This window comes from Cupressus sempervirens, chromosome 5 (genome assembly GCF_028749045.1).
Source record: "Cupressus sempervirens isolate cs-2001-9-10 chromosome 5, ASM2874904v1, whole genome shotgun sequence".
In the NCBI taxonomy this organism is placed as follows: domain Eukaryota; kingdom Viridiplantae; phylum Streptophyta; class Pinopsida; order Cupressales; family Cupressaceae; genus Cupressus; species Cupressus sempervirens.
This window is the reverse complement of record NC_143122.1, coordinates 314,445,382-314,589,560: the sequence shown is the minus strand read 5'-3', so window position 1 is coordinate 314,589,560 and position 144,179 is coordinate 314,445,382.

The window sequence follows — 144,179 nt, the reverse complement described above, 5'->3', positions numbered from 1 at the left end:
GTCCTTCAAATCTAGATGTAGTGGGTGAATAAATTTTCTTTGATCAACATTCATGTGCTGAGTGTCCTACCCTTTTGCAATTAAAGCAATGACCAATAGACTTAGGTTTAGAAGTTTGCATACCATTCTTATTTCTGCATATTTTATTTGTGTGTTCAAGTTTACTAAAATGATGACCTCTAGGTTTTCCTTTGGATTTTTCATTTCTTTAGTCTTCAATCTTTGATTATTCTCCTTCTTTAATAGATGAAAATTTTTTGTTGTACCCTAATCCAGAAGTATCTCTTGTTGATCTAGGTGATCTCATCAATTCTTCAAAATATTTGATAGTCTCACTTGGTTTGTTTATTCTTTCTAGAAGTTCCTTTTCAGCCCTTCACTCATTTCTTAATTTCTCATTCTATGACCTTAAGCTTGTGATCTCAAAGTCCTTCCTATTTTGTTCCTAAGTAGCAATTATCAACTGATTCACCATATCCAATTGATATTTTGTGAGCTTTTATTCTTCAAATGATCTTTCTTCAAGTCTGGTTACCATCTGTCTCTTATATTCTTCAACTATGGTTTTTTCTTAATCTATTTTCTTCTTTTTCTCCATTACTTCACATAGTCTTATTTATTGGGTTTCATAATCTCTCTTGAGTTCTTTTACCTCTTTTCTCACAATGTTGTTCTTCTCCAATAATTCTCTTATTATTGCATTGCTATCACCAGTCTTTCAACTATTGAATAGTCCTTTTGTTTCAAATTCCTAGTAGTGTGTGTCATTTTATTGAATTGAAAACTCTTTCCTTTTTGTTGAGGATTTTACTAACTCTTCTCTCACTCCTTCAAGTTGTTGCAATATTATTTTTATTTTAATAATTTGGTTCTCAATGACTTTTCGCATGAAGTATTCCTCCATCTCCAAGGGTTGATCCTCTCAAATTGTTAGACTTCTTCTAAGAGAACTTATCTTTGACACCAATTGTTGAAAGGATTTAATAGAAAATGACATAGTGAGAGGGGGGGTGAACTAGGATCTTAAAATTTTACTTGCAAAAAAATTACTGATTTCACACCTAATTCATCTCATATGTTAGATCTAACATAAAAACTATAATGTTGAATTGTAAATGAAAACATCACATCCATGAAAAGATTCAACACATAACACAAATGATTTGGTTACCCAAAAACACTTCAATGTGAAGATAAAATTGGGGTGGGGATGAAACCCAAAAATCTTAATTATTGCAACAATAAAGTTAACCTGTTAGGTTACAATGTTTGATCATAATATATGATCTACCCCGTGAGGTGTCTACCCTCCTAAAAGCTTTAAGACTATTAGGTCTTACCTTGTTAAAGGATTTTACACTTACAATCAAGTAAGGACTTTGTTGATATCCTATCACAAGATCTAGGTTATGACCCTTAGAAGATGGTAGTTGAAATGTGCTTAGTGCACCTTGGGGACACTTTGGTGCATAGTGGTCACGATTATTCTAAAGGATCCATGCCCAAAACAAGGGTGTCACTAGGATTCACCTACCCATATAGAGCTAATTAAATAGTCGAATCGATGCCACAATGAATGGTTGGAAAGATATGAAATGCTGCCCCAATTCGCTAGGTAACACTACAAGTTTTTGCCTCAAGTGAGAATGTTGTGCCAAATCACATCCATTTGGGATCTCTCTAAATTGAGATAAGTTACTATAGGATTCATCAACATGGTTCTCTTCCATTTGATGGTTTTTGATAGCCCTCACAAGCTTCGAGTTATGGCCCTTGGAGGGTGGTAGCTATAAAGTGCTTAATGCATCTTAGGGACACTTTGGTGCATGACGGTCATGATTTTTCTAGAGGCTTCATGACTAAAATAAGGGTGTTAGTAGGGTTCACCTGCTCATCCAGAGCTAATGGAACAATTGGATCAATCTTCATTTGTGATAGTAAATCCTTCCTACATATTGAGGTCTATGTCTTCAAAACTCTCCCAATATTTTGCCTTTGATTTTGATTTTTGTCATCAAGATTAGTTGTAAGACTAAATGCATCTAGCATATCCTAACATTGGTTCATCAATTCAACATTATCAAGCTCATTTGTGATAGTAAAGCCTTCCTATATGTCAAGGTCTATGTCTTCAACAACCAAATATATAACCATATGTCTTCAACACTGAGCATAACAATTAACAACATGAAATCAATTAAAAAGGAAAAACTCTTGCAACATTTTTAATTTGATTTTGATTTGTGTCATCTAGATTAGTTGTAAGACTAAATGCATATTGTATATTCTAACATTGGTTCATCTATTCAACATCATCGAGCTAATTTTTTTATAGTAAAGCCTTCCTACATATCGAGTTTTATGTCTTCAACAACCAAATTTATAAACATATGTCTTCAACACTGAGGATAACAATAAATAACCATGAAATTAATGAAAAAGGAAAAAAAATTACAACATTTTATTATTTTATTTTGATTTGTGTCATCAAGATTAGTTGTAAGATTGAATGCATATTGTATATCCTAACATTGGTTCATCTATTCAATATCATCAACCTCATTTTTACAGTAATGTCTTCCTACATATTGAGGTCTATGTCTTCAACACTAAGCATAACAATAAATAACCATGAAATCAATGAAAAAGGCAAAAGAATTGCAACATTTTGTCTTTGATTTAGATTTATGTATAAAGATTCTAGTTGTAAGACTAAATGCATCTAGTATATCCTAACATTTGTTCATCTATTCAACATCATCAAGCTCATTTTGTTCATTTTTAAAGTTTTCCTTCTCTGTTATGCATTTAAATATTTAGTATATATTATTATTACAACATAGTGCAAATTTAAAACTGAAAATAATATATTGCACCAAATATCAAAACACATTGTTGTGAAAACTCATTGTCAAAACACATATTCACATAATGAATAAATAGGAGATCAAATATCAAGTTTCATTTCTGATCAAATATTGAGAGTACATGTCAAAATATAGCATATATGCCAGATCAAAAGTAGAGTTACAAAATATGTCATTGCCTATATGAAGGTCAATATACACACTACATATGTTAAATATGTAAAATATTGTTTAGTAAATGACCACAACGATGTATCTACATAATATGCATCTATTAAAATCTATAATGGAGAAGGAGCATCAAAATGAAGCTTCTTCACATTATTGTGTGGCTTGCTCTGCATTTGCACAAGAACAATTCAAATGCTAAGTTATATATCTTATCCAAAAATAATATCAAATTAACTAAAAAGAGGACTATAACTTACATTTATTGTTGAGTTTTTTATTCCTCATCTCTCACTTCTATGCCAGGGTTAAATGATGAGGGTAATGGGTTCCAAATTGAGCAAGCAGGGCTCCTAGAAAAGCGGATGGATAGAGAATCCACTAGTGATAATGGGGTTTGTCATGGGGGCGGACTCATGGATTAATAAAATTAATGCACAATTAGTTATAAGTAAGACATACTAAAAAGCACAAGAGGCAAGGAATAAACAAAAATTGCAAACCAAAGATCAAGCTAGGATTTCAGTGCTAGTGGGAGACATATCAGTTGAAGAAATTATTGTGATGTTTACCTATATGATAAAATACAATAAATGTTAAATATTTGACCAAAATGGTAAAACATAATAAATCAATTTCAAGTAAATGACAATCGGTGTAAAACTACAAATGCTTGTAATCATATTTAAAATCCTAATTTTTTAACTGTGTTTATAGAACTAACACATATCATTGATGGTGGTCGAGTAGTATTAAGAGGAACCACTGATGATGATGTAGCTATGACCATTTCCTATGTGAAAATTCATAGTTCATATGACATCCGATTGAAGAAAGGAACCCAATTTCTAATATTTTTGGACAATCAAGAATGTGACTAAAATAAATTATTAGAATGTTACCACTTCCCTCTCCTAAATATCAGCAACATCTGGTGCATTCGTCAGTTCTGTCAAACCCATTTTTTTCTACATGTATTTGCAATAAACAAGTCAGGTGAATTCATCAATATAGACTAGAAATTTCATCATCTTCAATAATAATCTATTTTAACAAATATAGTAGAATTTAACTTATGTACATTTCTCTGTTTGGGTGTCCTTGATGATTTCTTCCTCTTTCTTGGTGACCTTAGTTTAGGTGGGGTATCCTAAAAAAATAATAAGTAACATAAAATAAATATATATGATATTGTACGAGTTATATTGAGATTGTAAAAAAAAGGAGTGCAAGATATGATACCACAAAACTCTATAAGGCAAAGTCAATGGATAAAACTATCACATTATCAATTTTTGATGCTTGACTCAAAGACAAGCCTTATAAAACACCATTTAAATACACATATTTATTATGAATTAACATTTTCAAGTCAACGAGTATTATTCTATTCTAATGAATATTATTTTCTCACCTCAAGTGTTCGAGCTACCTATGTATGTGTACTCAAACGAATATTGTGTGGTGTGCTCCTATCGCCCAATGCACCCTACAATATGCATGCATCAAAACATGTCAAATATCTCAATATGATGTATCAGTATCTATTCTTCCTTAAATATATATATTTTAAATTTTATCTATTTTAGGTGAAATTAATTAATAATATGTCATGCCAATAGTAGATGCCTAGCATCCTCTCCCACAATGTATGCATGAATGGGATATTGATTCATCCTCATTTGCATCAGTATCTAGCCCATCACAAAATGATGGAAATTGATGCATATATGGTGAATGGGTTGGGGGATAGAGTCAAATAGAATATCTAATGATGGAGGAGGTGGCATGGGGATTGATGAATCTGGTGGACAATTTGATGATGATGGAGTTGATGTAACCCCTCTTGGGGCTAGTTATGTGTCATGCTCAATGATGACATTAGTCGATGATGGAGGTGTGTGAAGATTTTTTTTATTCAATAGACTCTTTCATGACTGTGGGGAGCACAACATGACCAAAAGGTTTTTTTTAGTAGACACTTCCTTTTCTTTGGTTGGATAACTCTGTGGGCGTTGGGTCTATCCTATGCAGATCCTCTTCCTCTACCCTGGAACTGGCGGAAGTTAAAGTAATTTGGCTTCTCACCAAGGATAAACTCACAATACATTTTTCTCAAAAACTATAAGGGCACCTCATTATTATTACATGGTGGTTGGTCAAACACCATATCCCACCTATCTCAAAAAGTTGGTTTGACCCCCCTATGAGCACACCAATGAATAGAACATTGAGGGGTGGTTTCCTCTAGGCTGAGGATAGCATCAGGATTGGTGAAAAGAGCACATATGTCTCCTTTTTTATGTTTTTATCTTTAAACAAGTGTGGGGCATAGAAAAAGCTTATGAACTACTTGGAAGCAATATTAAAATGGTAACTTTGAAACAATATGCATCCATTAGAACCTTGATATGAAAATATACCATATACAACTATGGGTATATTTATAAGTTGCCAAAATGCATAATACAATTTCATGACATGCTACAGTTGTAGTCACTGCTATGTAAACATAAACTTTTGCTAGCACACAGAATGTGGAATCATGCCTCGACCAAGAAATGTTATATGATGAGATGCATAGTGATCTATTGTTACATCATACCAAATAGTGACAGAATTGGATGAGGGAAACCATTATATATTTTCCCAAGGGTAGAAAATATGGGGAAACCCAAATGCCAATTGAGAAATATTGCACCTGTATTTATCAACATTCATTTCAAATTCCATGGTCATTCAACACTAGTGCCATCTATTTCAGATGAATGACTACCTCCATCTGGCTAGTGGTGAGTGAAAACATATTGGAACATTGGACCCTCTATCTTGAGTACCTAAAATTGTAGGTGGATTTTTCATGGCAAGCAGAGGAGCAAAAAAGAGATCAATATATCAAACTTTGGAAAGCATTTCAAATCCATAAATTCCAACTATCATGTCCAGTACTGATAGCTTAAACATCACACATTAAGCTTGATTTCTAGACTAAAAGTATTAATTAAACAACTTAAATTCTCCATATGTTTAAATTTTCCCCAACAAAAGAGAAACTCATTGAATAGCCTCTAAATAAAGCCGTGCTCACAAGGGATTTTTTCAATTAGATATAACTGATTAATGATGATCTGTTATAACGTAATGGATTAATTATATTTAGTGAACAAACCTACCAAAATTTGATCTTTTGTTAATTTAATGCTTCTCAGTTTTGAGATGAAGTTTAGTAAATGGTTTTGGGATAGAAAGGTTAAAACAAATAGATCACCAAAATGCTTTTCTAAGTTAAAAAAAAAGATAAAAGGTTATGATAGATCATTTTGACAACCTCAATAATCTCTATAAATAACAAGCGAAGGTGTAGAAAGCCCACGAAGCACTAGAAAGAAGAAAAAGTATTCTAGTTAAGAATTTGAAGAAAAATAGTAAAAATGGGCATGAAGAATTTGGCGTTGGTGATTTTTTTCAGTGTGTTTTATGATATTTGTAATGTCTGGAGACCTGTGTAGTCAAATGTGTTTGAATGAGTACTATGCACACGATCAAATAGCTCCATGCATACATGAAGGCACTTTGGAGGTTGTGGCTAACAAGAAATGTTGTCAGGGAATGAAGAGTATTACTCATTTCGATTGCTTATGTGATATTTGTTGGGACAAGGTGACTTAGCATTACCATGATTTATTTCTTTATTTTTTCTTTCTTGGAAAGTTGCTAAATGAAGTTGGATTCTTCAAAAACAAAAGACTTGGAGTAGAAAATAGAAAGCTTCTATTTTTTGGCAATTTATTCTTTTATGCTTTGGTTTTATGCAAGGGTTGTGCATAAGGAAGTTTCTAAAATAATTTGTAGATACATTAAATGTAGACACTTTAGAAATTGTTTCCTCTTGGATGAAAACTCTATAAGTACAAAGTACTATTGTAGAGAATTATGAGAGAGACGAGAAGTTATTTGCATAGGGTTATGCTACCAGATTTTCTCTAGAATGGAGCAAGATGTAAATATCCATGTGAAGGCTGAAAATGTATTGTAACTTAGTGTTGAATAGTACATTATCTTGATGGTTTGAAGGGTGGGGTCTTTTACTTGGCAAGGTTTTTTGCATGTATATCCGTGTTCTCTATTCTGTCTCATTCTTCTAGTTTCATGCTTGTAGAATAATAATTTACATGTCATAATGCTTCCACTTTTATGGCATAGTAGTATGCACTTGTACTTTTTTATTATAAGATATTCAAAGAACTATTGGATATAGGATGTGCATATTGATCTCAGATGAATTTTTGGGGTGCTCTCATTTCCCTTCAATATTCTTATGGTCACAGGTGGATGGCACAATGAGCATATTGTTAAACATTACATCGAAACATGTGATATCGATGTTCTTGACAACTACAAATGCCTTCCAAATGCATGATAATCAAATGTTGATACACATATATTCTCATTTGTCTATGGTGTGAATAAAATTGAAGAGGTCTTTGGTTGGTTATGATTTAGTTGGAACTTGATCAACTTGTTAAATTATACTAGTGTTAGCTTCTATGGATTTGGTCTAGCTGATAAACTATGGTTTTGCTATAAATTTGTGGAAGCTTTGATATTATGGTGGCCTTTGATTAGTTATCTTCCATGTTGGTTATGAAGATTATATTTGATCATTTTTGAACTAAATTATATATTTATTTTAACTATTGTTTTGAATATATCTTTTTATTGTATTCAAATTTTTTTATATGAAACAGAGAGTAATTAATGGTTCAGATTTAGAATTTATTCTTTTATGCTTTGGTTTTATGCAAGGGTTGTGCATAAGGAAGTTTCTAAAATAATTTGTAGATACATTAAATGTAGAAACTTTAGAAATTGTTTCCTCTTGGATGAAAACTCTATAAGTACAAAGTACTATTGTAGAGAATTATGAGAGAGACGAGAAGTTATTTGCATAGGGTTATGCTACCAGATTTTCTCTAGAATGGAGCAAGATGTAAATATCCATGTGAAGGCTGAAAATGTATTGTAACTTAGTGTTGAATAGTACATTATCTTGATGGTTTGAAGGGTGGGGTCTTTTACTTGGCAAGGTTTTTTGCATGTATATCCGTGTTCTCTATTCTATCTCATTCTTCTAGTTTCATGCTTGAAGAATAATAATTTACATGTCATAATGCTTCCACTTTTATGGCATAGTAGTATGCACTTGTACTTTTTTATTATAAGATATTCAAAGAACTATTGGATATAGGATGTGCATATTGATCTCAGATGAATTTTTGGCGTGCTCTCATTTCCCTTCAATATTCTTATGGTCATAGGTGGATGGCACAATGAGCATATTGTTAAACATTACATCGAAACATGTGATATCAATGTTCTTGACAACTACAAATGCCTTCCAAATGCATGATAATCAAATGTTGATACACATATATTCTCATTTGTCTACGGTGTGAATAAAATTGAAGAGGTCTTTGGTTGGTTATGATTTAGTTGGAACTTGATCAACTTGTTAAATTATACTAGTGTTAGCTTCTATGGATTTGGTCTAGCTGATAAACTATGGTTTTGCTATAAATTTGTGGAAGCTTTGATATTATGGTGGCCTTTGATTAGTTATCTTCCATGTTGGTTATGAAGATTATATTTGATCATTTTTCAACTAAATTATATATTTATTTTAACTATTGTTTTGAATATATCTTTTTATTGTATTCAATTTTTTTTATATGAAACAGAGAGTAATCAATGGTTCAGATTTAGAACATCGTCATTATAAATTATATGTTTATAAGTATATTAATTATGAAAAAATTACACTAAAAAATAAAAAATAGATATATTTTAATGTGATTCATTTAAAAATGATTGTAAATGAAAAAATTATCTTTTGTTAAAGATATTGTATATTTAAAAAATATTATTTTAACTTTTTCCTTTAAAAATTATTTTATTTTTATAAAATTATAATTATAATTAATTTAATATATAAATCTAGATTAATTATTATTACATGTTAAATTCAAATAGAATCATACCTAAGACCTTTCAAATAAGATGCTCACAAATTACCATTGTATTATAGATTTTTATTTAGATTTACTATACAATTACTTTTCTTATTACAAATTTTATTAATGTAGAATTATTACATTTAAGTTTCAAATATATTTCTTTGTTACTGATAAGAATATTAATAATGTCATTTTTAATTAAGATACATTTTAGTATTTTGAAAAGAAATGAAAGATTATTGAAAAATAAAAGAAGTATTTTTTTTTTCTTTTTTTCTTCTTATAAATTCTTTTTTTTTTTTTGCTAAGTTAAAAGATTTTTTATTTATTTATATTTGTTGATTTTCTAGGATCACTACATATGTAGTTGCATTGCCTTTTGTGTATACATTTTTCCAAAATGTAGCTCTCTCTCTTATAGCATAATCCATGAAGGGATTAAGGGACATATCCATTTGTTAATAAGATAATTTATTAAACACACACACACACATGTATATAAAATAAAATAGAAAAGATAAAATAGATCAAGTAAATGAAATCAATCCAAGTGACTCAAGTGAGAAATAATATTACCATGAAATAATTGGGTTCCAAGAGCATATACCAATGTAGAGCAACAAAGGAAACAAATAATTTGAAAGGGGAAAGAAAAGAAAACCCCTTGTGAATATTATACATTAAGGCAAAGGCCTAAAGAGAGAGAGAGAGGGAGAGAGAGGGAGAGGTGGATCAAAATATCTTATTACAATAGCATCAATGTGATGTGTAAAAAGAATGAGAAGAAGGCATCCCTTTTATAGAGATGAGAAATGAGTCACATTTGTAACTCCAACTTCTATGAATGCCACATTCATAATAAGTGTGTGTAAAGTACCTAGATCCTCTTAAGCAAGATAAACTAATTTCCTTTATAAAAGGAATTACAAATTGAGTTGTCCTCACATATGGACTAGAAGACAAGTAAATGGCATGTCCTTCACATGTGTGTAAGACGAAAAACTACATGGAGGGATCCTTGTAATATTCCAAATTAAATACATTCAAGGAAAGATTAATATTTATAACACCCCCCTTTAATCTTTACTTGGGGAGCTTACATCGAGGTGTTGTAAACCCAAAATTTTACAATGAAATTAAAATCTCTCTTTAGACAGTGACTTAAAAAAAATGTTAGCCACTTGATCTTCACCCTTGCAATAAAGAAGTCAAACTTTCTTTCCTTCAAATTTTTTCTCCAATGAAGTGATGTTGGAGAAAAATATGCTTTTTCCTTGCATGAAAGACTAGATCTTTGGCTAAGTCAGTAGTGCTTTGATTGTCACAATATAATGGAGTAGCTTTTTGTTGAGGTAGACCCAAATCTTCAAGTACCCTTCGAAGCCATAAAGCCTCCTTAGATGCATGAGCACAACCTTTGTATTTAGCTTCAGTTGACCAAAGAGAAATATAATGTTCTTTTTTACTTTTCCAAAAAATTGCACTTGAACCAACAAAGAAACAATAACCACAAGAAGATTTCCCATCATTAGGATCTCCATTAGAGATCAAAATCATTATAGCATTGTAAAGTAAAATCAGAATTTTCATCATAAAATAATTGCATATTAATTATTCCTTTGATATAGCTTAATATTATTTTAGCAACTTTGAAGTGTGTTTGTTGAGGTCTAGTAAGAGTTAAATAATTTAAACTTCCTACTAGTTTCCTATACAAAGTTTCATCAATAGAACGAGTATTCATCTTAGCCATTAACTTAGTTCCTAATTCACATAGAATTGAAACATGGTTAGAATCATTCATCTTAAACTTCTCCAAAATATCATGATCATATTTGCTTCGAGAGAGAAAAATACCCTTAGGAGTTTTCCAAATTTGCATGCCTAAGAAGTAATGCAAAATACCTAAATCAGTCACTTAATTTTTTTTATTAAGTTGAAACTTAATATTAGAAATTAAAGCATTTGAACTTGAAGGAAGAATCAAATCATCCACATAAAGAATAATAGAGATAATATCATCTTGAGTATAGTTGATGTATAAGATAGGAAAATTTTTACTTCTAGAAAATCCTTGAGAAGTAAAGAAGGAATTTATCTTAGAGTATCATTCCTTAGGTGATTGTTTGAGACCATACATAGTTTTTTTAATTTGCAAATCAAATTCTCACTACCTTTTTGAACAAAATTGGGGGGTTGAGCCATATAGATTTCTTCATGTAAGTCACCATTTAAGAAAGCACTATTAACATCCATTTGATGAATAAGCCAATTCATTTTAGAAGATAAAGTAAGAAGAAGTTTGATAGTAGGCATTTTAGAAATAGGGGAAAAAGTTTCATTATAATCTAATCCTCCAATTTGAGAAAAAACTCTAGCAACTAATCTATCTTTAAACTGTTGGAAATCTGATTGAAAAGATCATTGTTGAAGATTAAAGAGGGAGATTTTTGAGAAGAAGGAAGATGGTTGATAAAAGTGTTTTCAATCATTGTTTTGTCATTGATGTCAAACCTGCTATTTGTAGGAATGACAACTACTTATAAGATCCAAGTACTATCACTTAGTTGATTGATGAAGAGGATTTAATCAACAAGATGTAAGAAGAGCACCTAAGGGAAAGGTTGAGTTATGGTTTTGTAATGAAGTGCAAGGATTAGTTAAGACAATGATAAAGTGATGTATTGATAATATACTTGAAGATGTAGATGTTGGCCACATTTAGAAACTTTAGAAGTATAAGTTGTAACAAGGTTAACTGCAAAGCTTAACTAAGTTCATCAGTGAGTGTCAAGCAAGCTAGTTAGAGCTGAGCAAATTTTTAGTTAGAGCCGAGCAATTGCAAAATCTAGTGTGTGTTGAATAATACAGAAGGAGCCGAGTGAAGTTCATGTGCTAAGTGATATAGAAGGAGCCAAGAAAATAGAAAATTTAGTGGATGCCAAGTGAATCCACAATAGGTGTTAAGTATTTGTAAAATGTAGTTGATGCCAAGTAACACAGTATGTGCCAAGCTGCTGCATTATTGGAAAAGTCAAAGATTTTCCAGAGCTAAGCTGACATGGTTGTTACATTGAATTTTGTAAACCAGATGGAGGATAAGGATGATGAGCTAGAGGCACATAATTTTATATAAACCATTTTTGATCGAATTCAAGAGGATTTTTCAAGATATTTCTAGAAGAAGCAAAATATGGGTTAGATTCAATGAATCCTAAGTAATCTATTCGAACCAAAACTAAAGGATGGAAGAATCAAGCAGGAAAGAGGGTTCCAGACTTCTATTTAAGGAGTCACAGGCCAAGAAGCAAGAGTTACTAGTATGCCAAATTATAAAGTGGTTGAAGGGTGTCAAGGAGAAGGCATCTAGGAGAAGGAAGAACAGAGCACAGAGACTCTACTTTGATAAGTGGTCAGAGAGAAGGGATTGCACTGGTACATTGAGCATGAAGACTCAAGCAAACAAAGCTTGAGAGGAGGAAAAGTTGTCAGAGCTGCAAAGACTAAAATCCAGGCAAAGTGTTATGAGTTAAAGATTGATCTAAGATCTACAAGATAAGTTGTGAATTGTAATTAGGTCAAAACCCCTTATTGTTACTGTCCAACAATTGTACCAGTTAGGGTTAAAGCTTATAGACTTAAGTTTGTTTAACAACCATTTGTAAATCCTTTAACAAGGTGGCATTCCAAGTGAATGTTCAAAAGTCCTCTAACCAGGCACACTTCTAATAGGGTGGTTAAATCCTTTAACCAGGTCACATTTAATAGTGTGTTGTAGCCTTTAATAGGGCAGGCCTTTTAAAGGGCATCACATCAGAAGAGTGAGAATTGAGTAGCATGTTACTAGTGTTTTTTCCCAAATTGGGTTTCCATGTAAATCACTGTGTTATGTGTATATCTTTCATGTGTTATGCTTGCATGTTGATTTATAGTAACTTGCTAAGTAGGAAATTTTAAAGCTTGGTGAAATGGTAATTGAATGGGCTCACTACACTTAGTGAAAAAGTTTTAATTGGACATTTGGACCTTGAATAACTGATTCAACCCCCCCCCCCCAGTTATTCTAAAGCATTTCTAACATAAACTTACTAATTTAATTATTGACATTCAACTTGGTTTTATATAACCATTTGCATGAAACTAAATTCTTACCATGAGGTAAAATAAGTAAATCCCATGTTTGATTAGCAATTAAAGAATCACATTCCTCTTGCATGGCCTTTTTCCAATAAGGTTAACAGTTAGCTTGTTCAAAAGACTGAGGATCATTAGAATTTATAATTGAAGTCATTAATGCATAATTGCAATGATTAATCCTCCTAGGTTTAATTCCACTAAATCTAGTAATATAATGATCACTTTCATTAAGTAAGCCTTGAGCTCATTTAGGTTTTCTCTTAGTAGTTATAGAGTCATCACTAGAAGAAAAGTCATGATCTATAAATGCAAAATTAGTATCAACATTAACATCACTACTAGCATTAGAAGAAATAGGAGGAATAAGAGATGGTTCTTGAGGAGGAGGCTTAAGAGTAGGAGTAGGGTTTAGAGAAGGAGGTTGGTCCTCCACTAGCACTATTTTGGTGCCATTAAATTTTGCATCTTGCACATTAGAGCAATTAAGAACTCCCTTTTCTACAATACAAACATCCCTTGCAACTTGCCCTTTGTTAGTAGTAGAATCATAAACTCTATAACCCTTAGTATTTTCATCATACCCAACAAAAATATAAGGAGAAGAGTTAGCATCTAATTCATGTCTTTTTTGTTTAGGGGTATGAACATAAGCTCAATAGATCCAAAAATCCTTAAGTGATCTAGATTGGACTTCCTATTGAACCAAGCTTCTTTAGGAGTTATATCCTTAAGAGCTTTGGTAGGAGTCCTATTAAGAAGATAAGTAGTATAAGTAGCTATAAACCCATAGATTAAAGTCATGAATTCAAACTCGATCGAGGGAAGAGAAGGCTTGGATCAAAGGTCAAACACTTTTTTTTTGAGATGGTACAAATGAAAGAAGGGATTGAAGATGCTTAAGGGCAAAAAAATAGAGGTAAAAAAAACAAAAAGGAGAGAAGCATAGGGAGCAAAGAGTGATGACTCAACACACTTAGAAACACACATAGAGTAAGGGAGGAGGAAATAATAAGATGAGTTGTTAGGATTAGGTGAAAATAGGATGCTCAAGCTCAATGAGACAAGGAGACAAAGAAAAAAATCATAAAGTAAAATGATTTAAATATGTTAATAAAAGAGTAGAAACAATGATAAATATTGAGCATAATGATGAGGAGGACTAACTGTAAAATGTAGATATACAGAGATAGAATAGAGATTAGATGCAAATTTAATCCAAAAGAATTAGACATAGGTAAAGAAATTTAGATTTGATTTAAGTACAATAAATAGAGATAAAAAAACTCTCTATATCTTACCAAAGGCAATTTTTAGAAGTAGAATAGGAATAAATGTACTTGTAAACCCTATTAATAGGAAATCATAATAGAGTGCTAAGAACATTATTTTGAAATGATATATTAATTAAGTATGCAAGAACAGACTAATTGAATGGATTGGTATTTTCCTAAAACTAAAAAGGAGATATATAATGTGTGTAGGTGTAAATAAGTATTTACTATTTGCACTTACTTAAGTTTACTTAGGTTAATGCATTATTTAAATATTTATTTATTAGTCACCTAGGAGTATGTGCACTCTTGTGAGTTGTCATGTTGACAACACAGGATTTCACACCTCTTTTATGCACATGGTGTCTACAACACAGGAGTTAGCACACTAATTAAGCACATGGTGTCTACAAAATCTCTACTTAAGATACACCTTGTCATTCTTATCCTCTCATCTAGAATGATGGATAAGACATGTGCTTAGTTGTCCTACTTATCTTATCTCCTAGTTCTTTCTAGAGATATTCTAGGTGCTTCTTTAGAGGCCTTTATATATAGGCACTCCCAGTGTCTTTATACATACATTAAAGAGCAATGTATGAGGACATACTCTGATATATTGATCATACTCCTTTCTGGTCTACAATTGTACTTATGTTCAAGTTCTACGATCTTGGGTGAATCTTGCCCTAAGGCAAATTCTCACAATGTGTAATAATAATATTATTAATATTTTTTTTCTTTTTTGGTGGCAAGACTTCAAAAAGATGTGGAAAAAAAATCACAAGAAAGTAACATCCCTCTAGTGGCAAGCCTTCCAAAGGGATCTAGAAGAAAATAATAGACAAAACAATAAAATCTATACACACAAAGAGGAAGAATGAGCTAGAGCCAAAAAAAAGCTTTTTTCTCTCAAAAAATGTCTTCAAATAAGGTGAGCTCCATTGAAAGGTAGCCTTCAACACTAGAACTCTAAACAAGGATTAATAATTGTTGCCAACTTTTACTTTTTCTCCTTTGGATTTAAAGTTTTTGGTATTCTTTGAGATTTTGTTCAAGATTGTTTGTCAAGAGAGCCTTTAGGTGACTCACTTCTCATCAAGTTCCTAAGACTCCCACTTTGCATCTTTTCCAGACCTTCCTTGCTTTACCATTCCATGTCCCTCCATGTGAGTTTCTTGTTCTACTGCATTTGGGATTTAGGTGATTTAGTTTTGGTTGGAATATGTTTTAAGTGTCTTCCTGATTGAGAAGTGAGACTTCTTAGCTTCCACAACTTATTTCTTAGTACAACATCCTCATGTTCTTTGGATTTTGAGTAATCTAACTAGCTATTAGACTCGGCATAGTTCATCAAGCATGCCCCAAAGAAAAAAATTATCAACAACATTAACGATAGAATTGCTTGACCTATGAGGTAAAAAGCTAGAAAAGTGCAAGTCTCACCCAAGAAGGTCTCGAGTCAAAATTCCAACGTAAAAATCCATTTTTATGGAGAGGAATGGGTCATTGGGTTTTTAGATGCTCTCTGATGGAAATGCAAGCATTATGTTCTATTTTTGAAGTCAGCATAGCTTGTGCTCTATCATCACAAAAAAGGAAAATGCTTCAAAATGTTTGTTTCCCAAGAAAGTGTTGCTCTCAGATGATTTTTTCATCCTAAGGAAATGTAAAAGGCTACTTCTCTGAGGATAAAGAAGATAAAGAGTTAAGTGACTATTATATGAGAATATTCTATGGAGATACCCAAAATATACTTTCGATAAAGTCAGTTGTAGAGTTGCAACCTCGACATAAAGAAAATCAAGCGTTGAATGCTCCATGTGGAGAAATAGAAAATGAAGTGCTTGAGGTATCAAAGCATCATTCCTCACACTATGATCTCGAATCAAAGGAAAGATAAGCTTGTGGAAAATGGATCTACATTCTCTTCCTCACACATATTGAATTATCATAAGAATCCTTATTCTGGATCTTGAAGTAAACAAGGTACTTTTTGATAAACTAAAAAATATTGTTTCAGTAGGTGGCTTTTTATGATATGATTGATGAACTTTAAGTGAAGTAATATGGCTTTCAAATTTATGAATCTTTATGTTCATGGAAACATACAGTTTTAAATTATAAAATTTATTTCAAATCTTACCATTATGATCATCTTTTTGCTTAATTTTATTTGTGTGGCACCAATGTTCAGGTTTATGCATCTATTTCATTGGAATTGCCTCTAAATTGTTTCCTCATTTTTTTTAATGACTATTTATTGAGAGTTGAATCCTTTATAAAATCATAGTAAATGGAAACCAAAGTAGTAGGTTATGATAAACTTATAGGCTTGGAAAGTGAAATAAAGGATCTTACCGATACATCATTCAAGTTTTACAACTAAGGTGATCTTAACAAAAGACTTAATTCTCAGCCCATTCACCTGGTTACCCAAAAATTAATAGAGAGTGGATTGGTAGAAGTTGTGTGATTTCCTATGGTTGTGCAAGCTCTAGAGCTAGTTAGAGAATAACTCAAAAGATATAATCGAGAGAAGAAGAAAATTTTGCTTCTTGATCAATCTATCCTTCTCTAAATAAACAATGCCTTGTTGCAATCTACATTCGGTGTGCCAATAAAAGAAGAATACTGTGATATTGATTTTAAGTCCTCCACATCTATGTTTAATGAGAAGAAAACATTGAGAAGGGAAGATATGCAAAGAACTTGGTTTCAAACACCTTGTTCAAAGAAGAGTAAGATGCCAAAAACTCTCTTTTGGACCAATTTGAAGAGAGAAATCATTGACATCCTGGAATTACTACTGAGGTTAAAAGGAAAGGAAGAAATTATAGAATTCACTAAGCATTATTTCTTCCTGGTAAAAATCATATGTGTCGAAGGATAGAAAATCGATTGTTCCCAAATCATATGCGACGAGCTTGCCTCATGGTTGAATCTAGCTAAGGGATTCAAGAAATTTTGTATGTCTTCATATTTAATCTATGCCTTGGCTACACATCACCTATGGTTGGGTCTTCCTAGCATTGAGGAATACAATGAAAGTACTAGGGTGTATGAATTATATTCACACTTTTAGCTATAGAGGAGCTTAGAAGTGTACATGAAAGTGAATGATGCCTTCACTATGAGGTTGTGTCAAGAATCACAAGGCTTCCTTGAGTGAAGATTTTCACTTGAAGCAATTTTGGTTATTACGCAGTTCGGTTGCTCTTTCATCCAATTCCAAAGTTTTTCCTACTTGCAAATCAGTGCTGTTAATGGTTTTGCCAAAATATTTTCTAGGTACCCTAAGGATGAGGTTTTTCTTGTCAAATTATGTTGAAAGATACTAGAAATGAACACCTTGTGTTCAAATGTAAAGAAGGTAGATGAGATTTCCTTCCCAATAGTGGTTGGACCCTATTCTTGTGCCTTTAGATTTGATGCTCAGAATCAAGTTAAAATTTTTGAGAATAAGATCAAGTTAATTAATTAGGAGCTACTTAAGCTCCAATATGACCCTACCAACTTCATAAAATATTACTTGAAGCTGGGATATGCCCACATCCATGTTTCAAACATTGAATATTTTCAGGCTAGATGTCTCAATGAATACCAAACCCAAGAAAGGTATTAGTCTAGGCTCATAGTTGAGGAAACTAAGTTGTATAATAACTCTTTTGATGTTTATGATCTTGTAGATGATGGTTGCTACATGTATCCTTCTTCTTACGAGTAGATTAATGAAACTCTCATTGTGTCTACCCCATGTGTTGATCCTATCATTGATACAAAGGAGCTCTTAATGCACATAATCATTAAGAGGACATAAAAATGGGTGGAGTGGACTAGAGTGAGGAAGAAAAGGATGGGAAGCATAGGATCCACTGGTGGAGTGGCTTTTGGAACTTCTCAATCAGCTGTAATGACCTCCACTACTGTTGCCACTTCAAAATCTATGGGCCAACCTAGTCTATTAGTCAAAGGAGAGACCAACCTCCAAATCAGAATGTTATGATTACCACTACTTGTGGAGGAGTATCTCTTCTAGATATATGAAAATTTGGGGAGAAAGAGAAGAAAAAAGATCTAGAGAATTCAATAGCTAAGCTTGCCTCCCCTGTCCAAGTCATCAATCTTGATGGTGACACTAACCCCATGGATCAACAAGAGCATGATTTATCCTAGTAAGGGGATACTTTGGCCCTCTCAGTAACCAAATTCACTACTTTCCCAACTATTTTTTAGAGCAAGTAGAGTTCCCCATTTGCAATGAAGCTCTTTGATCCCACTGCCTTGCAATCAACAATCAATGTCCTTTCAATTGATTCATGGTTGGAGGAGACCATCAATTGGAAGAAGTGGAGATATGAGAAAGCCGCCTCATCCAAAGACCTCATCATAGAAAAAGATTCTTATTAGCCACCATCAAATAAGATGAAGAAGTAGAATTCCATAGCAACATTGGCCACTAATCCCTCTACTAATCAAATGCTCATGGAAATAATAAAGCCTCAGAAGGAGAGCAAGTTCCATGAGCTTATTGCCAATGACTTTTAAATTAGAACATTAGATATTGGTATTCCTATCCATGATTCCATGGTTAATATATTGAATTCTACTAATGAAAACATAGAAGAAAAACTAGAGGAATTGAGGATGAAAAAAGAGGTACTCAATGCCTCAAACAAAGAACTAATGGACTACATAAGAACTACACTTGGAAGCACTTCATCTAGCACATTTTATCCAAATGTAGAAGAGAACAAGAACTTTCTTTTAAAGCTGCAATAGGAAAGACAATTTGGTCAAATTGGTAGCATTAGGAAACACAATTTGGTCAAATTGGTAGATCATGGATTGATTAGATGAAGGCACAAGGTTTCCCACTCATTGAGAATTAAGGGAATCTACTATTAGATGCTCACAAGTTGAGGGAGGCAACTTCTTTTCATTAGATTACCATGCAAAATGTAGTAGACAAATTGGTAGAGCAATTGGCACTATTGCAAGAGGTGATTGATATGAAGACCAATGTTGTGATCTCCCACATGATCCTAAAAATAGGACAAGAGCCATTATTTCTATGAAAACAATCATTTGAGTTCATAGTAGAAATCTCTTTAAGATCTAGAAATGAGCTTAAAAATGTATGCGACCTAGTGTAGAAGGTCATAGAGAAACTTTTTGAATACTTAAAATTACTGCACATGGAATCATATGTATCCAGCAATGGCCAGTTAGTAGACATTGAATGAATGAAAGCCAAATTCCTAGAATTTTTCAATGAGTTTGTTGATCTAGTCAACTTCTAGATATCAAAGATCTAGGAGATTTTATCAGTGGTTTCCATCATAACGTAAGTATCAGAAAAGTTCCAATAGAAGGTTGCCAAAGTGGACAAATTGAAAATAATGTAAGACTATTGGATGATTCTAGCTGACAACATCATAATCTGAGGTGTTGATGAATTGGATAAAGTAATGGATTCAATGAAGGCTTATAGATCTAAGGCAGTGACCTTGAAGAAAGGATAATGCTCTAATTTTCTCTCAAACATATGTCATTCTCTCTCTCTTCTCTCTCATTTCTCTATTGTATCTAATTTTCTCGCAAACATATGTCATTCTCTCTCTTCTCTATCATTTCTCTATCGTATCTAATTTTCTCTCAAACATATGTCATTCCTAATTTTAGTTTCTTTCGTTCAAAGATTTTTTGCAATGTAATTATTGAATGTAACTGGTCATTTTGAAGAGGCTTGTATATGTAACTTTTTGAGAAGTTAATAAAATCATCAAATTATTTTGTGGGTGAACCCATGTAGTTGGGAATACTGTGTGTGAATCTAAGTCTACATTTTAATTTTTTTGTTTATTTAGTTACTGTATGATATTTGAGATGAATGTTTTCTAACTGAAAACTAAATGATTGTAAGTAAACTTGGTTTTATTTGTTTTATCTCAGCAGATTGTAAGATTTACCTTCCTCAAAATAAGTATTATTCTTTTCCCTTGTGTTGTGCACTTTAGTTCACGTGTCCTTAGTTGATGGTATGAGAAGTCCAAAATATGATAAATGCAGTAGCTGAAAAGAGGACAATTTGGGTATTATCAAATCTTAGTTAATTCAGCAATTTGGGAATTTCTCATTTAGTCATTTCTCCTCCTCTCATGGTTTTGTAGCTAGTCTTGCACTTTTACACTCTTGTACTCAAGTTAGAATAGATTGCATTTTAGGTGTTAATCTCTCTTTTGAAATTGCCTAGATTGTTTGAAGTGTTAAACAATCTGTTTGTTTACTTTTTCTTCTCTCTGGTTAAGAGCATACCCCCAAAAACTTAAAAACAAACTCATTGAAAATATTACATTTAAAAGTGAGTTGTACCTTTCAATTTAGGGATCTTTGAAAGATTACTACACCACCCCAGTCTATTGTTAGCTTCTTTGTTTTCCATTTTTTATTGGGCACTGTAGTCAAGGTATAAACCAAAGAATTAAGGAAGACAAACTATTAACCAACAATTTTTGGTGACTCTACTCAGACTTACTTGTATGTGCTAAGTTTTCTTAGTAAGTTTGTCTGTGGCTTTATTGGATAACTTAAAATCTATCTCTAATTGGCACTCAATTCATTGAGTCATGCCTATTAGCTCATAAGGAGAAATTTTTTTTCCTCATAAAGGTCAAATTCCAGCAAGGTAAAAGCACAAACTTGTGTCAACCTTTTATAAAGGAAAAGGCTAATAAAAGTATAATAGTTCATCTTCAATGACATAAAAATGGTAGTTTATTTAGAATTTGATAATGAAGTAAACTAATGAAATGTGTAGAAATGGATGAATTTTAGGATTATAATTTTTAATTATTATTTGGAATAAGAATTGATATATTTTCCAAATTTTTAAAGACAAATTCTTTCCTGCTTAAAAATGTTGAAAATTAGGGGTCTAGTTCCCACCACAAATAATGTGGAAATTAACTTATTTCCCTCTAATATTAGATTATGTTATAAATAACATATATAGCTAGAACAAAACAAAATAGAAATTGGCTTTAGACCTATATTTTATCTTTTATAAGGATTCAAAATTAACTAATTTGAAATCGATAGTTTTCATCTCCCACCACATTTTGAAAACAAATCTTTTCTAACCAAAAGAAAAATCATACACTCCTGAAGAGGACTCTCTCCTCTAGAACATCATGTGATTTTTAATTTTTTTTGATATGATTTAATATTGTTTCCTTTCTCAAACTTGACATCTTCTCAAGTGTTAAAATATGTTCTTGCACAATTTTTTAATTATAATACACTATATCTTATTAAAATACTATAAACTCTATATGAGAACATTCTTGATTTTGAACTCTATAAAATGGTGTTTATATATTATTAAAAAAATTCATAAAAAATAATAAGATTTATTGAAATGTTAGTTTTCAGAAATAATTTTCTTTCTTTAGTAATTAGATACAAACTAGGATAAAATATGCATTTAATAAACATTTTCAATTGGAAAAGTGTGAGACCATATATAACCTATCTAGGTGAATTTTTCTAGATCATATGTTTGAACAAAATTTATTTTTGGATAGAAATACTCAAATTCAGTCAGTTTGATGAGTTAGCCTAAAAGGTGACACAACTTTGTACTTTTACCTAGCATTGCAACCCAACCTTGTCTTCCAAGATGAACAATAAGATATAATAACTGAATTGAATACCTTGGCTAGAAAAATCAAAAATCCCTTGATGAGTATTGAAGTGTTGGCTTTACACTAGAAAGAGAAGAAGAAAATGTTGAATATTGGGAAGGTGTATTGCAAGAAAGAAGATTAAGAGAAGAAATTCCGTTGTGAACTAAGTAAGACACTCTATATCCTAAGTATACTAGAAGTGTTCATGGAAAAGGGTGAATTGACCCAATGTTTGAAGAATTAAAGAAAGCTAATTTTCCAATACTAGAAGATCCTCTAATAAGAGGAAGAGCCTTCTCATAGGATCTAGTGTTTCAAAGTATTTGTGGAACTTTATTTCTATCACCCTACCCCATTTTTGCGAGACATGGTTATTCCTCTCCCCCTCCTATATTTCTTACTTAGACCCCATCATTGTGTAATTATCTCACTCTCCATGGAGTGTTAGCCCCTACTGTTGTCAATTTTAAGCCAATACTAGTAATCCTTCTCGCTTTAATGGTTGTGCTCTAGGAATTTGTTATTGGCCCCCTTCGGCTTGCTGCTAATAACGACCTACCAAGAGCTTCTCAAAAGAACTTTCCCAAGTTTAATGGTAATGGAAAAATCTATGCTGATGAGCACACTATTTATTTCTTTGCAACATGTAGCATTGTTTATCTTTATCATGAAGATTTGGCAGTAAGGATGTTTGTAGAGACTCTTGTTGAGAATGCAGCTGATTGGTTTCAACATCTTTCGGTGGGATGTATTACGACCTGGGGTGACATATGGAATTGATTTGAGACACACTACAAGAGTATAGAAGATGAACATACTGTGTTGTCTTAGCTCACACAAGTTAAAAAGGAGCCCTGTGTTCCTATAAGAGATTTCATTGCAAGGTTTGACAAATTGGTCAACCAGATCCCTATCACAAGTAGGCAAACTACAGATAATCAAAAGATGTTTTTTATTTGCTCGATGCCTCTAGATATCAATTTTCAAATATGAAGAGCACATGTGGCTAATCTTCAAGCCACTTAGACCTTGGAAATTAAATTGGAGGATGACCTGATAGCAACCAAAAAATGAAAAAGAGAGCTTTAGAGTGGAACTTCCACAAGTTTTCCTTCTTGTAAAGCCAATAACATGGAAGTGATGCTTTATAAATTATCAAATGAGATGATTTCTATGAAAAGGAAAATGGGGACAAAAATTCCCTCTTTTGAACAACCTTACTAGGACATTCCTAGAATGCATCATGAGGGGAAACCATTGCAATTACCATCTGCTCAACAAAAGCTCTCCATCAAAGTAGCTCCCAAGAAGAAAAATATGTGCATATTTTACTTAAGAGAAGATCACAATAGGGATTCTTGTCCAGGGATGAATAAATACAAATAGCTCAGTACTAGTAATGAGCTAACATTCGAATATCCTAAAAGAAAAGATGATTTTCCTCCCCCGATGACTTTGGAACATTTTTCTTGGAGTATGAATCAGATTCAGATGTTGGAGGTGACTTCTTTGCCACCGTAGATGGAGTATAAATGACTCTAGCAACAAGAATTTACAGAAACAAGAACCTGATGAACTTAGTTCCAACTTGAAATATAGCTCCTTCCTCTTCATCACCTATAGCTACCACATCTATTTCCTCTTGTTGGAGGAAAGAACAAATGAGATTTGAACCAAATGGTAAGCCTGATTTGTAATTTGATATAATTAAGTGTTGTAAAGATGCTCATATTCAAGTTTCTCCCCTTGATTAGCTAAGAAATCATCCTACTAAACTAAAAAAAATAGTAGAGTACTACAAAGGTGAGGCTAATTGTAGATGAATGGTGCTTGATATGCCCTCATCCAAAGGTGTCACTGGATGACCTTGGTGATCTCATCAGTTCTTCAAAAATATCTTATTTCTTCATTGGGCTTGTTCATCCATTCCAAGAGTTCCTTCTCATTTCTTAATTCATTCTTTAGTTGGTTACTTTGTGATCTCAAATTTTCCATCTCCATGTCTTTCCTATTTAGCTCTTGATTTGCAAGTACTGGTTGATTCATCATGTCTAGCTGAGTATTTGTAATATTTTTTTCATTGGATGATATTCCTTCAAGTCTAATAGTCATTTTTATTTTGTCTTCTTCAGCCACAACTTTATCTTCTTTAGCTTTCTCCTTTTGTTCACTCACTTCACATAGTCTTACCGATTGGACTTTGTGTTTTCTCTTTGATCCTCTAACTTCACAATTTAGCTATAAGGGTGTTATCCTTCTCCAATTGATCTAAAATAGTTGCATCACTCTCAATAGAATTTCCATTTTCAAGTAATCCTTTAGTATCAACTTCTTGATAAAGTGTGTCATTCTGTTGAATAGCGACATCCTTTCTTTTCCTTAGGGATTTCCTTAGTTCCTTTCTTGCTACTTCAAGTTGCTACAATATGAGCTAGATGTAAATCATTTGATTTTTAATAATCTTTTCCAATTCGTAAGCCTCTATCTTCAAGATCTGAACTCTCAAGTGGTTAAACTCCTTCTAAGAGAACAAAGATCTGATACCAATTTTTGAAAGCTTATTGAGACACTGAGATATTGAGGGGAGGGGGGGGGGGGGGGGGTGAATCAAGATCAATAAGAATTTTAATCTTCAAAACAACTTAATTGCATTCACCCCTTAATCAATCTAATATATAGATTATGCATAACATAACTTAAAACATCAAATTTTGAAATAGATCCAACTATAAATCACATCCATCAACATGAAAGTGTAAATACATAACACTAGAGATTTTGGTTACCCAGAAATCCTCCAAGGTGAAGGTAAAGCTGGGGTAGGGATGACACCCACAAATCTTCACTATTGAAATAAAAAAGTTTTCCTATTAGGGATACAAATCTAATCATTTTTGATGATCTATTGTATGAGAGGTCTTCCATGTTAAGAGATCTACAAGATTGTTAGGTCTACCTTGATTATAGGATTTAAAACTCATAATGAAGTACATTCTATTAAGAGATTTACATAGGCCTATTAGGACCACTTTGTTTAGAGATTTACCCTAATTCACTTGCTAAAATGATTTAGTACCTAATCCTTTAGTTTGCACTTACAAAGTTGATTACAAATCTTCTCTTTCTTTTCTATGAAATGATTTTCTATCTAATATTTCTTTACTCTGCTCTTCATTGCTTCACTCAATTGCTACACTATGTTGCTTCACTATTTTTCATGTAGCCTCCAAAACCTAATATCATCTTTTTTAGTTTTCCCTTGGCACAACTAGGGATAGAGTGGGTGAAGGTGTTTCACCACTTGGTCTAACTTATGCATTAGTGCTAGAGACAACAAAAATAACACTTAACATGATTTCTATTATAGGGGCTAGCACCTATTGTGCAGATGTGGAATGTGACTTAGCTAGGGGTGGAGTGTGAGCTTTCATACTCCACCATATCTATGAGACTTCATTCTTATCTCCTTCATTTTATTTTTTCTTTGTCTCTTTTTTCCCCTCTAATAGATGTCTTGAGACTTGGGGTCCTTTCAATTGATTCATCTCTTTCTATGTTTTTTCTACATCCACTTTGTCTTTTCCCTTGATGTGTTCATTATTTAGTGTTTGTGCTCGAGTCCTGTAGTTCTTACTAACATGTCCAACCTTGTGACAAGTAAAAATAAATCATGCTTCCATTCAACTATTTCTTGTAATTGCCTCTAAAATATATTCTTATGCAATTTTCAAGAACATGACTATATTATCCACAATAATGACAACTATACCATGTAGTATTACAAATTGTAAGAGTCACCTTTCTTAGGTGCATTGTCTTGGCTTTTGGTTGTCTAGTTAGATTTTACCTATGATCTACATTCATGTGCTCTATATTCATACTTTGGATAATTTTAGAAACATCCCTCAAATCTAGGTGCAGTAGATGTTTACATTCATGTGCTTGATAACCTTGTTTCTTGCAATTAAAATAATTGCCAACAAACTTAGGTTGAGCATTTTGCTTACTAGTTGTGCTTCTACAAATGTTTCTTGTGTGTCCCATTTTTCCACAATGATAGCATGGTCGTTTTCCTTTTCCTTTTGTATTACTTTTCTCTCCAATCTTGGATTTTTATCCTTCCTTATTAGATGAATGGTGCCTAATATGCCCAAAACAAGAGGTGTCACTCGATGAATTTTGTGCTCTCATCAGTTCTTAAAAAAATCTTATTGCTTCTTTGGGTGTGTTCATCCTTTCCATCACACACTAAGGAGAAAATTAAGCTTTATAAAAATAAGTGAGCTTTGACTATTTAACATTTTTAGTGGTGAAATAAAGCTTAGTATGTGATGTTTAAACTGTCCTCATTTATTGCCTTCACTCTTTTGTAACTTTCACTCTTTATAATGTTTCCTAGATTCACATACCACATCAGATCTCATTTCCCTCCAACTAAATACATTGATCTCATCTTTTTATTTTTCTATTATGTGTACAATCATTCATCATATCTTTTTATATTGTGTGTATAATCATTCATGAGGGCATGCATTTGAAACCCACAAAGTCCAACTACTCATCACCAAGATCAAAATAGAAATGTCATGAATTGCCTATAAATAAATGCATTCATATAGTTCAACTTGATGTTCTCTTGCGAGGGATTGTTTAATTCAAAGAGGTATAACTGATTATTGATGACTGGCTAAAACAAAAGGGGTTAATTATATTTGGGTAACAAACCTACCAAAATTGCATCAGTTTCACTGGAATTTGCATTGTCAAGCAATCCTTTGGTACCAACTTCTTGATAAAGTGTGTCATTCTACTGAATAGCCATTTTCTTTCTTTTCCTTAGGGATTTCCTTAGTTCCTTTCTTGCTACTTCAAGTTGTTGCAGAATGAGTTGGATGTCAATCATTTGATTTTCAATAATCTTTCTCAATTTCTAAGCCTTCATCTCCAAGATATCAACTCTCAAGTGGTTAAAATCCTTGTAATAGAACAAAGCTCTGATACCAATTGTTGGAAGTTTATTGGGAAACTAAGATACTGGGGGGGGGGGGGGGTGGGTGGTGAATCACAATTACTAAAACTTTTAATCTTCAAAACAACTTAATTTCATTCACCACTTAATTTGTCTTATATCTAGATTATGCACAACACAACTTACAACATAAAAATATCCACATCCATCAACATAAAAACATAAACACATAACATAAGAGATTTTGGTTACCTAGGAACCCTCCAAGGTGAAGGTAAAAATGGGGTGGGGATGATGACCACAAATACTCACTACTATAGTAACAAAGTTTGCCTATTAGGGCTAAAAAAATTGATTACTTCTAATGATATACCTTGTGAGGGGTCTACCCTATTAAGAGCTTTACAAGATTGTTAGGCATACCTTGATCAAAGGATTTAAAACTCACAATGAAGTAAGCACTATTTTGAGAGATTTGTATAGGCTTTTTAGGACCACTCTATAAAGAGATTTACCCTAATTCACTTGCTAAAATGATTTAGTACCTGATCCTTCAGTTTGGATTTACAATGTTGTTTACGGATCTTCTCTTTCCTTTCTTTGATTTGATCTTCTATCTAATACATCTTTATTCTTCTATTCATTACTTCACTCGGTCGCTACACTCTACTACTTTACAATTTCACATGTAGCCTCTAAAATGTAACTCCATCACATATTGATTCATAATACTTTTCTTGTCCCACAAAATAGGTTTTGGATCTACCCTTATAAAGACATTTTTAGAGTCTTTTGGAATTAGACCAATGATCTGGATATTTCCTTTTTAGCCCCTTCATCTATTTTTTTGTCCCACCTTCATAAGGATCAATGATTCATGTCAAAATGTGTAACAAACTCTACGATCATTAAATTTTATTTTTATGTTGGCTCAAAATGATTTACCTTAAAGTTTGTGACATTTTAGACATTCTTGTTCAAACTATATTATTCAGCGCATAAAATCTTTGATGCTTGGTTGTAATTGTTCTTCCTGTTGATACTTAGCCTCAAGTAACTCAACACCTTCTATATGAATTGACATCCATATGCTTTGTTTGCTTGGCATTTACTAAACTCATCTTGCATAGGAATACTCGATGAACAAATACTTGCTCAGTTCCCATAGAATTCAGCAAATACAAGATTATTTACAAGTCTTTATAAAGACATGACTCGACATGTATACAATAGCTTAGTCATAGTGATGACCAACCAACTCTGCCTTATATATGACTAAGTGTTTGACACTAATAGACAACAAAACTAGATAGATCAACAAAGATGTATATTGGTACACATGAGATGATGTGTGCTCTTTGACCATTTTCTAATGAATGACAACACACATATACCAAAGCTCTACTACATTATGCCAATGTGATTAGTTGGGTCAACACAATCTAGCTATCTAAAGACCATGCACATGTGGTTCTATACTTTTTTTCCATGCATGCTAGTCTTTAGTGTTATTTCTACTTTAAATTATAATAGAAACCTTTGTCTTCTAGACTTTAGCTTAGAACATATTGTTCTCTCTATTGTAGATTTAGTAAGTCTCTTTGGTAAGGTCACAATTCCATTTCCAATAGAAGTTAGAATGTTGGTACATGTTACAGTAAACTTAGTTGCTCTACCATGAATTTAGTATTGTTCATCAATGAGCATGTTTGGACATGTGATTGTAAATGAAAGAATGATGTGGAAAAATCATGGGCACTTGGACATGGGTGTGTGTCATAGATACAAGGAGATCTACATGAGATATCTACAAGTGTCTATTGATTTCAAATGAGTAATTAAATTTTACTTCATCTTCCATTAAAATTCTATGTATAGAAACTCGTGTGAGTTAGGATATTTGAGACTATACAAAGCTTGTCATTTTTTAAAATGTAGGAATACTTCAAATCAATCAAGATTTGTGAAATAACTTCAATAACCTATGGGTACTTTAATTCAGTTGACCCTAAAACTCCATGTTTTATAGTTTTATTTATTTATAATTAAAATTTAAAGTTTTATTTTTGTAAGTAGCTAGACTCAAATTTGATCTCTTTCCTTCTTTTTCTTAGGGAAAGATGGCTCTAGAAGTAAATTTTTTAACTCACAATTCCATCCAACACTGGGAAGTGTTTGCTGGTGGGATTCTCTTCATCATGCAATATAATATAATGCACACCCCATCAGATGTAGTCTGTCATCTTTCAGGAAAGCATAGTTTTAAATGCAATATGACTTCAACTAATTTCATCATGAATGCTAAGAAGAATTGAAAGAGCTGAAAAAAATGTTTCACTAATGATATTCATGATGGTTTTTCTTCTAGGAAGTAATTTTGCTTGATCGTAAAAAAGGAAGAGTTTTGGTTTAAAACCTTCTCAAACAACTACAACTTTTGCTATAATTATAAAAGACATGCATTTCATTCAACAAGGAAAGAATTTTATATCAAAGGAGTCATCTACAAAAATTAGGCTTCATATTCTAATCCATTGTACATATTATTGTTATTCCCAAATCGAGGAAGGTGTTGTATTGTCTATTTTGAGAAATGTGGCATGTTGGTTTGGTAAATAGATAGCATTTTCAAAACCCTCTACATACCTTGTCTATGAACCTAGTTTCTACATTAAGGGTTACACAATATTTTCTCACAATGTCTTGTCTTTTATATTATCCACATTGTTGATGCTATTCTTTTATAGTATCACCCACATTTTTTATGCTATTTATATAAAATCTTGGGGATAAGCTATATTTTTCTATTGTATCTCTTGTTATGGTCACTAACAAGGTTGAGAAAAATGAAATCCTCCACATTTCTAAAAATTTTACTTGCATGGGAAAAAAAATCATTTCCCCCCTATAACTTTAAGCAAAACCATGCCTCATATCTTGGGCTCCCCTTTGGTCCTCATACATATTGATCTAGATTATCATTCTAATTTTGGGCTCCACTATGGTTTTAACTTCCTGACAACTTCTGGTCCTCATACATATTGATCTAGATTATCATTTTAATTTTGAATAAGGTCCTTTATTTGACACTCTATCAATTATCATGCAATAAATTTCCACATTTTTCTTTTGTCATGGAAATCCTTTCGCACTTCATATAGTTGCATCTCAATTTTAGAGGATGGTTTTCCCAAATGTTTTTTCTTCATTTTCTCTTCTTTGAGATGATTATATTATGTTTTTCTATTACTTATTTGACTGGTCAATTTGGCTACCTCACATTTGCACTCTAAAATTCAATAGCATATCATATTTGACGTCCTTTCTTTCTCTGCCTTCACTCTTTATAACGTTTCCTAGATTCACATACCACATCAGATCTCATTTTGATGTAGGAGCATCACCTATTTCAAAGCATTTCACATTTTTAGATGAAACATGCATTATAAATGTTTATCTTTTCACGATGAATGTAACGATTTGGGTGGAGTTTTAGTATTTTAATGGTTTTGGGTTACATCCTAATAGTCATAGATATAATAAATAAAAGGTTTGTAAAATTGTACTAAATGATTCATTAGTAGTTTATTTAGTATCTATCAAATTACAAATTGGGAGTTAGTTAGAAGTTAGTAATTAGTTATAGGAGGGAGTTATTCATTTTTTGCAAAGTTATAAATAATGTAAGGCAAGCCGATAAGGAATATAGTAGAGGAAGTAGAGAAGGAACCAATGGGAAGGAGAAGATTGATGTAATATGAAATAAGTTGAATGAAATAATGTTATGTGTTTACATTTGATTTCTCTTTGTCATTTGGTTTCCAGAATTTTTATATATATATAAATGGTGTTCTTATATATATATATTGCTCAAAATGATATCGAATATCATTAAGTTTATAACAGTTCCATTTTTGCTCCGCATCAGATTGGTATCAGAGCACAGAAAAAGGTTTGGGAAGAAGATCTAGGATTTGGAAGGTTGAAGGTCCCTTGTTGATGCTTGGAGTAGAACTATCCTCCGAGAGTGTTCCAAGGTGGTGGCTGGATATCTAACGAACCTTAGATTGGTGAGAAGAGATGGCTTTGACAAGGAGTGAAAGAGAAATGATTAAGGCATTAAAGGAGTACTTGTATGGTGATAAAAAGGAGAGAGAAGAAAGAGAAAGAAAAAAGAAGCAAGAAGAAGCAAGAAAGAATGAAATAGAATGGATGAGACAAGAGGAGTTGAGAAGCCTAAGAAGGATTTTGGATGAACAAGAAGAAAAAAGTTACAAGAATCTTAGAGAAGAGTTAGATAAGAGTATTACAAAGTGGGAGAGGATAGCATTGCTTTTGGAGCAAGCAGTAGATGAAGATGAAGTTGTTGATGAAGACAAGGATCAAGAAGTGTTACACATTCCATTGGAAGGGCACATACAGCAGATGAATGTTGGTGTAAAGAGTGAGAGTGAGAGTAAACAACAAGAGGTTGTTGTTGAACCTTGTGAGGAAAAGGTTCTTGCAGATGAAGGCGAGTTGGTGATAGGTATGGTTCAAGAAATTATTTGCCCAGATGATGGAGATGTTGACACAAATGATCTGGAAGGAAAAGATGTAGTGCAAAGATCAGATGCTGAAGAGAAGACTATTGATGATAGGGATGAAGTATTTGCTGATGAATGTGATGCTCTAGAGATTTACAAACAGGGAGAAGAATAGATTGTGGATCAAGTTGATTGGTATTTTTATGCAGGAGATGTGATGCTTATGACAAAAGTATTTATTCCAAGATTCAAAGGAGGAATTCAATTTGAAGATTGGCATCGACACATTGTCTGGAGCGGCATCAATTCAATCATCATTGTGATACCATTATTCCCTTCATACAATTGGAAGATTCGGAAGAAGATTGCAGTAATTCAATGGGACTTGAATTTTTCTGGCCCCGAGAGTATGATGCAGGAGCAAAACCTATTTCGAAGCATTTCACTTTTTAGATGAAACATGCATTATAAATGTTTATCTTTTCACGATGAATGTAACGGTTTGGGTGGAGTATTAGTATTTTAATAGTTTTGGGTTACATCCTAATAGTCATAGATATAATAAATAAAAGGTTTGTAAAATCATACTAAACGATTCATTAGTAGTTTATTTAGTATATATCAAATTACAAATTGGGAGTTGGTTAGAAGTTAGTAATTAGTTATAGGAGGGAGTTATTCAATTTTTCCAAAGTTATAAATAATGTAAGGCAAGTCGATAAGGAATATAGTAGAGGAAGTAGAGTAGGAACCAATGGTAAGGAGAAGATTGATGTAATATGAAATAAGTTGAATGAAATAATGTTCTGTGTTTAGATTTGATTTCTCTTTGTCATTTGGTTTCTAGAATGTTTATATATATATAACAGGTGTTCTTATATATATATATATATATATATATATATATATATATATATATATATTGCTCAAAATGATATCGAATATCATTAAGTTTGTAACAATTCCATTTTCGCTCCGCATCACATTTCCCTCCAACTGAATACATTGATATCATCTTTTTCTATTGTGTGTACTATCATTCATGAGGGCATGCGTTCGAAACCCACAAAGTCCGACCACTCATCGCCCAGATCAAAACAAAAATGCTGCGAATTGCCTATAAATAAATGCATACATACAGTTCAACCTACTCTTCTCTCGTGGGGGATTTTTTACTTCAAAGAGGTATAATTGATTATTGACAAACAGGCGTTAATTATATTTGGGTAAAAAACCTACCAAAATTTGTTCTTTTATTAATTTCATGCTTCAAGTTTAGAAAACAGTTTCCAAGGGGACAGAGAGCTTAAAACAAATAGATCACAATAAGGCTTTTCTAAGTTAAAATCCAAGATAGAAAGTTACAACAAATCTTTCTCACAACCCCGATAATTTTTATAAATAGCAAGCTAAGGTGCAGAAAGAAAGTAGAGCAATAGTCAAGGATTTGAAGCAAAATAGCAGAATGGGAATGAAGAATTCATTGTTCGTGTTTTTCATGATATTGGTTATGTGTGGTGAGCTGTGCAGTGCAAAGTGTGAAAATGAGTACTATGTGTGTGATCTAATAGCATCGTGCATACATGACGAGACTTTGGAGGTTGTTCCTTGTATGCATGAATATGTGGCCTCTGCTAACACACGCACACACTTCAACACGATCTTTATTTGCGGATTCATCCCGGAATGAACATTTGATTGTTCATCCAAAAATCAACCTGCAAAGTGACCTGTTGCCTTCTATCTAAAGGGAATTGCTTGTCAGATATCCTTAGATTCGAGGTGTTTAAGCAACCAGACCCTATAAGAATGAAGGATTTGAATGCAATTTAAGCTATATGAATGTGCAAGTAATCTAGATGAAGTACAAGCAATTAATCTAAGAAATAAAAGACATTAAACTAAAATGTATGCATTATTAAGCTAGATGAATTTAAACTAAGAATGCAAGATGTATGTAAAAATATGAGCAAATGTGAGTATGAATTCCAATAGCAATTCGATGCAAATTCTCCAAATTCATCCCCTCAAAATGAAGAGATGAGGGTCTCTTAAATAGACTTTCCTGAAATCGATCAATGGTTGAGATCAATTTCAATCAACGGTCAGGATTAAAGGTGAAGTTCAGTCATAAAGGGAGATTCCCAAATTAAAGGGAGTTAACAGATTTAATTTGAGTAAAATAAGGAGTTAACTGATTCAATTTGAGTAGAAAAAGGATTTAACTCATTTAACTCATTTTTGATCAATAGTGAACTAGAAATTTCCCTTTTTTGAACTGAAGAGAGATTTTGGTGAAATATTTAATTTAATAAAATGAGATATGCTCTCATAATTACCTTTTCTATTTAATTAAATAATCTATTAATTAATTAGAGATACTTTTTTTATTTAATTAAATAACTTCATTTAATTAATTAGGAATGGCTTCCCATTTAATTAAATAATTTTGTTTAATTAATTAGAAGTAAGTACTCCATTAAATAATTTTGTTTAATTAATTAGAAATACCTTTCCCATTTAATTAAATAATTACATTTAATTAATCAAGATAGGCATATTTATTAAATTAAATAAATTTAATTCCATAGTACATTAGCCTTAGGATATAATTTAATTTAATTAAAGTATAAATACTTAATAATTAAATTATAATTAAATCAAGTAGGTTTAATGCGACTAATATGAGTATCTACTATAGGAATTAAATAAGAAATATGATGAATGCAGATTAGGGTTTTCTGCATCTGACAATTAAGTCAAGTAGTGAATAGCAAAATGAGAATTGCTTATTAGAATACGACTTAGAAATTATCAGAAATAGACCAGAATTGGTATAATGGCAATGAACCAATTTTGGGGTATTACATTTTGCCCCTCTTTGAATGAATGTGCGAGCAACGCGTTCAATTCAAAGATAATCAGAAAGCATGATGCGAACATGAGATTGGTTCCGAAGATGATGATACAGAGACCAATTGATAAGCTTTTAAGGACTATCTCTAGAACAAAACTTAATCCTAAGGGATCCAAGCAGAGCACTTAGATACCTAAGATTGATAGCATTTAAAAGATGGTCTCAAGAACTGAGCGTAATCTTTAAAGATCTAGACAGAACGTCTAGATACCTGAAATTGATAGCATTTAGAAGATTATCTCCAGAACAGAGTTTAATTTTCAAGGATCTAGATAGAACACCTAGATACCTGAAATTGAAAGCATTTAGAAGACTATCTCCATAACAGAGCTTAACCTTCAAGGATCCAGATAGAACACCTAGATACCTAAGATCGATACAAAATAACAAGGTCTAATCATGAGTCATAGAATCATCCCTAGAACGAGGTTTGATTTTCAGGAGTCGGGGTTTAGACTATCCCAATACCTGTCCATCGAACTCTGAGAAGAGTTGTTATAAGGTTGATCAATTGATGAAAATATAAGATAGATGGAAAAGATGCTAGATAGAAGGGAACAAGATGCCCCAAGCGATGAGATGCCCCAAGTGATGAGAACATAAGATGGGAACTAGATGCCCCGATCATTAAGTATTTAATGATGTAATCATCCTATCCCCTCGGGAGCGAAATCGAAAGATGACACACCAAAAATATGATTTGAAGCAGTATATCATGAGATATAGAAGAAATTTGAGATTCAACAAAATTTAGAAGAGATCATAATGATCTAAAGAAGATTTAGGGTTGATTTGAAATGATTACGAAGTCGCAAAGACCAAGTTTGACCAAAAGTTGACCAAATTTAGCCATAGTTGACTTAAGTTGACTATTTCAAAATGAATTTTGGAAATATGGAGAATGTAAAGTTGAAAGGATTCCAAGAATCACAAGTAATCAGAAAGATTTGTGTAGTGCCTGCCCCTAGATCGCATTTCTGTTATCATTGTCAAATTCTTTTAGGTTGATTTTATGCTTTGATTAGCTTTAGAGATACTAGATTTGTAATATTATGATATTATTTCATGATTTTGATTACAAATGTATCGGTTATAATTGTTTAGTTGATTTCATTTCACATGACGTTAATGATATTTTGATGATCCTAATTAGTAAATGTGGTTTCTTTCATAAAAAGGTTAACATGATGTCTTTAATGATTGATTATGTTGTATTGATAGAGACACATTATTATATGTACGCATTTGATGTTAGACTTGTGATTTTTACGATACTTACCCCATACTTGCATGTGTATCGTGTGCGTGTTTATTTTATCTTTCTGTCTGACGTGTTTGATGTGGTTAGGGGAGGGAGTCGTAGTCACCTACTAGTCGGGATCTACACGATAAACCACTCCCTGCCATTGTCTGTTTAGTTTAGATATATTATATACATGTACATGCTCGTCTTTTACGCAGGATGTAGGTACCGGGCATCGACTTCCCTGAATTGCCAGGATGAGCGTGCCCTATTACAAATACTCAAATGGTGAGAATGGGAAGATAATGATCAGGTCCAATCCTAGCCATAAGCCTATAATACTTGTCCTGCAAGGAGGACTCGTAACAGACTGTCTACCCTTTTTAAAATCCGTGAGTCTTTTGTGTGTATGTTGTTTTGTGAGTCTTTGATGAATTTCTATTAATTAAGTCTAATTAATAGATTAAATTAATAATTTAATTTAATGAAGAATTATTATGCTTTTTTGAATATTTAATTATATTTAATTAATTGAGAAATTAATTAAATATAAAGAATTGAATTGGAAGATAAAAATTTTAAGATTAAATTTAGAACATGATAATATTTATTTAATTTAATAATAATATATTTAGAGTTCATTTTTAAATAAATGCTAAATATTATTGTTATTTAAGTTAATAAATATTTATCAAATTAAACGTTCAAAATATATATTAAAAAGGAAAAAGATATTAATTTATGGAAAAAATTTAAGTTCGCATGAATGAGTTTTAAATATAAGAGATTAATTTAAAAGATAAAATATGTGAACTTGATTAAGATATTTTATTATAGTGCGCATGCGATTAAAGTTATAAATTTATTAAAGTAAAGTAAAGTGGAAAGTTAAATAAAGTAATTTAACAATTCACTTAAAGTGCATGAAGGAATAATAAAAGAATATTTTAATTTAAAAAGGAAATTAATTGTGCATGAATGAATTAATTAAATAAGAGAGAATTAAATATTGGAGATAAAAGTTAAAGTTTAAATTTAGAATGTGATTATATTTATTTAATTTAATAATAATATATTTAGAGTGCATTTTTAAATAAATGCTAAATATTATTGTTATTTAAGTTAATAAATATTTTATCAATTAAGTTTCTAAAAATGAAATTAAAAGTGAAAAGATATTTAATTATCATAAAGATTATAGTTCGCATGATTTATGCATGAGTTGAAAATAAAAGAAATTAATTGAAAAGATTAAACATGTGAAATTAATAAAGATATCTAATCGCATTAAGTGTGCATGAGATTTATAAGTTATAAATTGATTAAAATAGAAGTTGAGTGGAAATTAAATAAAGAGATTTAATAATCCATTTAACGTGCATGAAAATATGAAAGATAAGATAAATAAAGGTTGATTTTAGAGTTAACAAGAGGGATCAAGAGACCTCTTGGGTAAACGCACAATTAGTGCCCCGATTGTAGGAAGAGAACTCCTTATCAAAATTTGAGGGTTCAATTTTCAAGGGAGATTTTTGGAGACAAGTTTCAGAACACACACAGGTTTATGGAGAGCAATTCAAAGGGTTTGGAAAGAAACAAATTTTGGTAGCTTGAAGGATTTCGCTGGTAGAAAGAATTCTCATTTCGCTATCAGAGGTTTGCATCAGATCCAAGAATTGTTCATAGCTTGAAGGATATTGTTGCAGTAGAAATCTTCGTCCAACTGTTAGAGTTTTAGCATCAGTACGAGGTAGGGTTTGTGAACCATTCTAGAAACACTTTCGGATCTTTGTCTTCTTCGTGCTTGTTGGAAATTGCTTTCTCAAATTTTATTGAATGAATCTTGCTACCTTTCTTCTGAATCTTTTGCGATTTGATTTCTTCTGGGAATCGAGAATGAAAAACTATTTAGATAACCTCGTTCTACAATTGAAAAGAATTAGTGTTAAATCGAGATCTGTTCTTTGGATCAAAATAGAAATTAAGAAATTTAAATTTGGAAGGCTTTGTTTTTGGAAATGAAAATCTTAGGATGGAGAATTCAAAGGGTACGATTTATTTTTCCTATTAGACTGAAGTTTCAATCATGGATTAAATATATATATATATATTTTAATATGAACTGAAAGAAATATTGTGTAAAAATTATATATATAGTTATATAATAAATTGTATAGAATACACAAATCTTTTAATTATAATAAAACGTTTTTCGAAATGTTATATTTTTAAATTTTAAAAAAATATATATATATATATTTGTGCGTGGGCGATTTAATTATTAAATAAATAAATAAATATATATATATATATATATATATATATATATATATATATAATAAACTTATTATGGGGAGGGGCGGGTTTTACCCACCCCCTGCCCCCGTGTCCTTCATAACTCAGCGGACAGGCCATTGTCGCAGCAACCTGCTATGGCAGGGCTGCCGCAGACTTTATGGCTGTGGCCAGTCTTTAAAGCCGGCGGGCTATAAACGCGATTTATTATTTTCTTTTGTAATTCAATTTTAATTAAAATTTAATTATGTTTAAATTTTAAGTTATTATATTTTAAATTATATAAAATTTTAATTATTAAATTTTAAAATTATATTATTATTAATTTTTTTATTATTAATAACTAAATAAATTATGAATAATTGAGATATAGATAAACAGAGTTATTAATTAACTTAATTAAATTTGTTTTAATTAGGATTGATTAATACGAAATTATATAACAATGTATAATTTTATTAAATGTGTAAATTTAATAAGATTCTAATGATTTTATTAAATTTAGCAATTGTTATTTTTATAACTTAAATAAATAATCGATTATCTTCAGATAATGCTTTTGGGAAAATGACTATTATTATGAAGGTAATTTTTACATATTTAAGTCAAATAAATAAATGGGGTAATTTTATAGAGTTGACTTGTGGAATAAACTGAGAATCTCATACACTTAAACGTTCATTGAAATGAAAATTGAAAACATTATTTTTGACTCTATTATGTCTTTTCAAATCAAACCCAACTATGAACTGTATTGTTTGTTTGTAATATCTATGCATTCGGATTTTGGAGTTGATTAGATGTCGACCAGTCTAGGACGTACACCAGAGGTTTTATGGACTTTCTTTGATACTATTTTGTGGTTGGAAGTCATGATGTGCTTTGTGATTCAAAATTGAGAATATGTTTATGAGGTTTACTTCGTGGAACATTTAGGTGTACTTGGATGGGAGAACCATCTTATTTTTAGGTTGCCTATTAAGGAACTGAGTTTGATCTTTATGGGTGTTGTGGTATGGGACACAACTATGTTTTTATGTGCTTAGTAGAGGTTGTCTAGGTACGTGACTTGGGAGTGGCTTGCATAGGGGTCCAGGACCCAAAGTGGTCAGTGCCAGGGTAACCTAATGCAAGTTATGTAATAAGTGATAATCTAGTAATAAAAATTTATGGGGGGAAACGCACTAAAAAGATAAGTTAAAGATTTGATCCACCCATGCCTTGAGTGCTTGTATAGACTAAGGATGGGAATGAGATGAGTGCCTCATCTTCTTGAGAGGGTTTTCTAGTTTCCATATGTGTGATGTTGAGGGTCCGGGGTTCATAGTAACCAGTCCAGGGTAACTCAACGCTTGAGGGTCCGGGGTCTCTTAAAAGATCAGTCCAGGGTAACTTAAGCAGACATGTGATGACACTCCCTAGTATGTAGCCTGAGTCTCCTCTGTAGATTTGTGTACCTCTGGTGGTGTACTTATTTTTGGTGGTGTATCTATTGTCGGATGTGTCTATTATGGTTATTTACTTTCATTGATGATGATTGGTGATTCATGGATGATGTACTTTTGACATGTGGCTTTTGACTTGAGGTGATTGTCTTTTTTTGACTTTATCTTGTGATCTTGGTATTTGGTTTATACTTGGTTTGTGTATGATGTTTGGTTATGTGATGTCGGTATTGGTTGGAGTGTTCTTTCTTTCTGGATTATTTTATCTTCTGGAATAGCATGTGTTACCTTTGAGGTAGTTTTGGCTATTAGGGGTACCTTGCCTAGGAATTTTTTATGTTTGATAGTCATTTGTGGATCGTTCATTATCTTCCCTGCACGGCGGGAGTGGAAGCCTAACTAGGTAACCACGCGGTTGGGAGGTAGTGCCTTCTTACCATTTGGGTCCCCCTTCACATTGCCAGCTATTGGATGTTCATTGCAAGAGATGTACCTTGATCATTCTTATTTCTTATCTCAGAGACTTCTTTTCAGATGATGTATATATGTTATCATGTATTCTGATGTATTGTATCTTTTCTCACATACCCTGCGACATGTGCAGTGGATGTTATTGATTGGATGTACTTTCATTGTATTGTTTATACTTATGCATTTACTTATGCGATTAGGTATCTGTTATTTCTTTATGATCTTGAGACATTGTACTTGGAACTTAAACTAATTAATTTAAAAATTATTAAATGTGACTCAATGTAAAGGAATCCTTGAGGAATTGAAACTGTATCTGTAATTGCAAATGTGTATTTGATATGTATGTTCTTATTGCTTCCGCATTAATGTTATCTTGATGTTGTTTAAACTTCAAAAAAAAAAAAAATAGTTCAGTAAACATTGTAACATGTTAGGTTTATTTCTCTTGGGTTCCCGAGCGGGGCGTTACAATTTGGGCTACACAAGCGTTCGATCACGTCGGTCCCTAAAATTTTAAAATGCATTTTTAAGGCTCTTAGGTGTGTCAAATTTTGAATTTGATCCTGAAAATGGATCCAGAATGGTCCAATTAGCCAGGGGTGTGATTTTCGGTCAAATCCGAGTACTTTGAAAAATTTGGTCAACACCTATATAAGGGCTCGAAGGGTCATTTTCAATTCATTTGTGCTTTTGTCTTGTAGTGATTTTGAGCTCTGATAGAGACATGGCAATGAACGTGAGATATCATCATTTTGAGTGCTCTAGATGTCACAACCGGCCAGCAGACTACAAACCACCGGTGAGTCATCGATTTTCCATCTTTGTACTTTTGTTTTCCATCTTCTTTCTTTGCATGAAGATTCAGGGCTATCTATTTCTTCACGCGTGGCGGTGAGGATCTTCGTGCGGGAGGCATTTGGTTTCGCACGAAGAAAGAGATTCTTTGTGCAAGTTGATTCAATTTTCGCGCAAAATCTTCTTTTCTCGCGCGGACATTTATTTCTTCGTGCAAGAAACTCTTTTTTTGTGTGAATGCGGGATTCTTCATGTGAAGAAATAATATCTTTGCATGAAACTATATAATTTTGCGCAAGATTTCAAGAATTTTGTGCGAAATTCCATGACAGTTTTGACTTTTGCACTTAAAAATTGCATTTTATTTTGTTTTGATGCATCATTTCGACTTGATACTGATCATTTGTTTGTCATTTTTTTGTTGTGCGTGCAGGAGGTCTTTGGAGATGTTGCATTTAGGTCACACTATCTAGCATATGGAGAGTTATTGTGGAGTCTAGATGATGCAGATCGGGCACACATTGCTCGATTGGGTTTTTCCTCTCTATGCCTAATTCCAGCCATGATGGTGAATCACGTCTTACTCACAGCTTTGGTGGAGCATTTCCATTCAGAGACGAACACCTTCCACTTGCCGATGGGTGAGATGACCATCACTCCGAAGGACATCTGGAGGATTCCTTTCCACGACACTTGAGTCATCTATGATATAGTACCTTGAGCAGGGACAGAGGCATTATCAGTTGTGTTCGGGAGGGAGCTACCGAGGGGGAGGGCCATCAGCTGGGATGAGCTCATGCATACCTATGGACTGACACACAGGCTAGCATCTATGCTAGCTATATTCTTGAGCTATTTCTTATGTCCTGATAGAGGACAACATGGTTTGGAGTGCGAGTGGGGGGTCATGCTCCGTAGGATGGTTGAGGCACTTGAGATCTTTGGGTGGGGTCAGTGCATGTTGGCCCATCTTATTCATGAGATGCATGAGGTCATCTTCCATGAGAAGAAGACCATGGAAGTGGGAGTATATGTGTTACAAATCTAGGCCTGGGAGCATCTCCCTGTATGTAGGTCAATTTTTGAGGATGCCCAGGAGCCCATGGAGCCCTATATTTGTAGATATCAAGGGCATATTACCCAGGCCCACCTAGGTAAGATAGAGAAGTGGAGGATATGTCTTGATGACCTGGTGTCTATTGTATGGTGACCCTGGCGAGAGACAGAGGATTGGATGATGCTCCCAAAGAGTTACCATGGATGTTTAGTTCTCGACCATTAGTGGGAAGGACGACATCTATTATGGAGAGATTTGTGATCTCTCGAGTGTGGCAGCAGTATGGCCGACCACATGATATTTTGCCCAAGTTCTGTGCCTATGCCAGGTTGTAGAAGGACATCGAGTGGGGGTGGCCAGCATGGATGGATCCAGGATGATCCATGATAGACATCCATAGCCTAGCTATAGTTCAATGGGATTACCTACCAACGATAGCAGATGCCGAGATGATGCTTGCATATCAAGAATTTTTGATTAGCCATCCATTCACACATTTTACCGATCCAGTGGGGATGGCAGGGAAGGCAATGCAGATAGAGAGACAAGTACCCTAGCAGTAGCAGGCACAGCCACAGCCTCCAATTTTGAAACAACAGTAGTCATGAGTCCGGCATTGGGTTTAGCAGATGCAGATTCCCCCATGTTAGATGGGATCAGATCCAGGTGCCAAGGGTAGTGGGAGTGGACAAAATCGATGCCGCAGGCAGAGGATAGAGGAGGAGGCCCCTCAACAGGAGGCTCCACAGCAACAGGTGCCACCACAGCCGCAGGCACCACCACAATAGTAGGCACCTAAGATGTTAGATGAGGATATGTCGGATCAGCTGGTAGGTGGGGTGCAGGACACAATATGGAGGTACCGGGAGTGGGTTCGTGCGGCCTCTCGACAGTTGGGAGAGTTGTAGATTGTAGTAGCAGTCCGAGATGCACAGCTAGTGGAGAGATAGTGGGAGATAGATCGTCAGAGGGAGCACACAGAGACTGCAGAGCAGAGGCTCGAGTTGGCACAGGATGAGATCCACTTCTAGTCTACTCGAGCTATGTATTACTATGCCGCGTACACCAGCACTGTGCTAGATGAGACATTATAGGTTTAGCAATTCTCTCAGTACGCATGAGAGTTTGGAGGCGTACGACCTCCTGTTAGGCCAGATATGCCACCATCACCTCTGCCACCTGCTACCCCTGCTCCTCCTACTCCTCTTGGAGGTGAGGGTTCGGGACAGAGTTAGATGCTCTGTGCCTGATTTTTGATTTTGATCCCTGGCTATGTATCGATTGGTGTGCCAGCACCACATGTATCATTTTTGATCGATTGCGCTTGAGTAGCACCCATTTTTGTATTGACCCATTCTTTTGATATATATATACGAGATTTTGGGTCGAGTATTCTTGTATACATGTCATTGTCTATTTTGTTTTGCTTTGATGTACATGAGATGTATGTTGTACTTAGATAGAATGCATATGTATGAACTGACATCTTACATAGTGTTGTGTGTTTTTGTTTGAGAGTCACAACTATTCTATTGAGGAGTGTGAATCGACGAACCAAATGCTTGTGTAGCTGTGGAGGAATCTGATGCATGTGAAGTATGAACAGAATTACCATCGAATTGTGTGCTAATGCAAATGGAGTATGTAATGCAAGACTATGTTAAATGCAACCCTAGGTCTGGTTACCAAGCCTCGATACTTAATCATCACTGGATATAAAATAAAGCTCGTATGTTATACAATTCCCACTGACATTGCAATCATGAAAATATGAATATAACATATGTTATTGGGTTGTCGAGATTAAATGTAAGAATTTGAGGCACAAGAAGCTAGAATGACCAAAACATTTGTCCCTTTTAATGTAGCAAGTTAACATAAGCATCAAAGCATAGATGCTAGGATGACCTGAATGTTGCTTACATGAAAGGCACACCAAACACATGGGAGATCTCTCTTATACTAAGTACTTAATATTCATTCTATCTGCAACGACCCTTGCGTTCGTAACCTGAGACAGAAGTGTGCTAGATATACTTGCAGTGACTCATATGTTTGCTTAGTAGGACGAGCATCAGTATGTACTATAGCATGAAGATTTCACTCCAACAAACAAGGAGAAGAACTAACGTTATTGGTGTATTCATATAAAAGGAGTCGAGGTACATACGACCATCCAATACGAGATGGAGGCTCTTATAGTGGACTCCCTTCTTATAGGAATAGATCAACTTATTGGAACTAAACCGCAAACAGAAAGCAAAGAAAAAGATCATGCCCCCAGTCATTACTTCTCTAGTCGAAGATGACATCATCGAGTTGCTCGAAGGGATATGATAAAGAAAAACAAAGCAAACAAAGAAAATGCTCAGCATTTCCAAACAAGTATATCATTTTTGAGTTCAATTTTTTGGGATTGATGTCAAGTGCTAATGTCCAAAATACATTCTAAAGAAATCTCTTTAGTAGGGTGACAACAGTAGACAGACGTAGTCAGAATGACTGGTGACTGAGGTCAAAGAGGAATCTTCACGATGAAGAACCTAAGAAGGACTAAGCGATAATAGACAGACATAGTCAGGACGACTGGTGATTGACGCAAGAGATTTTCCATAAAGGAATCTGGAGACATGACTTAGCAACAGTAGAAAGACACCGCTGAAACAACTAGTGACCGTTGCGAAAGAGATTCCATGAGGAGAATCTTGAAAAGAGTGACACTAGTGACAATAGGCAGATGCAGTTAGAACGATTGGTGACTGTCGCAAAGGAGATTCTATAAGGAGAATCTCAAAAAGAGTGACACTAGTGACAGTAGGTAGACGTAGTCAGAATAACTGGTGACTATCGCAAAGGAGATTCTATGAGGAGAATCTAGAAAAGAGTGACACTAGCGATAGTAGGCAGACATAGTGAGGACCACTGGTGATTGTCGCAAAGGAGATTCTATGAGAATTTTGAAAATAGTGACACTAAGGGGGATTGCCCTCGAGCTGTGACAAGACTCAATCCATGGATACATGATCAGGAAGCAGGAAAGCGAAAGTGACTATATAGAATAGCCAGAAGATATGTTGCAAGATGAGGCCTTGAGAACAAGAGGTGCCTGTTTACCAGGTTTTCACCTTCTTGGTCAGTTTTCTCTCTTTTTTTTTTTTAGGACTTTTTCTGATTTTTAGATTTTTTTTAGGACATACAGATATGTACAAAGAGCTTGCTGAGATTAAATCAACTGTAAAAATGCTTCAAGTGGAGAGTTTTGATAGGCTCTTTAAGCACTTCTCCTTCGATTGTGGAAAGCTAATAAGTGCTAGATCCATATACTGTAGTAATGATGTACGGACCTAACCAATTTGGTTCAAACTTTCCCTTTTGCATTCGTTGTTGTTGATTCTTAGGGTTCTCTCTCAGGACCAGATCACCCAGCTGAAAGTCACGTGGCCTAATCTTTCTATTGTAGCTTCGTGTCATTCTTTGTTGATATGCTCATAGATGATCACATGCCACTTGTCGTCATTCATCTAGCAACACAAGCTCTTGAAGCCAAGCTATCCTATAGTCATCATCAGTGATAAGGCCTTTCATAGATATTCTCAAGGTAGGAATCTCAACCTCTATTGGAAGCACAACATCCACCCCATACACCAATGCAAAAGGAGTCATGCCTGTTAGAGTTCTAATGCTTGTCCTATATGCCCACAGGGCTGGATTGATCTAGAGATGCTGGTCTCTCCTTGACTTATTGACTGTGCGATGAAGAATTTTGAGGATCACCTTATTGGATGCCTCAGCTTGGTCATTACCCTAGGGGTAATAAATGGAAGACCAATGTTGTGTAATCTTGAATTTCTTGCATAGTTCCTTGAGGTCTTTATTTTGAACTATCCTTCATTGTCAGTAATGATTGAGGATGGTATACCATATCCACAGATGATGTAGTTTGTGATAAAAAGCGCTACAATTTTTCCATTAGCAATTGTGAGAGGGACTGCCTCTACCCATTTCATGAAATAATCTGTAGTAGTGATAATGAACTTATGTCCATTAGAAGAGGTTGGGTGAATCTGCCCCACCAAGTCAAAGGCCCATTGTTGAAATGGCCATGTTGTAGTAGAGGGAATCAACTCTCTGGCTTGAGTGTGAATGATTCCTGTGTAGCTGACACTACTTGCAGGACCTAGCATATTTAATAGCTTCTTGCTCCATTTTAGGCCACTAGTAACCAACACGAAGGAGTTTGCAAGCTAGTGTTAGGCCATTGGAATGAGATCTAAAAATACCTTCGTGAACATCAATTAGTGCGCATTTGGACTTGTTGGGTTCTAAACACCTAAGGAGTGTTCCGTCGAGACCTCTCCTATACAGATCATCAGCAATAATGACATAATGTGAAGCATTACGGATTAGGTAACATTTCTCATTCTAGGTAAGACCTTTCAGAATGGTTTGATTATGAAGGTAGGAATAGATGTGATGGTAGCGAGATGATTCTTGTCCTATAATAGAATAGATCATCCTAGAATCAGGTGTGTGATAGGCTAGGTAGTGTAACACTTCCACCAAGAACTCGTGTCAGAGATCATTTTCTGGCATTTGTAGCAGGGAGGCCCGAGTGGCCATGGCATCAGCCACTTTATTATCAGTGTGTGGAACTTATTGGAAGGTGATGTGTGCAAAATACTTTGTGAAGTCATCAACCATGCATTTGTAAGGAATTAGTTTCTCATCCTTTGTTTGATACACATCATTTACTTGGTTGATGACAAGCTGAGAATCACCGAAGATATCCAACTGATCTACTCTCCATTCAGCTGCAATTTTCATACCATTGATCAAAGCTTCATATTCAGCAATGTTATTTGTACAAGGAAACATAATCTTGTATGCTTTGGGCAATAATTATCTCTGTGGTGTAATGAAAAGTAATCCAACACTTGATCCTTGTTGTGTGAAGGACCCATCGAAGAACATAACCCATGTATGGTGAGTGAGTGTTACAATTGACTCATTTGAAAAATCAATGTTTATTGGTAGAAAACTTTGTATGGGTGCCTCGGCCAGCTGGTGTGCAATTGCATGTCCCTTTATAGCTTTACATTCAACATATTGGATGTCAAACTCACTTAGTATCATGACCCATTTAGCCAATCTTCCTATGAGAGCTACCTTACTAAGCAAGTACTTTAATGGATCTATTTTAGCCACAAGCCCTATAGTGTGGGCAAGCATGTAGTGTCAACTTTTGGGAAGCAAAGACAACTGCCAAGAAAGCTTTCTCAATAATGCTATATTTTTTCTCATAAGAGACCAATGTTTGGCTCAAGTAATAAATAGCTCTTTCTTTGTTGTCATTGTCTTCCTGAGCCAATAGGATTCCTAAAGATGTTTTAGTGGCTGAAATGTATAAAAGCAAAGGCTTCCCATGCATAGGAGGCATCAAGATTGGTGGATTGACAAGATATTGTTTGATCTGTGTTAAGCTTTGCTCACAATCCTGGCTCCAATTGAATTTCACACCCTTATGTAAGGTCTTTGTGAAGGGTTGTGATTTATCTGCCAATTGTGAAATAAACCTGTGAATAGATTGAAGCCTTCCTTGTAGTCCTCTCATTTGACTGATGTTCCGAGGTGATGGCATGTCCATTATTGCTTGTACTTTTTTTTGGATCTACTTCAATTCCCTTTGCAGAAACAATATATCCTAACAATTTTTCTGATGTGACACCAAATGCACATTTCTTAGGAGTAAGCCAAAGACTGAATTTTTCCATATGATCTAGGATGGGACCCAAATCTTGTAGATGAGTATTGCATTTAGCGCTTTTGAACAAGGTATCATCAACGTAGTCCTCCATGGTTCTATGCATCATGTCATGGACAATTGTAGTAATAGCTCGCTGATATGTAGCTCCAGCATTCTTTAAACCAAACGGCATCACATTCCAACAAAAGTTTCTCCATGCACATGTGAAAGCCATTTTCTCTTGATCTCCTAGAAATTTTTTTATCTGATTGTATCCAAAAAAACCATCCATAAGTGAGTACATCTCATAGCCAGTCGTCATGTCCATGATCATATTAATATTAGGGAGTGGAAAGTTGTCTTTAGGACATGCCGAGTTAAGATCACAAAAGTCTGTACAAAATCTGATAGATTTATCGTGCTTGGACACAGGGACAATATTAGATATCCATTTAGCATAATCAATTGCACGAATGAAACCAGCCTTCAAAAGTCTCTCCAATTTGGCTTTGATGAGCAATGCAACATGAGGATGCATTTTTCGAAGCTTCTGTTTAACTGGTTTGATGCCTGGTGCTATGGACAAGTGATGCATGATAAGATCAGGATCCAATCATGGCATGTCAAAATATGTCAAGGAAAAATTTATTTTCTTTCCCTTGAAAAAGGAAATGAATTGTTCCTTCTCTTCAGGTGACAATGACTGTGCTAGATGTATCACATGAGGATTTTCTTCTGTGCCCAAGTTAATTGGCTGTGTAAGCTCTATTAACACTAATGATCTCTCCTGAAAGTGACTAGGAAGGACATCAAATATCCCATCCACGGGCGCCTCAGAGAGGTTTTCACCCTTGGATACGTCTTTTGTTTTTACTTTTTTGGGATTTGACACTGCCACAATGTGGTTTTCACCATCGGACCTCTTGCCTTTTTTCTTTTTAATTATGTGACTAAGATATTTGATGTCGGCCTCAGTCATGTTGATGCTCTGCTCATTGGTGGAAGACGTTACAGGTTTGATAGAATTTAGGTAACAGGTAAGAGCATAGTCATTCTGGAATGTGGGGACTTCGTTAGATGCATTAGGGTTCTAGTCTATAAGCTCAAGATGTGCGAGTGAGAGAGTAGTGGCTAGTTCAATTATGTTCATAGTATAGTCATTAAATGCGCAGACCAAAAATTCAAGACCTACGATGACCTCACCCATAGGTGTATTCAAACGCCTCGAAATACTAACGTTAGGAATTGACGACTCTAGGACACTAGTTGGATCAGACCTTTGTGACCTTACCCTAGATGTTTCACCCACTTTGATTTGATTTTCATAGACATGCACTTGGTCAATGTCGTTATCAGTAGTTGCTTCTAAAAGATTATCAAACTCATATTCATGAGAATCGGTGCTACATGGTGACAGACTATAGAACTCCCCAACAGTGATAGGGACATAATCTTCTTCAGCCTCTGTATTCTTACACAAATACTCAATACGACATGATTGACTAGATTCTCCCTTTTCTAAATGATATTTGAGTTGCTCAGTATTGTCCTTAGAAGAATCACTAGTACCATCCACAGTGCTAACACGTGGCACAAAGTCATCTGGCTTAGCAAAGAAATTAGTGAGATCATAAGGAATAAGATGAGGGTAGGAATCCTCATCATCAGATTCTTCCTCTCGAGTGCCTGACTCAGATTGTGACTCATTTTTAGATGAACTCTTAGGTACGGGTATGAATTTATTGGATCCCAAATGGAAAGGGACCTTCTTAAACCCTAGGCCAGTTGTGTCATTGTTGCTTTGAGTTGTTTCTTTGATAGGATCTATTAGACCATTTTTATTGCACCCAATAGGGCTGGTTCCCTTGTAACCAAAACGCTTCATAAGCTTAAGACCAGGTCCATATTTCTTAGGATTGATTTGTCGAGCTTGTTCTGTTAGGTCCACTGGAGCTTCTTCTTTGTAAAGCCATGCAACAATGGCTCTATTTTCACTTTCATCTTCTAAGGGGACTGTAGCTTTGACAAAAGGGCAATTAAAATTGGTCTAAGGTGTCAGCACGAATGGCTTCTTTGCTTCTGAGGGTCTCCCAAAATGTTGAGTGGACTCTAGAATAGATGTTAATGATAGCACTGGTTCCATGTGGTACTCTCCCATACCAGTTTCTTTCAATTTAAATGACTTCTCAATTTTTTTCAGCTTATTGTTGTGACAATCAGTAGACTCACGGTTAGCAGGGACAAAAGAATCAACAGCTTTGAGCATATTGCAAGTGTAGCTAGTAGTGGCAGGAATAGTAACTTCGGAGCCATGAAATGGGAATTTAATGCATTGGTGGTATGTGGATGGCACAGCGCGCATCGCATGTATCCATGGTCATCCCAACAGAATGTTGTAGGGTAAGGGAATATCAAGCACTTGACAGGTGACATCCCTTTTGATAGGACCGACGTGAATTGGTAAAGTCACAATACCTAGTGACTTTCGTTGTACTTCATCATACGTTTTATAGAAATCTTTCATCGAGGATCAAAAAAGTCCTCAGAATAATCCAATTGTCTAAGCAGAGAAGTAGAAACAATATTTAGGCCAACGCCATTGTCAATGAGTACCCAACGAACACGTGTCTGGTGGATCATAACCTCAATGTGTAGAGGTTGTTTATGTGGGTGATTTAGTGAGTTGTCATCCTCCTCAGAGAAGGTCATAAGATGAGGTGAGGTCAGGTGACCTACCATGGATTGAAATCACTCAAGATTAAGATCTTGAGGAACATTTGCCTCAGTGAGGGCTTTGTCCAAAATTTTCCTGTGGGTAGGCGATATTTTAAGCAGCTCAAATATGGAAATGTGAGCATTGGTTCATTTCAACTAATCTAGAACACTATAACTGGTTGCAGTCAAGTTCGTTGTGTGTTTTGCACCTTTACTGGATGGACCAGCAAGGGCTTTGTCCTTGTGTTGTTTAAGATTTGAAATAGGAGGTGTAGGGCCTTTGAGCACCAAATTTTTATGAGAGCGAGTAACAGCGTTAGCACAATGTTGTGAAGATGCATTATCCATGTTATTGGAAGTAGGGCCTCTTAAGACAAATTGTGTCTTGGGTTTGTCGTTATCTTGCTTCCTCTTTATGGTGATAACGTCGCAGTATTCAGAATCTACAGGTTCAACTATGTGAATGACATTGTCATCATTGGAATATGTATAGTTGACCTTATTGTAGGGTTTTGGTTTCGAAGTCTCTCCTTTTTCATAAGCTGGAAAAGGCTCTTTGAACGCCTTGTGGTCTGAGTTTTTGTTATGTCCATCTACCACAAGTTCACCAGCATCAATCATGTCCTGGACTTTGTGATGCAAGTTTATACAGTTGCTAGCTTTGTGAAATGTCCCTTTTTTGATTTTATATGATATTCCCAACCTCTAATCAGATTTTCAAGATCAAACAACTAATATCACAAAGATCCACCAAATTTCTCAAGAAACCCCAAATCGGGTATGCCAGAAATTGTGCCAAAAGCTTCACAGCTTCACCTATTATTAATAAATCTGAAAGTGGAAATTTTTATAGAAATTTCAGCAGCATAAAAGCCTAAAAAATGAAATTTCTAGATCCATATATCCTTTACACAATAGTTCTCAAATGTAGGACAAAAACTATGCTCATCGGGCTCCCGAAATTAACACAAAAATGCCCAGAAACACCACAAAAACACTAATAATCTATCTCAGAAGTTTAATCACATCCCAATAAATATATTCAGCTCTATTTTAACACCTTAAAGTCTGAAATACAGCAGAAACCCAAACTGATATGAAATACTCAACTAAAAACACCAAACTCATACAAAAAACACACCCGAAAACCCACAAATATGCACTGTTCAGCACAAAGGAAAACTCTGTATGAGCATGCACATGGAATGGCTTCAAAATCCTGTCCTTAGCCTTCTTAGAAACCTGCAAAATCCCATTCTTGGGTCTACCTAGAAACCTACAAACCCCCGTTCTTGGGTCTCCTTCTCCAGAGGTTTGGCAGCCTCTGAAGAATAACAAAGAATGAGCAAAAATCAAGTTCTGGAATCCCCCCCAAACTGCCTCCAAACCCCTTAAAAGAGGGCATAACCATAACTCACGTCCAAGAGAGGTTAATGAAAAATATTTTAATAATAATTTTCATTTATTAATCCAACAGTTTCCAAAGATTAACCCCCTTTTTCTGAAACATCACTTTCCTGGGCCTGCCTGCCTTAGCAAAGATTATTATTTTTTTAATTATTTGAAAAGGGGACATGACAAGTCCTCCCCTCCCAAACATTGCTTGTCCTCAAGCAATGGCTGAACAATAAACCAATCAATCCACCTAGATCCCAAATGTAGTCATGAACTATACTACTGCCAAATAACATAGGCTCCTGCAATATCCTCTGCAATATGACCAAGAGGAATCCATAATCAAATTGACAATTACAGCTCAACCAAACTCCAAAATCACCACTACCACAATCAAAAACCCATGAGACACAAATTCTTAGAACATTAGAACCCAAGTAAAGTGGACAAATCAAACTGCCAACACAATAAATACCATCAATGCATCCCACTGGCCTATACGGAATGTACAATCCAAATCTGCAACAATGGTGAATGCTCTGAAATGAAACTATACCAAGTATGGAGAATCCACACACTGTACAACTCCTGTAGTCAACACAACTCTGTAGATCATTGGCCACTGTCTCATAACCATAACTCCCATGCACCCCTGATGGTGAAAAGCCATCACAAGATAAACAACAAGAAATGGAACCCAAACCAAATTTTCCTGCCATCAACTCCTCAACACAAGGATCAATTGCTAACTGATGTACATACCTTGCAATATAATGTTGATTAAAAAAACCAACCTTAGTCAACAGCTCACCATGAACAAGTGATACAACCCACTGCAACTGATCACTAGCTAAGTCAGGAGATGTCATAGCCAAAGGAGTAGAATCAATAACAACACCTGCTGAAGCATCACTCCAAAACTCCTGCTCTAAGTCATGTATTATCAAGCTATCAACTATAGGACCTATCACCATGTCGTGCCCATCACAACTCTCATCCCGAGGCATCAAAGTATTCCATAACTGATGATAAGAACTAGGAACCAAAGTACATCTCTGTATCATAATCTCATCAACATGGTCATCAAAGGTAAATTGATGAGCGTACCTCACAGTTTAATGCTGATAGAATGCACCAATCTTATTCAGTGGCTCAGACTGTAATCCAGATGAAACTAATTGCAATTGATCATTAACCATGTTGGAACTGACTACTACGTCTGAAGATATCACTAAGGGAGTAGTATTACTAGCAGGAACCATGCCAACTGTTGACTCACCAACATCACACATGATCTTTGATACATCTCTAGTCTCTATGCCATCAGTACTAGAGGCCACCACCATGTCAGGCATACAACAATCTGCTACAACACCCAACTCAACTGAACCTGACTCTAGTGGGAATGAACCTGATATGCCAATGTTAGTATCAAGGATGGATGCATCCCCATCTCCACTGTCTCTAACAATCTTGGCCATGGACATCCTCGGATCACCAAACACCACAGCTTGTGACTGTATAGAATTAGGTAAAGACTGTAGCCACTCTAACTCCATGGTCACCCTAGCCAAATGAAACTGTGACTCCTTGAAAGCCAACTGTGTACTCTCAAGAATCTCAGAAGTCACCTCAAGCTGCTCAGTAAGCTCACTCACCTCATCTTCCTTGGCCAAAAATGCATCATATGTTGTACTGCCCCACTCCATAAGATAATCTCTGTCAGCTACTAACTGCATAAAATTCTTTCTCAAAATCCAAATAGCCTCCCATAAAGAGTGGATCTCTATCAAGGAAAGATAACTACCTTCCTGCTCATCACTAGTAGGAGAACCCCATCCATAAACTGCTAACAACTGACGAGCAACATCAAAATGCTGGCAAGTGATAGCAATGTCTCGATCACTAACTCTTAAATGATTAGACACATGATGGCACTGGCTTGACTATCTCTTACAAACCTCCTTTGATGCATTGTCTAAAGGAGTATCCTCAAAGTCACTAGTCTCTAGAGTATTATAATCCATACCCTGTGAATCAAATCTAAAGCTCATATCAACATACGGAGTATCAAAAACATTAGCACTACTGTCCAACTCCTCTGTACCCAAGGAAACTAAGTCTTCAAAACTACCCACTACATCCTCCTGGATGTCATCAAAGCCAATATGATCCTAGGACTCATCTGTATACACTGCCAAATATGAAATATCATCAACACATTCCAGCAAGTATGGTCGACTGGATATATGAACAAAGCCCAACACCGGTGTATAAAAACTAATACCAACATCGGATAAGCTCCTGGCACAAGAAAAGACAACACCATGCAATCTGCTAATCAAATCCATGATAGCACCCAAACAATCACTGCTACCAAAAAGTGTTAAAGATTTACAGTCAACTGAACCCCAAATGCCAATATAACAATCTCGAGTCCATATTTGTAAACTAGAATCAGCTGGTAACTCAAGAAAAATCCTCACTTGAGTAATATTACCAATACTAACTAACTCCACATACCTATCATGATGAGATAATGTAGTCACAATACTATCTTCACTCACCTTCAACTGGTGGGATAAATCATGTGAAGTACTACTAGCCTCAACCTCATGTGACGAAGCATCTAACTGTGCATGGTACTCTCTCTCAGAAAAGTCATGAATGCTCAATGTTTGCTCATCTCCACCAGGTATCTCACCATCATGCACAACAACATCCTCATAATCATCATCCTTAAGGTCAAATCTATCTATCACTCTTTGACTAAAATCATCAAATGTAGTTACCTGATCATGACCTTGAGTAGTCATTCCATGATACCACCAATCATAGGCTGCATCTTCCAAGTGTAGACTTGAAATTTGAACAAAATCACTCTCCTTCATGGGGTTAGGTGTGAAGAAGGTCTGTAATTTTTGTAGCCATGCTCTAGCTGAAATTTTATTTGTTCCATCAAAAGTAGGTGCTATAAACTTGCTTATTTTATTTTTGAGCTCTCTTCCGCTTATGTCATGCTCCCTTCTGTACTCTTTCTTGGGCATCAAAGTGTTCATCATATCCATATATTCTCTAAAAGGAATCGAACTACAAAAGTCATCATCTAAGCCATTATAAGCAGCTCTTAATGTAATCAAGTTACCTGTAACCTCTTCCACAGGATTAATGGCTGGATTTGGTACTGGTGGCTCATCTGCAGGCAAGAAAATAGTTTTGGTTGATTTAGATGGTGTGGATTTCAGATTTCTTGGCTCCTCTTAAGTGCTCCCTTTCTCATTAATAGATGTAAATCCTTGTAGTTTTTCTGTCAATATTCGCAAAGCCTCTCTAGTTTTTGCCAAACTATCCACTGTTTGCTTCTGAGTATTTTGGATGTCTTGGAAGAATTTCTTTGCCATCTCATCTGGATCAGCCATACTTTTCCCTTCCTTGGATTTTGTACTTTTACTTTCAATTGGAGGTTTGATCAAAATTTCTTTATTCTTTTCTCGCTGCAAATATCTTTTTTCTCTTTCACTTAGTTGCATGCAACCATAAATTTTGACATGCAGCTGATTAGAAGCAACATGCAACCACCAAATTCACCAAGAACTAAAATGCAAATGATTAGAAGTAGAATGCAACCATAAATTTTGACATGCAAGATTTGGGTAGTTATCAAAACTGACATGCAAGATTTGGGTAGTTGTCAAAACTAACATGCAAGATCTGGGTAGTTGTCAAAACTAACATGCAAGATTTGGATAGTTGTCAAAACTAACATGCAAACTTCTACAAACCCTCAGGCTGGCAAGATCATGGCTCTAATACCACTGAAATGTCCCTTTTTTGATTTTATATGATATTCCCAACCTCTAATCAGATTTTCAAGATCAAACAACTAATATCACAAAGATCCACCAAATTTCTCAAGAAACCCCAAATCGGATATGCCAGAAATTGTGTCAAAAGCTTCACAGCTTCACCTATTATTAATAAATTTGAAAGTGGAAATTTTTACAAAAATTTCAGCAGCATAATAGCCTACAAAATTAAATTTCTATATCCTTCTATCCTTTACACAACAGTTCTCAAATGTAGGACAAAAACTATGCTCATCGGGCTCCCGAAATTAACACAAAAATGCCCGAAAACACCACAAAAACACTAATAATCTATCTCAGAAGTTTAATCACATCCCAATAAATATATTCAGCTCTATTTTAACACCTTAAAGTCTGAAATACAGTAGCAACCCAAACTGATATGAAATACTCAACTGAAAACACCAAACTCATACAAAAAACACACCCAAAAACCCACAAATCTGCACTGTTCAGCACAAAGGCAAACTCTGTATGAGAATGCACATGGAATGGCTTCAAACTCCCATCCTTAGCCTTCTTTTAAACCTAAAAACTCGCGTTCTTGGGTCTCCCTGGAAACCTGCAAACTCTCGTTCTTGGGTCTCCTTCTCCACAGGTTTGGCAGCCTCTGAAGAATAACAAAGAATGAGCAAAAATCAAGTTCTGGAATCCCCCCCAAACTGCCTCCAAAAACCTTAAAAGAGGGCATAACCATAACTCAAGTTCAAGAGAGGTTAATGAAACATATTTTAATAACAATTTTCATTTATTAATCCAACGGTTTCCAAAGATTAACCCCCTTTTTTCTGAAACTTCACTTTCTTGAGCTTGCCTGCCTTAGCAAAGATTATTTTTTAAAAAATTATTTGAAAAGGGGACATGACCTTTTGTGTCCCTTGTTTTGGTGATACTCACAAAATGAGGTCTCATTCCACCATGGTGGATGTGGTCGTGGATCATAGGGACGAGGGTTATCCATTGTTGAGATAAGCTTGTGTTGTAGCAATGTTTTGTAAACCACATCCAAAGGTTCTCCCAAAGGCGTATACTCTCGCTTGGGTTGTGTTGCCCATGAGTTTCTCGGTTTGTTTCTAGACATCTTATTGTCAAGGGGAGGCTTCTTAGAATTTTTGGATGCTTTGAGGTAGTCTGTGAGATTAAATGCTACTTTAGTAGGTTTTGGTGTGACATTATCAACAACCCCATCATGTACAATTTCTTGGTTCTTGTTGACATGTTTGGTTTTATCCCTGTTGGAAGTGGAACCTTGTTTTGTGTCTCTCTGAAGAGTGAGCTCACCTTTCTTGACCATAAATTCTTTGATACGGATAGCCTGTGTAATCATGTCTTCAAAGGTACGTGGACCTTGTAGTTGGACTCTATACCCAAAATCAGGTAAGAAGTTATCAGTGAAAATGTCGAGCTTCTCCATTTCTGGGATTTTATGGGAATACTTAGTGTAAAGTTGTCTGCACCATTGGAGGAAAGTGAGAAAAGGCTCACCAAACTTCTATTTAAGGTTGCATAGATCTTGAATATTTACAGGATGTTGAATGTTATGAGAATATTGCTAAACAAATGAATTAGCAATTTCGTCAAATGTCTTGATAGCAGGAGGTCAATGTGAGAACCACTCCAAAGCTTGACCACCTAGGCTTCTAGGGAATAAACACATGAGGTACGTTTGATTGTGTATAAACTCCATAGAAAAAGCACCAAATTCTCGCAAGTAATCTTGGGGACCAATAGTACCAAAGTATTTGTCATATCTAGGTAGTTCTACGCCTTGTGGGAAAGGCGACATGTTTATACTTTTGTCAAATGGGAATGAACAAAGAGCGTCCAATGTGTATGTCTTTGTGGGTTTCTCTTTCTCATGCATCATTTGAGCCAATTGGTCTTGCATAATTTTCAGTTTTTTTTGGAGTTTAGCGGTCTCAATTTCTTCTTCACGTGTGATAATGGTCTCCACATTGAAATGTGTGGGCAGTTTAGCTCCCTCTTGGGCAAGTTTGAGAAAGTACTTTTCTTTCTCTTCATTGAGTAGGATTCCCATGACCTTCTGAAATTTTTTGTCTCTTTGACATTTTTTTATGTGTTCAAGAAGGATTTCCACCTCTTCATGTTCCTCATCAGTGTCATATTCTTTCTCTTTCTCCTTGTCATCCCTAGGTTGTTCTTGATATCGACTATGACTACCCTGTTCAGGTTCACAATTAGTCATTATAGGAACGTGTTCAGTTTTTGTACGTTGTGTTTCAAAAGGGTCGGTGGAGAAAGGATCATACATTATATTTGAGAATGTAGGACCTCTACCTGTTTCAGTATCCTCTTAGTAAAAAGGATTCCTAATTTGTTGCAAATTGGAAAATGTTCGTTGAACTTGAGATGACCTTGTAGGTGAGGAAGACCGTGAAGATGCCTCACTAGCCAAACTAGATATAGATTGCGTAGCGAAAGGTAAGCTACCTTTGCTGCAATTATGACCCCTAGCATGACCACATCTAAGGTTATCAAGATAAAACACATTGCCGCTTCTAGTTGTGACAGTCATAGGCAAGGACAAGAAGCTAGAACCTGGACAAGGACTACACTAAGACTGAGTCTCAAAAAGGACAAGATAATAGCAAGAATGTTGTTCACTAAGGCACAAATGGTCTAATTTAAAGGCTAGAACAACCAGAGATTATGACGACTGCAACACAACGTATGACAAGCATTAAGACAAGGACCAAAATTACTTATGAGATGAGACTAGTCAAGGTATAAGACACAAGTCTTTAGCTAAGCAAAGTGTCACTATTTTAGGACTGTTTGCAAATAGAGAGTGATAAACGGATGCAAAAAAAGACAGTGTGCAGGCTACAGATAGCTATAATAGACCCAAATTGGTAATGCTGATACAAAGTCTCATGTGAAAAACCTTTACGAGTCGTGTGAAGAATTTTTACAAGTCGCGCAAAGGTCAATAACAGTGGTTTAATTTCACGTGAAAATGTTCACAGGATCGTGCAAAGATGCACAATAGTAATTTAATTTTGCGCGAGGACAAAATGGATTCACGCGAGTGTCAGATGATTTTGCGCGAGACCCAAATGATTTCGCGTGAAAGGGCAGAACAGTTTCACAACAGTGACTGATTTTGACAAAAATTTTGATCGTTCCAATAACCAGGCAAATAAATAGGGACGTAGAATAGCAAGCAAGTGATTTCAAGCATGTTTGAAAATAATGAGCAAGGGAAAAAGAAACATTGCGCATGAATAATCAAGTGATTTAGTTTGTGCTAATCCCTAAGAGAGCTATTTGCGTACATTTTCAAAGAGTTTTTCAATCACACATACATCCCTAGAAAATAAAAGTTGGCCTCTCTAAGGTTTTTAGTAATGGTTTGACTCTACAACTTTTATGACTCATAGGGGTGACCTCCAATCCCGACGCACTGAGGTTTTGACATAGTCTAAGAACTTAATCTTCAAGAGCTGCTAGGGAGATCTGACAACCCACAATGAACCACACCCGTGGAGATTTCTTCCACAACGACATTTATATAGCAGTTGTCACTACCATGGTGAAAATGGCTATTATTGCTCGAGGTTCCATCATTATAGTTTCCCCTGTAGAGGGATTGTCTGCTACGGTTAACCCTCTCTAAAGGTGACCAACTCACAATAGTGTACCATAAGGGGACTTAGCTTCCAGATTCAAGGTTTTGACACCTTTTCACCTTTAGCCCAATCAAAGTAGACAGATTAATCTGACACGCTAAACTAAGATTATCTCTTAAAGATCTATGATATCATCTCCCAGTGATCTATCAACCTCTCTGGAGAAAGGATGCCTTAATCAACAAGTTGAAGATTCATCTATCTGCAAGATGCTCAAAGTATCCTCCCCACCTACAAGGAATTCGTCTTAGAGAGGAGTTTCACTAAGAACCCACTCCCTCAAGATCCATGAATAGTGTTCATGGGGGCTTGATTACTATGTGTGTACAGATGTCAATTTCTGAAAGCAAATCTATCCAAAAATAATTATAAAAGCACAAGGTGGTACACTTAACGCTTTAACTAATGTGAGGTGAGTCCAAAGATGTGGAACATTTAACCCCTCACACAAGCTAAGATGAGTCCACAACTCAGAAACTAGTGAGTTTTAGAAAGCACAAAAGGGTTGCCTAGTGGAGCCTTTAACGCTTTTGTTTTGTAGACCCCTCCCCTTTAACATGGTGTTGATCTTGCAACCACAGGGTGGAACGAGGGGCCGATGGATTAGCGAGTCCAATAACCCAAAATAGCTATCTAAATCTATCACTAGTACCTAAGCCTGCTAAATGAATACTAATGGAGGTCACACCCTAGTATCAAATTATGCATGTGTTGTAAAATAAAAATACAGAAGGAAACACACACAAGCTTGACATGAGAGATGTTTTTTTTAGATCCAAATGTAGCGTTATCAGCTGAGGAAGGTTACCTGGTGATCCTTGCAACGCGCTTAGTAGATTTTACCTATTTTTAGTGACTTTATCATGCTTTTCCAATTGTCTCGCAAATCGCTGTTATGTTGTTCCAAAAAAATTAGAAAACACAGAAACACTAGAAACCATGAATAGTCAGTAGAAAAACCAAAAAACACAAAAATCAATGCAAAACAATTGTCTCTGTCAGCAGAGTTTCGCGTGAAATTCCTGATAGTCCGCGTGAAGAAGTTTTACGGCTTGCACGAAATTATATTTAGCTCGCACGAAGAAATAGGTTTCGCAAGAAGTTTCATGCACCCAAGAACTTTCTCGCGCGATGCAAAAAGAGTCTTCGCATGAAGATTCTGGATCCTCAGGTGAAAATGAACAGTCTCGCGCAAAGATTCCCAAATTTGTACGGAACAGTACGGATAGAGAACAAAAAAATGATTAAAAAAATACAGAAAGAGGTCAGAAAAATTGATTTTCGGGCCCCACGGTGGGCGCTAGAAATGTATGTGTGAATATGTGGCCTCTGCTAACACACACACTTCAACACGGTCTTTATTTGCGGATTCATCCCGGAATGAACATTTGATTGTTCATCCGAAAATCAATCTGCAAAGTGACCTGTTGCCTTCTATCTAAAGGGAATTGTTTGTTAGATATCCTCAGATTTGAGGTGTTTAAGCAACCAGACCCTATAAGAACGAAGGATTTGATTTCAATTTAAGCTATATGAATGTGCAAGTAATCTAGATGAAGTACAAGAAATTAATCTAAGAAATAAAAGACATTAAACTAAAATGTATGCATTATTAAGCTAGATGAATTTAAACTATGAATACAAGATGTATGCAAAAATACGAGAAAATGTGAGTATGAATTCCAGCAGCAATTCGATGCAAATTCTCCAAATTCATCCCCTCAAAATGAAGAGATGAGGGTCTCTTAAATAGACTTTCTTGGAATCCATCAATGGTTGAGATCGATTTCAATCAACGGTCAAGATTAAAGGTGAAGTTCAGTCATAAAGGGAGATTCCCAAATTAAAGGGAGTTAACAAATTTAATTTGAGTAAAATAAGGAGTTAATTGATTCAATTTGAGTAAAATAAGGATTTAATTGATTTAACTCATTTTTTATCAATAGTGAATTGGAAATTTCCCTTTTTTGAACTGAAGAGAGATTTTGGTGAAATATTTAATTTAATAAAATGAGATATGCTCTCATAATTACCTTTTCTATTTAATTAAATAATCTATTAATTAATTAGAGATACTTTTCTTATTTAATTAAATAACTTTAATTAATTAATTAGGAATGGCTTCCCATTTAATTAAATAATTTTGTTTAATTAATTAGAAGTAAGTACTCCATTAGATATTTTTGTTTAATTAATTAGAAATACCTTTCCCATTTAATTAAATAATTACATTTAATTAATTAAGATAGGCGTATTTATTAAATTAAATAAATTTAATTCCATAGTACATTAGCCTTAGGATATAATTTAGTTTAATTAAAGTATAAATACTTAATAATTAAATTATAATTAAATCAAGTAGGTTTAATGTGACTAATATGAGTACGTACTATAGGAATTAAATAAGAAATATGATGAATGCAGATTAGGGTTTTCTACATCTGACAATTAAGTCAAGTAGTGAATAGCAGAATGAGAATTGCCTATTAGAATAGGACTTAGAAATTATCAAAAATAGACCAGAATTGGTATAAAATCAATGAGCCAATTTTGGGGTATTACATGCCTGACCAGAAATGTTGTGAGGGAATGAATAGTATTTCTCGTTTCGATTGCTTATGTGATATCCTCATGGCTGCAGGTGGATGGCACAATGAGCATATTGTCAAACATTTCATCGAATAATGTTATATTGATGTTCCAGACAACTACAAATGCCTTCCAAATGTCTGATGAAATATATCTAGACTCTGCATTTGTGTGTGATGTTGAATAAAATTGGAGAGATTGCATAAAATTGGCTTTGATTTAGTTGGAGCTTGATCAATATGGGTGATTATTTGAAGATCATGATTAGTGTTTGTTCTTGTGGTGGTCTAGTTAGAAATTGGTGGGAGCTCACTTCTCCGAATCAACTGTTGTTTTGGTATACGAGATGGTTGCATAGACACCTATATATTGGTGGAAGCTTTGGCTTGATTACTTTGTTCAAATGTTAGCCACCAAGACTATATTATGTCATCATTTAATTATATTATATATCTTAAAAATATAATTATTCTTTTAAGTATATTATTCTATTACGATTAATTTTATTTATATGAAATAGAAAGTAATCCATGATTCAAATTGAAGACATATATGTTTATATTTATAGCTATATTAATTTAAAGAAGCACTATCCCTATTGTTGGTTGGTATTTTTTGAGTCTTATATAGGAGCGGTTTTAGGCAGCACTATCCCTATTGCTAGTTGATAGATTTTGAGAGTCTTATGGGAACAGATTTTCAGGAAACATTACCCTTATTGTTAGGTTACAATAAGACTTATATTGAATGATATTTCAATATACTAAAATCTTTCCAATCATTCATCTAATGATGTTGGAATATTCAAATATGGAAAGAGTACTTATGAGAGGGGGGGTGGGGGGGTGGGGGGTGAATCATAAGTATCACACTTTAGCCAATAAAAATTTTAACTGAAAGGAAATTGCATGCACGTAAATACATTAAACAGATATGAAACTAAACACATGCATCAACAACTCATAACACTCAAATTTGGAACCCAGAAACCCTCCAAGAATAAGAAGGTAAAACTGGGGTGGGGATGATACCCACAAAAATTACTGCAGCAATATTGTTCAACCACTTCTGATGGTCTACCCTTTCAAAGGCCTACCCTGTTAAAGGCTTTTACACTGTGTCAATAGTGACCTGGTTAGAGGATTTTCAAACACTTAACATGAAGTGTCACCCTGTTAAAGGATTTAATCACCTAATTAAGGATTTACAAAATACCTGTTAAGCTAACCTATCACCATAGGATTTTCATTCTAATACAATTCCTAGAGAGTATTAGGTACAACGAATCTGATAGATTACAATCCTTGATTACTGAATGCAGGCACCTGTTCCACTTTCTCTGAGCTTGATCCTTGTATGATCTGATAATCCTTGCTTCTAAAAATAGAATTCCTTGTGCACCCTTGTATATCTTCTCACACCTTCCCTTTACAATGAAATTTCATCTTCCTTATAAAGACAATTGAGAATTTAGGGTTAGGTATGGATCTACGATCCATATTCAATCTTCATTTTTCGCTTATTATTTGCACTTCTTTTATTGGTTGCATGCCTTCATCATTTTTCTTATTGGCTGCATGTAAATTGCATAGGAAAAATAAAAGATTTGATCTCATCATTAAATCCTTCGAGATTTACCTTATGTCGGCTGTAAAAACTATTTGCATCATAGTTTGTGCAATTACAAACTCTTATATTGATCTACTGAGTTACTCGGCTCCTGAAGTATTGCTAATACTTGGCACATGTTGTTTCTTGGATAGCTTGAAACCTTAACAAAACTGTATCACTCGGCACCTTATATTACTCGACACTTGTGAACACTCGACACCTTATGTTACTCGACACCTTATGTTGCTCGGAACTTATACTTCAGTCGGTATCTGATCTTCACTTGGTATTTGATTTTCACTCGGTATCTGATCTTCACTTGGTATCTGAAAACTACTCAGCACATGAAGATCACTCGGCACTTGTTGTGACTCGGCATGCATGATGTACTCGGCTTCCAATGTGGAATGTGATTAAGTGTGTTGGCACTCAAGTGTCAAAAACCATTATGAGGTTAACAATCTCCCCCTTTGACATGAGTGATAAAAACACTTAACTAACCTTATAAGTACATTTACTAATCTGATCGGTATGTACAGAGTTTAAAGAAAACTTGATCAAAATTTGTAACTTACAATCTTACAACATATACCTCAAAAATTTTGTAACTCCCCCTGAGTTGATTGTGCCTTATCTATATATCAAGCTCCTCCTTTATATCTTTTCTCCCCCATTAATTCATCTCATCTATATCTCCCCTTATTATGTTTGTTTTCTCCCCCTTTTTGACACTTATGTCAAAGAATGTTTAAGGGTTAAGACCATATTTAGCCAAAAATGTGTTGTTTACCTCCATAATCATCCTGAGAGCTGCATTCCAATTGTTCAAAGCAACTTCCAGTGAATTATGCTAGATGGCAGTCTCGGCGGCAAGATGAATAAGTCCATCTGATGTAGAAAGATTTGGGTCTTTCTTGAGAACAGTTTCAGCATATACTTGCTCTTTATGGAGTATCTCTAAATGTGGGGTAATGGAGGACTGGAGCTATATTAATTTAGCCTTGATATTAGCCTCATCTACTGTTAATACAGCTATTTCTTTGTGAGTGTGAAGCGATTGAGCAAAATACTTCTCACTTTGAGCTAGATCATTTGGTAGTTACATGCTTGAAATATTTAAATTTCTTTCCAGGTTCAGTATCTTTTGGCTTGTTTCTTGTGTGAAGTATGAAAAATCACACAACTTTTTGTACAATGAGAATATATTCTCAAGTACCTTTTTCACTTTGTCAATAAGTTTTACCAATTCAACTTGTGAAAGTGCAATTTGACTTGATATTTTCTCATTCACTTTCCCTTGAAATTTTCTTTCTGACCATTGCATAAGTTTTGCATTTGTTTCTAGGTCTTCATTTGTCACCTGGTCAACAATATCTGTTAATTGTTCCGTGATATGCTTTGACTCATCTGGTGATTGCAAACTGAAGGCATCCATAAAGATGTCCTTAATCTCATATAATGTTTTCTTATGTTTATACTCTTTCCTGAGTATCTCCTATCTTTTCCTTCTATTTAGTGCTTCCTGCACCTCACTGATTTGATCAATGGTTATTGATTTTGAGTCATAGGTCGGTATGACTATCTCCTCATTTAATTCAGGGTCTCCATAGTGAAATACCCTTGCAACTCTGGTAGTACTAGATGATGGTACATATATTTGCAATGGCTGGGGTGAAGGAGTTCCCAAGGTAGGAAAATTTATTAATGTTTTTATTGCCTCCTATTCTTTAGGAGCTTTCACTGTTTCCTCCTCCTTCTATCTACCATGATCAATTATTGTAATTTGTGGAAGTGCACCTTGTGTTTGTGCTGTAGGATAAGATGTAATAGTCTGTCCTATTTTCTTTGTTCCCTTTTCTACAGTTGCACTTGGCTTCTATCTTGCAGCATCAATTATGCTTGTTGGTATTTGGAATTGACTACTAGTTGTAGAGATGATAGAAGGTGGTTCTTGTGGATTCACCTTATCTTTGACTGTACTTTCTACTAGTTTTTGCAATTCATCTATACTGACCAATACTGGATCTATACATAATATTGCTTATTGTGTAGATTGGTCAAGAATTCTTTTAAGATCTTCTGCAGTTAATGGATTGATATTCTGACCAGAAGTATCAGGAACATCAGTAATAGTTACAATTTTTGCAGGTGAGATGGATGCTTGAGGAGGGCTAGGGGGTGGCAATTGTGTGTCTTGCACACTCTGATCTAGTTGCTGCTCTTGCTCAGCTATTGCCATTATATCCTGTTTTTGTGTCTCTTCCTCCTCTCCATCTTTCTTTTCTTCATCTCTTTTCTTTTGTTCTTCTTCTTTCCTTTCTTCTTCTCTTTTCTTTTCTTCTTCTTCTTTCCTTTTTCTCCTCTCCTCTATTGGTATAGTAGCTTCTTCCTTGTATTCTTCCTCAAGAAAATCTTCAATCTTTTTGTACAAGTTCTTCCATGATTTCATTGTTCTTTGAACAATCTCTTCCATCCTGTTTTAGAGTATGAAGAATGCCCTGTATTTAGGTGTAGACCTGTTATTATGCCTTTTGACTGCCTTCCTAACTTGTTCCCTAGTCAAATCTAGCAATACACTTGCTAGGGTTAATTCCATCATCTCCTTCTCCATTTTCAAAAAAAAATGCCATTTGTCTTCTACAATTTTTGACAGTTCTTTTGGCAATTGTCCATCTAGTTCAAGTGGAGTGTACTTGAACTGTGCCATCATTCCATAAACTGTTTCTTCTATCTTATTTTGTTCTTCTTTAGTAAATTTACTGAAATCAACTTTATCTAAATTACTTAAGTCACCATTTTCAATATTTTTACATAAGGTATCAATTGATGAATTGCTTACCTTTTTAGATTGGTCTTCTTCATCAGTGTCAGGTTGAGCCACATATCTTCTAACCACAAATTTACACCATGAATTCTACTCAGTACAAGTCTAACCCATTATATTTTGAATACGGTGGGAAAACTTAAAACTTGGGTCAAACCCTTTCTTTCAACGATTTTGAATTCTTCTTTGAAGATTCCATCTACACACAGTTTATCATATGCTTGTCTTATTTCCATGTCTCCTAGAGCTCCTATCTTATAGTTGTAACATTTCCTCACGTCTTGAACCATTACAACTTTTGGGGGAATATGGGAGAGAGCTCCGACTGGGTCATTTTTGTAGGCAACTTCAGGAATAGGACAGAAATCAGGTTGCTTGACCTCATTTGAAACTAACTGACTTCAAAAGACTCTTTTTCCTCGGTTTTTTTCAAACTTGATGCCATTTATGTAAACTAGGGTTTTCACAACAAAAGGATATGAAACTATGTAGCTCGGCACAAGTGAAAATACCTTAAGATCGATGAAAAATGTGTTGAATGAGGTTGCAATCTACTTGATACATTGGATTCTTGCTATGAAGTCGCTTAGCTCTCTTTCTTCTTCTTTGCTTCTTGATTGCGATGAGCAAAACTGATTGAAATCACGATAATATACCCTATTTCCATTGTATTAAATGCTCAACTGCCAACTTAGCTTCTGAAGAAATTTTAACCTAACTTGACTTCCACTATATTTCCACCTTACTTGGCTTCCATTGGAGTTATCAACTCGGCATCAGTTATCAGCTCGCTTGCTCTTGGGAGCTCGACATCTGTTTTAACTCGGTATCCAAGGACAGCTCGGCAACAACATTTAGTTTTTGTCTTGACATCTTGTTTAATGTAGATTTATACCTTGCTTAGCTTCTTTGTCTTGGGACTAATGTATGATATAGCTTTCTATATTAGTCCTTTGTACTTCTCATGCTTAGTTTGATGAAGTGTGATCACTTGACCCATTGGGTGAAGTGATCAATCTTTTGTTTTCCTTTGTTTTCTTCAGTCTTGGGTGCCTTTGATCTTGTAGGATAGTTTCTACTGATATGACCAATTGTCAAACAACTAAAACATGTAGTTTGATTCAACCATCTTTTGCAGTTCCCTTTGAAATGTGTTCTTATGCAGTTCTATGGTATATGTTCATATTCTTGGCAATAGTGACAACTGTACCTAGTGTTGTAATCCCAATGATAATGACTTTCATTCCCTTCTATTTTTGCTAGTTGATTTGATGTCCACATAGGTTTTGATCTGCATTCAAATGCCCTATGTCCATACTTTTTGCAATTATAATAATGTCCATCAAATCTTTGAGTCCTTGTGACATTGGATCTGCAATTTTGTATCATATGTCCTTGCATGTTGCACTTGTGACAGAAACTTTTGGGTATGTTTGATTGATTGAATCTTCTACTCCTGCACACATTAGCTGTATGCCCCTTCTTATTATAGTAATGACAAGTGGGTTTTGAATTCTTACCTTTATCACTTCTTTGTTCAACACTCTTTGATGATTCCCCAACTTCAGTGCTATTGTATCCTAGTCTCGATGTATCATGGAAAGATTTTGAGGATTTCAGCAACTGTTCAAAATACTTGATGGCTTCACTTGATTTATTGATATTCTCTGCTACCTCTTTTTCTCTGTTCAATTCATTCTGCATTTGTTCATTTTGCATCTTCAAAGTAGAGATCTCAATATCTTTTACATTGAGTTCATGATGAAGGTTCATCATTTGGGCAAGTGTATCCATCTACATGTTTGAGATCCTTGTCAGTTCAGTACATTTTTCTTCAAGTCTATTTGCAAGATTTCTTTTTTCATTTTCCATCATTACTTTATCTTCAACTACTCTTTTTTTGTCTTCAGTAATTTCACATATCATTATGGCTTGTGATTCATGTTCCATCTTGAGAGATCTTATCTCATCTGCTTGAACTTTATTTTTCTCCATCAATTCTGCTATTGCTGCATCAAACTCTTTTGTATCTCCATTGAAAAATATGTTGGTGGTATCAATCTCCTTGTAGTGTATATCATTTTCAGCTATGGCTAGATCCTTTCTTTTTTTTAATGAGTTTCTCAACTTGTTTCTGAATTCCTCCAAGCTATGCAGAGCAAGTTGCACATCTATCACCTAATTTTTAATGATCTTTCCAAGTTTGAAAGCTTCCATCTTTAGATATTTTCCTCCAAGCTGTTAGGCTTTTCCTTGTGAGAACCTGGACATGCTCTGATACCAATTGTTGGAATATTCAAATATGGAAAGAGTACTTATGAGAGGGGGGGCTGAATCATAAGTATCACACTTTAGCCAATAAAAATTTTAACTGAAAGTAAATTGCATGCATGTAAATACATTAAATAGATATGAAACTAAACACATGCATCAACAACTCATAACACTGGAATTTGGTAACCCAGAAACCCTCAAGGAATAAGAAGGTAAAACTGGGGTGGGGATGATACCCACAAAAATTACTGCAGCAATATTGTTCAACCACTTCTAATGGTCTGCCCTATTAAAGGCTTTTACACTGTGTCAATAGTGACCTGGTTAGAAGATTTTCAAACACTTAATATGAAGTGTCACCCTGTTAAAGGATTTAATCACCTAATTAAGGATTTACAAAATACCTGTTAAGCTAACCTATCACCATATGATTTTCATTCTAATACAATTTCTAGAGAGTATTAGGTACAATAAACCTGATAGATTACAATCCTTGATTGCTAAATGCAAGCACTTGTTCCGCTTTCTCTGATCTTGATCCTTGTATGATCTGATAATCCTTGATTTTGAAAATAGAATTCCTTGTGTACCCTTGTATATCTTCTCACACCCTCCCTTTACAATGAAATTTCATCTTCCTTATAAAGACAATTGAGAATTTAGGGTTAGGTATGGATCTATGATCCATATTCAATCTTCATTTTTCGCTTATTATTTGCACTTCTTTTATTGGTTGCATACCTTCATCATTTTTCTTATTGGCTGCATGTAAATTGCATAGGAAAAATAAAAGATTCGATCTCATCATTAAATCCTTCAAGATTTACCTTATGTCAGTTGTAAAATTTTTTTGCATCTAGTTTGTGCAATTACGAACTCTTATGTTGATCTACTGAGTTACTTGGCTCCTGAAGTATTGCTAATACTCGGCACATGTTGTTTCCTGGATAGCTCGGCACCTTAACAAAACTGTATCACTCGGCACCTTATATTACTCAACACTTGTTAACACTTGGCACCTTATGTTACTCAGCACCTTATGTTGCTCAACACTTATACTTCACTCGGTATCTGATCTTCACTCAGTATTTGAAAACTACTCGGCACATGAAGATCACTTGGCACTTGTTGTGACTCGGCATGCATGATGTACTCAGCTTCCAATGTGGAATGTGATTAAGTGTGTTAGCACTCAAGTGTCAAAAACCATTATGAGGTTAACAAATGATTCTTCTATAACAATTAAATAGTTATCACAAGATTCTTATTTCAAAAGATTATATTGGCAAATGTATGTGGGATAGTAGTATTAATAGAAATTGTATTTAATATAAAGTATGCCTAAAAATGTAACAAAAATATAACATTACAGCTAACTTAAAATATCTAACATTATATTTATATCATAAATTTAAAATTATTTTCAATTATCAATATTTTTTATTGAAAAATTATTATTTTCTAATACTTTTTAAAGTTCAAATGCACATTTTTAATTTTATAATTTTTAAAAATTATTTTTCTATTTTTTTATTGGTTAAATGTGTTAAGGTCTTATATAGGAATGAATTTTAAAATTAAAAAATAATAATTATTGTAACATTTAATTAAGTTATTTAGATGTTATTCTTTAGTTTTCTAATAAAATAATTAATTATTTTAAAATATCTTTTATCATTATATTGAACAATCTAATTGACTTTTGCAAGAGATTTTTTTATTAGTAATGATTTTTTCATTTATATTAATAATAATGTTAAAGTTTAGAAAAAGTTTACATTTCCATATTGTCACCAAGGCATATAGCTAACATCTATACAATTTTCAACCCTTCAAAAAAAAAAATCCTTATATTCCCAACCACTACAAATCACTAAATTATGCATATCCATTATGAATAATCTTTGGCCTGAGAAGAAAATACAACATCCACATCACATTGGCATTGGACCCATTTGGTTGCCTCCTTGCAGGGGCAATTTCGAATTGTGTTACTGCCACCAGGCCCAACCACATCCTCCCTGGGTAAAAGTACAAAGCTATGTCACCTTTTAGGCTGACTTGTCAAAATGACTAAATTTGAGTATTTCTATCTAAAAATAAATTTTGTTCAAACAAATGATCTAGATAAATTAATTTTAGCTAAGTTATATATGGTCTCACACTTTTTCAATTGGAAATGACTATAAAATGCATGTTTTATACTAGTTTATATCTAATTAATAAAGAAATAAGTAAAAATCAGAAAAGCTGCATTTCAATAACTCTATTTTTTATGATTTTTTTTAATAAAATATAAATACCATTTTATAGAGCTCATAATCAAGAATATTCTCATATAGAGTTTATTGTGTTTTAATTAAATATAGTATATTGTAATTAAAAAATTCTACAAGCACATAGTTTAACACTAAAAAAGATGTCAGTTTTGGGAAAGAAAAGAATATTGACTCATATTAAAATTTTAAAAAATTGATATGACATTTTAGAGGAGAGAGTCCTCTTCTAGAATGTATAATTTTTCTAATGGTTAGAATAGTTTGTTTTGAAAAATGTGGTGGGAGATGAAACTATCGCTTTCAAGCAAGTTGAAATTTGAATCTTTATAAAAGAGAAAATATAGGTCTAAAGACAATTTTTATTTTTGGTTGTTCTAGCTATATATGATATCTAAAACATAGTCTAAGATCAAAGAGAAATAAGTTAATTTCTATATAGTTTTGTGGTGGGAACTAGACCCCTAATTTTCAACATTTTTCAGTAGCTAAAAAATTGTCTATAAAAATTAGGAAAATATATCAATTCTTATTCCAAATAATTATTTAAAATTATAATCCTAAAATTCATCCATCTCTACACATTTCATTAATTTACTTCATTTTCAAATGCATAATAATAATAACAATTTTATGTCATTCAAGGTGAACAATTATACTTTTGTTACCCTTTTCCTTTACAAAAGGGTGACACAGGTTTGTGCTTTTACCCCCCCACCACCAGAAGTCACACAAACTGAATGATCAGCCAACAAAGACACATTCATCCCTATAATAGCACAAGCTATCTGCAAAATAGCAACCTAACCAACCCCTCCCCACAATCAGACCCACCTCTAAAGACACCAAGGCCACCCCAAGAAACAACAAGAAGTTGTTGATGAATTACAAGTCTCTTGTCCTCCTCAAGTAGAGTTGAGAACTTACAAAGAGTAGATATATGTTTCCTACCTTAAACTACCATGCGTAAAACCCAGTCCCACTCTAAGGAAAGCAAAAACTCCAAGAGAAACCACCACCTTTCCCTTGCTTTCAAAAAATGTACTGACTCCAAATTCATAGCAGATCAAACCTCCACTGGTTGCATCTCATTGGCACTTGCTCTAATAAACCTCCATGAACCTTGCTCTCATATGTAAACCAACCCCAAGTTTTGCATGAGATACAATGTCCTCCATACCAAGAGAAAATTTCTGCTCAAGGAAAGCCCTAATCACCTTTAGTACTTCTTCCCTATCTACATCCATCATTAGGGCTAGGGCCAAGAAAAGAGACAATATACCTAGGTTTGACTATGGGTTCTAGTTCATTTGAAGGTACTCATCCTAGAAAATTATACACACAACCCTCCAAAATTCTTCCCTATCAAAAATAAGGAAAATGCTCAACCTTTTCAAAGAGACTGACCTTGCGAGAGAGGGTATTTGGCTATCTATCTTCAAAGAAAAGTTGGCCTCCATTTCCCTACCTTGCAACAATGCGTAGTTCACACAATGCTTTGCTACATTCCAAAACAAACCACCATTTAAATCCATTTGTGTACACACTAGAATGGCACCAAGATCAATGCATAGGAATTCATCATTATTTCACATAGGCAAAAGATAACACATATGTCAAATCTAACTGTGCAATATGACCACCTATCACCTGTTGATTCATCTCGTCCTCCTTTACAAACATGATTTTCCCAAATGCTTCCAACATATATACCAGTCAATTTTTTAATATAACTATAGGTATAAGTCTTGTGCGTTGCTAATCTAAAATCATCAAACAATACAAATTCATCATCAAGTGCCCATACCAACCCAATATTGGGTGTGTGTAGGATCATGGTCAACCAAACTATGGCCTTAAGTGGCAATGAAAAATGGACAAATTAGGGTTATGTCAACTTTACACATAATTTTAAAGTGGTTCTAGACTTTATATCAAAAATTTGTAAGAAAATAATCTTTAGGAAATTGAACATAGTTTCTAAACTACTAGGCCTTATCTAGAGAAAAAAAAATTGATTGGTCAAAAGTTTGGATTATAATGTAGTACTACAAATTTTTTAGGACGAAAATAAAAAGTAGGTGTATGTCTGACCACCTTAATCAAAATCAAATGATAATTATTTTTAATATAATTATAGATATGAAAAGTAGACTCATGCTTGGATGTGATACATATTTTTTGGTCTTTTTATTCCAAATAAATAATTAAATATGAATTTTCTACTAAAACATTTTCAGAAAAAAACTCCTATGTCTGACCACCTTAACTAATAGAAAACTTTACCAAATTAAATTTTTGTTTTCTTATACTAGGTGAAGCATAGAATGTGATGCAACTTTTGGATTTAAAAAATGTTATACCATTTGAAAGTTATAGCTATTTTTCAATCAGTATGTCAATCAGCACTTTACAATCATCTTCATTGAAAATTAACTATAAAATACTTATCGAACTCAAAATTTGAAACCAATTATATTGATGGAATCTCGACAGTGTTATAAAAAACCCTTTTTTTTTCATTCAATTTCGATTAAAATAACATTGTTAGATGGCTACCCAAAGTCTGAGTGTTAGTGAAACCCTTCTCAAATGCATTTTTTGGGTTGACCAAATAGGCTTGGTAAATATCAAGCCTAATTGGATACCTGAAATCAAATTGGGTATCTGATTTGAAATTGTGTATCCGATCAGGTACATGATTTTTCAATTACAATTTTGGAGGGATGGAAATTTGAGAGGGAAACTTTAAAGTGTTTTAGAGGGAAATTTATTTGGGGGAAGTGTTGACATTGATATTATTATTAAATATATATAGTAATATTAAATGACTATTATTATATATAATAATATATATGGTTATTAATATTATTAAATCTATAATCTAGTAATATAATCTAATAATATATTATTATTATATTAAAATATACAATATTATATTATTATTAAATATAACATTGTCATAAAATGCATCAAAAGGGGTCATAAGTTAACCTATAACCCCTTTTGATGTATTTCATGACACATATGTCCCTAGGGCCCATAGTGAACCCCTTTCGACGCATTCCAAATGGGCCCCTACAAGTCTTAGGGCTCCTAGGGACATAGATTGTCATGAAATATATTGAGAGGGGTCATAGGTTAACCTATGACCCCTCTAGATGCATTGGAACCAACCAAATGTGTCCCTAGGAGCCCTAGGACCCTAAGGAACACATGTTGTCATGAAATGTGTTGAGAGGGTCATAGTTTAACCTATGACACCTCTTGATGCATTGAAACAAACCACATGTGTCCCTATGGGTCGTAGGGCCCCTAGGGACATAGGTTGTCATGAAATTCATCAAGAGGGGTCATAGGTTAACCTATGACCCCTCTCGAAGTATTAGAACCAACCACATGTGTCCCTAGGGGTCTTGGGGCCCCTATGGACATACATTGTCATTAAATCCATCGATTCTCAATGCATTTGAACCAACCGAATGCATTCCTAGGGGTCCTAGGGCCCCTAGGGACTTAGGTTGTCATGAAATGCATCAATAGGGGTCATAGGTTAACCTATGATCACTCTTGATGCATTAGAACCAACCAAATGTGTCTTTAGGGGCCCTAGGACTCCTAGGAACATAGGCTATCATGAAATGCATTGAGAGGGGTCATAGGTTAACCTATGATGCCTCTCAATGCACTAGAACCAACCACATGCATCCCTAGGTGTCCTAGGGACATAGGTTGTCATGAAATGCATTGAGAGGGGTCATAGGTTAGCCTATGATGCCTCTTGAAGCATTATAACTAACCACATGCATCCCTAGGGCTCCTAGGGGTCCTAGGGACATACATTGTCATGAAATGCCTCGAGAGGGGTCATAGGTTATCCTATGACCCCTCTCAATGCATTGGAACCAAACACATGTGCCCCTAGGGGTCCTAGGGCCCCTAGGGACATAGGTTGTCATGAAATGCATCGATAGGGGTCATACGTTAACTTATGACTACTATTGATGCATTAGAACCAACCAAATGTGTCCTTAGGGGCCCTAGGATGACTACGAACATAGGTCATCATGAAAGGTGTTGAGAGGGGTCATAGGTCAACCTATGATGCCTCTCAATGCATTAGAATTGGCCACATGTGTCCCTTGGGGTCTTAGGGCTACTAGGGACATTGGTTATCATGAGATACATTGATAGGGGTCATAAGTTAACCTATGACACCTCTCAAAGCATTAGAATCAACCACATGTGTCCCTAGGGGTCCTAGAGCCCCTAGGGACATACGTTGTCATGAAATACCTTGAGACGGGTCAAAGGTTAACCTATGACCCCTCTTGATACATTAGAACCAACCACACATGTCTCAAGGGGTCCTAAGTCCCCTAAGGACATGGGTTGTCATGAAATGCATCTATAGTAGTCATAGGTTAACCTATGAAGACTCTCGATGCATTGGAAATAACCAAATACATCCTTAGGGGCCCTAGGACCCCTAGGGACATAGGTTGTCATGAAATACATAGAGAGTGGTCATAGGTTAAACTATGATTCCTCTCGATGCATTAGAACCAACCACATGCATCCATAGGGGACCTAGGGCCCCTACGCACATATGTTGTCATGAAATGCATCAAGAGGGGTCATAGGTTAACCTATGACCCCTCTCAACGCATTATAACCAACCAAATTTGTCCCTAGGGGTCCTACGGCCCCTAGGGACATACATTATCATGAAATGCATCTAGAGGTATCATAGGTTAACCTATCATGCCTCTTGATGCATTAGAATGAACCACATGTGTCCCTATGGTTCTTGGGGACATAGGTTGTCATGAAATGCATCGAGAGGGGTCATAAGTTAACCTATGATGTTGAGAGGGGTCATAGGTTAACCTATGACCCCTCTTGGCACATTGGAATAAACTACATGAATTGCTAGGGGTCCTAGGACCCCTAGGGACATACATTATCATGAAATACATCGAGAGGGGTCATAAGTTAACCTATGATGCCTCTGGATGCATTAGAACCAACCACATGTGTCCCTAGGGGTCCTAGGACCCCTCGGGACATATGTTGTCATGAAATGCCTCAAGAGGGGTCATAGGTTAACCTATGACCCCTCTTAATGCATTTCAACCAATGATATGCATCCTTAAGGGTCTTAGGTCCCCTAGGGACATAGGTTGTCATGAAATGCATCAATATGGGTCATAGGTTAACCTATGACCATTCTCGATGCATTGGAACCAACCAAATACATCCTTAGTAGCCCTAGGACCTCTAGGGATATAATTTGTCATGAAATGCATCGAGAGGGGTCATAGGTTAACGTATGATGCCTCTTGATGCATTAGAACCAACCAAATCATCCTTAGGGATCCTAGGGCCTCTACAAACATACATTGTCCTGAAATGCATCAAGAGGGGTCATAGGTTAACCTATGACCCCTTTCGATGCATTATAACCAACCAAATGCATCCTTAGGGGCCTTACGACCCCTAGGGACATAGGTTGTCATGAAATACATTGAGAGGGGTCATAGGTTAACCTATGACACCTCTCGATGCACTAGAACCAACCACATGCATCCCTAGGGGTCCTAGGGACATAGGTTGTCATGAAATTCCTCGAGAGGGGTCATAAGTTAACCTATGATGCCTCTCAAAGCATTAGAACCAACAACATGCATTCCTAGGGGTCCTAGGGCCCCTAGGGACATACGTTGTCATAAAATGCGTTGAGAACCTATGACCCCACTCGATGCATTGGAACCAACCACATGTGTCCCTTGAGATCCTAGGGCCTCTAGGGACATAGGTTGTCATGAAATGTGTCAATAGGGGTCATAGGTTAACCTATGACCACTCTCAATGCATTGGAACCAACCAAATGTGTCCTTAGTGGTGCTAGGACCCCTAGGGACATAGGTTTTCATGAAATGCATTGAGAGGGGTCATAGGTTAACCTATGATGCCTCTCAACACATTAGAACCAAGAACATGTGTCCCTAGGGGTCCTAGGGCCCCTAGGGACATATGTTGTCATGAAATGCATCGAGAGGGGTCACAGGTTAACCTATGACCCCTCTCAGTGCATTATAACCAACCAAATGCATCAGTGGGGGCCCTAGGACCCATAGGGATATAAGTTGTCATGAAATGTGTTGAGGGGGGTCATAGGTTAACCTATGGCCCCTGTACATGTATTAGAACCAACCACATGCGTCCCAAGGGGTCCTAGGGCCTCTAGGGACATATGTTGTCATGAAATGCATCGAGAGGGGTCATAGGTTAACCTATGACCCCTCTCGATGCATAATAACCAACCAAATGTGTCCCTAGGGGTCCTCAGCCCCTAGGGACATATGTTATCATGAAATGCATCAAGAGGGGTCATAGGTTAACCTATGATGCCTCTCAACACATCATAACCAACCACATGCATCTCTAGGGGTCCTAGGGCCCCTAGGGACACACATTGTCACGAAATGCATCAAGAGACCCCTCTTGACACATTATAACCAACCAAATGCGTCCCTAGGGGCCCTAGGACTACTAGCAACATAGGTTGTCATGAAATGCGTCGAGAGGGGTCATAGGTTAACCTATGACCCCTCTTGATGCATTATAACCAACCAAAAGCATCCCTAGGGGTCCTAGGGCCCCTAGGGACATACATTTTCATGAAATGTGTCGATCAGGGTCATAGATTAACCTATGACCCCTCTCAACATATTTTAGAACCAACGAAATGGATCATAGGTCATAATAATCATAACAACAACAATAATATTAAATGTTGATATATTTGATAATAATAATAATATATATTAATAACATATATAATATATTACGTTATTATATTTAATAATAATATAGTAAAAATAATAGTAATATAATATAATAATCATATATATATATATATATAATATTTATAATAATAATAATAATAACATATATTACGTTATTATATTTAATAATAATAATAAAAAATATAATTATTTCACATCTATATTAATAAATATTATATATTTATAGATAATAATAATAATAACATATATTATTATATTTAACAATAATATGATCTAATAATAAATTATAATCTAATACGTAACTCATAACTCATTATACATTTAACTCATCATATACATTATAATCTTAATCTTAATTCTTATTTCCCTCCAATATTTTGGCCTCAATATTAGATATCCAATTTATTATCGGGTATCTGATCTCAGATCGGATACCCAAATTTACTGGCATGATTTTTCCAAAATATTCCCTGTGACTATAGACCCAACAACATCACTTTTTGTGGGCCATTTTCATGGGTTTTTGGAAAATTCACGTTTTGGGGCCTAAATGATCAAAAAACGTTTGATAATATATCCCTAGGTGTCTGATATTGTCATCTAAATGGGGAGCAATATTCATCGAAAGGCTAAACACAAAAAGAAGGTATCCACTAAAGACATTCAGCATATAGAGAAATTGACAAAGTAAATCATTGAAGGAAAAGACAAGGTATGTTAAATGTGAGTCAAGTTGAAAATGAATTAATCAAAGGTGAAATCATAGAGTTAGATAATGAATATGTGAAGTTGGAAAATGAAAATGTATCAATTGAAAATGATAATGCTGGGATTGAAAATTTAGAGAATGAAAATTTGGAGGATGAAATGCTACTAAGTCATAATGTGAATTGCATGATTGACCATTCCAAACATGACAATGCATAGGAACCTAATGACTAAGAACCTTATATATCTCCTAATTATAATTGACATGAAAGTTCTAGAACACAAAAATGGATAATTGAAATTGATGAAATGATTATTACCAATTTGGAAGAGAAAAAATCAGAAAGAACCATTCGGTTATGGGCTTCAAGACTATATAAGATATTTTTCGGCAACAAGATAGTGGTGGAGCAATGTCAGATTTTTATGCACTTATTAAAGTTGCAAAAGATGAGACCTATGCTTTATAAATTGAAGAGTCATGTTGATAAAAAATTGGAAAGAAATGCCATTATTGTGAAGAATCTTTTTAGTGCTCTCAATAGCATTGGAAAAAATAGTAGGGAGAAGGATAAGAGAGCTGCTCAAAGGGTTATTACAACCTCTTTGGTAAGTCATCATTTCAGAAAGGGTAGATATATGAGCAAAACTTGTATTGACTTGAACCTAAATCATACTACTTTGAAAAGAGCACTTAGTATATGAGAGAGAATTGATGATCCTCTTCAAAATGAAATATTGACTTTTTGTGGGAGACTTCCATGTTTTGATAAGAAGCTATCTGATGATGTGAAGGAAGAAATTACACAATTTTGGCACTTTATCTCATGAGTATCACCCAATTCTAAAGATGTGTTAAAGTTGAGAATTGGCATTAGAGACCGCATGCCACATCTTAAACACTATTTGGAGGTAAGTCAAAATATGTTGTTCAAACAATTTAGAGAGAGTCATCCAAGTATTCATATATCACAAAGGGCTTTTGAATCTTTGAAGCCATTTTATTATGTGCCACTTACAATTAGAAATACATGTTGCAAATATCATGTCGAATTTTCTATGCACCATGAACTATTATGCTCTATCCATTCTATTTTGCATAATAAAGAAATGGTAGAGAATTGTGGTGGTAGTGGGCTTCCAATATTATCAAGAGACTTGCTAGATCAATTTTTATGTGGTAGAGTTGATGGTTGTTTCTTTTATAGAAATGCTTTCTTAAATGAGAAGTGTTCAGAATGTAGTGGCTTATCCAAGTTTGACACATGTTTCCATGAGGGGTGCAAATAAGATCTTGGAAAGACAATAGTAAAAAAAAAGGTATGTGAAATGGTGAATTGGTTGCAAAAGAAATAAATGTGGCTAGTTTTATTTCTAATTTCAAGGAAAATCTTTTCTACAAGTATGCAAGACATAGTCACAGGTCTCAGTGGTTGGATCAACAATTTAAAATGTATAAGGAGACTTTTCCCATTGAAACTATTATATCAGTTGTTGATTTTGTTGAAAACTACACGTTGCAACCTCAAAATGAGAAACAATCTTAGTATTACAACTCCATTCAGATTGCTATTTTTATCCACATAACATATAGACATGCCCCTGATAGCGGGAAAGATAATCAGAAGATTATTAGAGAGTATCATTTTTATATGAGTGATGATAGATCCCACTCTCACGAGTTTGTGCAAAATTGTTTCGAGAATTATTTTGATTTTTTATAGGAGCATGTAGTTGCTATGGATAGACATATAATTTGGTTAGATAACTGTACAGGTCAATTCGAGAATGCTTGCATGTTTTATTGATTGTGTAGGATGCACATAGAGAGGGGGGTGCCTCATATTTGGAGTTTTTTTGAGTCCGGCCATGGAAAAGGGGAACATGATGGAGTAGGGGCATATGTGAAGAGAGCTCTAGTTAAGGAGTAATTAAAGATTTCAGCAATAGAGCTTCTTGATGCTCGTAGCATTGTTGATTGGTGTAGTTTAGCATTATCACATGGGGGGACTCTTAATTTAGTGGTATGCAAGTTCTTCTAGTTGGTTGAGGAAGGGTCCATAGGTGATGGATTAGATTGTGCTATAGTGAGAGACTCATCAAAAATGCATTCATTCCAAAGCTTCAATTCTAGTACATGAACTATTTGGACACGACAACTAGCTTGCTTTTGTCCTTGTTGTTTTCAGTGTGATTGGGATTACTGTGAGTCGAGTGAGTGGGTGGAAACATGGGCTCCACATTATCTTAATCCATTGTCAATCATACCCTCTATCAAAAATGATGACATGGAAAGTTCACTTGAGCATAACCATCTATCAGATCTTCTTCAACTAAGACATGGCTTTGCATTGGTTGCACAGTAGGGGAATGATGAGAAATCCAATTATTTGTTAGCACATTGTGTAAGAGGTAAAAAAAAGCTTGTAGAACCGATCAAAAATGATGATGGATTCACATATCCTACTAGTTCAGTGGTTGTCACTGGAACATGGTTGTGGACATACATGCTTAGAAGGAATGGAATTCCTGCATTCGAAGACTATTAGAAGCACAAAATAATTCTCATATATTTGCATCTTATTATAGCAACAAATGTAAAATTTTTGAAGCATCAAGGAAGACAAAAAGTAAAAGAACTTTTTATTGTTACTAATGCTGATCATGAAGCCCTCTTGGAGATCCTAAAATAGAGAGAGGACCCAACTAGAACACTCGACTAGGTATATTTACATCTTATGTTATTTTCTTCATAATGATTCAATGAATCGATGATTATCTTGTTTAATACAATAAGTTACTAATATTTTTATGATATTGGAATTTAGGCACATCATGAAGAGTGGGGGGGGGTGTGGGGTGTTGGAGATAATTCCTAAGATTTATGGTCTATTGTGATGTAAAATGTGAAAAAAATTTATATATGGTTTTTGTAATAATGAAAAAGATAGGTTAAATTAATTTCAAGTGCATTTCAAGGTCAATCTTCTGAGGGTCGTACCTCAGAGCTCGTGAGGGCTATAGATGAAATGTCAAATTCTATAGAATGATTCAATGCCAAGGCTTAAAATAACCTATCTCATTTTTGAAAGATCACATTCTGTTTGGATTCAATAGAACAATCTCGCTTGATGTCAAAACTCGTTGTGTGCCTCAGTTCATAGGTGCACCACATTGTAACTTTGAAACCATTGATCTTGGCATTGAATCGTTAGTGCCATTAGCTCTAAATGGGTAGGTGAACCCTAGTGACACCCTTGTTTTGGCCATAGAGACCATCCATCATCTACGACCACCCCATACCAAGGAGTCTCCAAGGTGTTCTAAGTTCATTTCGAGGTTGATCTTCTGAGAGTTGTAACTTGGAGGTCGTGAGGGCTATCGATAACCCCTTACTAAGTTTGGTGAACTTTTCTAATTAAGAATTTAAATTTATAACAAAAATTGTTCAAAATTGCAAAAGTTGCAAAATTTGCAACTTTTTCTTGAAAAGTGAAAATGAGTGCAAAGAGTCAATTAGGGGTTTGAGCATGACCATACAATGTTGTAAACACCTATATAAGGTGTGAAATGATAGCATGCATTAATGAAGCCAGTTTTGTTAAATGGATTAGTATGGGTTATGTGAACCTTTTGTAGGAGGTTAACAAGTGTGTTTATATCATGATAGCACTTCAAATTAAACATTGCATCCAAATTTGATAATAAAGGTTGTTAAAATGTTATTAAAAAATTATTGCATTTGAATCAAATATAACAATCATGATCAAAATTAATGATATTCCATAAACATGAATAATACACATGATCCATGATATATTGAACAATTCTAGATACTAAATTAATATGTATATCATTGTGTACATAAATGAAAAAAATGTATATCAAAATACATGTATCCATAGAAAAATTACACAAATATATATTAAATATCATGTATCCATAGACAAAGTACACAAATATATATCAAAGATCATGTATCCATAGACAAAGTACACAAATATATATCAAAATACATAGATCCATATACAAAATGTGGCTGATCATGTCATTGGAATGTGAATAATATCAATACTTCTGTAAACAATGTGGCATATGCCATTTCAAAATTTCTCATGATGCATCCTATGACAACTATATTATCGTAGGGTGCTGGTGGATGATCAAAATGTAGTGTCTTCATTGCACTAGGTGGATCAGATGCCTCCTACATAAACCAAAAAGGAAAACTCAAAGTTAGACTACTAAATTTATATGATTCTTTGTATTTAACATTGAATTACTCAAATGCATAATGATCTTTTTTTTAATGAATATTTATACTATTAAACTTTCATAATAAATACCTCTCTCATCGACCTCTTGCGTCAGTCAGGAGTCCTCTTGTATGCCCTCAACAATGCTTGTACCTCGCTAATTGTGGCCTGTGTATGTTCAAATATGTTTATTAGATGAATTTACAACTTAAACTATAACATTATAATTCATAGAATGCTAAATTTATAACATATTTAATCAAGAATTCAAACTACAACTTACTAGTGTAGGCTCCTCCTCAAGATATAGTGGCTGCATCATCAAAGATACAAAACTCTCCCGTTGAACCTCGTGTGCACTAGGAGTTTCCTATGAGATACAAAATAGTAGTTGTTAATATCATGAAAATCAGTTTTGAATTTATTTATGGGGATAAAGAAAATAAAAAATAAATGATACTCATACATACAATTGGGCTCTCGATGCGAATGGAAATGCCCCAGCGTCTACGACAGAGAATCTATATGGGCTCATCGCCAACAGCCACAACCTATATACAATAAAGAATGTAATTAAATTTTACTACCACAAAATTTTTACAAAAATGCATCAATATTTAATCAAATAGAAAGCACCTAATTACCTTTCATTTGTCAATGGATGTTGACTCATCCCTCGCACATTGTCCCCTAGGGACAGGTGGTACCTACAAGATAAAAGAAAGATTTGAAACCATATATGATACAATATCAAATAGAAAAAATAATAAGAACACAACATAATGTATTTTAGATGTCTCAAGGCCAAATGAAATGGCCAAGAGCATGGCATCATCAACTTGTCTCAGCTCCTCCTTAGTCATCAACTAAACATGAATGAAGATCACATACATGTATAAGTCAGTATGGCTTAAAAATTAAAATTACTCTATTATAAAAATTAACTTTAAATCATATATTTCATAATAAGAAAATGTATGCACGTACTGACACAGACGGAGTCTATGCTTTTGCATTCCCCTCCTCTCTTGCATCAGGGTCTGTAGCCTCTGCACGTGTGTCTAGTGTATCATTGTCTAATACAAAATGTTACTCAAGAAGATCACCTATGGGACCTAGGCAAATATTCTTGCATGTAATGCAAGTGTGAAGCATAGAAATGTGTGATAAGCTAGCTGATGATGATTTTGCACCAACATCATCAACATAAGGAGGTAGGACTGACCTAGCCTGAGATATCAATAGGCTACTTAGTCTATGAATGGCTCTAATGGTCTAAGAGATAGCCTCTACGATAATATTAGGATGCTACACTCAAGGAGGAGGCGAGACATCAGTAGGGGGGACAAAAGTGCCAGTTTTCTTCTGCTAGGAAGAGGTTCTATCCTGAGGAGCTCCTAGTCCTACACCCATGTTGGGCTTCATTCTCCAATAGTTCACTTTGAGTTTCAACACAAATTTTGCATACAATTTTCTAAGGAAATAAAATGGCATCTCTAAATTTCTATGTGGAGGGATATCAAAAACCATCCACCAACAACCCCAAAAGTTTGCACATATGACATCATTTGTTCATCATTTAATTGATAGTTTGGGTTTTTTGTGGTCAACTGTTAAACTAATTTTTGGGTTCGTAAAAGGACCGGCCAAATCATGTAGCGCCTGCCCCTGGTTCGCATTTTGTTATCATTGCTGAACTCTTTTAGAGCTAGATTTATGTTGATGGTTAGCAGCATTATTTTGAGATTATCAGATATGTGGCTATGAATTCAGTTGATATGTGATGAGATTACTGAAGACTCTACATTTCATGTATGCATGATGATTATTACATTGCTTTCAGTTATTGATTAGTAAGATGATTTATTATCATATATGTTTTATTTTGGATACTTACCCTATACTTGCATGTGTATGGTGTGCATGTTTGCTTTTGTATGGCGTGTCTGATGTGGTTAAGGAAGGAAGTCATAGTCACCTGCTAGTCGGGATCTACACGATGCACCACTTCTTGCCATTTCCTATTTAGTTTAGTATATATTGTGTTTGTACATGCATGGTTTTTATGCAGGTTAGGTACTGGGTATCGACTTCCTTGAATTGCCAGGATGAGCGTACCCTATCATATTATCTCAATGATAAGAGAGGGGAGATAAATTCTCAAGTCCAAATCCCAACCCTTTATGCCATTTGTCTTAATTGAAAAATTAGGACAAGTATCTGAGTTGAGTACCCTCCGAATGCATCAGATGATGTAATTCGTGATATTAACCCTTGGTTTGATTTTGTATGTATTTTGGCTATGATTGATTTTCATATTTTTATCTTGTGAGTCTTTGATGTATTTTCTATTAATTAAGCCTAATTAAAAGATTTAATTAATGGTTTAATTTAATGAAAAGATAATATGGTATTTTAATATTTATTTTATTTAATTAATTGAGAAATTAATTAAATAAAATAATTAAATTTGAAAATAAAAGTTAAAAGTTTAAATTTGAAATGTGACAATATTTATTTTAATAATAATATATTGGAGTTCATTTTTAAATAAATGACTAAATAATATTATTATTAAAGCTAATAAATATTTTAGCAATAACGTTTTGGAAAATGAAATTTAAAAGTGAAAAATATATTTAAATTAATAAAAGATTCTAAATCTCATGTGATTAAAATATAAATATATTAAGATTGAAAAGTGGAATTATTAAAGTTAGTGCATGAGATTTAATAAATAAATAAATAAAATTGAAAAGAGTAAAGTAAATATTATATTAATGATTGTGCATTATTTTAATATTTTCTCACATAGGAGTTTGTGAATTCTCGAGAGTTGTCATGTAGACAACACATGAGTTTGCACTCTAAGAATGCACAAGTTGTCTACACTTAGAAGTTAGCATTTTATTTGAGCACATGGTGTCTACAACCTTAAGACTTATCTAGAAGGTTGGAGAAGACCCATGCTTGGTTGTCATGCTTATCTTCTAGTTGTTTCTAGATACACTCTAGATGCATCTTAGAGGCCTTTAAATAGAGGCTCTCCTAGTGTGTTTTGGCAAGCTGAATGGAAGCTACAAGCTACAAGCTTAATGAAAACTACAAGCTTCAAGCTAAAATGGAAGCTTCAAAGCTTACATGCATTGGAGAAGATTTATATGCTCATATATTTTCTGCGTACTTCTATGCTCCTTCTAGCACTTCTAGTCACTTGGAGATTTTTGGTTGGCTTGGATCTTGGAGGAATTGCGAATAATGGAGAAGGAAGGGATTTTCTATGGACTTCTGAGGCATGGTGGATTAACATCAGTGTCCAAGTGCACTCATGATATTCACATATTCTCTTTGCACTATTTCTCTTCCTGTCTTCATCATGTTTGTTATATGTGTCTGAATACTCCTTGTGATTGAATCTACAATTAAATTAGAATCTAGATATGTATTTATTTGGGTGCAAAAAAATCGATAGAGAACTTATTAGAAAACCCTACTTTCAATTTAAGAAAGAAATTAGCTTTGAATCGGGTTTGGGTTCGAATTTATATTGTGAAATTAGATGACAAAATTTGAAATTAAAATAGAAATTCTAAGTTGAGAATTTGAATGGTTAGATATAATCTTTCTATCAAATTATATTTTTAGATGCGTACGGACAAACCTATTAGATGGATGAATGAGTAAATTTAGAGAACAATTACTTTTTAGGAGAAATTCTTAATTCATCACAAACTGCCTTGTCGCTGCCCCTTGGATAGACCCGAACTTAGTCATTCATAACTTTTTATTGTGATCGAATTTATTTGATCGCTCTAGTCAAAATTGGCGCAACTTGGCCCTCTCCAATATATTTCAATTTTAGCCCGATCCAACGGTTCATTAGGAAGATATGGCCATCGTACTGGGGACTGTTTTATTCAAGCATAGATATTTCTCCATTTTCCATAACCAAGAGTTCTTTATGCTTAAACTTCACAAAAATAATATATCAAAGCATGGAATGAATTAAAGATATTGTTGCAATCTTCCCTTATTAGAATCTTATTAATATGCATTAGTTTTATAAAGTTTATTATCTAATCTAATTAAATCAAATTTAATTAAGATTAGTTAATAGTAGAAGAAGTGTAATTAATTATTAGTCAATCTAAGTAAATAGATTTTTAAATGAGGAGACTTTAATGATAATGGATTAAGATTTAATTGACATGGAGTCATTGTTATAATTTGAATTACTATGGTATTATTAATACGTTATATATTATTAACTAAATTATTGATATACCTTAATGGTATTAAGAGTTAGCTAATGAAGCTTATGTAAAGTTCTCTAGATCGATTAATAATAGTTTTGACGAGTTTATTATTTATTAATGTTTATTGGGTCTAACAAACTATTAATAAATAATAGTATAAATAGTTTAAATAGTTATCAATTAATACGATCAGAGTTAATCTAGAGGAGATTAGTTAATGATTGAAGTACTATAAAAGATATTAATCAAATTGAATTGGTTAATAATTTGGAAGAGTAATAATTTATTGAATCAACGTACATAGGGGAAACTTATTTGAGATAATAATACTTGGTATTGGAGATTTATTATAACTTGTTATTATTAAAATATAAATGGAAACATTGTTGTAGAGTGACGAATGTGGTCATTACAGAATTATTATTAAGATTTTTAATATAGCTTGTTATTATTATTGAATTAGTAATATGATCATTTGAGTACTGAATTATAGTTGAAGTCAACTGATATTAATTGGAACGTTGCTATGGTTATGCAATTATTAATTAATTCAATTAATGAGAGTTAATTAGATTTAATTAATAATTAAGTTATGTAATAGAGATTTAATTGACATAATTCTTTTAACGAGATTGTAGATTATCTATAATGAAGTTGATAAGTCTTATGACTTGAATTATGACTTTAGATATTATATAGTTGTCAACAATGATAACGATTAAATTAAAATACTCAAACTTTAGTAATACTTAATTAAGTTTCTAATTGAAAATTATAAGAATGTTAAAAAGGTCATGGATTGTGTACCTATGTTAATTGATTGATTTAATCGATCATTTTAATAAAGTTATAATCTTCTTATTCGAGGATTGATAATTGGCCTTCTTACATTTTAACGGATAATGATCCTTGACTTATGTTGAAAGTTGTTGAAGTAACATTACAAAAGAGTTAATCAACTAAAATATGGATCATAGTTAAATTAAAGGTCAATGATGATCAGTTTAGTGAATATTTATCTTTAAGTTATTCTTAGAATGTAATTCTTAAAAATAGAAGGACAATGCTATCTAGGAACAATTGGGTTGACTTGTAGGTCAAATGATGAAACTTAAGACACTTGAAAGTATACTTGCAAACAGAAAACTGAAACTCCACACATTATACAACTATGTGAATTAGTAAACCAAAACATGTGTTTGCATTGTGTTTTCTATATGCTTCTTGTTTTGGGTTTTGGGTTAACTAGTGTTGACCAGTCCTAGGTTGTTACCAGAGGCTCGGAGGTTATGAGATTGTGATGGCATGTTGATCTTATTTGGTCTCGATCTTTATAAGCTCAACCATGGTAATGTGATCGTATGCTCTATGAAATGTTTGTATTTACTGATTTTTATTGTTCATCAGTCTTCATGTGTGAAGATGAGATGTATATGTATCTGAGACACTTGAGCTAATCATTTTTGAGTCATCGATCAGTTATCCTAGGATTATTTTCTAGTTGCCATGATGGGACTGAAATATGGATTTATTTCTTGATGATGTCATGTTGTGACATGTTTTGACTCAACCATTTTGGAGTCTTCGATCAGTATGATTTTGAGATATTCTTGGTTGCTTGTTGAGAACCAATGGATATGGTGATTTATTTTGAGACATATTTTGGTTATTGAGAACCAATGATTATAATGATCATCAATGATGCCTTCAGTTGCCAATAGAGAATTGTTGTGATCATGATTTTCTATGGATGCTTTTTCAGATGCTCATGGAGATTTGATGATTCTTATCTTAGAGATTTGATGATTCTTATTATGGATATTTGATGATTCTTATTGTGGATATTTGATGCTTTTATCATGGATATTTGATGATTCTTTTTTATGGATTATCTTTTGAATTTTATTTACAGTCGCTTGTTCAGGACTGTGATGATTTTATGATTCCGTGAGCTTAGGGTAGGTAATCTACTTGTAGTGTCGGAAAGTGGCTTGCAATGGGGGCTGGGGCCCTAAGTGGCTGCTAGGGTAACTCATTGTAAGTTTGGTTAATAAGTGATAACATTTACACACTAAATGGGGATTAAATGAACCTAAAAAGATAATTGTTTTGGTTCTCACCCATGCCTTGAGTGCTTGTACAGGCTAGGATGGGAATAGTGAGAATGCATGGTTGCGACCTTGCATTCTGTAGTATGCCTCGTCAGTATGAGAGGATACTAGTGGCCGCATGAGATTAGTATGGACTCGTGGAGATTAGCTAATTGCCAGGGTAACTTGTACGTGATAAATGCGATGACACTTTCCCGCTTGCAGAGTAGGTTTCGTACATGTCATTGTTTTGCCTCTGGGAATTAGATGTCGATTTTGTGTGAATGGAACCTTTGAGTTAGTATACTTTTAGGATTCCTAGACTTAGAGAGTATTTGTGCTTTGTGGTTTTGATAGCCTGTTTGGGACTTGAGATTATCTCCTCAGCACGGTGGGAGTGGACCACTTAGGTTCCACGCGGTCGGGTGGTAGTGTTTTTTCACTCTTATCATTTGAGATCCGTCTGAGACACCGTGGCTGATTCTTTTTTGATTGGTATTTATCTTCATTATGTTCTTGGATCATTATGATAGATGTTATACCTTATGATGGATGTATTTATTGGTATGTTTCTTATATTGATGATTTGCATATGTTAGATGATGGTATCTTATGCTTTACTTTGTATGTTAGTAGGATGTTTTAGGAGTGACATTCCTACTATGATAATACCGATGATCTCTTTGGTGCTTTGGAATGTTACGCATGGAGGGATGGCTAGGATCAACGATGGTCTAATGATGCTATTTACGGTTGGGAGGAACCGTGCACTTAGTTATTTATATTTTGTGATATATGATTATCTTTTATGATGGATGTTTATATCTTTATGATGATGATGTATCATTTATGACATATGGTTTCATTATGTTATTGCATCATGGATTAATATTGGATGCTGATGTACCTCATTTACAGTGGATGATTGAGCTAAACTAAAATGTAAATTATAAAAGGACACTTGTATATTATTTAAGTACATTAGATGTGATTCAATGTTAAAGGATCCTTAAAGAATGTAATCTGTTATGTATGATATGTTTATTCGAATTGTTGCTATTGTTTCCATGAATGTTATGAATGGTTTTACTTTCATATTTTAAAAAAAAAATTGTTTAGCAAACTTAGTGAAATTCTTTGGATCCCTTGGCAAGGCATTACAAATCATCTTTGGTTATATTGAGGGCCGCAACCTCATCATAGTCCAAGTCATCATCAAACATCTCATGCATTTCATCATGCCAACATAGAGCAACATTTTAATCGTTGGTAAGGGTTTCAATGTTATCCACTATGGTGTTTAATGTGGATAACATAGGAGCCAATGTGGGTACATTATTATATGTTTTTCACAAAGCCCTCATTTTAGTGAGATTTTCAATTATCAAATCCTCGATTCGAGGAGCATTTTGACGGGGTAAAGGATCATTTGGTGGATGATTTTGTGGGGGCACGGAATCATTTGATGGGGGTTACAGGAACAATATTCCTAGTCTCATGGTCATCATGTTGATCAACCATCCTATTAATTTGTAAAACATAATTTATATTAAAAAAAACCTAAATTTTAACAATTTCTATTAAAAAACCCTATATTCTAACAAATTCAACTAAAACTAACAATTTTATAATAAAATTTATTAAATTTATATTAAAATTGATTGAAAAATTAAAAAACTAGCCTTTTATCATGTATCCGATTGGAAAATGGATATCGTACTTAAAACCCAAATATGATTGTGAAACACAACCTGTGGGTTGTGCTTTTTTTAAAAATAACACTGTCAGTTATCAGGTATCTGATATAATATTAGATACTTGATATTATCAGGTATTCGATATAATATCGGATATCCAATAATATCGGGTATCCAATATGAAATCAGATACCCGATAAAGGGTGGGCCTTACTTTCCAAGTTTGGTATTAGGATGTGTGAAAAAAAGTCAGAGCAGATTTTGAAACACTTTTAGACATTTTCAAACTCTATTTTTTTCACATCGCCACTTTTTGGCACACCACGATCCTGCATATACCCTATTGGAAAATTGTAAATTCATTGGCCTCTCAAAATATGTGCTACCCAAAACTTATTAACCTCATCTAATAGAGGCTAAATTTTCTCTAGAGGGCCTAGGGCCACTAGGGACATATGTTGTCATGAAATGCATCGAAAGGGGTCATAGGTTAACCTATGACCCTTTTTGATGCATTTGAATCAACCAAATGGGTCCCTAGGGACATATGTTATTAAATGCATCAAAAGGGGTGATAGGTTAACCTATGACCCCTTTCAATGCGTTGGAACAAACCAAATTGGTCACTAGGAGACCTAGGGCCCCTAGGAACATATGTTGTCATGAAATGCATTGAAACTATGACCCCTTTTGATGCATTTGAACCAACCAAATTAGTTCTTAGGGGTCCTAGGGCCCTTAGGGACATATGTTGTCATGTAATGTGTCGAAAGACCTATGACCTCTTTAGATGCTTTTGAACCAACCAAATGGGCCCTTAGGAGCCCTAGGGCCCCTAAGAACATATGTTGTCATGAAATTTGTCGAAAGGGTTCATAGGTTAACCTATGACCACTATCAACGCATTGGAACCAATGAAATCGATCCCTAGGAGTCATAGGGCCCCTAGGGACATATGTTGTCATGAAATGCGTTGAAAGGACCTATGACCCCTTTAACCGCATTCCATGACAACATATGTCCCTAGAGGCCCTACCAAATGGGTCCCTAGGGGTCATAGGGCCCCTAGGGACATATGTTGTCATGAAATGTGTCAAAAGGGGTCATAGGTTAACCTATGACCCCTTTTGACTCATTGGAACAAACCAAATTGATGCCTAGGGGTATTAGGCCCCCTAGGGACATATGTTGTCATGAAATGCCTTGAAAGGGGTCATATGTTAACTTATGACCCCTTTCAAAGCATTAGAACCAACCAAATCGGTACCTAGGGGTCCTAGGGCCCTTAGGGACATATGTTCTCATCAAATGCACTGAAAGGGGTCATAGGTTAACCTATGACCCCTTTCAACGGATTAGAACCAACCAAATCAGTCCCTAGGGGTCCTAAGGCCCTTAGGGATACATGAAGGGGTCATAAGTTAACCTATGACCCTTAACCTATGACCCCTTTTGACACATTCGAACCAACAAAATTGGTCCCTAGTGGTCCTCGGGCCCCTAGGGACATATGTTATTATGCAACACGTCAAAAGGGGTCATAAGTTAACGTATGACCACTTTTGACACATTTGAGCCAACCAAATGGGTCCCTAGGGACATATGTTGTCACGAAATGTGTCAAAAGGGGTCATAGGCTTTTGACACATTTGAACCAACAAAAGACATATGTTGTCATGAAATGTGTCAAAAGACCTATGAACCCTTTCAATGCATTGGAACCAACCAAATCAGTTCTCAAGGGTCTTAGGGCCCCTAGGGACATATGTTGTCATGAAATGCATCGAAAGGGGGCATAGGTTAACCTATGACCCCTTTCAATAGATTAGAACCAACCAAATCGGTCCCTAGGGGTCCTAGGGACCCTAGGGACATATATTGTCATGAAATGCCTTGAAAGGTGTTATAGGTTAACCTATGACCCCTTTTGATGCATTTGAACCAACCAAACTGGTCCCTAGGGATCTTAGGGCCCATAGGGACATATGTTGTTATGAAATGTGTCGAAAGGGGCCATAGGTTAACATATGATGCCTATTGATGCATTTAAACCAATCAAATGGTTTCCTAGGGGGCCTAGGGCCCTCAGGGACATATGTTGTCATGAAGAAAATTGAAAGGGGTCATAGGTTAACCTATGATCCCTTTTGATACATTTGGACCAACCAAATCACTCCCTAGGGGTCCTAGGAACCCTAGGGACATATTTTGTCATGAAATGCATTGAAAGGGGTTATAGGTTAACCTATGACCTCTTTGGATGCATTTGAACCAACCAAATCAGTCCTTAGGGGTCCTAGGGCCCCTTGAGATATATGTTGTCATGAAATGCATCGAAAGGGGTCATAGGTTAACCTAAGACCCCTTTTAATGCATTTGGAAACAATGAAATCAATCCTTAGAGGCTCTAGGGCCCGTAGGGACATATGTTGTCATGAAATGTGTCGAAAAGGGTCATAAGTTAACCTATGAGCACTTTCAACGCATTTGAACCAACCAAATGGGTGCCTAGGGGTTTTAGGGCCCCTAGGGACATATGTTGTCATGAAATGCATCGAAAGGGGTCATAGGTTAACCTATGACCCCTTTCGATGCATTGGATCCAACCAAATCAGTCCCTAGGGCCCCTAGGGCCCCTAAGGACATATGTTGTCATGAAATGTGTTGAAAAGGGTCATAGGTTAACCTATGAGCACTTTCAATGCATTTGAACCAACCAAATGGGTGCCTAAGAGCTTTAGGGCCCCTAGGGACATACGTTGTCATGAAATGCATCGAAAGGGGTCATAGGTTAACCTATGACCCCTTTCGATGCATTGGAGCCAACCAAATCAGTTCTTAGGGCCCCTAGGGCCCTTAGGGACATATGTTGTCATGAAATGTGTCAAAAAGGGTCATAGGTTAACCTATGACCCCTTCTGATGCATTGGAACCAACCAAATTGGTCCCTAGGGGTCCTAGGGCTACTAGGGACATATATTATGATGAAATGTGTCAAAAGGGGTCATAGGTTAACCTATGAGCGCTTTTGACAAATTGGAACAAATCAAATTGGTCCTTAGGGACCCTAGGGCCCTTAGGGACATATGTTGTCATGAAATGTATTGAAAGGGGAGTGAACCCACAATAATGGGTTCCACTTTAGTGGAAGGAAGAAACTTGAAAAAGTTGGCAAATTTTCGGATCCCCATTTTCCATACGTTCGCTCAAACACCTTGGACATGTTCGTGTGAACATATGTGCACATATGCATGTAGGTTTGCATGAACATATGCGTGGTACATGTTCGCTCGAACCTATATTGGAACAATTTCTAGGGCTTTAAATTAGTTTTTTAACTTTTTTAAAGTCATTTTCATGGCGAGTATTGTTCATTGAGTGTTCAGGCGAACGCGTGGTTTGTGCTACTTTTGACAACGTCATCCTGTTGTTTTTGTTTTGATTTTTGTTATTGAATATGTCAAAATATTATTAATTTAATATTTTCAATGTTTTTAAAGTATTTTTTTATATTATCAAAGTAGATTTTAATGTTTTCAATGCTTTTTTTTAATGTTTTGAAAATATATTTGAATGTTATTTATGTTTTTAATATTTTTGAAAACATGTCTAAATGTTGATTTAATATTTTTATTTTTTATTTATATTAATTTAGAAAATAGAAAAATATTATATAAAAAACATTAGAAAACATTAGAAAAAATAGTAAAAATTTTATAATATAAAATTTAGGAAAAACATTAGAAATCAAATTTAGAAAAAAACATTACGAAAATATTAGAGACTTTATAATTTATTATAAAATTTAGAAAACAAATTTAGAAAAAAAAAGTAAAAAAACATTAAATAAATATTAAAAAATTTATAAAAAACATTAGAAAATTTAGAAAAAAACATAACAAAAATATTAGAAAATTTAGAAAACAAATTTATAATTTTTTTTTTTTTTAAATTAGAAAATTTAAAAAAACATTTTAAAAAATTAGAAAATTTAGAAAAAAAACATTAAAAAAAAATTAGAAAATTTAGAAAAAAATATTAGAAAATTTAGAAAAACAAATTTAGAAAAAAACATTACAAAAATATTAGAGAATTTATAATTTAATATAAAATTTAGAAAAAATATTAAAAAATAAATTTAAAAAAATTAGAAAAAATATTAGAAAACTTATAATTTAATATTAAATTTAGAAAACAATTTAAAAAAAAAACATTGCAAAAAAATTAGAAAATTTAGAATTTAATATAAAATTTAGAAAAAACATTACAAAAATATTAGAAAAATTATAATTTAATATATATTTTAGAAAAAAAATTTAGAAAAAACATTAGAAAAACGTTAGAAAATTTATAAGAATATAAATTTTAGAAAAAAAATTTAAAAAAACATTAAAAAAATAGAAAATTTATGATAATATAAAATTTAGAAAAACATTAGAAAAATATTTATTAAAAAATAGAAAAACATTACAAAATTTATAATAATATAAGTTTTAGAAAACAAATTATATATATGTGTGTGTGTGTGTGTGTGTGTGTGTGTGTGTGTTAATGTTAAATGTAGACATGTATGTTTTCGATATTAATGTTTATATATATATATATATATATATATATATATATATATATATATATATATATATATATATATGTCAAATTCACTTTTATGTCTTAATCTTAGAAGTTTAATTAAATGACATATCTTAAGGGTCTAGAACCTAAATTGTACATGTAAAAATATAGATTAGAATGTATAATTTTTTATTTTGAACATAAATGTACATGTATATTTGTTCATGGTTAAAAGTAGATGTATGTACATGTTTTTAATAAATTCACATTTTTATATGTATAATTTGTGTATATGTTAACTATTGATCTTAATTTATCTTATAACTAAGTGTAATTAACTATATTTAATAACGCATAGCTTAAGGGGAGATCCTAAATTATACATAAGAATGTAGATTAAAATGTATATTTTATTTCATAAATGTACATGTAAATATGTTCATGTGGTAGATATAGACATGCATACATATGTTTTCAATATTCATGTTTAAATGTACATATGTTATTATTTTTAATGTCTTAATAATTAGAAGTATATAATTAACTATATAATTCAATGACATGTTTTAAGGGGAGATCCTAAATTATACATATATAAGAATGTAGATTAATTTTCATATCTAGGTATGAATATAACATACATGTACATCCAAACCCTAACCCTAACTTAACCAAACCCTAAACCTAACCATTATCCAAACCCTAACCCTAACCTTGATCTTTAAATTTAATTTCTAAACCCAAGATTATAAATGATAATAAATACCCTAAATCATAATCTTGAACCAAATCATAAACTTCATATGCTAAGTTCCCTTATCCTAAATTCTTAACCATGGACCTTAATATTAACCCCTAAACTTAATGCTAGAAATTATGTAATTTTGTGTAAACCCTAACAATGTCATAGGGTCTTAAATCTTACCCTAAAATTGAGCCTAATTACACGAAAACCTTATTTCAAAACCTAACTGAGGCCTAACTTACATAAAATTAAAACAAGTTGACCCTAATCTTAAATTGTTAAAAATTACATTTGAGATACACGCAAATACATTCAAATACATGTACATATATGAAGTATTCACCCTTGTTTTGAATGATATATATGTAACCCAACTTGAAACCTAAACTTCGAAACATTATCATTTAAGAGTAATATAAATAATTTATTACCCTTTAATTGAATTCCCTAATAATACCCCCCAAAGTATAATAAAATCTTCGAATAATAAATTAATTCTAACCATAACCAAACTCTTAGCTTTAAAGTTATCTTATACTTATATGCAAAATAATCTAGGTTTGGATGTGTTACAGATTATCTAGGTCCATGATGTGTGATGTATGTTTTATTACATGTGTATAATTTTTAATGTTAAAAATAAAAATTTGTGTGTACAATAGGTAGTTTAGCTCTTCATACATTTCTACAGATATGGCTTCACACGATCAACTTGATGCGGCTCCTGGTGCGGCACCTGATGTAGTTCTTGCTGCAGCTCCTACTGTGGCATAGGTTGATGAGGTTCCTGTTGCAAAACTTGATGCAGTTCCTGATCTAGCTCCTCGTGCAGGTCGTGGTGGGGATCGTGTTGCAACTTCTAGTGGGGCTCATCGTGTACCTCGACGTAGGGCTCGTCGTGCAGCTCATGTTTCAGCTCCTAGTGGTGTAGGTCCTACCGTGGCTCTTGGTGCAGCTCCTATTCTAGGTCAGGCTGCACCTACAGCTCCTGCTACACCACCTCCATGCATCGATATCAATGCTTTATTTTTATTTTCAGAGCAGGAGATTGCTAGATTGTAGCACTCTATATTGACCTCTGATGATGGTCTTTATAGAGACATATGTATTATGATATGTAGGAGTTTACAGGATTTGACAGCTAGATTTAGAGCTCACCATTCATTTATTCCTACCATATTAGCGTCTATATCTAGGGAGCTTAGGGCTGAGGTTTTAGGAGATGCATCATTTGATGATGTCAAGAGGGTAGCCCCCAAAGACGTCATCCAGAGAGAGCTCTTTCCAGCTTATGAGGGAACACAGGGTAGGGTGAGAGGCTAGAGAGTCACACGATGCAAATAACCTATTATTGCTAGCATGATCTATCCATGATTTTTAGCTACACATGGTCGTTATGCTAATAACGACCAGATACCCCTTTATTTTGCATAGTAGTTGTATGCTAAGTTCCATATAGGGCTCAACGTCAACTACTTGGATATTCCTGATTATTGCGGACAAGGGCATGGTCAGATTGCAAATCGTGACTAGTACTGCAGTGTAGATAGTCTCCCACCTGTAGATCTTAGACAATTTGTTGGACTGAGGATGCTTCCTGTGACTCCTGCACATGCACCTATTGTAGATAGAGTCCTCATTGCTTCCCAGAGGGAAGCAATTGACACTATTGGGTACATTGCATCTACGACAACTAGTATCACATCAAATTCTATTGGTCATTATCTTCATAGTTGATGTCCTTTTCCACTTGGTCGACCATCTTCATAAGCATATAGTAGCACTTTAGGTGCCTCCTCTGATGATGCATATAGAGCTACTGGGCTACCACTGCCAGGCAATATTTGTGGTCTTTCAGGACAACAGACACATATGGATGTGGCACTATATTTTTTGGAGGATATGTTGCACTTTATTAGCTATATTTCCTATACACAGAGGATTCCAGTACACTCGGTGATGGATGTTGTTAGACAACATCAGAGCCCCGACATAGTTTGACAGACATAGGCCACCACACCAGTGATAGATGATACACTTGTGTGTAGCTCACAACATTCGGCACTAGAATCACGACACTCTATAGATGACTCAAGCATACGAGTTGGAGATGTCCATATCACAGCTAAGGGTCTTGATGATTTTGGTGAGTAGTTGCGAGGCCTGTCTGAGATTGATACTAGTTTGAGCCTGGGTATTTCATCGTAAATGGACTTGTTGTTCGGACCTAGCAGCACTGATTCTACACCAAATGTACCCATCCAGTTACATAGTCCACTTCACTCAAATTTACTAGCAGTTGGACATGGAGTTTCAGGCTCAGGTGCATCAGTAGATGATACGATGAAGTCTGTTGATCATCCTCCACCTCCAGAGACCCAGGTACATATATAATTTATTTTTAATTTTAAAAATATATGAAATTAAAAAATATGTTCATTTACTGAAAAATTTAGTTCATATATATATATATATATATATATATATATATATATATATATATATATATATATATATATATATAATTTAATCTTTAACTCGTAATAAATCATGTAGGCATAGGTTGCTGAGCACATGGTTACACATATTGTTGGTTCAGGGCATCATGTACATGAGAGAGATGATTCTATTGAGGCACCTAGTAGTACTCAGGTACTTGAGTTTTAAATAGTTTGTTTAAAGTTCGTATTTAATTTGAATGTACATACACATGATGCACATATGTATATATATGTTTTAAAGATAGAACTCTAACACATGTATGTATATATGTATATATATTTGTAGGGCTCGGTTGATGCACCTCGGTGAGAGGATGTATAGGAGACTCGATCAGAGGGTCATTTTATTTCTATGCGTCTTGAGGGGTCCTTCTAGTAGTAGACCAGATTTATATATTTTTTGATGCATTTATATATTGGAGGTCCAGTTTAGATACGTACACATGTGTATTTCATTTTCTTGATGACATGAATGTACTTTCACTATTTATTTGATTATTGAGTATTTCAGTAGTTAGATACCATCACATGTACGTATATATGACTTTTTATATTTTGCTACATATGTGTATTTATTTGAAATTTAAAGTTTGCATTTCAGATACATAGAGATATATTAGATTTGTAGATGTTTATTCTTGAGACGTGTATATGTGTACATATGTGTATTTTTTTGTGTTATAGCTATAGAACATGATCTTGAGACATGTGTACATGTATATCAAATATCAATTAGTAGGAAGTTAGAAAGATACATATTTCTTAAATTATCAATTACTAACCCGCTAAAGATAAATATTAGTTTTATGTGGATAAAAATATGTTAATAAACTAACCTAAATGATAACTATGAACTTATAATTTTTCAATTTTAAAAACACATGTTTAATTTTCACTTATGAAATTCAATCTAGTTTGAAAAAAAGTTGATAAATGAATTTAAATTATTAAATTCATCTATGGTGCAATTAATTTAAATTATTAAATTATATAGTTTTTTAATAAACTAAATTTGATAATTAAGAAGTTATGATCGTACAATTAAAAACACATTTAATTCAAGATGAAATTCATTTAACAATAGCCAATACATTATTTTAGAGAAATTTTACAAAATATAATATTAAAAAAACATATTAATTTAAACTAATTTAAACTTTAAGAGTACATGACCGTAGATGTAATAAAGTAACATTAAAATATATAGTTTTTTAATAAACTAACCTAAATGATAACTATGAACTTATAATCTTACAATTTTAAAAACACATGTTTAATTTAAGAATTGTAACATAGATAATGAAATTGTGTAAGTTCGAAATTGTAACATAGATAATGAAACTTATTGGCCAATGTTCAAAGGAAATAAATGTGTTCATGCAAGGGCCACCTTTTTTCTACTATGAGAATGATGCTTTTGCATCGACGGATATTTGGAAGACAAAATCCAAACAATTTAATAGTGTTGAGCCAGAGTTGGTGGACTCAATGTTCTTTTTAGCTTCTAGAAGAGCAAGAGGGTATGTGCATAACCTTCCAAAAGAAGAACAATTTCAAGCAGAACCTCTCCCCCCCATGACTATTTAGGAAGCACTTCCGCAAATAAAAAAATATTGGCCTTCATGGGATTAGAGGAAAAAATTGAATTCCATAGTCTTAAGACGACGTGGCACTATCTTTATTGATCAACTGAAAGTTATGATTCAGAATTCATGAGGGCAACTGCAAGATAGTGCACAGAAATATATACTTCAAAAGTGTGAAGAGTGGAATTTGGTATAGGTGGGGCCAGGTGACCTCGTCCCTCTAGAGCTTCATGAGATAGAGCTTATATTAGGATTTGATAGAGATCACACTTGTAGAACTTCTTGTCTGACTAATTGCTTGCGTTGTTTGGGTAATTCATTCCAAATAGATACAATTGCATATCATTTATCAGTCTTGAAAGCATTATATCCTAATGGCATCAGAGTACTTTCTCTATTTTTTGGTATTGGTGGAGCAGAAGTTGCTCTTCATCAACTTCAGATACATTTAAGTTGTGTTGTATTTATTTTTTATGAGTTTCCTCGCATTGTGATGGAAGTGAGGGAAATAATGCACTAAAAAGCCTTAGCTAATAATTTTTCTTGATCAATGTGTAGGCTCATTTTTTTTGTAAATAGCTCAACGTTAATAGACTACTTGAAAAATGGAAAATGATTTTAACCAAAACAGAATGTTCTCTACTAATTTTAAATTGTCAAATCAAAGGATTACATGCCCTAACTAAGAATAGTAATTTTTTTTCATTTTCAAACTAGTTTTATAAAGGTCTACAATCAGAAAATACTTTTTTTTTTAACGAGAGTTCAATTTTTAGTCGTCCAACAAATTTCTTTGAATTGATTCTAAAGTGGTTTGTCGTGGAAGCTTATTTATTATTTGCAACTACTATTCTATTTTACAATGATACAAAATCACCATATTTATTGTTTGCAACTACTTGAATTTCCTTGGAACTTTTTAAGGTGGAGTATGGAGAATCGTAAATTATTAAATTCATCTATGGTACAATTAATTTAAATTATTAAATTATCTAATTTTTTAATAAATTAATGAAAATTAAGAATTTATGATCGTAAAATTAATCTAAACACATTTAATTCAAGATGAAATTCAATAGTTTGAAAAGAAGTTGATATTTAAGAATTGTAACATAGATAATGAAATTGTGTAAGTTCGAACTAACTTCTAGCCTATTTATATCAAGTTGTTAAATTATTAAATTCATCCATAGTACAATTAATATTATAGGTTTTAAATAAACTAATGATAACTGAGACTTAGAAATTTAGATTAAAAACACAATTTCACCAAAGTTGATATTCACAATTTCACCACAGTACAATTGAAAACACATTTCACCAAAGTTGATATTCAGATTATTATAAAATAAATCTCAAAGGTCTAATCAACCATGATATACATTTATAACATGCAATATTTTTTCATGATCTTCACTGTCTAGTCTCCACTTGTGACGTGCACGCTTAAGTTTGACTGGATGCAAACAAAGCCCTGTAGCAATGACTAGGTGGCTATATTGTAAAATCTTCTTGTCAGGTTGATAATCAACAAAGTGTATTCCATGTTGGACTATTTTGTCTTGCTTCAAATATGTTCCCTCTATCACAACAGAACCTGTACCACAAATTTAAGTGTTTTAAAATTTGACAAATGTGAAGTTACCTAGATATATATATTTATTTAAATATATATGTGCATGTACACGTATATGTATAATTTACCTATGGGGAACAACATTCCATCACTTTCTTTAGGGTCATATAACTTTTTCCTCTCTGTAGTACATCGCAATAAATAATAACTAACACCTTCATGATTTCCAAGCTCAACAATCACTGCAAAGACATCTCCTATATAACAAGTATACATGAATGCATGTGTACAATATATATATATATATATATATATAAGATAGTTGAAATTGATAATTAAATAAAAAGTTGAAATTAATTTTTATGATACTCACCCACTTTTACTAATCTAGAGATATGATTATAATCATCAGAAATCAATGGAATATCATCAAAATTTTCATCTTCTTTATCAAATGTATCGATAACATCAAGTGGTACCAAAATCCATGCACCTGTATATCCATGTGTCTGATTGATGCATTCTTCATAGTTTTCATCAATGCAACTATCACAAAAACATGAGTATTCTCTTGTTTTCAATGTGCAATTGCAATTATCTGTACTCATGACTGAATGCAAGGAATGTGTATTTTCTATCCTCTTGCAACCATGCATGTTTTTTCTATTAACACTTGAAAGTTCGTTAAATTGAAAATTTAAACTTCAACGAATTCAAAAATAAAATTTAACAATAAAATTTTATAATTTAATTGCATAAAAGTTAAACAGACATACACATCCATACCTGTTATCTCCCAGAAAACTCTATATGGTGCTTCTCGACTCATTGTTGATGATGTTCCAACCTCATCTAATGCAAAATGAGTTTTACACCATTCAACAACATCATGTGCATCATTTACATGAACTCCCTAATAATTAATTTGATACTTTCGCAAAGCACATTTGATGCAAGCTCCAACACCATCATGTTCACCTTTTCCATGACCACTCTCAAAGAAATTCCATATGTGTTTTATATTCTCATTGCGATGATATCTACAAAATGCATAAAATGGTCTAGATGATTTAAACTGTGTGCCACATCCATTAGACCAAACATAATGTTTATCAAAATTTATGTTTCTTTCTTTCAAATAAGAAAAGAACGTATTGAAGCAATGTTCTACATAGTGAATGTCATGTTCTTTATCATCACTTATATAAAAATGATATTCCTTTATAATTACTTGTGCTTGAACTGTACTCTGAACAACATCCAAATCTAACTGTGCATGCCTATAAAAAACATGTACCATAATAGTGACCTGCTTATTAAAGTAATAATCTAATTGAATTGCTTTCTGATGAACAAATGAATAGTTCTCTGCAAAATCAACAACTAATACAATTGTTCCAAGTGGAAAATTATCTCTCAGAGTTTGAAATTGTTGTGCTTGCCACTTTACAAAAAATGCATGACAAATACAAGGTTGAATCAATTTCTTAAATTTTTCCATAAATATTAGAACAGACAACTCCTCTTCAACATATTCCAACCTTTTTGTTTCTTTCCCCAACTTTGTTTCATTCTTGACATACTTGTAACTTTTGCAATTCAATACTTTTGTTACATCAATATTTTCAGTTTTGAAAGGAAATAGAGCCAATTCACCACATGTTTCACATAATCCTTTGATGCAATTTATTTTACCAGTTGGATCATCTATGTTGTCACACAAAATAGATGATATAAACTCACTTCTCCTACTAGGAGGAGCAACATGAAAATGATATGTGTCTTCTATAAAACTTCAAAATACCTGATAGTGGAGATCAAACTCAATATGATGAAGACAACAACAAGTTTCAAACACTTTGTTTGACCTCACAAAGTATGGCTTCAATTTTTCAAACAATGTTTGCCCAAATTTTACATTAGGATGTTCATTACAAAATGACACATATAACTCATGCTGTGTTGTGTCCAACCAATGTTTTGTATGATGTTCATATTGACTAGGTGCAATCTTATGCTTGATAACATCTCTACTATTTGATGAAGGACGAGTGTTATCAATCCAAAATGATATGACTAAATTTTTTAATAACTCTTCAATTCTATCAGAATGAGGTGCTCTACACATGATTTTCCAGTTGCCCTCCATAGTGCTGTCATCCACAATTAATCTTCTCTTAACATATTGTCTCATTGTTTTCCTACTAAAACCCATTTCAGACGAAATTGAAGATATTTGTCTATTTTGAGACATATTTTTACTTACAACAGACATCAACATCACTTTTCTTGCCAGAGACTTATCTTTAGTTCGAGAGTGCTTTCCTATGTTTCTCAAACCTTGTTTAACATTTTCAATCAAATTAGTTTGCATGCTAGAAAATCTTCTCTTCTTTGATGTTGTGTTTACACCTAATAATTTCAATGCCTCTTGCAACTTTTTTTGTGTAAGAAAAAGTGAAAGCAACTGAGCTTGTTCAAATGTTTCAGTATTATCAAATTGAGTCATAATTTCTCTTATCTTCTTCTTCATTGACCTTCTCTTAGACAAACTTAATGGTTGAACACTAGCTGCAAGTTTTCTCAATCTATCTACATCCATTTTAAGTAAATGATCTAAATTCTTATGAGAAATACCATACTTTACAGATTGGACAATATTTAAGAGTTCATCCATACCAGTTCTTGCACCTAATCTCGATCCTTCTCTGATTTCTGTTACTGGAATTTCTATAGGGACCGATCTTGAGCCTTCTCCAACATCCATTGTTTGAGATTCAACAAAGAAAGATTTTGGCCCTTCTCTGACTTCTATTATTTGAACCTCTATAGGGACTGATCTTGAACCTTCTTCAAAATTCATTGCTTGAGATTCTGTAGGAAGTGTTCTTGACCTCTCTCCCATATGCACTACTTCTACTTCTGTTGAGCCTTCTTCAACATTTTCTTCACCTTGTTTAATTTGATGATAATGTGCTGCAGTCTTCTGAATATTTCTTTGTTCTACTTCATCAGATCTTTTTCTTGCATATTTGTTTTATCTTCCTTTCTTGTTTCCCATTATAAAATAAAAAATAATAATAATTTATCCCTTGCCTCAAGATAAATTTTGTGCAATAACCAGATAAAAAAATCACTGTATAGATTTTTCTGTTGCTGTTGGTACTTTTAAATTGTTTGATAGAAATCAATAGAATGTAGTCATCTGCAACAAAGCATAAATATTCTTCATTATAATATGACTAAAATCTGTGAGTCACATTATTTACAAGTGGAAAAGCACCAAATCCTTCTGAAGCCATCATTGAATCACAAACAAATAACATGGTATGAATACTAGAATGTTTCTCCTAAAAAATAAATTGCTTTTCATTTTATGAAAAAATATCAGTCTATTTTTTCAAGAATAAATTGTTGCATAAAAGAAAATGGCATCGACTATCAAAAGAAGCAAACATAATGTTAGAAATCCCCTCTTTCATTTGTAGCTCTGATGTCCTTCTTTCTTCTCCAAATGATGTAGCTCCAGATGATATGAGTCATAAAATCAAGTATTAATGTCCTTTTGGGATATTTAGGAATTGGTGGTATCTCGTCAAACAAGGGATTAAAATTGATGTGTTCAAATGTACCTTAGATGATTTCGATAGTTGATTCTTGATGAGACCTTATAGGTGTCATTATTGCATTTGATAACTCCAAAGGTTGTGTCCTAGTGAGTGCTGGTATGATACCTCAAAATGCAAGTGTAGTGGAGGGAAACTTAAATGAACTTTATGCCTCCCAAGTGTATACCTAGACTACCAACTACACACTTGAAGTGTGTAGTTGATAAAAAAAGGTTGCAATTGGTAAAACAAGGTTGCAGGGTGCCTAAAATGCAAATTTTGAGTGTTTTGAATGATTTAGAGTGTTTCCTAAGGTCTTGGGATGCAATGCAAGGTGTGGAAGTGCAAATTAGGGTTCTTGAACCTAGAATGAAACACCTAATTACCAAGTGCACCCTAAAACTACCAATTGCACCTTGAAACTACCAACTTCGCCCATGAAGTATGCAGTTGGTAAAATAGGGTTGCAGTTGGTAAAAGAGGTCAAAACTTGATAATTAAGATGTGGGTATGCAAGATATGAGTTTTTTTGGGATTTTTAAGTGTTTAGAGATGTTATGCAATGTGAGGAAATGTTAAATGACATAGGGGTTTGATGTGAAAAGTGAAAATGTCCTAGGGATGTTATGCAAGTGCAATGCAAGGTGTCATTTTGAAGGTACGCAAGATGAAGATTATGATATGAAAAATGAAAGTTAGGGTTATGTTTTGGACTTGGTAAAGATACTAAAGGTAGGTTTACACAAAGTGAACTATGCAAGGGATGGTTTCCTATTGTTGATAATGACGTTTAAGCAATGCAAAATGAGGATAGGTGATCAATAAGACAAGTTGGTTGATGGACAATTTGATAGGGTTTGATAGTGAAAATGATGCTAGGGTTTGCACAATGCAATATGAGGGGGATATACCACTAGGGTAAGTCAAAAATGACATTTACGAATATGATTATGCTAATGATAGAGGTATACACAAGGTTTTTTGAACTTAGGTGAAATCTTGACAAGGTTTTGACAATGTTTGATGTTTTCACAAGGTTTTGCAAGTTTTCAAGGTGTAAATTTGAATGTTGGCTTTTATCTTGATTATGTTTTACACACATGCAAGACACATTAAGACAAGAATAACTATCATTGAAAATGAACAATCACATCACAACCTAGGCTTTAGGACTGTATCCACTGAATTCCTACTTGAACCAAAGTTCAACTGCGCTTATCCAGAGTGGACAACTTAGGAACTTGGCTCCATAGGCTCCCCCTTATAGTGCACTCACTTCTCAAGGCTACCAAGATCCACGTCTCAAGGGGCTTGACTTCCCAAGGGACTGTTGTCTCTACTAAGGATCGCAAGAATGTAGGATGTCTTCACGGGCATGGGTGACCCCTTGAGCCAGTGGGTAGAAAGGATTTTGGCACTAAAACATGGTTTTTAGTAAGGGCATTCCATTTAGCAAGTGAGTGATAAACTTCCTCATAAGGTCTCTGAGCCCCGAGAATCAGGGTTTGACACACCATAAGGGTACTGGAGGAGAGCTATCACTCAGCAATACTATCGACATGACTTTCACTGTAATCGAGTTTTATATAGCGACTGGAATGTTGACCTAGCTTTTGGCCTGTTACTGCTCTGAGGTCGTCCCCTGGCATACCCAATATCAAGTATCTTGGTCCAAGGTAGGCCTCCTATAAAAGTTACATGGATTTCTCTTACACCCAAGATCCACGAATGGCGAGGGGAGAGGATATGTCCAATGCAACTCTTAGGGATTTAAACACTGTAGACACGCCAGACAGAAAATAAAAAGTTCATTTTAAGCACCAAACGAAGTGTTATTTAATCTAATAAATCCAAACACATGGTTTTGACAAACACACTAATATGGTCTTCGACAACGTCCTAAAAAAATAGCATTAGTTGTTTGTTACGATCATGTCTTTATTCCACGATTGCCACATGCTGCAAGGAGTGCATTAGTAACACAATAAGAATATACATTTTTAACACCATTAATGTGTTACTAATTTTTAATTTAACTTCAATGCATCTGTCAAACAACTTCACTAATGAAAAAAATAAATAAATAATTTAAATATACAATTTTTTACCAAATTGATGCTTTCGATTTTGCGAATGAAATTCATGGCAAAGATAGATAATGCATGTAGGTCAAGTTAATGCCAAATAGTTTTACAAATGGCAAATAACTTTAGAAATGGCAGCTTTTTCGGATTTTTTTGAGTGTTCGCATGAACACGTTGAATTACATATGTTCAGGCGAACATATGCCCAAAGTTTTTTGGTGACCAAAAAATTTGATGACGCATGTTTGCACAAACATATGTTTGTTGAACATGGGAGATGTGTTTGCACGAACGCCATGTTCGTGCAAACATGCAAAATAACAAAAAATTTAACCTTTTTTTCATATATATATATATATATATATATTTTTTTTTTTAAATTTTTTTTTTTCTCTTTTGACTTCCATAATTGTAGGAGAATGATCTCCTACTGTAAATTAAAAATGTCAAAATGTGCTGCTTGGAGCAAGCTTTCCAACGACTATAATTTTAATACATATTTTAATCATTAAGACTTTCAAATATGAGTTTAACTCATTATAGGTTCATTACCGATTGAACATCAATCGACTTTGACACCTCGAGAAAAATAGTAAATTAGGTCAATTTTTTTTTGAAAAATATGGAGGAACTGGTTATTGAGATACCTTTCTATTAAAAAAAAAAAAAGGTTTATGATAAATTGACTTCAAATTATTTGTGTCAAACGGAACATATGTCTGAATTATGGTTCATGTCACTTCAAAACTTCATAAACCATACAATATTCAATTAAAATAAATCAAACCAAATGCATCCTCTAGATATTGATGTTACAAATCTAAAGTCGAAAGAATTACTTCATTATCATTTCTAGAAAAAAAGTTATGTGTGTCAAATGGACTGTCACTTTTAAAATATTGAATTTTATTATGTACCACTTTTCGGAGGAGATAAAAAAAATTGACATAAATAAATTTTTTTTTAGATTAAAAAATATAGTTACAAAGTAGGAACAAAGTACTCATAATCACTAGTTTATGTCATCTCGAAATTATTTATAGTTTTGGAGATATAGTCACTTGAACATGACGTTTGTTGCAAAAATATTGATTCCACTGTCAAAATTGGTCAAAAAGTGGAACCCATTATTGTTGGATCACCTTGTGTCATGGGTTAAACTTATGACCCCTTTCGATGGATCAGAACCAACAAAATTGGTCCTTAAGTTTCCTAGGGCCCTAGGCACATATGTTTTCATGAGCTGCATTGAAAGGGGTCATAGGTTAACTTATGACCCCTTTCAATGCTTTGTAACCAATGAAATTAGTCCCTAGGGGCCCTATGGCCCATAGGGACATATGTTGTCATGAAATGTGTCAAAAGGGGTTGTAGGTTAACCTATGACCCATTTTGACACATTTGAACCAACCAAATGAGTCCCTGGGGACCCTAGGGCCTTTAGGGACATATGTTGTCATGAAATGCATCGAAAGGTGTCATAGGTTAACCTATGACCCCTTTTGATGCATTAGAACCAACCAAATCAGTCCTTAGGGGTTTTAGGGCTTTTAGGGACATCTGTTGTCATGAAATGTATCAGAAGGGGTCATAGGTTAAGATATGACTCCTTTCAACACATTGGAACCAACCAAATTAGTCCCTAGGGTTCCTAGGGCCCATAGGGACATATGTTGTAATGAAATGTGTTGAAAGGAGTCATAGGTTAACCTATGACCCTTTTTGATGCATTTGAACCAACCAAATTGGTCCCTAGGGGTCTTAGGGCCCTTAGGGACATATGTTGTCATGAAATGCATCAAAAGGGGTCATAGGTTAGCCTATGACCACTTTTGATGCATTTGAACGAACCAAATGGGTCCCTACTATGTTGTCATAAAATGCGTTGAAATGGGTCATAGGTCAAATGGGTCCCTATGGGCCCTAGGGCCCTTAGGGACATATGTTGTCATGAAATGCATCGAAAGGGGTCATAGGTTAACCTATGACCCCTTTCGACACATTTGAACCAACCAAATGGGTCCCTAGGGGCCCTAGGGACATGTGTTGTCATGAACCAACCAAATGGGTCCCTAGGGGCCCGAGGGCCCCTATGGACATATGTTGTCATGAAATGAATCAAAACTTTTGATACATTAGAACCAACCAAATTAGTCCCTAGGGGTCCTAGTGCCGCTAGGGACATATGTTTTCATGAAATGGGTCAAAAACCTATGACCCCTTTTGATGCATTAGAACCAACCAAATTGGTCCCTAGGGGCCCTAAGGCCCCTAGGGACATATGTTGTCATGAAATGCATGGAAAGGGGTCATAGGTTAAGCTATGACCCCTTTTGGCACATTGGAACTAGCCAAATCAGTCCCTAGGGGCCCCAGGGCCTCTATAGACATATGTTGTCATGAAATGCATCAAAAGGGGTCATAGGTTAACTTATGACCCCTTTCGATGCATTGGAACTGACCAAAACAATTTTTTTTAACTATATTGTACAATTTCCACCGTATGTTTATTTAATAATCTATTTAATTAGATTTTTATATTTATATTAGATAAGTTAAGATTTAAATAAATTTTTAAAACTATATTTTACAATTCTTTTCATTTTAAAAATATTTCAAAAGTATTACTCAAAATTTCTATTTAATGTGTGGTAAGTATTAAAATACTATTAAGTATTCAATAATTATTTAGATGCTAACAACATTAGTTGATTTATTTTTTATAAACATGATATGTTGATTAATTATAATTTTAAAAAAATTATAGTAACATTTAATTAAATTATTTAGATGTTATTCTTTAGTTTTTAATAAAATAATTAATTATTTTAAAATATCTTTTATCGTTATATTGAACAATCTAAGTGACTTTTGCAATAGATTTTTTTTATTAGTAATGATATTTTTCATTTATATTAATAATAATGTTAAAGTTAGAAAAAGTTTACATTTCCATATTTTCACCAAGGCATATAGCTAACATCTATACAATTTTGAACCCTTCAAAATAAAAAAATCTTTATATCCCCAACGAATACAAATCAGTAAATTATGCATATCCATTATTGATAATATTTTTCCCAAGAAGACAATACAAGAGCCACATCATATTGGCATTTGACCCATTTGGTTGCCTCCTTGGAGGTGTAATTTGGAATTGTGTTACCGCCACCAGGCCTGACCACATCCTCCCCACAACAAGAAGTCACACCAACCAAATGATCAGCAAAAAAAACCACATCCATCCTTGCAATAGCACTAGCCCTCTACAAAATAGCAACATAACCAACCCCCTTCCCACAATTAGACCTACCTCCAAAGACACCAAGGCCACCCCAAGAAACAACAACAAGTTTTTGATGAATTGCAGGTCTCTTGTCCTCCTTAAGTAGAGTTGAGAACTTACAAAGAGTAGATTTATGTTTCCTACCTTAAACTACCATGCCTAAAACCTAGTCCCACTCCAAGGAAACCAAAAATCCAAAGAAACCACCACCCTTCCCCTGCTTTCAAAAAATGCATTGACTCCAAATTTGTAGTAGATCAAACCTCTAGTGGTTGCATCTCATTGGTGCTTCTTCTAATAAACTTCCATGACCCTTGCTCTCATATGTAAATCGACCCCAACTTTTGCACAAGATACAATGTCCTCCATACCAAGATAAAGTTTTGGCTCAAGGCAAGCCCTAACTATCTTTAGTACTTCTTCCCTATCTACACCCATCATTAGGCCTAGGGTCAAGAAAAGAGACAATAGACCTAGGTTTGATTATGTGTTCCAGTTCTTTTGAAGGTATTAATCCTTGAAAATTATACACACAACCTTCCAAAATTCTTCCCTATAAAAAATAAGGAAAATGCCCAACCTTTTCATAGAGATTGACCTTGTGAGAGGGAATTTGGTTATCTGTCTTCAAAGAAAATTTGGCCTCCATTTCCCTACCTTGCAACAATGCATAGTTCACACAATGCTCTGCTACATTCTAAAACAAACCACCATTTAAATTCATCTACATATACTCTAGAATGGCACCAAGATCAATGCAAAGGAATTCATCATTATTTCATATAGGAAAAAGACAACACATATGTCAAATCTAACTGTACATTATGACCACCTATCACAAGTTCATTCATCTTGTCCTTCTTTAGAAACATGATTTTCCTAAATGCTTCCTACATATACTAGTCAACTTCTTAAATAAAACTATAGGTATAAGTCTTGTGCGTTGCTAATCTAAAAACATCAACTCAAATTCATCATCAAGTGCCCATACCACCCCAATTTTGGACAGTTGTAAATTCATTGGCCTCTCCAAATATGTGCTACCCAGAACTTATTAACTTCATCTAATAGAGGGTGAATTTTCTTCATATTCATGTTCAGATACCACACATCCAATTCTCCTTTAATAATTTCATTTATCACAATTTATGAATTTCCTTCCAAATGAATCTTGTAAGCACCCATCAAATTGCCTTGATTACTGCCAAACACTCTACATCATAATTTCAAAAATGTTATCAATTTCATCACACACAACCAAACCAATATTCCAAGGTCCAAGGTTTCCTTTTGAGGTTCCATATAAATTGATTTTAACCCATCCTGTCTCACAAGGTCACCACTTCATCGTACCCCTACCAAAATGCACATGATTAGCCCTTTGAAGCTCATTAATGGCCAAATTTTGGAAGATAATTAGTCACTAGACATGTAGGTTACTCTCTCTTGTTGGTGGTTTGACTCTTTTCAAGTCGGTGATGCAATCTCTTCCTACCTGCAAACTTTTTGTGTAGGTTTTTCCCTCCAACTTTGTCAAATAATTTGACGTTCTTTCTCATTGCATTAGAATTAACAGTACCACAAGTATATCTCCAGGTATTGTAATCTAAAATCATAATTTGGATCACCAAAAAAAAGAAGTCTTAGTCTCATGCTTGTGGGTATGATTGGACATGCTCTAGTTGTGAATTTATATTGAAGATGGTGCACTTGTTAGGATCAAAATTAGGGTAAAATTCTTACCTAGAAGTACCTCGAGGGATTTTATAGTGCAAATATCCCCCAATTTTGTTTAATGCAGAACAAATCACTAATTTAAGACATACTTAAATGAGGTGTTGAAATCATAGAAGAGGGTATCTTTTAAATTCACAATAGAGTTACATATTCTTATTTCTGGTATGACTCCTAAGATGACCATACCTTAATCATTTTTGAGTATCCTCATCTTAAATCACTTTGTAATTGTTTAGATGAGGTTGTTTGGAATTGAGTGGAAGATTTTAAACCTACCAAACTAAAGGACATTTAAAGGTTACTTGTTAGAAGGTTCCTCATGATTGGCATGTTTGAGTCTCTAAACTTTTTTGTGCCCTTAATTCTATGGATGTTTTAAATCGAAAGGTTATTTTTAAAAATTAATTAATTTAAAGTAGTATTTATTTCACCAATTAAAAATAGGATAAATATCCCATAAGCTATTCTTGGTGAGAGGATCACAAAAGACATAATTTTTCACATTGTCGTTATTTTCAAGTTGGAAAATTTTGAATTCTTTTTTGAGATCTAATTATTCTTTTTTGGGTTAAGCACTTGAACAAATAAATGTACATTAATATGGTGTCACATATGAACCTACTTGATAATGATAATTCAAAAGTTTATTTCTTCAAGCCACATTGGTTGACTTAAGACATGACTTTGACTTGAGTCATTCTTCTAGGGTAAAGATTAAATATTAGAGTATCTACTTTAAACTTACTCTCTCTATCTCTCTCCATCCTAACCGACGTCTCTCTTCCCATGCCCTTCTCTCTATTACTCCCTCTCACTCCCTCCCTTTGTCTCTCTATCATGTTCCCTCTCTTTCAGCCTATCCTCTTCTCTCCATTACTCACTCTTGTTCCCTCACTTTTTCTCTCCATTATATCCCTTCTATCTCATCATATCCCCTTCTCTCCATTACTCCCTCCCTTTGTTTCTCTATACCATCTCCTCTCTCTTCCTATCCCCTACTTTCTTTGTACATCATATCCCCTCTCTCCCTCTCTATCCATCCTATCCACTCTCTCCCCACCCCTCTCTCCCTCCCTCTCTCTCTCTCTCTCTCTCTCTCTCTCTCTCTCTCTCTCTCTCTCTCTCTCTCTCTCTCTCTCTCTCTCTCTCTCTCTATCATTGATTCTAGTTCTACATAACCTAATAGGTTTATGGAGAACTAGATGCAATGATTTAGCTTCTGATAATATGATCATGTTTTGTACATTATCAAAAATTAGAATGTTACATGTGTAGGTATTGATAACGTGATTTTGTTTTTCATATTATGCAAATATTAACTTCTTAACAGCCTTAAAAAGACATTACAAGTTGCTGCAAGGTCCCAATGCTATGTCATAGGGTGTTTTGCTACATGTAGGAATTTTTATATCATCTATCTTTGAAATGATCAAACTTTCATGTTTTTGGGTGTCTTATTCATGTTTTTATAATTATTGTAACTTCACCTTTATAGAAAATGATTGAATTAATTTTTTTGAGTTTTTGTTCATGTTAGTATACCAATTTCAGTTAGGATCATCACAAATTGTTATAGTTTTGTTGTTATTTTGTAGGTTATCAACAATGGGAAAGAACGAGATAAGATCAATTGAGGGACCAGAGGCAATGAAGGAAAAAGAGACAGAGTGTATAAGGAGATTATGTCAAGCTAGAGCATCAAACACACATGATGTGAGTGGTGAGAATGCACCAATTGATATTGAAATGATGAATGCATCTAATATAGAAAATGAATTTCAAGAGCGCACACCAATTGAAATGATGAATTCACCTAATGTAGAAATGAATGTCAAGATCTCACACCGATTGAAATTAATGCACTTAATTAGCAAATGAGATTCAAGAGGGCCCACCTATTTCACCTCTTGCACCTAATTTGTGTAATGAACCATATTCACCTTATGCACCTAATTCATGTCATGTACCTATTTCACCTAATACTCACAATGTACCTAAATCACTTAATGTACGCAATGCACCACTATCAACACCTAGAATAATTTGTAGAAATCCAAAGCTTCTAATTGACATTGATGAAAATATTTTGAGGCCAATGCATGATAAATATTTGGAAAGAAATTGTAGAAGAATTTTTATAAGATATGGAATAACTATTTTGAAAACTTAAATGTAAGTGGAAGATGTCAAGTAGTTGTTGAAATGATTAAATATCTGAAATTTATAGAGATGATGAGAATGGGGTTAGGAACATCTTAAAATAATAGTGAAAGAACCATTGTGAGAAACCTTTCCGATGCATATCAAGCCATTGGTTCAAAATCATGTACTAAAGATGATAATGTTAGTCAATGTGTCCTTGCATCAACCATAGTCAGAAGGAAATGAAAAAATCTCGCATAATAAGCATAAAGCAAGAAATTAAAGATAAGTAGAACAGCATTATGCAAAGACTTTAAGAGGAAAGATAAAATTGAGCATCCTAACAATAATGACCATCTTTGGTCATATTCAAGTAGACTCCAATGTAAGGACAAGGTTTTTGTTGATGTATGAGGAACATTAATGGAATTTTTTTTTGTTTGATGGCACAAGGGTTTCACCAAACCAAAAATATGTTGTCAAAAGGTGAATTGGAAGTACAAACCATGACCCACATCTAAAACACTTTTTAGATATGATTCAAACACAATTTCATGAACCTTTTATTCAAAAGGTATTCTCAAAATAGAATCAACCAAAGGTTTTTTGAGATGAAAAAATCATTTTACATTAAGATTAATCATACATGCAATATGTGTTGATGTAGGTTCCATTTTGAATTTTATATGCATTATGATATTTATGATTCTACATTTTTAAAATTGTACACTAACAATGTTTTTCAAGAAATAAAAGAACCTCCAAAGTCACCGAGAGAGTTAATTACAAGTATACTATGCACACGAGAAAATGGAAACATTTATTATAAGGCTATGTGTTTGAAATATTCTTGTGATAAGTGTGGTGGTTTATAAAATTTCCAAACATGCCCACATGTAGATAACACACGTGAAATTGTTCAAAAAATAGTTTTCCTTGGAAAGTACAAGTAGGTTATATATGGTGTTAAAGATGGAAAAGAATTAAAGGGGTGTGAGTTAGTATGAAAGGATATATGTTTATAGCTGATTTTATGAAAGTGTTTTAAGAGAAACTAGTAAATGAGTACATAGGTCATACACATAGAGCTAGATGGTTAGATGAGAAGTTTAAGATATGTAAGGATACTTTTCCCTTAGGCACAATTGTCTCAATTGTTAGTTTTTTTGAAAATATACACTAAACCCTCAAAATTAAGTACAACTAATGTACTACCACTATACACAAGTCTCAATTATTGTTTACATAACCTTCATTCATGCACATGATAGCATAGAGGAGGATAGAAAGGTTATAAGGAGTATCACTTCTACATTAGCAATGATCAAACTCATCCATCAAAGTTTGTGCTAAGTTATTTTAGAAAATTATATAATAGATTACAAGAAAGATATGTTAGCAACAATCAACACATATTATGGTCAGATAATTGTATGACATAATTAATGAATGCAAGGATGTTCTACTAGTTGACAAGGAAGTACATAACAAGTGGTTTCCAACATTTTTGGAATTTCACCAAGGCAAGGAATAGAAAGGTAGAGCATGATGGTGTGGGAGCATGTGTTAAAAGAGAAATTAACATAAAGGAATTGAAGTATGAAGGTGGCATAGTGATAGAAGATGAAAATCCAATAGTGCAATGGTGTAAGTTTTCTATGGGACTAGTACTGAAAGTAAGTCATTGGTTCCTAGATTGTTTTGGTTGATATGTGAAGATGGTAGCTAAAACATGCTTAGTGCTAAGTGCACCTTGGGGACACTTTGGTGCATGGTTTTCACAATTTTTATAGAGGATTTGTTGCAAAAACAATGATGTGACTAGGATTCATCCACCCATCTAGAGCTAACAAAATAGTTGAATCAATGCCACAATGAATGGTTTGATAAATATGAAATTTTGCCCCAATTCACTATGTAACACTACATGTTTTAGAATCAAGAAAGAATATTGTGCCAAATAAAATCCATTCAGAAACTCTCGAAAAAAAGATAGGTTATTGTAGGGTTTGTCAATATGCTCCTCTTCCATCTAATAATTTACTGATAGCCCTCACAAGATCTAGGTTATGACCCTTAGAAGATGGCAGTTGAAACGTACTTAGTGCACCTTGGGCACACTTTGGTGTATGGTAGTCACAATTATTCTAGAGCCTTCATGGTTGAAACAAGAGTGTGGCTAGGATCCACCCACCTATTCAGATCTAACAAAATAGTTAAATTGATTCCATGAAGAACACTTGGAAAGATATGCAATTTTTCCTCAATTCGCTATGTAACACTACAATTTTTGGCATCAATAGAGAATATTATGCCAAATCACATACATTTGGAATCTCTCTAAATATAGAGATGTACACGATCCTCTACCATCTAAATATTTGTCGATAGCCCCATGAGCTCTGCATTATGACCATTAGAAGATGGTAACTAAAACATTCTTAGTGAACCTTGGGGACACTTTAATGCATGATTGTCATGACTATTTTAGAGGCTCTATGGTCAAATCAAGGATGTCTCTACAATTTACCTACCCATTTAGAGCTAAAAAAATAGTCAAGTTGATGCCATGATGAATGGTTGGAAAGATATGAAATGTTGTCATAATTCACTACATAACATTGCAAGTTTTGGCATCAAGAGAGAATGTTGTGCCAAATCACATCCATTTGGAATATTTCCAAACTAAGAAAGTTTTTTATAGGGTTTTTTAGCACGGTCTTCTACTATCTGATAGTTTGTCAATAGCCCTCACAACCTCTGAGTTATGACCCTTAGAGGATGGCAGCTAAAAGATGCTTAGTGCACCTTGGGGACACTTTGGTTCACGGTGGTCACAATTATTCTAGAGGATCTATGACTGAAACAAGGGTGTGACTAGGGTGTACCCACCAATCCAAAGCTAATGGAATAGTTGAATCAATGTCACAATGAATGGTTGGAAAGATATGTGATGTTACCCTAATTCATTGTGTAACACTACAAGTTTTGGCATCAAGAGATAATGTTGTACAAAATCACTTCCATTAGGAATCTCTTTGAACTAAGATAGGTTTCTATAGGGTTCATCAACATAACCCTCTACTATCTAACAATTTGTCAATAGACCTCACAAGCTTTGAGCTATGACCCTTAGAAGATGGTATCTGAAATGTGCTTAGTGCACCTTGGGCACACTTTAGTGTATGGTGGTCACAACTGTTCTAGAGGCTCCATATCATAAACAAGGGTGTGACTATGGTTCTCCAAACCATATAGAGCTATCAGAATAGTTGAATCAATACATAATGAATGGTTAGAAAGTTATGTAATGTCGTCCAAACTTACTACATAACACTATAATTTTTGGCATCAAGCAAGAATGTTGTGCCAAATCACATCCATTTGGAATCTCTCTATATAGAGACAACTTACTATAGGATTCGTCAACATTGTCCTCTACCATTTGAGGGTTTTTTGATAGCCCTCATGAGCTTCAAGTTATGACCCTTACAAGATGGAAGTTAAAACATGCTTAGTGCACCTTGGGGACACTTCGATGAATGGTTGTTGTGATTTTTCTAGAGGCTTTGTGGCCAAAACAAGAGTGTCATTGGGGTTCACCTGCCCTTTTGGAACTAATAGAATGGTCAAATCAATGTCATGATGAATGGTTGGAAAGATATACAATGTTACCCCCAATTCACTAAGTAACACTGCAAGTTTTGGTGTCAAGTGAGACTATTGTGCCAAATCACGTCAGTTTGGAATCTATTAGAATTGAGACAAGTTACTATAGTATTGTCAACATATTCCTCTACCATGTGATTATTTTTTGATATGCCTCATGAACTCCAATTTATGACCCTTAGAAGATGTAAGATGAAATATTCTTAGTGCCCCTTGGGGACACTTTGGTGCATAGTCATCATAATTTTTCTAGAAGCTCTATGACCAATACAAGGGTGTAATTAGGGTTCACCTACTCATATAGAGCTAAAGGAAAAATTAAATTGATACCATGATGAATGGTTGGAATGATTTGCAATGTTTTCCCAATTTTTTGCATAACACTACAAGTTTTAGCATCAAGCAAGAATATTGTGCAAAATCATGTCTATTTGGAATTTCTTTGAACTGAGATAGGTTACTGTAGATTTCATCAACATGCTCCTCTATGATCAAAGAATTTGTCAAAAACCCTCACGAGCGTTGTATTATGACCCATAGAAGATATAAGTTGAAACACTTAGTGCCCCTTGGGGACACTTCAGTGCATGGTGTTTGTGATTGTTCTAGAGGCTTTGTGGTTAAAAAAAGGGTGTTACTAGGGTTCACCCACCCATCCAAAGCTAACAAGATAGTCAAATTGATGCTACAATGACTAGTCAAAAATGTATGCAATGTGTTGGAAGGATTTAAGGGGGAACAAAATACTGAGAGGGGGGATGAATTAGGATCTTAAAATTTTACTTGCAAATTTTTTATAGATTTCACACTTAACTCATCTCATATATTAGATCTAACAACAAAACTAAAATGTTGAATTGTGAAGATAAAACAAGGGTGGCGATGAAATCCACAAATCTTCATTATTGGAACAATAAATTTAACCTATTAGGGTAATAATGTTTGCTCATAATATATGATCTACTCTGTGAGGGGTCTTCCCTATTAAAAGATTAAGTTTGTTAGGTCTTGCCCTATTTAAAGATTTTACAAGTACAATCAAGTAAGGATTCTGTTAGGAGATTTACATACATCTATTAGGATTACTCAATTAATATATTTGCCATGGTTTTCTCTAATAGCTTTTTTTGGATCTCCTATGTTCATTGTCTCAATCTAATCTCTTATTCTAATACTTCTATTTTCTCCTTCACTACTTGGATTTTTGTGTCTAATCTCCTTTTAGACTTATCATTTCTTGCTCTATTTTATCTTTGTTCACTCCTTCACTTATGCATTTAGCCATTTGTTCACACACACATGCACACTTATGATTCTAGAGTTAGAACCCTCTTTAAATAGATGATCTTTTAAAGTTTTGGATTGTAATCAATGGTTCATAATTCATCTCTTTTGTCATTTCCCTTCTAATTTTCTAATTGGTTGATTTTCTTTCCTCAAGATCATTACCTTCTTAAAGACGTGAAAACTTTATCTTAACTATCTCTAAAATCATTAAATATTATATAGAGTTGGACAAAATGATTTACATAGGTATTTGTGAAATTAAAAACTCTTATGACAAAACTAGCTTTCTTAGCATCTGAGTGCTCTAATGCTTGGTTATAACTATTTTTCATGTTGGCGCTTGACTTCTACATACTTGATCTTTTATGTTTACTTGACAAAAATTTTCTTTCAATTTAATCGGTCTCAATTGTGTATGCTCAACTTATATATACACTTAGCCTTAACTGGGTTGCTCAAAAATATTTGACTTGGTTGGCATTTAATGCAAAATAAATAAATCTTTATGTACTCAGCCTTTACTAGATGACTTGGTTGCAATGATGACCTTTCATCCTTGCCTAGTAAATGACTAAGTGTTTGTAAACTAAAAGGTAATCTAGCCACATAGATCAACAATCTCCCCATTTGATATTAGTGGCAAAAACACTTTGTCATGAATAATCAATCCATACAATAATGCTCCCCCTGAGTGTTAGTTTGGGGTGACTAATTAGGGAAGTATTGTACATACTTCATAATTATTTAGGGTTCAGGGCATCTGCCTTATTTTATCAAGAATTTGGGCCAACATGTAATAATTAATCATAACCCTAAAGCATTAAGAATACTATTATAAAGAGCTTAGGGTTAGAAATTTTCATAATGTGTGATACGAAAATTTCTTCTTGCAGTGGTATTGAGCTATAAGGGACTACAAATTATTAATCCTAACAACTGGTATTAGAGCCAGTTTGTTTTATTTTTTAGTTATTCTCTATAGGAAAGTATCATAGTTGAGTGGGATTCTCATGGTTGAATGGGAGCAATGGAAGATGAGGGTAAGATGAAGGTTGACAAGTTTAATGGGCAAAACTTTCAGTTATATAAAATGTAAATGGAGGACTATCTCTATTAGAAGGATTTATGGAAGCCATTGGAAGGAAAATATAAGAACTAGGGAACTATGGGAAATGAGGAGTGGGATATTTTAGATAGGAAGGCACTTAGAAGTATTCAGTTATGTTTAGCACCATCGGTGACATTTAACATTACAAAAGAAAAGATGACAGAAGAGTTGATGGAAACCCTAGCAAAATTGTATGAAAAACCCTCCACTTCAAATAAGGTATTTCTTGTGAAGCATTTATTTGATATGAAGATTATAAAAGGTGGATCTATTGTAGATCATTTTAATGATTTTAATATTTTTACTAGTCAGTTATCTTCTGTGGGTATTAATTTTGATGAAAAAATTAGGGCTCTCTTGATTTTGTATTCTTTGCCTGAAAGTTGTAATGGCTTGGTAATGGTTGTCAGTAATTCTATCTTTGGATCTAGTACCTTAAAATATGATGATATGATTGGTGTTGTTTTGAGTGAGGAAACTCATAAGAAAATCTCATGAGGATCTACATCAGGAAGTGCTTTGAACACATAAAGTAGAGGATATAATTCTAGAAATTGTGGGAAATCAAGAGTAAAGTCAAAGGGGAAAAGAGATCTCAATCTAGAGGACCAAGAGATTGTTGGTACTATAGTAAACCAGGGCATAAGAAGAAAGATTTTTGGACTCAAAAGAATAATGAAGGAGATAAACCAAAAGGGAACAAGGAGACAAATGTGGTAAGTAAAAAATCTGAAGAGGATGCTTTTCTTCTATCTTTAGAAAGTGTTGATGATTCATGGGTTTTAGATTCTGGTGCTTCATTTCATGCTACACCTCATGGAGGTTATTTTATTTATTGTTTCCAAGGGGATTTTGAGCTTGTTTAATTGGGGGTTAATGAACCCTGTTAGATTGTTAGAAAGGGAAAAGTTGAGATTAAGTTGTAGAATGGGAATCATAGGCTAATACATGAGGTAAGACATGTTCCAAGACTGAGTAGGAACTTAATTTCAGTAGGGCAACTCAATGATGATGGTTGTGTAGTTACTTTTAATCATAAAAATTGGAAGATTTCAAAATGTTCCCTTGTAGTAGCAAAAGGTGTGAAAGTAGGCACCTCATATCTTTTTATAGGTCATATTGTTCCTTCTACTTTGATTTTTTTAGAGAAAAAATGAATGTTGAAGAATAATTGTTGTTGTTGAATAGGGAGAACAAACAATTGTTGTAGATTCTAATACAGTGTTATGGGACCATAGACTTGGGCACATGAGTGAGAAAGGTATGAAATTTATTCATTCAAAGAAAGTTTGACCAGGTTTGGAATATGTTAATATGGATTTTCATGAAAGTTGTGTTTATGGAAAACAAAAGAGAGTGAGTTTTGTGAAGAGTGGGAAGGAAAAGAAAAGTGAGAGATTAGATCTTGTGCATACAAATGTATGGGGACTAGATCAGGTATCTTCCCTTGGTGGCTCTCATTATTATGTTACATTTATTGATGATGCAACTAGAAAAGTATGGATTTATTTCCTTAGACATAAATTTGATGTATTTCAAACTTTTAAGAAATGGAAATGCTTGGTTGAAAATGAGACTACTAAGAAATAAAAATGTCTTAGATCTGATAATGGTGGTGAGTATTTCAGTCATGAATTTAGAGATTATTGCTCCACTAATGGTATTTGTAGAGAAAAAATCATTCCAAGGACTCCACAGGAAGATGGAGTGGCTAAACGCATGAATAGGACTATAAAGGAGAGTGTAAGGAGCATGAGGTTACATGTTGGGTTGCCCTTAAACATGTGGGTAGAGGCTATTAATACTATTGTATTTTGATTAATAGAGGTCACTCTACTCCTTAGGGCTATGGTATTCTAGAGGAAGCAATGACTGGTAAGAAGCTGAGTTATTCTTTTCTCAAAACCTTTGGTTGTCAATAATTTGCACATATAGATTCTGAAAATAGAACCAAGATGGAAGCTAAGTCAAATAAATGTGTATTTGTTGGATATGTCATTGATGAATTTGGTTATAGGCTTCGGGATTTTGAAAATTGTAAAATTGTAAGAAACAAGGATATTATATTCAATGAGAAAGTGTTGTACAAAAATATGTTACAACAACATGAGAAGAAAGAAGATAATTATGTAGTGTTGGATGATACTCTGAAAGATGGTGTTCTAGAAATTTCTCATGATGTGCAATAACTACAAAAACAAATACCACACACCCTAGTGAATGCTAGATTGTCAACAAGGCAAAGTAGACCTCCAAAAATATTTTCAACTTATTTGTACTCTATATTACTAACAGATGCTGGTGAACTTGAATTTTATGATGAAGCTATGCAAGTGGATACTAAGATTCAGTAGGAGTCTAGAATGAAATACGAAATGGACTCTTTGCTGAAAAATAAGACTTGGGATTTATGGAAGTTGCTTGTAGATAAATGGACTTTATAGAATAATTGGGTTTATGGGTTGAAAGAAGAGGATGGAGGTAAGAAAAGATATAAAGCCAGGTTAGTGGTTAAAGGATTTGCATAAATAAAGGGCATTGATTTTGATGAGATATTCTCTCTTATTGTTAAAATGACTTCAATTTGTACTGTTTTGAGTATTGTGGTTACTAAAGATTTGCATTTGGAGTAGCTTGATGTTAAAAAAACCTTTCTTCATGGTGATTTGGATGAAGAGATGTATATGACACAACTACAAGGATTTGAGGTCAAAGGTAAGGAGAACTTAGTGTGTAGATTGAAGAAAGTTTATATGGCTTGAAGAACGCACCTTGACAATGGTATCTAAAATTTAATAGTTTTATGCATGAGAATGGATATAGTAGGTGTCATTTAGATTATAGCTTTTACTTTAATGGGTTGTATGATAACAACAACATTATTTTATGTTTATATGTTGATGATATTCTTGTAGCTAGGTCTAACATGGATCACATTAAGGGGTTAACAGAACAATTAGCATGTTCATTTTCTATGAAGGATTTGGGGGCAACAAAATAAATCCTGGGTATGAAGATTTATAGAGATAGGAAGAATAGAAAATTGACCTTATCTCAAGCTGATTATATTGCAAACATGTTGCAATGTTTCTCTATGGAGAATGCTAAAGTTGTCAGCACACCTTTACTTGGTCATTTGAAGTTGACTAAGAAGATGTGTCCAAAGATACAAGAGGAGGGGGATAAGATGTCCAAAGTACCATATTCTTTAGCTATAGGAAGCTTGATGTATGTTATGGTATGTACAAGGCTAGATAGTGGACATGCAATGGGAGTTTTTAGTAGGTATATGAGTCATCCAGGAATTGAGCATTGGAATGAAGTTACATGGATTCTCAGATATTTGAGAGGAATATCTAGTAAGTATCTACATTTTGGGGGCTCTAATATTGATTTACAAGGATATGTTGACTCAGATTTGGTAAGGGATATTGATACCAAGTGGAGTACTACATGTTATGTATTTACTATTGTTGAGGCATCCATGAGCTAGGTTTCTAGGTTGCAGAAGGTTAATGCTTTATCCACTATAGAGGTAGAGTATGTTGCTGCTACAGAGGCATCCAAGGAGATGATATGGCTTTAGTTCTTCTTGGAAGAATTGGGACACCCGCAGAGGATATTTTTTATTATTACAAATAGCTAGAGTGTCATTCATCTTGCAAAGAATTTAGTTCTACATTCAAAGACAAAACACATTCAATTATAGTACCATTTTATTCGATCAATTTTTGATGATGGATAGTTAAAGCTAGACAAGATACATACAGATAATAATCCAATAGATATGTTTAAAAGGTAGTGAAAAGGGAGAAGCTAAACTCCTCTTCAGCTTTAGTTGGTCTTCTAGGATGACAAGATTAAAAGAATAACAAAATCTAGGGTGGTTTAATCTAGTGGAAGCCCCATGTGGTAGTAATATTGCTACAAAATTAGTCTCCAAGTGGGAGATTGTTGTATAGTGTAGAGCTTGATCAGTCCCCAAGTGGGAGATTGTTAGTTTGTGGTGGCAGATTAGGGAAGTACTATACATACTTCATAATTCTTTGGGCCCTATTTTCTCAAGATTTTTGGCTGACATATAATAATTAATTATAAACCTAAAGTGGTAAAAGTACTAGTATAAAAGAGCTTAGGGTTAGGGATTTTCATAAGGTGTGATGTGAATATTTCTTCTTGCAATGGTATTGAGTTGTAATGGATTATGTATTGTAATCAGGTTGTAATCATTGGATTGTAATAATATTGGACATTCTATTTGGTGGATGTAGCCTAGGTTTGGGTGAACCATGTTAAATCTTGGTGTCTTGTGTTCTCTTCTGTGTAACTTATTATTTTCTGATATTGTTTTATTTACATGTAATTTTTATTTCTATTTGAGGTTAATCTTAACACTAAGACTATAATATGAATGTGCAATCTAAATTTACTAATGTTGTTCCATTTAATGAATCTGTTTCTGATTTCTGATATTTCACATTATTAATTTTTTTATATACCATTCTTTCATTTCCCCCTTATTTTTGTCACTTATGGATTGAGGTTTTCTAGGGCTATCTTATATTTTCAAGAAAATGATTTGTGGCTTGCCAAAATTTCTAAGAAGCCTTTATTCTAGTGATCATTTACTTCCTCCAAAACATGAATTTGAATTTCTAGCTCAATAGCTAGATCAATTAGGATTTCAATGTTTGAGAAATGTGTGTCTTTCTTCATGATATTATGTGTTATAGACACTTCTAAATAATTTCCTAATGTGGTAGCAACTGGAATTTTATTAATATCAATTTATGGCTCATGTCACTAATTCGAGTTGTGAGATTGGCAAGCCTCTTCTTTCCAAATGTTAACTTATTGTATGAGGGTGTGTTCAAACTTGCATTCTTTCCCAATGAAATTTTATGTGCTCTCATTTCACATGTATTATATCAATAGATCATTGATTCTCCAGTTCAAAGAACTCAACATCACACATATTCATATACAAACTATGAACATTCTTCAAAATTGCTTCTCACTATGTGACTAAATTAGAAATCTTTTCTTGTCTATGTACAGGTTCTCTAGAGACTTTCTCTAATACTTTGTGCTCAAATTTTCTCCAGACCATTGCAACATTTTTTCATTGGTCTCTATGTCTTCTAATTGAACCTTATCAATTATATGCACTAACTAATCCAAATTTTAATGTTGATTGTTCAAGTTAGTTATTTCAAATCCATCTACAAAAATATCTTTAACAGTATGTAATACGTATTCATTTTTGTGCTCTCTCCTTAGTTGTTCTTACTTTCCCTTGTGGCTCAACAAAGTTTGCAACTCCTGCATTTTCTCCAATGTCAAATTGTTTAAGTCATACTTGGGAAAAGTAATTACCTCCTCTAGACTTATTGACTCATCTATCATCTCTTCTAATTGAGTCATAATTTGAGATCATGGGGTTATATCACTATTTAGTGATATTTGTAATTGTTTACCCTTATTAATCAATCTAGATACATGTTGTTGCTCCTGTTGAGTAGGTGTTACCTATTGTTCAAGTGTTCTAGTTAATGGGTCTGAAGGCTTTGCACTCAACAACTGTATAAGATCTTGTGTAGCTTCTTTATCTTTTGATTTCTCATTCTCTTTTATTGACTCCTCTACAATATTTATCTCTATCTTTAATATATGCATACAATTGAATTGTGGAAACACAGTTATAGCACTACCTTATTTCTCAGCACTCATATCCTTAGTAACTGATGTAACCTCAGAACTATCAGTCTTTTCACTTTAATCCTTGGATAATCTATGGCTTGTGACAATACTAGATTGGTGTAGGGTAGAGATGTGTCAGGCTCAACATTTTGTAGGTCTTCTTCTGTTAACACATTCTAATCATGTCATGATGAATTAGAAATGTATTCAATGGTGACAACATCTTGTCGTTCAAACCCTTCTACAAGTTGTCTAATTTCCTCACCAAGTTTTGTAACTTCTACTACATCATCCACTTCTTCATCTCTATCTTCTACCTCTTCATCTCCCTTATTTACTAATGGATTAAGAAAATTAAATTCTTCTCTCCATACATTGGTACTCTCTTTCTCAACTTCATGAGTTTTATTCATCAAAATTTTATATGCTCTTTCTTTTGGCATGAACTTCACAAAATATAATAGGGAAATAGACATGTGTGTCTTCCCTAAATATGGAATTGTCTATGCTAAGGTGGTCTAGCTAATCAAACATTTAGTAGATAACACTGACTTCCACTTAGCATCAACCTTATTATACAAGTTTCTTGGAATGCCTTTTTTCAACTCCATAGGTGTAGCCCTAAATTGTATCACGATTTCTATCAAAAAAATTTCAAGTTTTTCTTGATATTCTTTATTGAAGGAATCAAAATTGATATCTTTGAATCATGTCAAGCTTGCAAGTTTAGTGATTTCTTGATATACCTTATCAACAATTGATGGAGGTGGTCTCAACACAATCTGCAATTTACTTAGATCATCAAACTCAATCTCTTTATCATTTTCTTCCTCCTCTACTACAACTAATTTTCTCTTTGGCTTCCTAGGAATGTTTTGTTGTGGTGAACTGTAATATTTTCTCTTTGCTTGACTTCCTTTTGATTTACTAGCTGGGGGTTGGGTTATCTTTGATCTCATTATAATTTTCCTTTTAGGATCCTAAGGTGTACCAACATTCTACACACCTTTCCTAAGATCATCTTTAACCTTAGGATTGACAATTATCACTCTATTTTTCTTGGTTTCCTTAGGCTTAGATGTAGATAGCTCTTTGGCTTTTCCTTCCTCAACTTCAGTTGTATCTTGATATTCTTCTTCTTCTTCATCTTCCTTGTCCTTAAGACTTCTCTTCTTCTTTTTCTATTTTGTCTTGGGCTCACTTGAGTCTACATTCATCTGATCCTTTATTGAGTCATATACATGTCACTAGTACATTTAACCCTAAATTTTGACCATCAAATATAAATTGCTTGGTTGGTCATCATTATAAAGGAAACTTTTATTTTTTCTTAATACATGCCCGTGTTGGTCTTAATTGTGGCCAATGCTTTATATTTTGTGTTGGTCTCAATTACGACCAACACAGGAACATTAAAAAAGAAGTAGTGGAAAATGTCAGTTGAGCATTTAACTTGAGCATTTAAATCATTTCTTTGTGTCTACTACATCATTCACAGATTTCATTTGAGGATTTATAGCATTTCATTGCATCTACTACATCCTTCGATCATTTTGTTTGAGCATTTGGAAACCTTGTGAGCATCTATAGCAGCCCTAAACTCAAACTACCAGCTATCATTTGAGCATACATTATAGCATTTCATTGCATCTGCGACGTGAACTCACCTAGCTTCATGTTGGAATTGGTTGCAACACTCCCACTATCAAAGGTATTCAATCATTGGGGAAGCCCTAATTTGATACTTGCTAATGTATAAAATAAATTTGGACTTGAAAAAAACAAAATTACCTTTATTTAAGAAAAATTTAAACCCTCGTTTGAAGATTTGATAAAGAGTTTTGACTCAATGATAAAGACCCTTGTTTAAACCCTTGTTTTGCAGGAGTGAGTGAGTTATTGATGGATAGATTAGAATATTTGAATAATAGAATATAATACTATGCCATTATTGACGAGATGGTTACAATCTTAATGTAGAAAATATCAGTCACCTCAAAGTTATGATTTCAATATTTCATGGCATCTAAGCTCACCTTACATCACATTCATAAATTATAGTTCTTGGTTTCTTGAAGTGATGGGGCAACAAACAAAGCATTATTTATATTTATAATGCCAATTGGTTTCTAGTCAAGGGAAAGCTATTTCCATTCTATCATTCTAAATGCCAAGATGCTTCATGGGTTTCAACTCTTGCAAATCTAGTTGCTATTAGAACAACATATTTTTTAAATACAATATATCATCATATGAGTACATGGTTTTGTTTTTGAATATTTTGGAGAACTCTAGCTTAGGGTTTCCTCTTGCCACACATTCATATAAATGTAATAAGTAATTGATGAATGTTGTAATATTCTAATTTTTTATGAACTTTGAAATGGTTATTTCACTATTACATGTAAATTTTAAAATAGTCTAGGATTACTACTTAAGAATGTTTAGTTATGTGATACTAGTGATTGTGGTGTATGCTTGTGCACAATATGAATTCCTTTGTGATTTAAATATGTTGTCTATCATGATATGTTGTGATCCTATAACCCAAGGATGTACATGTACAATAAAATTACCCTCTCTCGTTATTCAACATCTAGGCTTGTAGTTCAGTAGCACCTAGAAGATGTTCATGCCTTCTTTGTTGGTGTTGGGATAACAATGTTTATGTGATTTCCAAGTATAGTAGGCCTTGTATGTTATGTGATACATTGTAATTAGATGTCATGTATTTCCATGTTCTATTTTTTTGTATTCTACATATTTGAATGAGTGTTATATCTCTCATCATTTCTGTGTGCATGTAGGTCTATGACCTTTGTGTCAATATTGAGGAACATTGAGGGGGGAGGGGTGAATGAGTGCTCAAATCAATGAAAAGTAAAGTATTGAAACAAAATACAAGAAGCCACAACACTATAGCACAATGGTTTTTATAATGGAAACCCTATCAGGGGAAAAGCCATGATGGGGATGGAGTCCACAAATGAATACTCTTAAAAGTACTAACCTTGTCAAAGATTTAAGTACAAAAGGGGTAATGTAATGCATTCAAGCACACCACCTAGTTATCACTACTCAAATATAAAAGGGAGACTTACTGGCTTTACAAAATATATGGACTACAAACCACAAGTGATGAACTGCTACATCTATGAATGTACTAGTATTTCCAATTGGGTGCTCAAATTGATTTCTCGCACTTCAAACCTTATCCCTCCTTTTCAATCAATTGAACCTCTAACCACATAAATTGTAGATACATAGCAATCATAACATTGGTAATTTTCCAAAACACCTAAACAACTCAATCTCATACACTAATAATAAAAAATTAAGATAACCACTGGGTTGGCCTTAAGAGCATATTAAGTAATGTGTGATGAGTTAATCAAATCCCTTAGAAAAACATAACATGAACCTCATAACTTGCTCAAATAAAAACATTGAGTGATACAATGTTGGAATAAGATAGATTATACTTTGTCATGTTCCACCTATGTTTGCACCATAAGATTCAATACTAGGTGTCCACACTAAAATATTTCCTTACCATAGTCAATAGCTTTGTCTTTGATATGCTTATCCATTTTTTTATTCAATCTTTAGGTATGATCAAGATATATATAACTAACATATGAAATGTATATATTTTCCATCAATTACAACATATCAATCCTCAAGAGTAGTGTCTCTTAACAACACTTTATGATTATCTCCTAGCATGGAGGGAGTGGATTGTTTGGTTCTATGTGGTTGAGTGGTGTGTCAACTATTTCTTGGGTTCAATGGATAGTATATTGAGCATGCAAATTTTTTTCTTCTTTCACTTGTGATTCATGCTTTCTCATGATTGATGAAACATCTTTTATGACTACCATGATGACATCAGTTGCACTGGAAGCTTCTTAGGCATTCATGCCAGGCCTCTGTGGTATAAGAGAATCTACCTTTGCACCAGCAACTTCTTAGGCAATAATGCCATGCCTTTGTGGTATAAGAGACTCCACCTCTACTCTTGTTAGGCTGTAATCTAGTGGCATTAAGAATAGTAATTACTCTTCAAGAGTTTTCTTCCTATTTGAGGGTTTCTCTAGAATCAAACTTATTTTTTCATTCTATGTGTGATAATGCAAGAATGTTTATTTATGCATTTTGAGTTGTTTTCAATTTTAATACTTGATTGCATAGCATGGAATTTGACATATATTATAGACTTAAAAAAATGCATGCATTTAAACTCAATTCTTTACACTTGAAAATCCAACTTTTTATACTATAGATCCAGAGCCTTTGTTTCAGAAGTCATGTGCTACATCTTTCTCCATCTAATTTCAAGTACAAATTTTCTCTATTTTTCCTTATTGAGATGGTTGATAGCACAACATAGATTGTGCATTAGTACAAAGGTATTAAAAAATTGTTAAGAAGAAATGTTTTATAAATAGGATTTTGATTCCTAGTCTCAGAGTTCCTTTGTACCCATTTCCAATTGATACATAGCCTTCAATTATGAGTTTGAATTGCTCTATTAACTAGCATAAGGATGTGGATTTGAAGAAAAATGAAACTAAGATGAACAAGAAATTAAAGTCCAATCCTCTGACTAATTTGCCAATTTTTATTCCTGTATGTTTATAAGAAGGGGTAGGGAATTACATATTTCACTATTTCTAAATGAGTTGGATGAATTACCAACTTCTTTCCCTCAACCTTTTGATTGGTTTTCCATTGAAATTTCATCAATGATCATCCTTAATGAAAACATTTTTACTGAAAGTGTCAATATAATTAAATAAAAAAAATCAAAGATAATCTATTTATTAATCCTAACTCTTTTTTCCATCCCTCTTTTAAGAAGCTTTATAAACTATCCAATTTTTAAGCACTTAAATTTTACTTCTGAAACATACACGATTAAATTATCACATAGGACTCATCCTCATTATCTCTTTGGTTGAGGGATGTATAGTTCCAATATATTCCATGCCACAATACCTCAACACAAGTACCACATTAGCAGTTATCATTTGTGAAACACAAATGTATATCCCTCAAAACTTAGATTGAGAAGAAACCATTGGCCTAACACAAATAGATTAGATGTAACTCTGAACAACCAATCTACACTGATGCAATCTCATCAAAATAGTTCCACCAACACAATCAGAAGTCGCTTGAAGTCACTTTAAAAATGAGCAATGATACAAGTTAAGAATCAACACAGAGGAGAAACAATAGAAGAGAAACCCAAAATTGGGTTGTACTAAACATAGTTACAATCGATTAATTTATACATAAATATACATTAAATGTAATGTTGACTGTAGCATTGAGTTAGTTCTATTTATGATGAGTAGATGAGATGCATGGTGATTGACATTGGTCTGTTGGAAGACTGTATGTGTTTCATCTTCTAGTGGATGGTTGGTCATGATAAATAATTTATTTTATTCACACTCCTCAATACATTAATTATTAAATTCTTTTAGAAATCCCTCCCACAATCTAGAAAAGATAGGTCCTAACCCAAAGCTTTGTTAGATACCCATTTACAATCACTTATCAAATATAATCATTTATATTGTTTCCCCCAAATCATAATCACTTGAGGTTTTTATGAATCACCCACAATCAATGCTTTGAATGGTTTCAAGCTCACCAAAAACATCACACAAGTGGTTTCAAGATCACCATGAACTTCACACTAAAGTAGTTTTGGCTCATCACAAACCTCACTCACATTCATTTTAAAAATTACCATAAACTTCAAGCACTCAAGTGGTTTTGGATTACCACAAACCAAAAACATATTGTGCACAAACCATCACTATGGACAAACCATCATCACTTTGGGCTTTTCTCCTTATACCTTCATCAAACTAATTATAGGAATCATTTTTAGATACATAGTTCATCAATATGCCAAACAATTATTTTTGGGGTGTCGGGCACAACTTTATAATAGATCAAATACAATACATTTGTCTAAATCAATTGTCATCACCTAGTTAAGGGATATTGCGATACCACTTTTCACATTGACACAAACTTTACAATTATATAGGCACATTCTCTTGCTGCCAACCCATACCCTTTGCATCCCAAATCAGAACACAATTTTTCAAATAGACCTTTGCACATTGGCAACAATCTCTAGTGCATCATTTGATTTTCTAATCAATGCTAACTACTATACAACTAATTTAATATGTATTCAATTTATTGGAAAACACTATATACCTCATCTAGCACCTAAATTAAAAGTAGGATTATTAGCAACTAATACTTAGCCCATAAACCCCAAGATTTTTAGAAATATATATTAAGATCTCCTTTCTTGTTTAACAACTATTACAACTCTTATTTATCATTGATTGTGAACATCATTTTCATATATTAGCAACAATATTCTTCTCTCATAGGAGTTATGCATGCACTCTCTCACTAATAGAAAATCCAAGCTGAAGATATATATAAAAGCATGTGCAACACTTCTCAAAGATTACTAGATATGTTAGACAACTTTGAGATTCGAGCAAGAAAATGGACACAAAAGAAAAACCCTATGAACAAAGTTTTGAACAAAAGTAAGAAAATTCCAAGCCCTAAGAAACAATTTCTATTAACAAACCCCAAAATCAAACATGATTGAAGCACCCAAACCCACTACAAGATGGAAACAAAGTTCACCAAACCCTACCACATGTGGCTCTCTACCTTCCCAAGTGGAACCCAATCTCCTAGGGTCTTTCTCTTCTCCTAAGACACTTGGAAAACTTAGATCACAATTTGGCTTTAGGTACACTTGCCCTCCACTAGGCCAAATATGGAAAATTAGGCAAAATGCTTTCAAGACTTCAAACAAAGGGTATATGTAGGTAACCATAATTGAAACATCAAATGTTCAGGTCATTACAAAAGTTTCAATGCTTAAAATTTCTTGGTATACAAATCTTGTTTTGAATTGTGTGTACTTGCAAAATTGAGATTTTAAATGAGCAAACTAGAACATTTATGTTGAAAAAAATACCAGATCTAAAGAATGCCAGTTATTTTGTTGCTTTTTGGGATCATATTGATAATATAACATATGTTTTGACTTTATGGTATCATTTTTGTGTTAATTCTCTATAAATAAAGGTGAAGCATCCTGTAAGCAAAAATCTTACCATTGCAAAGAAGCTGCCAACAAAAAAATCTAGCAGCGAGGATTCTTCTTTTGAGGAGGTTAGTCATTTTGTTGTGGATAATTATTTGTAGAACATAATCATGTTTCAGTGGAATCACAAGCTTATGGATTTTGATGTTCAATAGTGAAAAAATGGTTAATTGAAATGCCTTATTTCAAATTGAAAATCAAACAAAAAAATTGGTGCTCTCTAAATGATGAAGACATTCATTGTAGTTTTCTAGCATAACATTAATAGATATTTGTTTTTTATCTTTAAATATTGCTATACTATCATGCCATTTTTCATTTTATCAATTTTTTTTCGTACTTTTTGAAAGAGAGATAAGAAAATTGTGTTTAATATTATTCAAAGTGCATTACAGGAAACACATAAAAAACCAAGTGCTTTGGGAAAGAATAACTCAGTTGTAGTGAAGAATGGGTCAGTTGTATCTTTAAAAAATGGTAAAGAAGGATCAAGTGAGGACAAGTCTTCTAATGAGGTACTCCATGGTTAAGCCAAGTCTTCAATACATAATAAAGCAACTAAATTTCATAAATTATTTTTTTGATAGTTGATTTGTTTAAATATTGCCCATCAAAAATTACTTAGTACATCTCATCTTTTTTCTGCACAGGAGCTTGCAATTCTGAAGAATCTGAAGAAGATATTGTACCAAAGGTATATTTGGTGTTCTTTTTAAAGTGAAAATGCGACTAGAAATTTTGTATATTATCATATTTCACATGCAGAAAGGTCAAATTATAAATAGAGGTGAAGTCATATGGATTTAAGTTTCTTCTTCATTATTTATAATGCTCTCAATTCCTTCTTTGTAGCTATAAAAATAATTGTTTATTTTCACCTTCCAGATACCATTTACTAGGTTCTTGAAGATTCCAAAATATCTTGGGCTGACCCCACTCCAGCATGTCCTAACTCCTACTTGGTTCACAGACCTAATAGGCCTAATTAGGCTAGGTTTCCAAGGCAAGTGTTAGGAAATGGGTTCATAGAACTAGCACAACTACATGGCACTCTTCCTCTCCATACCTAATATCTATTTCACCCTTTACCTAGGTTAGATCCATTTGTTTGGGAGTCTAATCACCACTTCTACAAATCTGGGCTAAACACATAGAAATGTTTAGCATAGGGCCAGTTGGTAAAAATATGAAACCCTCTCCTCCAAGTTTGAAACTCTGCCATATGAAAGTTCCTATCCCTAACTTGCTTCCCCCCAATATGCATTAGAATGCCACCGTAGGGTTGCAAGTTAGAGGCACATGTTTGCCTATACCTCTAAATTCAGGCCAAATCTAGCTACCTTCACTAAAACTATTATAACTTGATCAAATGAATAGATCAAAACTCCGAACTAAATGCAAATGGAAGCTACTTCAAAATTATATCTAACCATATTAGTTGATCACATGTGCTGATTTGTACATGTCTGCACAACACAAAAACACAATCAAATCAGCAAAAAAATAGGTTTTTATTGTTCCAAATGTTCTCCAATCCACACATCCACCACCCTCTGGTCATGTATGATCATTAAATGCTTATATTCTTTTGTCTAAATAGTTATAACAAATATTCAAATGTTTATACCAATGTACAACTAAATTTTGCAACTATTTTGCAATGTTGTCAGCACTTTTGCAATTTTGCTTGGCAACTTTGACAATTTTGCATTTTTGACCATCTAGACACCTAAACACCTACCTAATGGTTCAAACCATATCTAAATCCCTCTAAGGACTTAAAAAAACCCTATTACTCATTAAAATAACTCATTTTTCAAAATGTGACCATTTGGTTCAATGTAGCATCCTAGTTTATAATGACACCAAGGATCCACTTGACCTTACAATTGGTCCTAATACATAAACCACATTAAGTTGACTAACCTATGGACCTATCCAACTTCCTTGACCTATCAAATTTCCTTGGTGCCCTGCACCATACTCCTCAGGCCAACAAAACTCAAGCCTCTTTAGTTGACAAATCTTCCACTTTAAGGCCCATCTTGATCAAATCAATTTTAGTCAACCAAGTTGCATCCTCCACAGGCTTGTTCTTCCACTTGACAAGGTACTTGTAATATATCTTCCTCCTAGTCTCTTTCAACACTTTGGTGTCTAAGAGGCATTCAACCTCTTGTGGTGAGTACTTGGGTATTTTTGCAGGTACCTCCACTCCATCCATTTGACTTGTATCACAGTCATCAATTCCCTAATAGGGATACAAAACACAAACATTAAAATTGTTAGATAAACCAATGTAAATAGGGAGTTCAAGTTTATATGCATTTGTACGATATTTTTGCAAAATTTTGAAGGGTCCCATCTTCCTCATCATGAGTTTGGTTTATTTTCCCTTGGTACAATCTGAAATTGCTTCTTTGTACTTGTCCAATAGCTACCAAACTTCCTTGGGTCCCACAATCCTTTCATTGGATCTACCTTTCTTTCCTTTTTATCCAAGTTTTGGCTTTACTATTATGGCAAAGAAAGGGGTGTTTTTCATCTTGAGGGTCTTCAAAAACTCCTTCTCTCCAACCATCATCACACTAGATGCATGTTGGATCTCCTTCCGATCTTGTGGCAGTGGTCTCATGGTGTTTACATCATCTCCTTTTGTAGATGATGTAAACATTTCTCCTTCCATCATGCTTAGAATCAACATCAAATTACCAGGGCCTACCTAACAATAGGTGACAAGCATCCATTTCTACAACATCACAGAAAATCTTGTCTTTGTACTCCCCTATTTGAAATTGAACATGAACTTGTTCATTTACTATGACCTGCTGCTTCTTATTTAGCCATGAAACCTTATAAGGGTTAGGATGAAGCAACTTCTTCAATCCAAGCTTCTCTACCATTTCTACTGAGGCTATATTATTAGTTGAACCAAAATCTACAATAACTTTGCAGACCTTACCTCTTACCTTGTAGAGAGTTATGAATAATATCTTTCTTTGGGGAGCTTCTTGCTCTGTGATAGTCTTCAGTAGGGTTCTATTGAACATTAGTGACTCTCCAACATTTCCTCTTGCCCTTTGGTCACTTTGTGCATCCTCCTCTTGAGCCTAATGGACTTTCCTATTCCCTTCTTGGTTGCTGCTACCCATTTTCTTAGGAAGTGCTTGTATGTAGCAAGTGCAATATGTAGAGGTAGAGTTATGGAAGGTCAACTAAGTTTTTTTTTCTTTTTCTTTTTTATATTTCTTTATCTCTTTATCAATCTATCTCTCTATCTATACCTCTTTCTATCTATCTCGCTTTAGTATTCATTTCTATATGTGTCTTCCTCTTACTACTCCATCTGTAGGTTGCAAAAAAATCATCCTTCTTCCACCAACAAGTCATTCCATTCAAGAAAGACCATGTCTGACAATATCAACGCACAAAAAAAAAAGGGAGATAATTGCTAGACTATGGTCTAACTTAAAAAGAAAAGGTGATGGAAAATGTTATTTTCCTTGCAAAATTTGTAAGGGCTTAAAGACTCAAAGATATCTAATCAAAATAGCTGAGGAACATTATAAGAAACATGGTCACATTGAAGGGGGAAACAAATATCATCCATTGGTATGTATTTTAATAATTGATAAAATACATAAGACATGATTTGATGATGACATCATGGTCATGGTTAATATAAGGTCATCATTTTCATATAGGTCAATGTCCTTGAGTTTCATGTTATGGACCATGATAATTCAAAAAATGTGGATTTCCAAATGAGGGAACATGGAGATGTGAATATTGAAGTAGAAGGTAATGATAACATGGAAGAAGACCATGATGATGAAGATCACAATGATCAAGATGAGCACGATGATCAAGATGATGATGATGATGATGATGTTGATGTAGAGCCTTATGTACCTATACTTGCGAAGGCACACAAGCCCCTATATGAAAGCTCCAAAACAACTTTTCTTGCCGTTGTATTGTTTTTGGTGAACTTGAAGGTTATGAATGGTTTATCCAACATAGCAATGACACGTATGTTAAGGTATGTAATCTTCTTTCATTATTTTACTCGTAGTTCCCTTACAATTAACATTGGGATTGTGTAGCAATTAATATTCTTTAAATTAACAAATTATATTTTTGGTCGTCGGTTGATAGGTGAGTGTTTGATACCACCATCAAACATTCTACCTCGATCATACCAAGAATTATCTACCATCATGAAAGATATTGGAATGGAATATCAAACAATACATGCATGTCCGAACAATCATATTATATATCATAAATAGCATGAATTTGAAACACAATGCCCTATTTGTCATATTAATAGATATCAATCAGATTGGTTAACAAAAAAGGTGCCTTGCACGGTTCTTGGACATATTCCAATTATTCCACATCTACAATGATTATTTAGGTGCAATAGCTTGACACAATTTATGGATTACCTTGCACACAATAGAAGTCAAGATGACATTATGTGAATGCCTACAGATGGTTCAACATTTAAGGAAACAGAGGAAAAATGGCCACACTTTAAAGAAGAACCTCATAATCTCAAGCTTTCATTGGCAGTAGATGGTGTCAATCCTTTTGGAGAGATGCGATCTACTTAGTTGGTGTGGCCTATTTTTGTTATCAACAATAACATACCTCCTTGGTTGTCCATAAAGAGAGAGCACATAATGTTGACACTGATTGTTCTAGGTATTTTTTGATTTAATGGTCATCTAAATTAATTTATTATTACTAATCCATCAAAATGGTCATAATAATTATGTAATGTTTTTGTTCATTCAATTACGTAAGTACCAAGTTAAAGATATCAATGTATATATTGAACCCCTTATCGACGAGTTGATGGTGTTATGGAATGGGGTTACTATGTATGATATTTCTAGACCAATAAGACAAAGACAATTTCAATTTCATGCAATGCTTGTATGGACGATACATGATGCCGCTAGGCTAACACATTTTTGTGGTATGTTCTCTTCTTAACACCTCTTTTTTGGTATGTTATAGTGACAACACAAATTTAACACATTGAATCTAATTATACACGATCTTATAGGTTTTTAGACAAAGGAAAAATTTTCATGTCTAGTTTGTGGTCCAAAGAGGAAATCTCATCATTCAAAAAGTTTAAAAAGTAGGTGTTTGATGAGAATAGACACTTTCTTCATAGAAGTCATAAGTACCAAATTATCGAAAAACATCTTTTCAATGGGAAAGAAGAGACTACATCAAACCCATAGAGAATGACACCTCATCTATGGAAGTTGGCATACAATAAAATAAATCATCGAGGTAATGTCATTCCATTTGATAGTTTTTGTTTCAAATTTATATTTTAATATTGTGTTTTATTTACTGATGATGTAATTGATGCTCATGAAGGTCATCAAGGCATCAAGGACCAACTTCCAAAAGGACTAAAAATTTATCCTATGCAATTTACTAGGTTTTTGTACTATGAGCAACTCCCAATTGTGCATTTGTTTGATCCTATGCATATTGGAAAGAATGTAATAAAGACATTATGGAAAATCTTGGATGAAAGGTGTGACAAAGACCAAATTGCCAAAATTTTTAGTGACATTGAAGAATCCAACCATGCAATGAAAAATGGCATTTGATCAAATAACAATGGAGACCAAACTGATACAAGTGCCCTTAGTTGGTTATTGTCAGAGCAGTAGAGCAATGCTATAAAAGAAGTCGTAAAAAATACGATTTCCCACAAGATTTGTTGCAAACATAGACAATCTCATATCTAAGAAAAGTGAATTTGGGCCAAGGTTGAAAACACACGATTGACATACATTTATTAAGGTAATTCATGTTATTTTGAATTCTCTATATATTTGTATACTGCATGTAGTTTTAATTGCATTCTTTTATAAAATATTGACAATATCATTTTACAAATATTGTAGTACATTCTACCTCTATCTCTCCCACACCACTTTTCCAACAATGTCAAATAGGTTATATACGATCTTGGAAAATACATAAGGTGGTTGTCATCTAAAGAAATCAATAAAGAAGATATAAAAGATTGGAAGAGAAAAATTCCTCTTCTTATGTGTGAAATGCAAAATTGTCTACCTCCAAGTTTTTTTAATGCACAAGAACACTACCTCATACATCAAGTTGAGGAGATTGAATTGTGTGGACTTGTACCAACCAAGCCAATGTGGATGGTTGAGAGGCACTTGAAATTTTTGAAATGCTTGGTTTGACAGAGAGCACATCTTGAAGGTTCTATGGTGGAGGGATATATGGTATACCAGACCATGGTGTACATTAGTGAATATCTTCTTAAGTTTGTAGCAAAGATCCATGTAGATCATATTTGGGATCCCAATTCAATTAACAAATTTGAAGGGGAGTACTTGATGGGCAAAGGTAGATTGAGGAAAGTGAGAGGTAAATCTAAGATGTTATTGTAGTTAATTAATTCTTATAAATCTTCAATATAAGTTATTTATAATTGTTATATTTTTATACATATAGGTGGTCAAGTGTGGGATGCAATACATTTGTATATTGCAAACAATCTTTGATTGGATGATGGTATGGATTGAATGATATCAAAAAAATGGTTTCTCATTAACATGGAAAGGAGTTGCTTCATTGGTTATAGAAGCTCATCGTAATAGAGATTCCAATGTTACGCCAATGGTAGTTGATCTAGTAAAGGGTTTAAGAGGTGGAGAGGTACGTACAAATTTATTAATGATCATAACTCTACATATGTTTCATATCAACTCACGATGCAAATAATTTACACATGCTTCAAAAATTGCAGGTCAAGCACCACAAAGCTATGTACTATCATGGCCATAAATTTTGCATAAAAAAGTTGGATGACACAAAGAAAACTTGTGATTTTGGGATAACTATAGTTTTTGAGGTCACCAATATATCATCTAGAAATGACATACATCCCTAGTAATCTTAAAATTAATACTATGGCATCTTGGATGATATAATTGAGTGTGACTTTAACTCCTTCAAAGTAGTTCTATTCGTCATCAAATGGTACAGGTTACGACTAAATCAAAATGATCTAGATAGAACAATTATTCAACATGATAATGGATTTACAATGATTAATACAAGGTCATTTGAGCTAGTTGGAGTGTTTTACTCAGAGGTTCCACATAAACAAGGTTGGTCATTTGTTGTTAGACATGATCCAAGAGGAAGGCTGATAAAGTATAATGTTATGGAAGAAGAAGATAATGAAGAATCAAATGATGAAGATCAAGATGATGGTGATGATAATGATGGTGATGATGATGATGATGATGGTGATGGTGATGGTGATGATGATGACAGTGATGGTGATGATCATGATGATGATGGTGATGATGATGGCAATGATGATGGTGATGATGGCGATGATGATCATGATGATGATGATGATGATGAAGAAGAAGAAGAAGAAGATAATCAATGACATAATTGAAATGATCAATGAAATGATTGACATGATTTATTTCTTTCAATTGTAATGATTACATATTTATTGTGTTCAATTCTAATGATTAAAACATATGTTATTTATAATTACCATGAATGTTTATATTGTGTTTGATTATCACCCTTTTTGCAAATAGACAATTGACTATAGAAATTGTCACCCCTTCTATTGATGATCTTGCATTCCATATATAAGGTAAATTTGTTCATGTTTACGATGTTGCATATTGTTCATGTTGTCTTCTAAGTTATTTGTAGCATACGCGTATCATGTAATTTTTAGCTAACTTGAGATAAATGATTAACATATGCAAGAAATTTTACCCCTTTGGCGTGGATCATGCACAGTGACATGGATCAACAGGTATAAGTCAATAAATAGACATAATTTTCTTATATTCTTCTTGTTTATCATTGAGCACCTATGTTATAAATAGACATATTATATAATCATATAATGTATATAGAGACAAAAAAGGTCCGTATAGAAATATAATTGTATAATCACTTTCAACTTACTACATTTTATATCTCTCACATAGAGACAAAGAAGAACTGGACATATGAGTCACTACTTGATTATTCTATATATATATTTTTTAAATATTATCAAATTTTCATTTGATGGATTATAGGACCCACCAAATAGGTACTTGTTAGATCTATCTACATCGAATGAGGGAAATGAGGAAATGGTAGATGAAAGCACTACATGTAGTATAGCTAAAAAAGGGAGATCAACTATAAGTCAAAAGATTAGAAAATTTTTTGATAAATGCATGCAATTTTTCCTTGCTAATGGGGGGTCATGTCCTTATAATAATAAGACCAAAGGTGACATCAAGGTTCCCTTTTGGTACACACACACTGAGAAAGAATGGGTACCCAATGTGCTACCTCCAATTAACACTGATTTTTGTGTTAATGAGAGGATATATCACATTGTTCCATCCTCATTACATGGTTTGGGCATATTTTCCATGGATGGGATAAAGGTATGTTACAAAAAGTTATAGAATTGTTCAAGTATGTCGGTCAATTTGACAATTACAATGATTGGATGCAGATTATTTGGTATAAAAAAAGTATGCATAGGTATGCACTATCAGCTAATTATATACAATGGAAAGAAAATGATCAAAGTAAAAGATTTTCTATGTACATTGATGGGAGACCAAAAGAAATAGGTAATATTGCAGGTTTTATAAATAGTACATGACCTTCCTCAACTAGTAAGCAACCCAATTGCATATTTGAGGTGCATGAGGGGAATAAAGTTTTTGATTGTGCAATAAAATCAATAAGTGCAGGGGAAGAACTGCTAATAGATTACCATTTAAATCACATAGATACAAACAAAGTTACTATCATAAGGGTTGTAAGTACTATATACAATTTTATTAATAATAATTTTTTGTTGTCTATTGCTTTCAATTAGTTAAAGTCTTTATGCTTAATCTTTGTGACAGGATGATATGGATCCCACACATGATAGAGGCCACGAGGATGCTACTCCCACCCATTCTTCAGCAAGGGTAAACCTTATTAAAATTGTACGAATTAGATAGCTGAAAAATGTTATATTATTACATTATTCTATTTATAATTTTTGAGTTTTTATGATAGTTTTACTGATATTCCTCTCACAATTTTATGTTTAGGATAGGGGAAAAGTACTTGTAGTAAGTACAGAGCCAATAGCTACCCCTTCTGATGATGATATTGCAGAAACACCTAATGTAACAATTATGTTGAAGGAAAAAAAAAAATAGAAATAATGAGAATTTTGGATGAAGAAAATATTCCATCCGAGGAGATGATGAAGAGGCTATTTGATTTGAGAGAACAAGCTCGTCATTATGAAGTAAGTAGTAATGACTCTTTAGTTATAACAAAAGTTCAATAAAGATTTATATTTTATAATATTTTATGTTGTGAAGTAAAATATGTAATATGTGTTCTTGTTATAGGATTTTTTGGCAACTGATCCAAAACCTGGTCAAGGACAATGCAGTGAGGTTGGTACTAGTAGAGCTTTGACAACCATTGGTAAAATAATCTTTTAGTTGACAAGTTACAACAATTTTTTTATTTCAAACATTCAAAAACTTCTTAACTCTTACTTTTATTATTTCAGAATGTGTTTGCTAACAATGTATTGTTTAGGTCATCAAGTGCACAAGACCCCTAGGATGACGAACGTCTATACGAGATTATCAAGTGCAATATTAGCAACAAGGGGATGTCCAATTGGTAAATCCTTGTTTTGCTATATTTGGTTTTGTGTTAATTATGAGTTGATAATTTGTACTTTAATCTTGGGTGCATCACATAGTGGATTAATTTTTTTGTGGTAGGAGATGCACCATCTACTATGCCAGATACAAATCATAGTGCATGTATTAGTGATAATTCACCATCATTTCCTAGAGCTACCCATGTTTCTAGCACGGGAGCTATGCAGACATCGTTGTTGATTGACAATGATGAATCGATGCCTTTAAAATGTCCTAAGATTCCAAGTATTTTAAATAATTATTCTTTATATTGTAATATGCATTTACCTATTCATTAGAAGCTTTGGATTGATTATCCCATGACATTTTTTTGCAAGAAATGATACATTTTATACGAAGCTTTATGACCTCACACTACAAATATTTGGGCCCACCATAAGTACAAGGTGGAACATCATAAGTGAACTATTTTTATCCCACTATTTTTTTTCATATCATTAATTGGTGCAACATTTTTCCTTTCATTCAGGTATTTTCTTTTACTAGCTATATCTAACAATTTTGTGTTTTTTCTTAAAAGGTGGAACTTGCAAGAAAAATAATTAAAAGATCAGTTCATCAAAGATTTAGAGCATGAGTTTGGTATTAATATTTTTGATGAGAAGAAATTTTTAGAAAAAGCTTCCAAACATTTTAAGATTGTGAGGGACTCATATAGAAAGAGTCTCATCCAAAACCCAAAGTATGAGCATCCTCCCTTTATTGCATTGAGGGAATGGAATGAGTTCATTTTGGATGCAAAGGAGAAAGGGGATGCTCAAAGAGGAATTACACTAGCAAGTGCGAGAAGGTATGCAATAGTATTAACTAATAATACATTAATGTAATAATGCATTAATTAGTACTGATCTTTATATATATATATCATCTAACATATTTCAAACTTTTCATAGGTTGTAGGACACATCAAAGGCAACAAAGGCCAGGTTGGAAAAGATTGGGCAGCACAGACTTGGCTATGGGGGATATTCTAAAATCAAAGAACAAGTTGTAAGTA